General features: G+C 31.8%; 6 protein-coding genes across 9 annotated transcripts in view; 2 read left to right on the top strand and 4 right to left on the bottom strand.

Moving 5' to 3' along the window:
- The window catches only part of LOC127711128 (E3 ubiquitin-protein ligase Bre1-like), a 29903-nt gene extending 21715 nt beyond the window's left edge, over window positions 1-8188 (bottom strand). Inside the window, exons 1-5 of the mRNA XM_052217078.1 lie at window positions 8163-8188; window positions 4630-4777; window positions 1795-1962; window positions 1107-1176; window positions 1-22 (exon numbers count right to left, since the gene is read on the bottom strand). The exon at window positions 1-22 is cut by the window's left edge and continues 365 nt beyond it. Coding sequence (XP_052073038.1) covers window positions 1-22; window positions 1107-1176; window positions 1795-1962; window positions 4630-4740 — 371 coding nt within the window. The 5' untranslated portion in view covers window positions 4741-4777; window positions 8163-8188. The remainder of the gene's footprint in view (window positions 23-1106; window positions 1177-1794; window positions 1963-4629; window positions 4778-8162) is intronic.
- Window positions 8189-8258: 70 nt separating this feature from the next.
- On the top strand, window positions 8259-43483 carry LOC127711131 (ankyrin repeat domain-containing protein 27-like). Its single transcript, XM_052217083.1, has 19 exons — window positions 8259-8415; window positions 10711-10816; window positions 11371-11407; window positions 11856-11932; window positions 12186-12241; window positions 13815-13871; window positions 14955-15016; window positions 15328-15367; window positions 15904-16020; window positions 18707-18783; window positions 20512-20671; window positions 21867-21938; window positions 22289-22349; window positions 28144-28184; window positions 31086-31189; window positions 31963-32056; window positions 36037-36247; window positions 37461-37539; window positions 42117-43483. The coding sequence occupies exons 1-19, from the start codon at window positions 8365-8367 to the stop codon at window positions 42175-42177; spliced, it is 1563 nt and encodes a 520-aa protein (XP_052073043.1). The 5' UTR covers window positions 8259-8364; the 3' UTR covers window positions 42178-43483.
- Window positions 43484-45925: 2442 nt separating this feature from the next.
- On the bottom strand, window positions 45926-62899 carry LOC127711130 (uncharacterized). Of its 2 annotated transcripts, none has more exons than XM_052217081.1 (7): window positions 62544-62899; window positions 60634-60822; window positions 59417-59512; window positions 57946-58739; window positions 57391-57589; window positions 49895-50005; window positions 45926-48136 (listed from the first exon to the last, which is right to left on the bottom strand). In XM_052217081.1, the coding sequence occupies exons 1-7, from the start codon at window positions 62722-62724 to the stop codon at window positions 47367-47369; spliced, it is 2340 nt and encodes a 779-aa protein (XP_052073041.1). In that variant the 5' UTR covers window positions 62725-62899; the 3' UTR covers window positions 45926-47366. The 2 variants fall into 2 exon arrangements, with proteins under 2 accessions (XP_052073041.1, XP_052073042.1); XM_052217082.1 differs by lacking the exon at window positions 62544-62899 and adding an exon at window positions 61678-62063.
- An 8140-nt stretch (window positions 62900-71039) lies between these two features.
- On the bottom strand, window positions 71040-117672 carry LOC127711126 (uncharacterized). 3 transcript variants are annotated; one of them, XM_052217077.1, is made up of 29 exons: window positions 117534-117672; window positions 116864-117010; window positions 115910-116040; window positions 114713-114812; window positions 114101-114242; window positions 113581-113794; window positions 110059-110182; window positions 109607-109784; window positions 108910-109088; window positions 107088-107231; window positions 104904-105065; window positions 104173-104288; window positions 99067-99196; window positions 94559-94841; window positions 93830-93874; window positions 91651-91854; window positions 90189-90423; window positions 89437-89599; window positions 85883-86113; window positions 85203-85349; window positions 84564-84732; window positions 84166-84327; window positions 82640-82800; window positions 82122-82303; window positions 80744-80879; window positions 75477-75545; window positions 74813-75019; window positions 74224-74257; window positions 71040-72925 (listed from the first exon to the last, which is right to left on the bottom strand). In XM_052217077.1, exons 1-28 carry the CDS (start codon window positions 117648-117650, stop codon window positions 74252-74254), a joined length of 4284 nt encoding a protein of 1427 aa, XP_052073037.1. In that variant the 5' UTR covers window positions 117651-117672; the 3' UTR covers window positions 71040-72925; window positions 74224-74251. The 3 variants fall into 3 exon arrangements, with proteins under 3 accessions (XP_052073037.1, XP_052073035.1, XP_052073036.1); XM_052217075.1 differs by lacking the exon at window positions 74224-74257; XM_052217076.1 differs by lacking the exons at window positions 74224-74257; window positions 93830-93874.
- Window positions 117673-117733: 61 nt separating this feature from the next.
- LOC127711135 (SREBP regulating gene protein-like) lies at window positions 117734-122069 on the bottom strand. Its single transcript, XM_052217086.1, has 5 exons — window positions 121904-122069; window positions 120107-120269; window positions 119664-119815; window positions 118531-118644; window positions 117734-117851 (listed from the first exon to the last, which is right to left on the bottom strand). Exons 1-5 carry the CDS (start codon window positions 122000-122002, stop codon window positions 117762-117764), a joined length of 618 nt encoding a protein of 205 aa, XP_052073046.1. The 5' UTR covers window positions 122003-122069; the 3' UTR covers window positions 117734-117761.
- Window positions 122070-122198: 129 nt separating this feature from the next.
- LOC127711132 (RING finger and transmembrane domain-containing protein 2-like) lies at window positions 122199-143642 on the top strand. The gene is made up of 9 exons (XM_052217084.1): window positions 122199-122358; window positions 132159-132691; window positions 133873-133958; window positions 134710-134819; window positions 137314-137458; window positions 137675-137815; window positions 138566-138631; window positions 138946-139047; window positions 140626-143642. The coding sequence occupies exons 2-9, from the start codon at window positions 132187-132189 to the stop codon at window positions 140758-140760; spliced, it is 1290 nt and encodes a 429-aa protein (XP_052073044.1). The 5' UTR covers window positions 122199-122358; window positions 132159-132186; the 3' UTR covers window positions 140761-143642.
- The last annotated feature ends 537 nt before the right edge of the window (window positions 143643-144179 follow it).

The following is a 144179-nucleotide window of genomic DNA, read 5'->3' as shown; positions in this document are numbered from 1 at the left end:
GCTTTTGTTTCATCACTTTCATCTGAAATAATTTTCAGTTTTCTAACACATAAGAACATGAGCACAAAACATAATCATCTTATCAAATACATGTACTAGCAAATAATAATTGGGACTTTCTTCTAGCTAGACTTCATCGAAAGATTTTTTAATATTTGTTTTTTTATTATTTTATTTTTTTCTGTTCTTGTTCTTTTTAATCTAACAAGCTTTTTTTGAGTAAATGTAGACAATAGGCATATTTTTTCAAAAATTATTTTCTTTGATTTTAAATTGAGGTTTTCCATAAACAAATGTATGGGGGTCAGAAGGCACTCTTTATTCAACCCTGCCATGCATAAAATTTTATTTGGTTATTGCATATAATTGTTAAGACTATCTGTCTAAAATAACCACCACCCATCAAATTTTAATAAAACTGCATTCTGACACTCCCATTCAATTAATTCTGATTAATTTAGGTGAACCATGAATTTAAGTGTTAACCAAAGTACAAATTTCCTATAGGCTAGTATGCAGATTTTTGCAAAACCACAAAATCAAGTATCTACAAAACATATTTTTATTCTTCAATCAACGAAAATTGGTACCATCAAAAATAATCCACAGTATATGTTTTTAGGAAATTTGAAAGAAAATTATTATTAGAATTGAAATTGCATGTTGTAATTAATACATGCTAATTCAATACCATTATTTTTTGCAATTATGTATATAATGTAATGTAACTATTGGTCACTTGTGATACCCATGCTACAATCCCTGGGTAAACATCAGTTAATAAGTGATGCATGTGAAAAGGCATCATCCAGTATAGCATGCTCACATGAAGCTTGATACTGAATTTCAGGAAGCTCTGATTTGTAGTTCCTGAGATACATTTTTGTAAATGGGACCAAAATTTCATGGAACAGACTGGCGGATTAAGGAGGAAAACCAGTATAACCTCTCCTACTAAAAATACATATACCACTGTTTTTCAACGCAAGGCCAAGGATTGTGATATTTTGTGAATTATTTAACCTTATTTCCATTGGATATTAGTACTTATGCATTATCTTTGTTTCTTGTTTGCATAATATTTCAATTGAAAGATCTAATCGTACTTTTTGTTTCATCTTCATCTGCAGTTTCTGCATCAAACCTCTGTAATAGAACTCTCACATCTTCATCTAACTGTAAGTAAAACAATACATTTATTTCTAGATATACTGCAATTAAGAATTGATATTCACAAGTGATAAAATGACAAGCATTCCAATAAGCTTTCATCAAAATGTACAAATTATATTTAAGGAAAATGGTGTACAGAAAATCTGAAAACTGATATTTTTTTCAAAATAATAAAAAATTAATTTTAAAGTAACACTTTAACAATTTTTGTACACATTTACATTCTTTATGATGTAGCTCACTATTTTATATTGGTTCTACTGTCACTGTATTATGGTTTTGATTGAGTAGTTTTTTGCAGATGTGTTGGGTCTTTTATTGTATTCTAGTCAGTCAACAAACCAATAAGCTGGTCAATAACTTTTGTAATTTCATAATAATTTGACCATCAGAATAAAACAATTCTGTCCAGTCACTCAAGTGTCAGTGCAGAGAATGGTTGTTAATTTTGATGCTCAGTGTTCTACTGGTCTGCTGGCATACATCTGTACTTGTGTCGAAAATTCAAAGCACACAATAAAAACTTAACCATAAACAGGGGACAGGATCGATTTGAACATTATAGTTTGGTAAGTCAGAGCCAAAAAAAAACATACATATCTTTGGAGTTAACTTTCTTACCTGATTCCAGTAACGATTTACTATCATCAACACAGCATCATCAGTTCTCTGTCTGAACTCTAACTGTTCAATTCTCTTTCTTAATTCTTCTTCAGCTCTCTTTCTCTGTTCAATTCTCTCAGCTAACTTCTTGTTTTGAAATGCTAGCACTTTTTTATCTAGTTCTTCCTGTAAAGAGATTATAAATAATTTATATATAATATAAAAAAATTAAGATGATCAATAGTTTCAAGTTTGTCATACAAATTGTACATAAAGTACTGAAAAATCTTAAATACATGAAAAAGTAACCATAAATATGATAAAAATAACTTTTTTAACTTTTTGAAAGTGGATTTAAAATGCATACTTATTTTAACTTACATTTCTACAGAGATCATATTTCTGTAGCAATATACAACTTTAATAATACAGTGACCTATACATGCTATAGTTGCTAACATTTACATCACTTGGTCTCGGGTGAATAGTTGTCTCATTGGAAATCATACCACATTTTCTTATTTAATAGTCATAGTGAATGATATCTCTTATACAAAGGTAATGTTAGCATTGTAGGAGAATCACATTTTGTCCTCTGTTTTGATAGGACTAATGACTTTTATTTATTAAAGCAATTTACACTTAAACAGGGCCTAATCTAGGATTTTGGAGAGGGAGAAGTGACTTCTCCTTCCATGAGAGAGAAGGGAGAAGTGGTCAATTTCTTTGAGAAGTGAGATTCCATTACCGTTTCGGTTGCATAGTTTTCTCGTGCTTATCACTACGGAAATTGTTTTAACTGCAATAAAAAATATACTTGCAGTTTTTTTAATGTTATTGTTAAAAATGTATATATAGAAAGTTCTTAATAAAAAGGTTTAAACAATATAGTTGTTATTTATTCTTTGATACTATTTGTACTGTCAACTTGAATTTAAGTTTAAATAAAATTTGTTGCTTGGGACATGAGGGAGTAGCCTAGTAATATTATGATGCATTAAATTCATGTACATCTGCCTCAATTTATTTTTTAAATATCCAGAAAAATATGACTCCCAGTTTACCTGATGAATTTCACATGACTGGGAATTTAATTTATATCACCACTTTAATATTATTTTGTAAAACATTATCGAATGTCCAGGACATCATGTTACATGTAATTGTAAATTGAGATTCTCGTTAAAGATTGTAAGCATATAAATGAAAATGTCTGTCAATCACATATTAATTAACCAATACAGAGCTAATTTCTATCATTTTTTAAAGACATCTTCCCTATCAACGAAATTGTCGTGAAAAAAAAATCCACTGCTGATCACATCTGGTCGAGTGTCGTTTGTTTGCAATCAAATTATTCATCAGCTGTCTTTCTATCTTTTATATTTCAATTTTTATTCAATGAATATAATAAATATACCGTTAATTCCCACCCTTAACCCACTGAATAGTACAATTTGATCAACTCGTAATAAATAAAAATAAAACAAATCAGCTGAGTGATTACGCAACATCCTCAGATGAAAATCATCGTAAAATGATAACTTTAACAGACGGTCAGTTTTCCGTTTGAATAGTTTTGAATGTTATATCCAAGGATGTTCAAAGTCGCCGTTGTATTAATTGAATTTGATCGTCGACAGTATCAGTCCTGGGTCGTTTCGAAAATCTCGATTTTCCTTGTCAGTCGCCTTTTTTTTTTTACCTGGGAGACTTGTAATTCACAAGTTGCCTCCCTTTTACTGATTTTCATAGCCATTTGACTTCACCATGAAGTCAGTCGGCTGGCGATATTTAGCAATTTTCAAAATTCTTTGGCGACTTAAATCGTCATTTCGCCGGCAAGATTATGGCCTACTTAAATTAAATTGTCATGTCAGTGGAAATCCATTCACATATACATGCACATAACTATAAATGTAAACCATGTAAACAGAAATGTTGTACTTGTCTATGAGACAGAACCCCCAAAGACACATAAACATTGGGAGAAGTTGACCATAAACTACTGCTTTTATTTACAAATTGTCTAGATAGGTAATAGATAGGTTTGGAAGTACAAATGTAAAACTGGTTAAATCCTCCCACATGTTATGCCAGTACAAAGGCAAGCTATCTGATTCATGTGTTATTCATAGGTGTTGGTCTTTGTCTTTTTTCCAGCGTAGTTGGGTGTTGGTGTTGTCTGTCGCACAGTCCAATATTTTTGGTATTTCCTGTTACTGTGGATTCATTTATTTTCGTCATTACCAATTTTTGTGGATAGCAGAAAAATAATATTTACATTGATATTTGAATTTTTGGAATTGCTAGTCTGCATATAAGCCTATTGAAAATTGGGACATGTAAATTCATGGTTCATCTAAACATACAAAATCAACAAAAAATTGATATCCCATGAATAATTATGAATCCACAGTATCCTTTTTATGCATTATGTGTATTGTTATAGATTCTATGGACTAAACATGACCATAACTGGAATAAAATAAATATTTTCAGTTTTAAAACACTGTCATCGAGACGTATGACACATCTTGATTTTTAAAATTTATCAACAATGCATTGACACTTTTTCTATGCATTTCTTTCATCAAAAACAATTTCTATTGCAGAATTACTACTGGTTAAAAAAAATTTTGTTGGCGACTACCATATGAAGTTTGTATTCATGTTTGATAAATAATAACATTCTTATTAAATCCAGTAACAATATTTCATGTTTATTCAGGAAAATGTATGTGTATGTAAGTGCATGTATCTGCTAGCTGCATACATCTACACTGATCATGGAGTGTTTTAAAAAAAATAGCAAAGTATGTTAATTGACCAGGTAAAATATATGATAAATACCAGATTTCCAACAGTTCCAAGATTGATTGGTTGCAAGGTAGCATGTTTTTTCTTCACTGGTGGCTCTCCAGAGCTATTGCCCTGGTCCTCTGCTGGCCTCTTTGTAGCCATTCAACAGGTTTGTATTACAGTTCACACTACATCATTTCTATAAAATTATAAATAATTTTTTATTAATGTTCAATATTAATTTTTTAAGAATTTGTATTACATTGATGTCAGGTTTTCTTTTGAAATATCATAGGGTTGGCAGATCAGGATTTTAACAAGTTTAATGTAGCCAACTTTTTCAGTCAAAATCATATTTTAATACAGAAAACAATTGTGGTTACACCGAGTGAGGTATTATAAATCCACCATTCACCATTTGCAATAGTGTGTTTGCCAATTTCTGTAACGAGACCCATTTTATGGTTGTCTCCCTTAAGAGGGAAATAAATTTTCATCGACTACAAAGAGCTAGTGGAAAGAGCAAATTTGTGTGTGTGTAATGCATGTAACCTTTAACTTTTTCAAATCTTTTAATTACATTTTAATTTTTGTTAAGGTAAAAACGTTTTGATACCAGATGTTATTTTTCACTAAAAATTGGTCAGAACACTTATATGTCACTTTCAACTTATCATGCTTGTGTGGAGAAGCCCAGTTTGTCCCTGTATAGAACCGTCTAGAATTGACAAAGGGAAATCATTTGTGTTAAAAAGTGTGTTATAACAGATTCAAATAAGTAATTGGCAAATGGATTATTGTCAATGAACAAAATGAATGTGGTTTTGATCAATTTTTAAAACGATGAGATAGTGGTTGCAACAAATTATATGTTTGTGAAAGTTCTCATCAAAACATTATAGTCAGAGCTCAAAATTAGAAATGTCAGGAAACCAATAACACATATTGTGATGGTTCATTCCTATTAGTTGCAGCCTAACCAACATGACGGATGGAGGCCTTGTGCTCTATGAACCGATTTGGCCACATCCCCATCTAGTCTTCAACTGGAAAACTACTATTTGTGATCACAAATTTTACAGGTAAATCCGTAAACCAATGTCTTATGATTGGACCAACTACCCAACATCTTAGAATGTATCACAAAGACTCTTTTTGTCAGTACATAACAGTCCAACAATCATACAGGCACAAAACCTTAACCCTCTTGCTGCCGAGTTTTTTTCTTGCTTTGTCGCGCCAAAAGCATCTTGACGTTTCATATCTGTGACGTTACAAAACTTGTGCCTCTCTGTAGAACAGCGCTTTCCCGCCGTCCATAATTTTTCCCGCGTCAATGTAGCCGTAATTATGAAAAGCGATGTAAAAGTAATTTTATGAAAACTATTGCTCTAAGATTGTTATAAACGATGTTTTTAATACAATATTATTTAAAAATACAACTTTTAACCTTGCAATAAAGTTTTTTTTATCTTTCTTGTCTTTAAAAAAAATGCAAATAATATAAACGTATTTACACTTATGGTATTTAGCTATATTTTGCCTCCGAATGACCTTAGATCTACTCCGAATCACCTGTTGACGTCAGGCAACAATCACTTTTTGATTGTGACGTCAAATGTTTTGAATTATGATGTCAAAGTTTACGGGAACCTGTGTGATTTTACGTAATGGCGGACAAATTTGCATACAAGTGTAAATACGTCTATACCCATTGATACTAGCTTTATAAGCGCTTTTGTTTTATCTTTGTAAAGTGAAATGCATAACTGATTCTTAACCACCTCTAAAATATTAAAATATATTTATCCTTGTTATCCGATTATCTTGTTATAATTGATAAATACAGTAAAAATATCTCTCAAATAATTATATAAACAAAACAACGGCCCCCAATAAAAATTAAAATAAAAACAATGCGTGTACAATAAAAATAAATAAAAACTCCGAGCAGCCGATTCTATGAACTACTTCTTGTTGTAAAGTATCAAACGTGTCAGATTAAAATTTTCATTCCAATAGATATAGGAAGACGTGGTATGAGTGCCAGTGAGACAACTCTCCATCCAAGTTACAATTTATAAAAGTAAACCATTATAGGTCAAGGTACGGCCTTCAACACGGAGCATTGTTTTGGTAGGCGAGAAAATAATTTTTATAGACGTTATTATCCATATTCATTTTGTCTATTTTTTAATCATGTTTATTATTATTTTGTTGAACAATTATTGCTCAAAATTTTAGAGCAATGTTTGAAAATACGAATTAAAAAAAAAAACAGAAAAGCGAGGGAAAAAAATCTCTAAAATTAATTTCTATTGTCTACAAATGAACCTGAATCAATAATAATTCATTTTCATTTTCTATAATGAAGTACACACTGTAATTGGCATACACGAAATATCTTTTAAAATCTGTTGATTGATAAATTGTTCTCTTATCAACGTTCAGTGGCAAGTGTTTCATGCAATATTAAGGACGTCTGAAATTTAATGTACAATAAATCTGTTGCTCAGTGGGTCCTACAAAGTAAAAGATCTGTGATGAATGGCTGAAAATTGAGGTTGCCACTGGGAAATGATGATATGTAGGATAGGAAAAGAAATCATTGGGTCACCTACTAATTTAACATCCCCATTTCGAATGAAAATAAATATTTTTAGATTAGTGCTTCAATGATGAAACGGGTATAAAATGTACTTAGTATTGAAATATCGTATGGCAATACAAGTATATCGGGTAACATTTGTGTACTTTTACAAAAAAAATCTTCACTGAGAATTCAATCGCGGCATTTGAGCCATAAAGAAATTTTCCAGTTCTCTTAAATAAAGCGTGTATTGTGAATATTAATATTTCGCGTAATCAAGTATAACAGTTACCTTTTCTATGATTATTTATTAGGAATGCGATTATTATATGAGATATTCTGATTGAAAGATGTATGAAAAAAACGTTTAACAAATTTCTCGAAAGTATGCAACATTTTACATGAAAATGACGAACTAGTAAACACGTTAAATAAGTTGGTATTTTAGTACTAACAAGCTTATAATCCTGTATCAATTTTTGACATCCGTCTTAAGTATGCAAATAATGCATTTTATTCAGTTTGCTTCATTCCCGCCAAAATCGTCCTTTTGGCGCCGTCTTTTGACGTTGTCAGTGCCCCTCAGTATTGTGACGTTACCATGGACCTTTGACGTTCTACACAATCAACAAGATTTGTGTGTAGAAGCCATAAATGTCCCTTTGGCAGCAAGAGGGTTAAGCTAGTAGACCTAGTGTTATTTTGGCAAACAACAGACAGTCCATACAATTTTCGCGAAGTCTGAGTGGATGACATCAAACTGTATAATACACGTTTACAACACCCTTTATCCAGCCAATTTTCTGTGAACAATTACAGAATTAGGATGGAGGTTTATTTTAACAGAACTGTTACTATACATGACGCTATATCATAATAAGTAAGCTACATATACAATAAATGCTAGGAAACATTTAACACTTAAAAAAGTATATTTAAAATTGAAAGAAATCTGTTTGTTAATATTTTAAAATAATTTCTTCAAAACTGCAACCTTAGGCTTCCATCTTGAAAAGTCCCGGATGATATTCGAAAATTTCTGGACTTTACACTTGAATGCATGAGAAACTTCAAGATGTTTCGAACGGCGTACACTTCCGGTCAACTGTCAAATCTCATGATTGATAAAATTATCAGTTTATCATATTCACCATCGGTTCAAGATACCAAATTCATTTTTCAAAATACTCAGAACCATGGCTGAAATTGATGAATTAGATGTTAATCCTTTCTTTAGTTCGTTACAGGTAATTTGAAATCAGCTGTAAAGAACTGATGACTGATGTGGATAGTTGTCTCTTTGGCCATCATCTGATCATGCCACATCTTCTTATTTTCAAATTTTGAGGCTAGGTAACATCAGGATTACCATTCTAGTTTGAGAACAATAAACAGTCATGGAATTTATTTTAGTTGTTAAAGAAAATGACATAAGAGACGACTTTCACATTTGTGCATTTTCCCTTGTTTTCCAATGTCACATTGCTTATGTTATAATACATCACAATTTTTGTCCTTTGATTAAAATAGTTACTGACTATGATTATATACTATGTGTGAAAGAGGACGAAGTCCGTATTACAAATTTAAAGTATTGTTGTCATTATTCTTTTTGGTAATCATCAGATATATAAATTTGTGCGGGGAAATTGTAGCACATGGCAGCAGCTGTCAACAGAACAGGAACAGGGTAATGTGCAACTGTTAAACAAAAAGTGAACGATTTTGAGTTCATAAGTATATTGATTTTTCGTTTTTCCTAAATTTTCTTACGGTTATTGGGGACTCCGTCTTCATACAGTATGTATAAGAGAAGGTGTCTGGTATGCAATTGAGACAGCAACCTGGCCAACAACATAACCAGAAACCATCTAGAACTTAGAAGGCAACATATACAGTCTTTAATAATGGACAGGGCAGATGTCTATACAATATGTATGCTCTAAATCAAACTGAATTCTTAAAAGTGGTTCATTATTAAACTTAAAAAAAAACATTAGGAATGAGAACACTAGTATAGATCCTCAGACAGTACTTCTCAACTCCATCTTGCACTTGTTTTTTTATTCACTAGCCAATTTAACAGAATGAGGTAATATGTTGTTAACTTATTTAAGTCCTCGGTTTTCAGGGTGTGGGGCATATTAAGTGTATTAAGTTAATTTGTTATAGTTTTGGCCTTTGATAAAAGCATTTTCTGACTATGATTTAATGTGATTAAACGTAGATTATGGTATATACCAATGAGACAACAGGAACTCAACTACCCCCCAAAAAAACCAAAGACATAGAAGGCATATTACTGTTCAACAAAACGGGTGTCTATACAATATGTAATCATTAAATCATCCTAGTTCACACAGTGGTGATGTTTTCAATATTTTATTTTATGATTATTATATATATGATATACAGATGTAATACCTTAAAAGGATCCTGTTTTTTCTGATTCATAGATAACAACATATAAAAGTTTTGGACAAAAACATCATCATTTCTTGAAAAGATGTATGCCACATTTAAAAAGTGAAATTGTTTTGTTTTTGATAAGCAATGATAAGGTAATTTCCATTTTCAATCTATAACCAAAACCAGGTGACTGGTCCCCTGTCATTGATGAGCAAATAGATAACTGACCCATTCTTGATTTCAATCTTGTCAAATGATTTGAATCTTTTCCATAAAAATCAGAGGATGATTTTGTTTTTTTCTCTTCAAATTATGTTTTAATCTTTACAACAGATATGATATAAATGATACAATATAATTGTGAAATAGACAATACAAGTTATTTTTGGTTGTTGAAAGATCAAATTGTTACATTTAAAGACCATTCCCTGATACCAAAATGATTGGAATATGTAATTAGGGTATTGTTTTATAAATGATATATTATTAATTAAAAAACATTTATTCATGATATAAACTATGACTTAAGCAATTACAATTTTCAGCAATTATTGTGTGCATTTTTTATTGCAATGTTGTATAAATGGACAAAAGTCCAAGGTTAATTATTGTGATTTCAGGAAAAGCATCATACAGATATATGTATCGGGTATAAGAATGCAAGTTCTTCTTAGTGCAATACTCACCCAGTCGCATTATTCACATTCACATGACATTAATAAAAATCTTGCAATAATTTCAAAATTAACAGTACATGTAAGTGGACTATAATTAAGCAAATATCATGTTTTAGCCAATGGCAATAAACAAGCAACAATCAATCATTTTTTTTTTATAGCTAAAAACTAATGGGGAGTGTTTCCTTTAACAGTTTATTTTCTTTATATATACAAAGCTGCTGGGGAAATAATATTTTATCTAAAAATCCTGTTGACACAAAAAGAAACAGAATTGGTGAATTTGGCAATGGCATGTTTACATACATGTACATGTGCATGTATATATAGATAGAGATTATAGTTATTATCTTAAAAGATGAAATAATTGTTTATTCAAATTTTGTTGTGTCCATTAAACATTATTAAGACGTATTTCAGTATTTATCATCAAACTGTTCTTTTTAATTTTTTCAGACTACACATAAAAACCTGTATAAAGAAGTTCAAGACAATGGTTACATACTGTGTGTTCCACAGACAACATCGCTGGTGGAGTCTACATTTTCTGTCAAATTTATAGGTTAGTTTAGGAATTTGTGATTAAAGCTTGATCAGGAGTAAGGCCAAAAACAATATAGTTGTTTTTCCTGCCTTCCTTGTAACCTATCTGAATTTGCATGCCTGCTCGAACACATCTTATTGAAATTTTTGGTTAAGCACTGATTAAGTCCAGAACAAACATTTTGTTTCCCTACATAGTCTATGTAAAACATTTTGAAAAATATTTTTGTTTACCTTCTACGACCTACTCTATTTTTTCTTGTCAAGAGACAGGAAACAATTTTATTTTTTGGAAGGCTCCAGAACATCATATAAAGTTTCATTTCTAGCAGAAGGAATTTTTTAAGTTTAATACTGATCTACTGTAAAGTTATTACAAAAGTACATCAGAACTTTTTCACTTTTTAATGGTACAAAATATGTCAGAATTATTAAAAACAGGACACAATTAAAACGAGTTTACCAATGATAAATCAAAATTGACTATTATTTGATAAATAAACATTTTATATTTTATAAGAATTTGTATTACCGGTCACAGATTAAATATTTTTGTTTTCTGTTTGCTTTCAGCAAGTCATATTTTAAAGCCATCCCCATACTTCAAAGGGTGAGTGTTTATGCACATAATGTTTCTATCAATGCACAAAATTCATTTGAAATAATCATATAATTTTGCCACAATATATTTCAAAAGTCTAACTGAAATATATATTGATTTATTTGATATATATATATTGATATATATATAGATTTGTATTATTTATAAAAGACACTTGTAACAAGGCTTAATACAGAAGACAGAAAATTTGGTAAGTTATCCTAGTTTCTGTGCATGTCTCATGTTTTGCTCTGACAGGGAGAAGTTTTTATAAAAGATTATGCAGATAATACTGTCAAAATAGTGGAACCTCATCAGAGTTACTCAATTAAACTTCACTCTATCATTAATTTCCTGATAGCAACTGAGTAATGAATTTAAATTTTCTTCTGTATGAATCTTATGATTTTATATTTATCCTCTTTCTGGGAAATAAGAAATTATTTTTATCTTTCAGAGAATATTTTTTGTTGTCCAGTGATAAAATGTCAGTTCATCTAGATGAAAAAAGAAAAGAATTTGTAACTGGTGAAGGTAATACATTTGATGATCATAAAGTATATATTATTAAGGTTATTTTTATGTAGTGAGCAAGCTTGTTAAAAATTCAGTTAAGTGTACATATGTAATAAGGTTCATTTTGATATGGTCTTAAATATGCATGCAAAATTTTCAATTTTACATTATTATGATTAAGGATTAATCATTTTAATCATTCAATAGAAATGTAATCTGAGTTTAAAAAGTCACTGTTTATGATAGCATAACAATGTTATGTATGTTACAGGTTATGAAGGAAAACATCATATCAAAATAATCAATGAAGAACAGGGATACAGTCAGGTATGTGTATTACAGAACACACACTGATTCAGTTAAAATAAAACTTTGATGTTGATTTTCCAAAGTCAAATCCGGTGACTTGATGAATTTTTTTTATGTTATGAAGCTCACAGGTTTCGTACATTTTACCGAAATTCAGCAAAGAAAATCTTGCATTTTCATCTGGAAATTTATCATTACTGCTATTTTTTGAGGCAATCTGTGTTTTGTTCAAGTAAAATTATTCATACAATATTTTATTGCTGACAAAAAATATGATTGCAAACACCTGCAAAATAAAAAAAGATCAATTGATTTATTGTTAGATAAACTGGACAAATTCAAAATCATAGAATTGAATGACCGTTCTGTAATTCACAAAAAATGACTCCATTGACAAAACTTCACATCATTAGATTATGATAAACATTGAATTATGATAAATTCATTTCCAAAAAGAACATACTATAAGTTTATGATAAACATTAAATTATGAAAAAAAAGAAACTTTTCCAAAAAGAACACAGCATTAGATTTAGATAAACAGACAGTCACAAGAAACAAAATATTTATAGGATGACTATTTTGGAATGTTATTGTTTTAAAACAAAACAGTTTTTTAGTCCCCTACCGACGAAGTCGAAAGGGACTTAAGGTTTGCACTCTGTCCGTCTGTCCATCCGTCAGTCCGGCAACTCAGCTTTCCATACTTTTTTTCTTCGTTCTTGATGATATCGATTTGATATTTGGTATATAGTTTTATCATGACAAGTTATAGATCAAGTTCGAATTTTGTTCCGGTCTGATGATTTAGTCCAGAGTTATGGTCCATGAAAAAACTCCATAACTAATGTTAGAGTACTATGTTAAACCATATAATCTGAACAAAGGGAGATAACTCATTTTTTAAAAGACATTCTTTGGTAAATTGTTTGAGGAATTTTGTGGCAGGTTTATATGTTATTTTGTATAAACTAATTTTCTGAATGCTACATGTATATATATATATATTTTTTTAATTCTTTAATTAGATAATAATCTATTTTTATTAAGGTATATATTTCATTACATTACATTGTGTAGATAAAAGTTGTTGACATTTTATAGGTAAGTTACAAATCTATATTAGTTTGTGACAAATGAAAGAAAAAATATTTGGAACTATTAATTATATTTGATTGTAATTTGAAAATAGATATACATTGTAATACATCATATCTAATGTTAGAGTGTTATAGGTTTTCCACACTTTTTTTCATCATGCTTGAAAATATTGATTGACAATTGGTAAATAGTTTTATCATGACAGATCAAGTTCAAATTTTTGTTTCGGTCTGATAATTTTGTGCAGAGTTATGGTCCTTGGACTTGAAAAAATTCACTCATATATTCAGTTTTCCACACTGTTTTTAGTCATGCTTGAAGATATTGACTTGATATTTTCTTTTTGTTTACACCATGACAAGTAATAGAACAAGTTAGCATTTTGTTCCAGTATAATGAATTTTTACCCGGTAGGGGACTATGTATTGCCATGCAATACTCTCAGAATGCTTGTTAAAATTAATTTTTTTTTTATTAAATCTTTTTTCAGGATTACAAACCATTTAGAATTCTAGTTATAGAGAAACCTTTTGATTCAATGTATATGGTATGTAGTATTGATTAGTTATGGACATAAATTTTATGTCTCGCTGAAACAACCACATACTGTGGATTCATTTATTTTCGTGGGTATCAATTTTCGTGGATTGAGGAAAACTTGCATTTTGTGGATATTTGATTTCGTGGTTTTGCCAATCTGTGCATACAAAGCCTATAGAAAACTTGTAATTCGTTGAACATTTGAATTCGTGGTTCACCTGTACCCACAAAACCCACGAAAATTGGTATCCAACGAATAATAATGAATCCACAGTACATAAACAAATGCATTTACTGTAAAAATTAGTTTTATTTGGTTTTATTTCAAAACTTGAAGTTAAACTTTCATGGGCTTGTGAACAGTTCAGATAAAAAATGTCTCTTTGCTACATAAATCATTCTGTAATTATTTTCATTATATCATTCTTACTTTGTTACAGCTAAAATTATATAATGTGAACTAATCTTCTTGCAAGCTGGAAATTCTATTTTAATTTTATACAGACCTGTTTTCAGACATATTAAATTTTGAACTCAGATTAATGTAAAGTACATGTAGTGTAACTCTTTAATAGTTGTAGGGAAAATTCAAATTGACTTGACCATTGTGTAAATTTAGATGTATGAGAATACATGTGAAGAGGGTTTTCATATTATTATCCAATAGATGCAGTTTTCCAGTAATTCTTGTCTTTTTAGATATACTGAAAATATGCCAAAAGAATGTTAGCAATCAATGATGTTTGAAAATTTCTTTTGATGAATTATACCACAGAATAGTTGCAGTTTGATGTCTCCGAATATCTTATTTTTGAAGTACTGTAAATTCAGAAATTATTGCAAGATTTTTATTAATGCAAATAATGCGACTGGGTGAGTATTGCAATAATAAGAACTCGCAATTTGATAACTGAAACATAGACCTGTATGCAGATTTTTTTCGAAATTGCAATAATTAAAATCACATTTTTGTCCATTCTTGAAAGGTCGCAATAATAAATGCACACAAATTTTGAATTTACAGTATATATATGAGTGTCCTGTAGCAAACGAAACATTTTGTAAAGAACTCACCGTATTTTTTTTCTAGACATCCAATAACAAGAAACAAAATAGTATTGAAACACCCCCACAGAAGATTACTTTTGCAGAGTAAGTGTGTTTTTTTTATTAACTCAAACAGTTCATCTGACATCACAGATAAGTGTGATTCCTTTCACTACAATGATAGGTCAACTAGGGAAGAAAATAAGGATAAATTGGTAAAGTTCCATCAAATTTCCAAAGTTCTTCACCATTTACACTAAGACTTTTGACAGCTGGAAAACATACTTTAATTTAAAGATAAATAAAGATCAAGTTTCTTTCCATTGCTTATGTTTTAATTGATTGTAAACAAATAATCTATTCCATTTTTCGTGAAAATGAAGTGGCTAATCAATTGTATATGTTCCATATTTCAGGTGTAAAGAGTTCTTGCAATCTTTTGGTGAATATAAAATGGTGAGTTTTTCGTAAAGTTACTAAACAAATTTTAAGTATGTAACCAAATAATTGAAAAAATTGAAGTTAAAGTATGCTAGTAGTAACTATGAGAATGTAGAAGGTCAAGAAACTAACAATAACATTAGCGGTACCAATTTTACTGCACCAGATGCTCATTTCAACAATTAATGTCTCTTCAGGGATGCTCGAAGCTAAAAATGTTTGAAAATCCGAAACTTACTATAAAATTGGAGAGCTGATATATAATTGTTTGATATAAAATAAAATCTCATATATCTTCTAGTGAGCAATCTGATGATATGAATTCTATAAAACAAACATGTAGGAATAAACATATGATATGCCTATACTATACAAATAAAGTATTAGGTATATTGCTTCAGTAATGAGAACATAACAATTGACAATTTTTTGTAGTCATTTTTTGTTATGATTTAATATTTGAAAAATGCATGCATGCATTTTCTATTTTACTCATGTAAATATTGTCACCATATTACATTCCTTTATTGATCTCATACTATATTTTACAGATTTTGCGACATTTAGAAGACAGTGTCAATCAATTCAATACAAGTTACATGGTTTTAGAAGATTATTTAGACGATGCTTTGGAAAAACTTCAATCCATAGCTTCTAGTGCTACTGAGGTTAGCATTTGCATAAACAAATGTTTTAGATTTGCATTTTTTTGTATTTCCTTTATTTTCATATAAAAGCAAGTTTCTGTGGAATCAGTTGTCAGACAATAACACTGAGAATATGAACATCATCTTTGCAGCTTTAATACATTAGATTATTGAGGCCCTCCATAGGGGTGTCCAAGTAATCACATAATCACAAATTTTTATGCCCCCACCGTAGCGGAGGGGGCATTAAGTTTTATCCTTGTCTGTACGTACGTATGTTCGAACGTACATACGTCCGTACGTCCCAAAATCGGTTTCTGTTCTCTAACTTGAGTTTGCCTCAACCAAATGTTCTGAAACTTATACACAATGCTTATTACCACAAAATACAGATCAAGTTTGAATTTTGGTAGCGTCACTCTAACTGTTCTAGAGTTATGCCCCTTTATAAATGGAAAAATTACAAAATTTTTAGTTTCCTTTCTCTAACTTTAGTTTTCCTCAACCAAATGTTATGAAACTTATACACAATGCTTATTACCACAAAACACAGATCAAGTTTGAATTTTAGTGGCGTCACTTTAACCTTTCTAGAGTTATGCCTCTTTATGAATGGAAACATTGCTAAATTTTTAGTTTCCGTTCTCTAACTTAAGTTTGTCTCAACAGAATATAATAAAACTTATACATAATGCTTATAACCACAAAATACAGATCAAATTTGAATTTTGGTGGGGTCACTCTAACTGTTCTAGAGTTATGCCCCTTTATCAATGGAAAAATTACAAAATTTTTAGTTTCCTTTCTCTAACTTAAGTTTGCCTCAACCAAATGTTATGAAACTTATACACAATGCTTATTACCACAAAACACAGATCAAAATTGAATTTTGGTGGTGTCACTTTAACCGTTCTAGAGTTGTGCCCCTTTATAAATGGAAAAATTTCAAAATGTTTAGTTTCCGTTCTCTAACTTAAGTTTGCCTCAACCAAATATTATGAAACTTATACACAATGCTTATTACCACAAAATAAAGATCAAGTTTGAATTTTGGTGGGGTCACTGTAACCATTCTTGAGTTATGCCCCTTTATAAATGGAAAAAAATGCAAAATTTTTAGTTTCTGTTCTCTAACTTAAGTTGCCTCAACCAAATGTTATGAAACTTATACACAATGCTTTTTACCACAAAACACAGATCAAGTTGAATTTTGGTGGTGTCACTTTAACCGTTCTAGAGTTATGCCTCTTTATGAATGGAAAAATTGCAAAATTTTTAGTTTCTGTCCGTTAAGTTTGCCCCAACCAAACATTATGAAACCTTTACACAATACTTATTATCACAAAACTCAGATTAAGTACAAATTTGGGTAGTGTCACTTCTATTGTTCTTGAGTTATGTCCCTTTATAATGTTGTATGCAAGCGGGGACATCATCTGTGTCCATGGGGACACATTTTCCATTTATTTGCTAATATAATCACATAATCATTAATATTTTTTTTAAACAAGATAATCAAATAATCAAAAATACAGTCCTAGATTATCAAATAATCATGAAATATTTTGTCTGGTAATCAAATAATCACTATAAAAACGGCCAAGTAATCACATAATCAAAAACCCCATGAGGAGGCTCATAATTTTTGATGATGTCTTAAAACTGCATTCACATACAAATTAGATTACTTCCACCTCATGTTAAATTGAATGTTTCAATACACATGATAAATTATTTGATATACATTGGCTTCTCAGGGAAATATAATTTATAAAATCATGTTTTATTTTGAGGAGCATTTGAATTGGCAATACTTATAGATTACCAATGGTTTTTCAAACGAGAGGGGGGTTTCTCAGCCACAATCTCATCGAAGGGCAATAGAGATGTGGACAAGAAACTAAATATGAAAGACCATTGATGATCTTTTTATAGCTATTTTGCCTATGACATCGTTCTTGTTTACGTTGACAATGACATGTGTGCCCTTAGTTTCAAGCAATAATTTTCTATCTCAAGGCAGAAGCATGATATGAAATATTATCACAAAAAATTATTAAAGGAAAAATACTCAAAACAGCGTCTTTTAAGTAATTGTTGAAAAAAATTAAGCAAATTTTTAAACCTTCAAAATCAGCATTTGAATAAAACACTTTCTGAAATAAATGTAAAGTGGTTTACTTTTAGCGGCGTTTAAATCTCACAGTTTCAAATGCTAAATATATTGGAGAAGTTTTATTTTTGCATTATTTTTGTCTCTGATTATGATTTTCCTTAAAGATAAAATCCAAATGAGGAAAAATTTTGGTGTTTTATGTGAATCGCAGAATTAGGAACAAAAAATTGTTCTAGAAAATTTTCCATGTTTTACATAGTAAGACAGGTTTCATAGGTTTCATTGTTTATGAGAGATATCATTTACCAAAATGAAAGAAAAAATGAAAAATGAAAAAGCTCGAAAATGGGGACTAACAGGTAAAGGTGTTCATCATTTCATGAATTTTTGTTGCAATAAATCACTTTTGGAACAAGAAAAACAAACTGTTTTCCCCAACCAAGATTTTTTTATTATGATTATTAATTCTATCTCTCTTTTGTCAAAAATGTTTGTAGCAGTATATAAGAGTCAAACGAAATCTAAAATCAGAACAAGATATCTTTAGCTTGATATGCTTTAAGTTTGGATAGATCGTTTTATTTATTTCAGAAATGTTTCAAATGTAGTAAACACAAACTTTGGCAAGACATGTCATTTAGAGATGACCTCAGTTCCTGTATAGAAAGGTAAACATATAACATATGATTAAAAGAAAATGTGGGCATTCATCACATAGACAACAACCCAATGACACATCAACTTAAAGACATTTGAATGTCAACTTACAGTCCTCAATAATAGACAAGTTCAATACATGTCCTGATTCTATGAAAGATGTGAATAGATTGAACAGAGACAAATAAATTATAAAAACATTAAAATATTACAAAGACAATCAAATAAGAGGTATTTGTAAATTTATAAAGGTCAGAGAAAAATTAGAACAAAATGTCTAGAAATGGCAAAATAAATTAAAAAGGACCCCTTTAGTGTCTTTTTGGTTGTGGGGATGTATATGTACCCTGCCACGTCCGGTCTGTGTTTTTGTTATATGTATTTCTGTTTTGTATCGATCTGATGAGTTAAGCCCTTTTCAACTGATTTTTATAGTTTGTTCTTATGTTGCACTGTCCCAGGTTAGGGGAGGGTTAGCACCTTCAAACTACTTTAACCCCACCACATTCTGTATGTGGCTGTTCCAAGTCAGGAGCCTGTAATTCAGTGGTTGTTGTTTGTTGCTGTATATCATATTTGTTTTTTTCGTTCATTATTTTGTAGATAAATCAGGCCAGTAGTTTTCTCGTTTGAATTGATTTACATTTGTCATTTCGGGCCCTTTTATAGCTGACTATGCGGTATGGGTTTGCTCATTGTTGAAGGCCATACGGTGACCTATAGTTGTTAACTTCTATGTCATTTAGTCTCTGGTGGAGAGTTGTCTTGTTGGCAATTATACCATATCTTCCTATTTTTATATCTACAGATAATATACATACATACCTTTTCTGAAGAAAAAAAAAAGAAAAGATTTCACTGATTTTGGTTTGACACAAGCAAAAATATTTTGTAAAGTAGATATGTATATTGAATCACTGTGTAATAGTTCCTTGGTTTTAAAGTTGAATGTATTGTATGGAATGGTAATTTATATCTTTCAGAACAGAAATCAGATATCAGATTACTACATTGCAAAACTATTTTATAAGATAAATTTAAAGTTTAAATATCAGTCACTGACAGTCAGTCACCTTATTAAACCATAGATGTATTTTTGTATATTTGATTGTATAGTTGTGATTAAGTGTCATTGCTATTCATTCCACATGTTATTTTTTATAATTGTATTTCATTGATTCATAACCTATGATAGTGAGCAAATAATGTGAATAAGTCATATTTAAGCTGTCAGGACTTGCAAAATAACTTATACATTACTGTAAACTCAGAATTATTGCGATTTTTAATGATGGATAATAATGCGAGATTAATTATTGCAATTTTAGGAAAAATCTGCATACAGATATATGTTTCAGATATCAAAATGTGAGTTCTTATGATTATCACAATAATAAGAACTCACATTTTGATATCTGAAACATATATCTGTATGCAGATTTTTGACTCACCCAGTCACATTATTCACATTGATAAAAACCTTACAATCATTTCTGAATTTACAGAATTTAAACGTGACATGTATATGATGTACCCCTCATATGTAGTGGGCCATGGAATATGATCAAAAGTGAATAAACTCCCATTTACCAAAAAATGAACTCAATTAGAAAATAAGAGTGTTTCAAATGCATTATATGTATGCCAAATAGGTCAGATACTTAATTAAAGTGCAAGTTGTATCTCAAATCCAGATGTCTCTAATAGATGTTATGATAGTATTTTATTAATTTTTACAGTTATATAATGGGAAATGTTCACCAGACTATGTTCAAAGTTCTTCACAAGAAATTTGCTACAGATGATGAAAAATTATTAAAGAAATGTAAACAATTACAAGATGTCAAAGTGGAACAGCTTGGTGTACCGCCAGAGTTCTCCTGTCCTCTACCTTTAGCAGTAAGTCAATAGAACAGCTTTGTGTCTCCACTGTAATAGTGCCAGCTGTAATAGTTTCCACTGTAATGATCTCCACTGTAATATCCTCCACTGTAATTTTGCCCGTTGTAATAGTTTCCACTGTAATGGTCTCCATTGTAATATCCTTCACTGTAATAATGCCTGTTGTAATAGTTTCCACTGTAATTGTCTACACTGTAATATCCTTCACTGTAATAGAGCCGTTGTAATAGTTTCCACTGTAATGGTCTCCACAGTAATATCCTCCACTGTAATATCCCTCACTGTAATATCCTTCACTGTAATAGTGCCCGTTGTAATAGTTTCCACTGTAATATCCTTCACTGTAATAGTGCCCGTTGTAATAGTTTCAACTGTAATTGTCTACACTGTAATATCCTTCACTGTAATAGTGCCCATTGTAATAGTTTCCAATGTGATATTCTTTCCAGTATTGATGATCACTGTAATATCCTCCACTGTAATGTAGTCTCCACTGTGATTAATATCCTCCACTGTAATATAATCTCCACTGTGATTAATATCCTCCACTGTAATATCTTTCACTGTAATAGTCTCCACTGTAATAGTTTCTACTGTAATTTCCTCTTTAGTAATAATCTTCCATTGTTATAGTCTCCACTGTAATATCCTCCACTGTAATATCCTCACATGCATATATTTACGGCTAAACCTAATATATAACTGTACACCAAAGCAATCACAGATTATGAAGACGACAGCAGTTTCATGCCATACATTTGTTATGTTGTAGTTCTATAAATGTGTTGTGTAGAATCTGTTTCTTTTTGAATTGATCCTGGTAAGTAATATATTACTTTGTAATAACAAGACAAACACATATACAGATCACACTGTTTTCGATATTTCAGAGTTTTACATTACAATGCAAAAAAGTTCAAGCAACACAAATAGTAAATGAAGTCATTGTCCAATGAAAAATAATTATGAAAAAGTCCTGGAAATATTAATATAAAACTATTAACTGGGGTAAAAGTCTGTGAAATTACTGACTGGCAAATAGTCTGTGGAATGAAAAAGCACAAAACTGTTATTCTTTTTTATATAGAAAAAAAACATACTGTGGTATAATAATTTTAATATTACCAGAAATTTCCTTGGACCAACTGTGTGTTGTAAGCAGAATAAAATATTAAATGCATATGAATTGCAGGTTGTAGAAATGGCAAATCTTGGAGGGCTGAAAACTCCACATGAAAAATTGAATTGTTTAAAGGCCACTGTGGTAGGTATTTAGAGTATTATTATTATTTTTAATTTACTAGTGTGCAAAGTGTGAAAACAAGAACATTTTGTTTGGTTTTTGGTTTAAACATGATAAATAACCAAAGAATGTTTGTTGTATGATCTTTTGTAACAGAGTTCTTGGCTTGGGGTTTGAATAGGATTTTGTTTGGACAGGTTTCATTGTAAATTATAGATATATAGCACCAAAGAAACACTTTAAAGTAAAAAATAAGCTGGCCAAATATTTCAACTATTGAAGGTCTTTACCATGCAACTAGAAGTTGGAAATTAACAGAACGGTATGTTGTAGCACTTTTTTTATTGTTAAGTGTGGTATGTTTATTTCAGGATCATATAACAGGCACTATACAGAATTTTATAATAGATAACCAACCACCTGGACTTACAGGTAATGCAAACAATCATCACATAATCTGATGCAACACTTTATATTATATGTATATGCCTCTAAAATTACTCTTTTGATTTAAAACCTTACAACTGAAACAACAAACTGTGTTAATAAGTGTTCTTGCATCTGGTCAATTAAATTTGAAATTGTTAGAAGGTTTATTTGTACTTTTAAAAATATATACTGCTCAGTTCAAAAAGCCTGCTTTGTGTTGATTTTACCCTTAGATTTTCTCTAGTTTCGCCTAAGAAAACAGGTTTCCACAATTGATTTTTATGCCCTTACCGCTAGGCTTAGGGTAAAAAATTACAGACAGTCTACCCTCTCGGTCTTAATGATAATATCATGGGAATTGGTAATATATCAAGAACCGATTCTGTTAACATTTTGGATATAGTTTCGAAAACTGTTCGTAAAAACTGTTCTCATGGTCTTAGAAAAAATCGCAATCAAAGAAAATTTCGGACCAATCATACCAATATTTCAGACCTAATTTCTATTTCAAAAAACAACGGCAGACATTATCTGTTAACAAAGATCTGTTCATTACCGGTTAATAAGTTAAATAAAATTTTAGAGGATTGCAACACAATTTCATATAGCAGTCCTAAGTATGAAATCGTTCAAATTATAATGGCATATTGTTATTCTAAACTGTTTCCCAAAATTGATCGCCCTGAAGATCATAAAAAACAGTTTATTAAAATAAAGGTTTTGATTTTGTAAATATTGCCGGTATTTTTAACGACCATTCTGTTAAAGAACAAATTCCGGGATATTTTGATAATACTGAGCTCCCTCTTATTTGTTATATTTACAAGAAATCTACCCGGAAATTTGTAAGAAAGATGTTAATATCGGTGAAAATACACCTACTTCACGTAATTGCAGTAATTCCGAATACATTTATGGACCCATTTCCCATGTTATAACAGGAGATCTTAACATCGTTCAAGACTGAGAGTTAAAATCATTCCTCAGTAAAGGACCTAAATATCGTCCCCCATCAATTATTAATTGGAATGAGTGTCGTAATATCATCCACGACTCACTCCATACTTACTGTTTGAAATGGATAAAACGGGAAAAAGCTGACAAAAAATCTTTGGACTCTTTTTTTAAATCAGTAATGAACATAGTTGATATACGTATTCAACATTTTAAAGAACATTTTACTCTTAACAATAACCACAATAAACCTATTTCTCGTATCAAACATAAACTAAAAGAACTAGCCAAGGAATTTGTTTTTGTCCCGGCCGATAAAGCTGCTAATAATGTTATTATTGTTTGACGTAAATTTTACATTGAGGTTCTGAAAAAAGAAATCACCAATTCACCAACATTCCAACTGACTCCATTTTCAGAAAACGACATCTGTAACAAACATAAACTTTTAGCTACCGCTTTACAAGCAGAACCAAATACAATGAAAGTCCCAACTATGTATTGGCTTCCGAAGCTACACAAAACACCTTACAAATATAGATTCATTTCGTCTTCAAGCCATTGTTCCACTACTTAATTGTCTATTCTTCTTACCAGTACACTTGGTACAATCAAAAACCTGATAATAAATTGTTCAAATAAGGCCTTCGAAAATAGTGGAATTAATTACTTTTGGAGTGTCAAGAACTCGTTGGAAGTACTTGATAAATTGCATGCATATATTGGTGATTTTGAATCTGTTCAAAGTTTTGATTTTACCCTATATACCACATTGCCTCACATTCTCATTAAGAAAAAATTCACACACCTAATTAAATGGGCATTTAAAAAGTCAGAATGTGAATATATATGTTCAAACTCTTTTAGGTCATTTTTTAGTAGCAATAAACAAAAAAACTATGTCAATTGGACATGCTTTGATACTATATATGCCCTTGAATTTTTACTAGATAACATTTTTGTTCGCTTTGGAGATTCCGTATATCGTCAGGTTATCGGAATTCCAATGGGGACTAACTGTGCACCACTTATTGGGGACCTTTTTTTGTATTGCTATGAGTTACAATTTATGACAAAAATCAGCAAAGACCCATCGAAACAACATCTGATACACAAATTTAATAATACTTTTAGATATTTGGATGATATTTTGGCTCTCAATAATGACGACTTCAGTATGTATACTAAAGAAATTTATCCTGTTGAACTTACTTTAAATAAAGCTAATACTAACAATGACCACTGCCCTTTCCTCGATCTTGATATCTATATCATTAACGGAAAGCTTAATACTAAAATATATGATAAAAGAGATGATTTTTCATTTCCTATCGTTAATTATCCATTTTTAGATGGTGACGTTCCCTTGTCACCATCTTACGGTGTTTATATATCTCAACTTGTACGATTCGCTCGTGTATGTAACAATGTTTTAGATTTTAACGAGAGAAATTTATGTATTACTGAAAAATTATTACACCAGGGTTTTCGATATCACAAACTAGTCAAAACATTTACTAAATTTTATCATCGGTATAAGGACATCATTCATAAATATAGCTCAACATGCAGACTTCTTATACGTTCAGGTATTTCACATCCAATTTTTTATGGAAATATTCTTTATAAAGCACAAAAATGTCAGTATTCACCTCAGAAGCTAACAAAACCTTTAAATAGACTTATTAAGAAGGGATATAGTTACGATACTGTTGTCAGGTCATTAAAGATTGCATATTTTGGCGTTAATATTGATTCACTTATAGGGTCTTTGCATCGGCACTAAACACATTTATTTAAAAACCAGTTGTTGGCATGACATGGGTTATGTTCTTCTCATATATGTTATGATGGTATGATACTAAACCCCTAACGGGAAGGATTGTGCCTGATATTCATATGATGAAGACATAATCTTTCAATCAGTTTAATTGAAGTCTGGAGCTGGCATGTCAGTTAACTGCTAGTAGTCTGTTGTTATTTATGTATTATTGTCATTTTGTTTATTTTCTTTGGTTACATCTTCTGACATCAGACTCGGACTTCTCTTGAACTGAATTTTAATGTGCGTATTGTTATGCGTTTACTTTTCTACATTGGCTAGAGGTATAGGGGGAGGGTTGAGATCTCATAAACATGTTTAACCCCGCCGCATTTTTGCGCCTGTCCCAAGTCAGGAGCCTGTAGCCTTTGTCAGTCTTGTTTTATTTTTAATTTTAGTTTCTTGTGTACAATTTGGAGTTTAGTATGGCGTTCATTATCACTGAACTAGTTATACGACCGCAAATATTAAAAATTTTTTGGTCGTATATTGGTATGACGTTGGCGTCGTCGTCGTTGTCGTCTGGCGTCGTCCGGCGGCGTCCGAAGACACATTGGTTTTCGCACTCTAACTTTAGTTTAAGTGAATGGATCTCCATGAAATTTTACCATAAGGTTCAATACCACGAAAGGAAGGTTGGGATTGATTTTGGGGGTTATGGTACCAACAGTTAAGGAATTAGGGGCCAAAAAGGGGCCAAAAATAAGCATTTTTGTAACTTCCAGCCAATAACTTGTGTGTAAGTGTATGGATCTCTCTGACATTGTACCACAAGGTTCCATATCACAAAGGAAAGGCTGTAATTGATTTTGGGGGTAATTGCCTCAAAATTTTAGGAATTAGGGGCCAAAAAAGGGGCAAAAAACAAGCATTTTTCTAGTTTCATGACAATAACTTGTGTGTAAGTGTTTGGATATTTCTGAAATTGTACTACAAGGTTCCATATCACAAAGGGAAAGCTGGAATTGAGTTTGGGGGTAATTGCCCGAAACGTTTAGGAATTGGGGGCCAAAAAGGGGCCAAAAATAAGCATTTTTCTAGTTTCCAGACAATAACTTGTGTTCAAGTGTATGAATCTCTCTGAAATTGTACTGCAAGGTACCATACCACAAAGGGAAGGCTGGGATTGAGTTTGGGGTGATGAATCATAAGGGGTTCAAAAAATTTGGGGGGGGGGGGGATTTTTTTTTCCTTTTTTTTTTCTTTTTTTCCTTTTTTTTTTCTTTTAAAATTTTCCATTTTACGTTGGTTATTTCTGATTAATATTTAAAAGCAAATAATAATGATATGGTAGGAGATACACACCAAATAGGATGTGTAAATTATTATATAATAAGTATTGTGCAATAGCAAGAAGTTTTCAATTGCACAGTATTGCACAATAGCAAGAAATCTTCAATTGCACAGTATTGCGCAATAGCAAGAAATCTTCAATTGCACAGTATTGCGCAATAGCAAGAAATATCCAATAGCACAATATTGTGCAATAGCAAGAAATTGTCAATTGTACAGTATTGCGCAATAGCAAGAAATATTCAATTGCACAGTATTGTGCAAAAGAAGATACATCGTATAAATTGCTTATTTCTTGATCAATTTCAATGGGGTTTTATTCTTGAATTCTTGGGGTTCTTTAATATGCTGAATCTAACAGTGTATTAAGTTTTTGGATTTTGGGCCCCGTTTTTAAATTGGTCCACATTGAGGTCCAAAGGGTCCAAAATTTAACTTTGTTTGATTTCATCAAAAATTGAATTATTGGGGTTCTTTGATATGCCGAATCTAACCGTGTATTTAGATTCTTAATTTTTGGTTCCATTTTCAAATTGGTCTACATTAAGGTCCAAAGGGTCCAAAATTAAACTTAGTTTGATTTTAACAAAAATTGAATTTTTAGGGTTCTTTGATATGCTGAATCTAAACATGTATTTAGATTTTTGATTATGGGCCCAGTTTTCAAGTTGGTCCAAATCGGGGTCCAAAATTAAACTTTGTTTGATTTCAACAAAAATTGAATATATGGGGTTCTTTGATATGCTGAATTTAACCATGTATTTAGATTTTTGATTTTTGGGCCCCGTTATCAACTTTGTCCACATTGAGGTCAAAAGGGTCCAAAATTAAACTTTGTTTGATTTCATCAAAAATTGAATTCTTGGGGTTCTTTGATATGCTGAATCTAACCATGTATTTAGATTTTGGATATTGGACCATAATAGGTGAATGTCCAATTTAAAATTTTTAAGTTCTTAGACCACATTCATTCTGTGTCAGAAACCTATGCTGTGTCAAATATTTAATCACAATCCAAATTCAGAGCTGTATCAAGCTTGAATGTTGTGTCCATACTTGCCCCAACTGTTCAGGGTTCGACCTCTGCGGTCGTATCAAGCTGCGCCCTGCGGAGCATTTTATATATATATTTGTTTAGGGGCCAGCTGAAGGACGCCTCCGGGTGCGGGAATTTCTCGCTGCATTGAAGACCTGTTGGTGACCTTCTGCTGTTGTCTGTTCTATGGTCGGGTTGTTGTCTCTTTGACACATTCCCCATTTCCATTCTCAATTTTATTAGGGTGTTAAGTGTTACCCTTGTCCGTCCATACATACGTCTGTACATCTGTCCGTATGTTCATACATCCCAAAATTGGTTTCTGTTCTCTAACTTTAGTTTGCTTCAACCAAATATCATGAAACATGTACACAATGCTTATTACCATAAAACACAGATCAAGTTCGAATTTGGGTGCTGACACTTTTACAGTTATCTAGTTATTTCCCTTATAATGTTATATATTTTTTAAATGGTTAACATATATATGTTTTAAGTTATAACACAAATTGTGTGATATTTGTATTTTATATTGCATAATATGTGATGCAAGTGGTACAAATGCTATGCATAAATCAGTGATATTCAATAGATAACATGATGTGTTGCATGCTAATAGTCTGTTTGTATGTATAATCATTGTCAAATAGAATATTGTATTGAAGCAATAAAGTATTTTATTTCTATTGTAGATTTACCAGTAATAACTTCAGATGATCTCATTCCATTACTTGTAAGTTTAGAATTACAATATATGCACATACTATTCATTAGATTAGGCTACACACACTACTTATTCTTCAGTCTCTTCAGAAGTTTTTTTTGTTTATTAAAAAAAAAGGAAGTGGTATGAATACCAATGAAACAACCATCCACCAGAGACCAAAGAACAGGATATAAACAAATACAAATGTTAAGTTTTTTATATTCTGTGTGTGAAGTATTTACAGTACACCATTGGTATTTTATGTGCATTACATGAGACTAAAGCAAGCTCTATTCTTTAAATAAGGTTTCATTGACTTTGAAATTTTTTTAAATAGTTTTAGAAGTAAATTCATCTTGGATTAGCTGCATTAGTGTTCAGCAATTTACAATAGACCTTAGTTATTTGGTATGCTATTGTATAAGCATCTGCATATCTCATTTTTGTCGAGCCTGCGACTTTTGTCGCAAAAGCGAGACATAGCGATCCTACATTCCATCGGTGGCGGCGGCGTCCACAAATATTCACTCTGTGGTTAAAGTTTTTCAAATTTTAATAACTTTCTTAAACTATCCTGGATTTCTACCAAACTTGGACAGAAGCTTGTTTATGATCATAAGATAGTATCCAGAAGTAAATTTTGTAAAAAAAAAATCCTGTTTATCCGTATTTTACTCATAAATGGACTTAGTTTTTCTGCCAGTTAACATTACATTCACTCTGTGGTTAAAGTTTTTCAAATTTTAATAACTTTCTTAAACTATCCTGGATTTGTACCATACTTGGACAGAAGCTTGTTTATGATCATAAGATAGTAATCAAAAGTAAATTTTGTTAAAAAAAAATCCTGTTATCTGTACTTTACTTATAAATGGACTTAGTTTTTCTGCCAGTTAACATTACATTCACTCTGTGGTTAAAGTTTTTCAAATTTTAATAACTTTCTTAAACTATCCTGGATATTTGTACCATACTTGGACAGAAGCTTGTTTATGATCATTAGATAGTATTCAAAAGAAAATTTTCCTGTTTATCCGTATTTTACTTATAAATGGACTTAGTTTTTCTGCCAGTTAACATTACATTCACTCTGTGGTTAAAGTTTTCAAAATTTTAATAACTTTCTTAAACTATCCTGGATTTGTACCAAACTTGGACATAAGCTTGTTTATGATCAAAAGCTAGTATCAAGAAGGAAATTTAAAAAAAAAAAAATATCCTGGTTTTCCGTATATTACTTATAAATGGACTTAGTTTTTCTTCCAGTTAACATTACATACAGTCTGCAGTTAAAGTTTTTAAAACATTATTAGATTCATAAACCATCCTGGATTCTTACCAAACTTGAACAGAAGCTTCTTACATTCAAAAGATAGTATCTAGAGGAAAATTTTTAATAATTATTTCCCCATTTTTGTTGAGCCTGCGACTAACAGCAAAAGTAGGCGAGACACTGGGTTCCGTGGAACCCTTACGAATTTTCTAGTAAATTATGTGAAAGTTAGCTTTTTAGTCCACTCCTCTATATTCATAGTAATTATATGGTTCAGTGATTAGTAGAGATTATGAAGTAAGTGACACATGGTATCCACTCCTATATAGTATATATATATATGCATTTACTGTATTTGAAAGCCCATCTAATTGCTGTCTTTTCGTTTAGTTTAAACATATTTTATTGTTCAAAACGAAGAGAACGATTAGACACAAGTGGTTCGTTTATTTGGCAGCATTTTGGCCTCAATGTAGGCACATCATATCTCTGTGTTAACATTTATATAATCAAAAGCAAAAAGTAGCTGAATGGAAAATTATTGGTTTTAAACTTCTATAAGCATGTTATTTCTGAATATATTTTTCTAATAACTCATGCATGTATGATGTATGATTTCCCCTGTCCATTTTCAGTATTAAATTATGCATTTAAAAACATCTTATAAAAAATAATTAATACTTGACAGTTTTTATGCCCCCCCCCCCCCCCCCCCCCCCCAACTGATGGGGCATATTGTTTTACCCCTGTCCGTCTGTCCGTCCGTCCCATTATGGGTGTATAGTTATTTTAGATAACTCCTCCTACCGTTTGAATGCTAGGAAGTTTTCACTTTGCTGGCTGTTTGTACATATATTGAAGGTGTGCATGTGGTCAGGGTTTTGATTTTTATTAATATTTGCTCTTTAGGGAGATAGTTGAACTTTGTCATTTTTGGGAGTATTTACTTGCATAAGAGGTGCATAGCGTTTCCGGATAACTCCTCCTACAGTAAACCATAGACCTATGTGCTCCCATGCTCAACTTTGTGTATTTTAAAATAACACTTTGCATCTGCATCTGCAGGGGCATCAATTGTGTCTCCCAGACACAATAATATCTCAAAGAAAGTCCTACATTGACTTTGTTACTTCAGAGTGGAGTGCGGGGGCATCACTTTGTCTAGTTTTATTTAATTAGAACAGTTTTAATGTAAAGAGAATGTTTTCTTTATGTGGAATGATAACGTTTTTATGCCCCCGCCCAAGGCAAGGGGGCACTAAGTGTTACCCCTGACCGTTGTCCTTCCATCATTCCGTCCATCCTATTTTCGTTTCAGCACTCTAACTTAAGTTTGCATCTTGCAATTTTTTTGAAACTCAAAACTAGCAGACATAGTTTGAATTTGGGCAGAGAGTCACTTACCTTTTTAGAGTTATGCCCCTTTTAACTTAGAAAATTTCAAAGCTTGAGAGGGGGCATTCGTGTACTCAGACACATTCTTCTTTTATTTTTATGAAATTTAGATGCAAGTAGAATGTTTCTTTATATTTTTCATCTGCTAAAAAATTATGTGAAATATTTTTAAAACAGGATAATTATTACTAGTGAACTTGTCAACTCCAGCTGACTGGTAGCGGTTATATATTTTTATGACGACAAATATTTATTTTTAGGTATCTGTCATTGCTCAATCCAAATGTATAGACTTATCCAGTAACATGTTTTATATGGAATTTTTCCACTGGACCACTCCAACTAATGATAGAGACAACTTAAGGTAAATTTAGGCAACAGCAGTTTACCCCGATGTTCAAATCTCATAAATCGATTTAGAAGTTACAAATCAAAGTAAGAAACAAAAATGAGGGAATCACTTCAAAAAAGAGCAAGACAGGTAAACGTCTTCTACTATGTATGCATCACCGCATGCAAATCCACACTCAGTCAAAATGTCAGTCTGGAATAGGACTTTATTTCTTGGAAAAAATAGATAAATTTAGTCTTTACATATTAAATATATTCTTATATTCACTGTAATTTATAACTTCAGTTCTTAATTCATTTTTCGGCATTGAATATTTTATTTGGACTTGAGCTTTGTACATCTGTGCAGTGTAGCAGAGAATATGATTTAAAAGACTTATATTTATTTCAATTTCTGCCATTTATGGGAAAATGATTCCCAAATATCCTTTGTTGATCGATTTCAATTTTTGAAGTTTATGGAAATGATTGGTTGGTTATGTAATAAGAATTTGTAGTTTCAAAATTTTCACATAACAGATAGAAAATATACATTTCATTTCGTATTTATAAATGTCATGACAGTATCTGCCTTGGTATAAGTCAAGCAACACTAAAGAGATTTAGTAAACATTATTACATTCCTCTCCCCCACTCCAAAAAAAGAAAACACACACACCCACACACACACACACAAATAAATAGAACCATCCTCCTCCCCCAAAAATAAAAAACAAAAACAAACAAAAATAAGTAAAAAAAAAATATATAAAGAAGGAATTGATTACAGTATGTATATATTTCTAGTTACTGTATGGTCACTGTGAAGGCAGCTGTAGAATATATGAAGAATGCAAACTTTGATCATTTACAGAATCCTAAATCAAAGGTTCAGAAAGAGGTAAGTACTTCACTGATTTAGCTTTTATGAATGATGCATTTTGCAGTTCTTGTATTGAAAAAGATGTGTAAGTATGACAAATATGCCTCTGCCATAAGCAAATGAAAAAGAAAAGTCATTCAAAGGACTGTAATTAGACCAAAGTAGATTAAATGGAACTAAACAGACTTGGTATGTTACTCCCAAAAATTAGTAAGCTTGAAAAATATATTGGCAGGTGAATCAGAGGCACTAAATGAAGTAAAATTGAAGATAGGTTCATAAAAACAGTTACATTTTTGAATGTAATAAGAATGGCTAGTTAAATCTAATGAAATCAAGTTTGGACCTTTTCCAAAAAAAATATAAATCCATCTTAATATGTAACCATTTGCACCTTTAAAAATGGTTTCTCGGAAAAATTAAGTTTTCCTTGCTTATTAGTCCCCTACTGACGAAGTCGAAGGGGACTTTAGGTTTGTTTCTCTTCTTTTCCTCTAAAATTCATTGATCTAAAACCTTAGTATCTGCATTTCTATAATAACACCATTATTTCTCTTGTAGATCAGTATAGATGAATTATCTACATTTCTATAATAACACCTTTACTTCTCTTGTAGATGAGTATAGATGAATTATCTGCATTTCTATAATAACACCATTACTTCTCTTGTAGATCAGTATAGATGAACTATCTGCATTTCTTTAATAACACCATTATTTCTCTTGTAGATCAGTATAGATGAACTATCTGCATTTCTATAATAACACCATTATTTCTCTTGTAGATCAGTATAGATGAACTATCTGCATTTCTATAATGACACCATTATTTCTCTTGTAGATCAGTATAGATGAACTATCTGCATTTCTATAATAACACCATTATTTCTCTTGTAGATCAGTATAGATGAACTATCTGCATTTCTATAATAACACCATTATTTCTCTTGTAGATCAGTATAGATGAACTATCTGCATTTCTATAATAACACCATTATTTCTCTTGTAGATCAGTATAGATGAATTATCTACATTTCAATAATAACACCATTACTTCTCTTGTAGATCAGTATAGATGAATTATCTACATTTCTATAATAACACCATTACTTCTCTTGTAGATCAGTATAGATGAATTATCTACATTTCTATAATAACACCATTATTTCTCTTGTAGATCAGTATAGATGAATTATCTACATTTCTATAATAACACCATTATTTCTCTTGTAGATGAGTATAGATGAATTATCTGCATTTCTATAATAACACCATTATTTCTCTTGTAGATGAGTATAGATGAATTATCTACAAATAACACCATTACTTCTCTTGTAGATCAGTATAGATGAATTATCTACATTTCTATAATAACACCATTATTTCTCTTGTAGATCAGTATAGATGAATTATCTGCATTTCTATAATAACACCATTATTTCTCTTGGAGATCAGTATAGATGAATTATCTTCATTTCTATAATTACACCATTATTTCTCTTGTAGATCAGTATAGATGAATTATCTGCATTTCTATAATAACACCATTATTTCTCTTGTAGATCAGTATAGATGAATTATCTGCATTTCTATAATAACACCATTATTTCTCTTGTAGATCAGTATAGATGAATTATCTTCATTTCTATAATAACACCATTATTTCTCTTGTAGATCAGTATAGATGAATTATCTACATTTCCATAATAACACCATTATTTCTCTTGTAGATGAGTATAGATGAATTATCTACAAATAACACCATTACTTCTCTTGTAGATCAGTATAGATGAATTATCTACATTTCTATAATAACACCATTATTTCTCTTGTAGATCAGTATAGATGAATTATCTACATTTCTATAATAACACCATTACTTCTCTTGTAGATCAGTATAGATGAATTATCTACATTTCTATAATAACACCATTATTTCTCTTGTAGATCAGTATAGATGAATTATCTACATTTCTATAATAACACCATTATTTCTCTTGTAGATGAGTATAGATGAATTATCTGCATTTCTATAATAACACCATTATTTCTCTTGTAGATGAGTATAGATGAATTATCTACAAATAACACCATTACTTCTCTTGTAGATCAGTATAGATGAATTATCTACATTTCTATAATAACACCATTATTTCTCTTGTAGATCAGTATAGATGAATTATCTGCATTTCTATAATAACACCATTATTTCTCTTGGAGATCAGTATAGATGAATTATCTTCATTTCTATAATTACACTATTATTTCTCTTGTAGATCAGTATAGATGAATTATCTGCATTTCTATAATAACACCATTATTTCTCTTGTAGATCAGTATAGATGAATTATCTGCATTTCTATAATAACACCATTATTTCTCTTGTAGATCAGTATAGATGAATTATCTTCATTTCTATAATAACACCATTATTTCTCTTGTAGATCAGTATAGATGAATTATCTACATTTCCATAATAACACCATTATTTCTCTTGTAGATGAGTATAGATGAATTATCTACAAATAACACCATTACTTCTCTTGTAGATCAGTATAGATGAATTATCTACATTTCTATAATAACACCATTATTTCTCTTGTAGATCAGTATAGATGAATTATCTACATTTCTATAATAACACCATTATTTCTCTTGTAGATCAGTATAGATGAATTATCTACATTTCTATAATAACACCATTATTTCTCTTGTAGATCAGTATAGATGAATTATCTACATTTCTATAATAACACCATTACTTCTCTTGTAGATCAGTATAGATGAATTATCTACATTTCAATAATAACACCATTACTTCTCTTGTAGATCAGTATAGATGAATTATCTACATTTCTATAATAACACCATTATTTCTCTTGTAGATCGGTATAGATGAATTATCTGCATTTCTATAATAACACCATTATTTCTCTTGGAGATCAGTATAGATGAATTATCTTCATTTCTATAATAACACCATTATTTCTCTTGTAGATCAGTATAGATGAATTATCTACATTTCTATAATAACACCATTATTTCTCTTGTAGATGAGTATAGATGAATTATCTACAAATAACACCATTACTTCTCTTGTAGATCAGTATAGATGAATTATCTACATTTCTATAATAACACCATTATTTCTCTTGTAGATCAGTATAGATGAATTATCTACATTTCTATAATAACACCATTATTTCTCTTGTAGATCAGTATAGATGAATTATCTACATTTCTATAATAACACCATTACTTCTCTTGTAGATCAGTATAGATGAATTATCTGCATTTCTATAATAACACCATTATTTCTCTTGGAGATCAGTATAGATGAATTATCTTCATTTCTATAATAACACCATTATTTCTCTTGTAGATCAGTATAGATGAATTATCTACATTTCTATAATAACACCATTATTTCTCTTGTAGATGAGTATAGATGAATTATCTACAAATAACACCATTACTTCTCTTGTAGATCAGTATAGATGAATTATCTACATTTCTATAATAACACCATTATTTCTCTTGTAGATCAGTATAGATGAATTATCTACATTTCTATAATAACACCATTATTTCTCTTGTAGATCAGTATAGATGAATTATCTACATTTCTATAATAACACCATTACTTCTCTTGTAGATCAGTATAGATGAATTATCTACATTTCAATAATAACATCATTACTTCTCTTGTAGATCAGTATAGATGAATTATCTACATTTCTATAATAACACCATTATTTCTCTTGTAGATCAGTATAGATGAATTGTATTACTTCTCTTGTAGATCAGTATAGATGAATTATCTACATTTCTATAATAACACCATTATTTCTCTTGTAGATCAGTATAGATGTATTGTATTATTTCTCTTGTAGATCAGTATAGATGTATTGTATTATTTCTCTTGTAGATCAGTATAGATGTATTGTATTATTTCTCTTGTAGATCAGTATAGATGTATTGTATTATTTCTCTTGTAGATCAGTATAGATGAATTAATGAAAAGAACTAGGGATACTTCTTTAAAAGATGACATAAGAAATGTAAAAGTAGAAACGGTTCAGGAGAGATTCAGGAAGAACTCCAGTAGTAACATTGATAATAAACTAGATTCCATATCAAAAGTTCTGGAGGAATCATCTCAAGAATGGGCACAAACAAAGCAGAAAGGAGCTAATAGTATATTTGGAGGTATAGTTTGTTGTCTTCTTAATCCGAGATGCAAGGGAGAGGTATTATTTTTGTGGATCTAAGTTGTTTTCAACAGACATAAATTTCACTTATTTCTTACTTGGGTAAAAGTGTCATTATATTTTGGGCTAAATTTCATTATGCTTTGGTTTAAATGTCATTATGCTTTGTTTTTTTTTTTGTCATTATAGGCCCATCTGTTACAGGATGTTTTTGGATGCACCACTTTCCATTTGTCCATCTGTTTGTCTGTCGTCCATCTATCCTCCCTCCCCACTTCATACAAAAGCTAGAAAATGCTTTGATCCAATTTTATGAACTTGTATAATATTTGGATTAGTGGATAACAGCTCTCGTTTGATTACGAACATTTTTGGATTTGTAGTTCCTGACTTATGGGACTTTAACCATCAGGTTGAAGTAAATTTTTTTGACATGTCACACCTCTACACAACTTGAGTATGGTCAGATTGATTAACTTGAAACTAGACTTTTTGTTGGGATAGGTAAAAGTTAGCTACCTTCCAACTTTGAAAGTTTCAAATTTTTCATTCCAAAATCTGGGACTTTACTCTTCAGATTTAATGCTATTTTTCACATTTTTACACTAGCTAAGTTTGTGTGTATAATTTTACTCCAAACTTTACAGCATTGTTTGGATGAGTGAAGATAAATTTCTTTTTGATTTTGAAAACATTTTGATTTCCTTTTCCAGAGTTATGAGACTTTAATCATCAGAGTAAAGAAAATTTGTTCAAATATTGTGCATAAGCTCGAGTAATTGGGGATCACTTTACCTTAAACTTTATTTGATTTTGAAAAAAATTGGATTTGTTTTTCCAGAGCTATGGGACTTCACTTGATTATAGCAAAACTGTGGAGTTATTAATGTTTGTAGTATTCTAATTTTTTGTGGGTGGAGGAAAATTTTTGACAAAATACAAATGTACAGTTACTTTGATAGTAGCAAATGATGAAACCACAAAATTAAGAAACCTCCAAATGTGTTTTTTTTTTACCTCCTATGATTAAAGTTGATGCTTTACCTCCTATGATTAAAGTTGATGTAAATGAAAATATATGAATCCACAGTAATACAATAAACAAAAAAAGTGCTATTTCATCTGACACAACTTTAAACATCATTTTCAAAAGAAATAAAAAAAAAATGTTTGTTGACATCTATTTAAACACTTAATTATTTTCTCTTCAGAGAGTTACCAACAGCTAAAGAAGACTGTACCTGATATTGTTCCTACTCAGGACCCCCGCCGAAAGAAAGAGCAGTTAGGGTAAGTGTGGGTAGAATATATTAACTTCTTGTTATTTCAGTATATAGTATAATTATATTTTTGAATAAACCATAGATCTACCCTGTAAATAAGAAAAAAACCATAACATGGAAAAATATGAAAAATTATGACTTTTTGGTATACATGAAAAGATATAAAAATACTAATATTATGAAAGAAATCTAATTTCTGAATGTTTTTATACGACCGCAAAAAAATTTTGCGGTCGTATATTGGTATGACGTTGGCGTCGTCGTCGTCGTTCGAAGACACATTGGTTTTCGCACTCTAACTTTAGTTTAAGTGAATGGATCTCTATGAAATTTTACCATAAGGTTCAATACAACAAAAGGAAGGTTGGGATTGATTTTGGGGCTTATGGTACCAACAGTTAAGGAATTAGGGGCCAAAAAGGGGCCAAAAATAAGCATTTTTCTAGTTTCATGATAATAACTTGTGTGTAAGTGTATAGATCTTTCTGAAATTGTACTACAAGGTTCCATATCACAAAGGGAATGCTGGGATTGATTTTGGGGGTAATTGCCTCCAAATTTTAGGAATTAGGGGCCAAAAAAGGGGCAAAAAACAAGCATTTTTCTAGTTTCATGACAATAACTTGTGTGTAAGTGTATGGATCTTTCTGAAATTGTACTACAAGGTTCCATATCACAAAGGGAAAGCTGGAATTGAGTTTGGGGGTAATTGCCCAAAACATTTAGGAATAAGGGGCCAAAAAGGGGCCAAAAATAAGCATTTTTCTAGTTTCCAGACAATAACTTGTGTTCAAGTGTATGGATATCTCTGAAATTGTACTGCAAGGTACCAAACCACAAAGGGAAGGCTGGGATTGATTTTGGGGGTAATTGCCTCAAAATTTTAGAAATTAGGGGCCAAAAAGGGGAAAAAAACAAGCATTTTTCTAGTTTCAGGACAATAACTTGTGTGTAAGTGTATGGATCTTTATCAAATTGTACTACAAGGTTCCATATCACAAAGGGAAAGCTGGGTTTGAGTTTGGGGTTAATTTCCCTAAACATTTAGGAATTTGGGACCAAAAAGGGGCCTAAAAACAAGCATTTTTCTAGTTTCCAGACAATAACTTGTGTTCAAGTGTATGGATCTCTCTGAAATTGTACTGCAAGGTACCATACCACAAAGGGAAGGCTGGGATTGATTTTGATGGTAATTGCCTCAAAATTTTAGGAATTAGGGGCCAAAAAGGAGCAAAAAACAAGCATTTTTCTAGTTTCGGGATAATAACTTGTGTGTAAGTGTATGGATCTTTATGAAATTGTACTACAAGGTTCCATATTACAAAGGGAAAGCTGGGTTTGAGTTTGGGGGTAATTGCCCTAAACATTTAAGAATTTGGGACCAAAAAGGGGCCTAAAAACAAGCATTTTTCTAGTTTCCAGACAATAACTTGTGTGTAAGTGTATGGATCTTTATCAAATTGTACTACAAGGTTCCATATCACAAAGGGAAAGCTGGGTTTGAGTTTGGGGGTAATTTCCCTAAACATTTAGGAATTTGGGACCAAAAAGGGGCCCAAAAAACAAACATTTTTCTAGTTTCCAGACAATAACTTGTGTTCAAGTGTATGGATCTCTCTGAAATTGTACTGCAAGGTACCATACCACAAAGGGAAGGCTGGGATTGATTTTGATGGTAATTGCCTCAAAATTTTAGGAATTAGGGGCCAAAAAGGGGCAAAAAACAAGCATTTTTCTAGTTTCAGGATAATAACTTGTGTGTAAGTGTATGGATCTTTATGAAATTGTACTACAAGGTTCCATATTACAAAGGGAAAGCTGGGTTTGAGTTTGGGGGTAATTGCCCTAAACATTTAGGAATTTGGGACCAAAAAGGGGCCTAAAAACAAGCATTTTTCTAGTTTCCAGACAATAACTTGTGTTCAAGTGTATGGATCTCTCTGAAATTGTACTGCAAGGTACCATACCACAAAGGGAAGGCTGGTATTGATTTTGATGGTAATTGCCTCAAAATTTTAGGAATTAGGGGCCAAAAAGGGGAAAAAAACAAGCATTTTTCTAGTTTCAGGATAATAACTTGTGTGTAAGTGTATGGATCTTTATGAAATTGTACTACAAGGTTCCATATTACAAAGGGAAAGCTGGGTTTGAGTTTGGGGGTAATTGCCCTAAACATTTAGGAATTTGGGGTCCAAAAAGGGGCCTAAAAACAAGCATTTTTCTAGTTTCCAGACAATAACTTGTGTTCAAGTGTATGGATCTCTCTGAAATTGTACTGCAAGGTACCATACCACAAAGGGAAGGCTGGGATTGATTTTGAGGGTGATGAATCATAAGGGGGTTCAAAAAATTTTGGGGAGGGATTTTTTTTCCTTTTTTTCCTTTTTTTTTTCCTTTAAAATTTTCCATTTTAAATTGGTTATTTCTGATTTATATATAAAAGCAAATAATAATGATATGGTTTGAATAGGTAAATTAAAAAATTTTAAGTTCTTGGACCACATTCATTCTGTGTCAGAAACCTATGCTGTGTCAAATATTTAATCACAATCCAAATTCAGTGCTGTATCAAGCTTGAATGTTGTGTCCATACTTGCCACAACTGTTCAGGGTTCGACCTCTGCAGTTGTATCAAGCTGCGCCCAGCGGAGCATTTTATTTGAAAATTAGATCTGGATTAAAAAAAAAATTATACTGGGCCAGTATCAGTTACCTTCAATCATGTTAATTGCTCTTATATACAGTGAAAATCTGGTTCCTAGTGTGCTGATTTTTGCTTGAAATTTTATGGCTATGGATGTTTGTCAAATGAATTAACAATATCGTCATTCCGTCCATAAACTCTGAATTTCTCAGACTTTTGCTCAATCTGAACTGCTCTTGAATTTATGTCACTTTTAAGTCAACAAGTAACATTTCATTGAAGGGGATCGTAGAAATTGATTTAAGAATTAATAAACTTTTTATGCCCCCGCCGTGGCGGTGGGGGCATTAAGTTTTACCCTTGTCCGTCTGTACGTATGTACTAACGTACGTACGTCCGTCCGTACGTCCCAAAATTGGTTTCCGTTCTCTAACTTGAGTTTGCCTCAACCAAATGTTGTGAAACTTATACACAATGCTTATAACCACAAAACACAGATCAAGTTTGAATTTTGGTGGCGTCACTTTAACCGTTCTAGAGTTATGCCCCTTTATAAATGGAAAAATTGCAAAATATTTAGTTTCCGTTCTCTAACTTCAGTTTGCCTCAACCAAATGTTATGAAACTTATATACAATGCTTATTATCACAAAACACAGATCAAGTTTGAATTTTGGTGGCGTCACTTTAACCGTTCTAGAGTTATGCCCCTTTATAAATGAAAAAATTGCAAAATGTTTAGTTTCTGTTCTCTAACTTAAGTTTGCCTCAACCAAATGTTATGAAACTTATACACAATGCTTATTACCACAAAACACAGATCAAGTTTGAATTTTGGTGGCGTCACTTTAATCGTTCTAGAGTTATGCCCCTTTATAAATGGAAAAAATTGCAAAATTTTTATTTTCTTCTAAATATCAAGTTTTTTTTAAAATTGGAGTTATCTTCCTTTGTCCATGATTATAGTTGAATCAACTACTATCAATGCTTTATACAATGCAATGTTTAATTTTGACTTCCACTGATAAAACACAGATCAAGTTGAATTTGGGTAGTGTCACTTTAACCATTATTGAGTTATGGCCCTTTATAAATAGAAAAATTGCTGAATTTTTAGTTTCTGTTCTCTACTTAAGTTAGCCTCAACCAAATGTTATGAGACTTACACACAAAACTCAGATCAAATTCAAATTTGGGTAGGGTCACTTTTACTGTTCTTCAGTTATGTCCCTTTATAACTATATGATATGCAAGCGGGGGCATCATCTGTGTCCACATGTGGACACTATCCACATTTATTTATTCCTTTGAAGGAAATTTTATGTTCAAAGTAAGATTTGCAATTACTTTATTTGAAATCGGTCAGTTTTCTAAAATCGAGGGCGTCATAAAGGGATGACATCATATCCCTGAACACAGATCATCCCACGATGTGGTAAAAAAAAATCGCTATTTCCAAGTCTTGATTGGATCAAACAAAACCAAGTTTTTAAAAATTAAGAGTATTTTTATGACGATAATAGCAGTATGCTGTATTTATGCAACGTGTCTGTTATTGCATAAAAAACAAGGTGACAGTAACTGGTCCTTGGTCAGTAGGCTTGGAACAAAGTTTTGAGTAATTAGAAATAGAGAGAAAAATTAACTTTAAAACTGTGACAGTGAGAGATTACTGTAAATTCAAAAATAAATATGACAATGAATATTGCAGCAATAGAAACTTTCATTTTAACTTTAACTTGTAATTATCTGCAACAGTATATACAGAAATCACAATAGTAGCCTTGCATTATTATTGTTTGTCAAAGATTTTCACCATAAGTATTAATTATGAATTTGAAATCTTATAGTGTAGTATTGGAAGGTTTCAAATAAATATCATTTATTTTCATTTTTATATATTAATTGGGCTAAGCAGGATTCATTTCTTTTATTTTTCAGAGATTTCTTGAGCTCATTACAAGATGACCCATTTGATATGTCATTTGGAAAACAGTCATGACAGTTTTTGACCTAATAGAAAAGCAATCTGTGAAAATAACTGTTTTTTTTTTATGCAAGTTATATGCAATGAATAATTTTTATGACACATTTTTTGTAATATGTGCATATGTAGTGATTTTCATTCAAATTTTAAAATTGCTATATTGGTTTTAACTTATGTTAAAACATTTAATTTTCACAAAATATCTATGTATTATTTTTGAATAATTAGCTTGTCATCAAGGTAATGAAATTTGGCAGGTGATTTACTTTAATTTCTTTAATTCTTAGCCAATTTAAACTTTCGGCTGCCAGTTGATTTTATTTTTATAATCATGGTTAGATTCATTTGATCTCATTTGATTCTGAATTGGCCAATATTCAATTATGAAGTCAAATTTTCATGCTTTCCTCTGATGTAGCTTTTGTGACTTCACCAAAAAGTCTAAAGGGAGTTCTCTTACGGTTGTGACCTTTTATCTATGTCCCAGTGGACTTGTTTTCAGGTGCAAAAGACAAGAATAATATTTCTCTGACTTTTTCTTTTTTTTACACAAAAGATAATTTTTACCATAAAAAGGATTGTTTACTATTATATTGCAATTAAATAGCAAGAGTTGATATCAAGCAATATTATATATGGTTTGATGTTTCTTGTTTCTCATTGGTTTATTTGATCATGTGTTTCCCAAATTGAATATATTTTGTATTTTTTAACTATTTTGACATATTGACTCGACGTTACTTCTTTTAAAAATGATATTGGCGCCATGTTACTAAAAATAGTAACATCGAGTCAATATCATTTCCCAAAATAGTAACATCGAGTCAATATCATTTTCAAACTTACACTATTTACATATGTAATATATAAATTAAGGACTTACACTCAGTCAATACGTTATATATGTACCTGTTAGATTATATTGAACCTCGGTCAATATATTCTGAACAGGTCCATATATAACGTATTGACCTCGTCAAAAGTCCATAATTGATAAATATTCAATTCTCACTTATTGTGAAACCTATAATTATATTGCTTGATACTGACATAATGTATTTGTCAGTTTATAAAGATCTCTTGCATAAGTTATTCATAACGGGTCAGTATCCATAAATATATAGGATCTTTTAAGTTTTTTAGTCAAATATTGGTGGTAGCATTTTGTTTTTAAATCATTTATGTTAAATCTTACATATGATTATATTTAATGATCACTTGTTTTTACAACTGGTAATATATTGATATTTACTTATAATTTGCTTTATTTGTTAAGTTTAGTATTAGAATAGTTGTCACAAATAAAAATGTTGAGAAATAGTGTACATGTTTGTTCTCATGATACATCTTCACACATCATTAACGGGTTTTACCTTAGTTGTTTTTGTTATGGCAACATGCAGAAGCAAGGGAGTATATAAAAGTTCATTCTGATATATGGTACCAAGCCTCATATTCATATATATCAAATAGCTCCTATAAGTAGTTATTGAGAAATATTCAACAGATTGAAATGTTACGGATGAACTGGACAGACCCACATACTAAAGATGTAAACCAGTTAACCCCCACTCCATTTGGGGTGATAGTAAACACTATACAGTATGGGTTATTCTCATTATTGAAGGCCGTACTGTTGCCTATAATTGCTTACATCTACTTCATTTGAACTTTGATGGATAGTTGTCTCATAGACAATCACAACACATCTCTATTTTTATACTGTCTAGAATGAAGCTTTAGATTTCAATGGACAAAATCTATGTATAACTGGTAAATTATTAAGGTGGATCAACACTAAATATTTCTTGAGACAGATTTTTTTTATATTTTGTGTAAATGCAGTTGATAAAATGCTCTTTTGAAAAAAACAATAAAAAATAGGGGTCACCGTGCTTGTTTGGTCAGTACCCTTATCCAAAGTATTGTGTATTTTCGAGGTTTTTTACATAGATATTACAGGGAAATCGGCATTTGTAAATTTTCCCTAGTTCAGAAAAAAAATCCATGAGACAGATTTTTCTTATTTTCTCTAGAATTGTAGCAAAGATATAGATAAAAAAAATAATAATAAAAAAACATAGGGTCACCGTGCATTTTAAAGAAATATTTCATCATTTGCTTGAATATTTTCGGATTTTCAGGAAGGGGAGATAACTGTATCCAGATTTCCCGGGAAAAGATTAATATAAATACTCATTACTAATAGAACTAAATTAGGTAAATTCTAGGTCCTTATTATTATTTGAAACACTTTTGTGTTACAGATTTCTACTACAAAAATCCATGATAACCAATGATATCTCCATAGCAACCAAATAAATCAATTTATGCACTTGGAAATTAGAACATAGAGAAACATGTAAATTTGAGCATATTTATGTAGTACAAATTATAAGTCTTTATTGCTTAAATTGATTTCACAATCTGTTATTCTCTGCAAAATTATATTAAAGGAATGCCCCATAAGTTATTTTGAGATATCTGGACCAAAATTTGGGTAAAATCCAATTTTTTTAACACAAAATCACAAATTTTGAGAAACTAATTTTTGTACTTGAATTTCAACCAAATTTATATACAATTTAGAAAATGTTATCAAAACTTGGTTTTATACACCAACAATTATTTTGATCTTGTAGATTCTTCTTTTCGGTTTAAAAAAAAATCACAAATTTTGAACAATGACGTACAGGTAGGGTTAGGCATTCAAAATCATATCCCGATGTCAAAAAGTTTCAATATGTTGTAAAAACTAACTTTCTGATCCCGTAAAGTGGAGTTGCTCTAGAGGCATGCATGCAGTGGAAGATCCAGAAGTAGGGGTCTGCACTGGTCATACTTCAGTGATTACCTACATATAAATCAACCAACCCCCTTTTTTTTCTGCGTGCATCAATCTCTCCGTGTGTCTCATAAAAATGTGCAAGTGGTTTTCTAGTTGTCATCTTTTTACCTTGTTTTCATGTCAGTTTTCGTTATCATGTATTTTGAGGGAAAATGCTAATTTTGATGTACAATATGTGGATTTTGAGGATTATTATCTCTTTTTGCACAATTGACCAAAACATATTTTGAGTACTAGTCACCAACTTACCGTTTTTACCATGTTACAGATTTTAGTACAAGCCATTTTGCTAATGATAAATGCCATAAGGTGACCTATAGTAGCTGACTTCTACGCCTGAATAGTTGTCTCATTGTCAAAGATATCACACGTTCTTATTTTTACAATACAAATTTAATTAATGTATACATTTAAACATTTTCACAAAAGAAAGCAAACAAAGACTTATGGCTGACCATGTGGTATGGGCTTTGCTTATTGTTGAAGACTTGATGGTTACCAATAGCTGTTTCTGCGTCATTTGTTCTCTAAAGGAGAGTTGTTACATTGGCAATCGAACCACATCTTTTTATTTTGCTGAACACACATTCTTTTTACAGGTTGATCAATAATTTGAAAGGGTCCTCTATATGTCAATCAGTAAACTGCAGCTTCTACTAGACACATAAATTGAAATTCATTATTTGAGTAAAAAAGAGATCAAAAGGTTAAAATTAAAATTTGTTTGCTAGAAAGAAAGATGTCAAATGGCTTTGTTGACTTTTATTCCCTATCCTTTGCATCCATGCCAAATTTAAAACAAATTGAAGAAAACACATGAGCTCAATCTGATGAAAGGGATCTGTATTATGTATCCAAGACATATATAATATTGCACTTATTCTGTTGCACAATATACAGAAAGAAATACAAGCATGAACTATAAGCAATTTTTATTAATTAATAGACTGGTAATTTAGTCCATTATGTATCATATTGTAAATATATATATATATATATATATGAATATATAATGTTTGAATCCAAATTAACATTTGCAATTTTCATTATCTGTCACGTAATTTTTTTTATCACAGTTGTTACAAACACTTATTGTATTACATATTGAAAACTAAAATGTCAGTAGGAACAGTAAAATTTAAAAACCATCAGTCAAGATAAATCTGATAAAACTTGTTAATGAAAAGAAAAATATTTGCAACCTGTATAAAATTTAAACCACATCAACTCTTATTGATCTTTGCATAGTGTTTGAATTCTTTATTTGATAAAATGATAAAAGGCAAAATAAATTCCAGCACATATTAACAGACATATATGCAAGAACAGTACTTCATCATAACCCTTCATGTACAAGCTTGGTCAAATAACAAACCAGATACTCACATGAACATGTATTTTCTCATATAAATTTTCTATAAATTTTCTTTAAAACATTTTTTTATAACAAATCATTCTCACAAGTCATTATTTAATAGTATCATTCTGAAAAAATATCTATTTTACAAATTTCGTTAATAATCATGTTAATTTTGGATAAAATTTTACCAACAAGTGTCGTAACAAGATATAATATTCCATTTTTAATTAATTGAAATTTGCCTCCTAAATTAAGATACGAAATGTGAACAGAAGACAAGAATTACCACAAACTGATGGCAACAGCTCACAAATCCTTAAATAAGTAGTGATATTATACAATGACAGTACAAATTATAAACATGTTATAAACTATATATCAGGTAGATATAAGTTTAAGTGGTCTTTTTCAAGTCTAACAAATTACATTCACTAATATGGATCACACAACATGTGTGTGGTACACAATATGATCATTCTTACTGTGGTAAAACAAAATGTCATCTTTGACTTTAAATCCTTCATACAATTAAAGAACTATAGACAACATTATAAAATTTTATAAAAAATTTTACTACTAAAATTCTATTTCCTGACATTCAGCATGGACGGATCAATCAAATTGCTAAAAAATAAGGTATGCGTAGTAGACTACAGGACCGGTCAAAATTTTCTAATCTCTTATCCAAAAATTTAGCTCACAAACAAATATTAACTTTAACATTTATGGTGCAATGTAGTATTTAAATCTTTATATTATATATATTGACCTGATTCTCCATAAGGTCAAAGATTTAGCATCCTAAGAAATAGGTTTCTTTGATAATAACAATTATTGCTAATTGATATAATAGAAGCTTGGTCACAGAAGCAAGTATGTCTGTAGATTAAAATTTCTGTTAATCTCTAGTAGCATTCACCATAATTGTTCCATTTAAATTCTACAATGTATATATAATCAGATTCATATGGAATCTAAAACAATTTACTCTTCATTTCATATAACAAAAAAATCATACACCTTCTGAATGATAGATTTTGATGTTGTAACACGTACTACACCTGAACTATTTTTTTGAGACAAAAGTGCCCTCAGTCCATCAATACCATTTCTTTGAATTGACAAAATAAAATGCTTCTTGCACAACCCAGTTGAAGCTGCCTTTTTGGCTAATTGTTTTGACATTACTTTATTTTCAACAAGAGCTTTGAAAGATAAGTCATTTTGGCAATATTTTGGGTACATTCCATCAAATGTATACTTACAGAAATGAGAAGCTAAATTTCCATGTGATCGCACCAGTTTAAATAAAGATTTACAGTCATACAAAGCATTATGTGCATCATAACTTTCCCCTAAAAAATCTGACACTAAATCACACTGCTTGTAACTTTGACGACCTGGATATTCACTCCTAAACAATATTCTTGTGTCAATGAACCCATTAAAATACAGGCAAAATTCATCCCACATCTTCAATTTATTCAATTGATTATACAGTATATGGCAGTCAAACGTTTTTATATTGTGTCCAACAAGTGTTGGTTTAGAAGGAAACTTGGACAAAAAAGCAATAAGATTAGTAAAGACTTCAAATGGTGGTGAACTTTCCACAGGAACTTCATCATAGTACATTTGCCCATCAAAGAATGCAAGTTTTGTTATATCAGATGCCTGTGGTGTTATCTTCTTTGATGGCATAACATAGGCTGAGAAAGTTTCATTCTCAGTTAAAGCTGCTATCTGTACAATATCTGACTGACGAGCTGAAATTTTTAAAATGATCTGTTAATCAAACTCAATAGATATAAGAAGATGAGGTATGAGTGAACTGTCCATCCAAGTCACAATTTATTAAAGTAAACTATTATAGATCAAAGTACGTCCTTTAATATGGACCCTTAGCTCACACCCAACTACAAGCTAATAAAATGCTCTGCTGCGGCACAGCTTGATACGACTGCAGAGGTCGAACCCTGAAAACCAGTTGGGGCAAGTATGGACACAACATTCAAGCTTGATACAGCACTGAATTTGGATTGTAATTAAATATTTGACACAGCATAGGTTTCTGACACAGAATGAAAGTGGTCTAAGAACTTTAAAAAATTTAATTTACCTATTCAAACCATATCATTATTATTTGCTTTTATATATAAATCAGAAATAACCAATTTAAAATGGAAAATTTTAAAGAAAAAAAAGGAAAAAAAAATCACCCCAAAATTTTTTGAACCCCCTTATGATTCATCACCCCCAAACTCAATCCCAGCCTTCCCTTTGTGGTATGGTACCTTGCAGTACAATTTCAGAGAGATCCATACACTTGAACACAAGTTATTGTCTGGAAACTAGAAAAATGCTTGTTTTTGGCCCCTTTTTGGCCCCAAATTCCTAAACGTTTAGGGCAATTACCCCCAAACTCAAACCCAGCTTTCCCTTTGTGATATGGAACCTTGCAGTACAATTTCATAAAGATCCATACACTTACACACAAGTTATTGTCCTGAAAGTAGAAAAATGCTTGTTTTTTGGCCCTTTTATGGCCCCTAATTCCTAAAATTTTGAAGGAATTACCCCTAAAATCAATCCCAGCCTTCCTTTTGTGGTATGGTACCTTGCAGTACAATTTCAGAGAGATCCATACACCTGAACACAAGTTATTGTCTGGAAACTAGAAAAATGCTTATTTTTGGCCCCTTTTTGGCCCCTTATTCCTAAACATTTTGGGCAATTACCCCCAAACTCAATTCCAGCTTCGGAACATCAGGTACATGAATTTATTCTTAAATTTATGAAATAAAAGGGTTAATTTTTCAAAAAATAAAATTAACCTCTGTATTTCTGTAATTGTTTTGTACATAAATCAGGTGGTTATTTTTTTTCTGGTTTTGTCATTTTGTGGCCTTCCATACCTGACTGTGTGGTATGAGTATTGCCCATTGTCAAAGGCTATATGATAACCTATAGTTAACCTCTTTGCCATTTAGTCTCTGGTAGAGAATTGTCTCATTTGGCAACCATACTACATCTTCTTATTTTATAATCATTATGATAACTTCAAAACAGGAACAACTGAAAATGCCAAGGATGGTTCTGTATACCGTATATCAGAGTTTTATTGTTGTGTAATAGCAATGACTTAGGCACATTTAGTATTCATTGGGGAATCAATTAATAATTAGAATATTTTATTGTGAGAATATACCCAATACTATTACAAAAAAGAAGCATTCAATTCTTGTAATTATATTATTAAGCTACCACCCAATGAGTAATATCACGATTTTGTTCTTTTCCCATGCATCATTGTGACATTGTCATGGGAAGCACACACATTTATGAATGTTGTATTTTTTTGGAGAAAAGAAAGATATTTTGGAATTCTTTGTGATTTTTGTTAGCCAGCAAAAGTATACATTTTTAAGAAATGTAATTTCATGTAAAAATGAAGCTGTTAACACCAATAAATTTTGATTGATTATGTCTCAGATACACATAAATTTCTCTATAGGAATACATACACAAGCCTGTAGTTTCAAGATCAAATACTATAATTGGAAAGTTTTCCTCAGCTGTTATCTGTTTCCAAGTTGGAATTTCTTCTAGTTGGTCAGTTATATCATCCTCTATGTCTACAAAATAGTATTAGTTACACAGTGTGTAATTGTCCTAATACAAGAATTTATCAGGTGAATAAAATTCATATTCATTGAGGCAAAGCAAAACCTGATATGAATTTTATTCACAAAATAAATTCCATATTAGGACAATTGCACATGTGTAAAGAATTTCTCCTGATTTTGTTATATTACATATTATTATATTCATATTCAATTATTTGGACAATACCAACGAAATATATTTAGACATTTAATCTTAAATTTGAAAAATAAGTATTAGGAATTTAAAACCACTAATTTTTCTTGGTTTTTTTTTCATTATGTCAATGGTATAAGGGAGATAATTCCAATTTATGTAATAGAAAATTGTACTGAAATTTATTAAACCAATATCAGGTAATCAAATTGCGAGAAATTACTCTAAATCATGATAAATATTCTTGTTATTTGATTATTGCTTTACATTTGGTTTATTTTTTTTTTAGTTTATTGTGCTAATGAGGATAATAGTTAAAGAAAGAGTTATTATATGTCATTTTGTAACTTGTGGAAAGTTGTCTCATTGGCAATTATAAACTGTTATATATTTGTTGCAAACGATGTTGTATTAGAATTATATTTGGCTTATAACCAGAAGCTTTGAGAAGTTTGCTAGGGCTTATTTGGATTAACTGTGACATGAATGAGAAAATTTGATTTAAAATATGTTGATAGGTAAGGCATGAGTTTCTTTTCAAAGGAAAAACTGAATGTGAAACGTGAATGAATAAAAAATGACTATGGATGCAAAATGATGGTATTACCTCACCATTGCATCCAGCAAGGTGAGCTTTAAATGAAAAGTGGCATGCTCCTGTATTGTAATTGTGTCAAACATGATATTTAATAAAATGCTCCGCAGGGCGCAGCTTGATACGACCGCAGAGGTCGAACCCTGAACAGTTGGGGCAAGTATGGACACAACATTCAAGCTTGATACAGCTTTGCATTTGGATTGTGATTAAATATTTGACACAGCATAGGTTTCTGACACAGAATGAATGTGGTCTAAGAACTTGAAAATTTTAAATTGGACATTCACCTATTATGGTCCAATATCCAAAATCTAAATACATGGTTAGATTCAGCATATCAAAGAACCCCAAGAATTCAATTTTTTATGAAATCAAACAAAGTTCAATTTTGGACCCTTTTGACCTCAATGTGGACAAAGTTGATGACGGGGCCCAAAAATCAAAAATCTAAATACATGGTTAGATTCAGCATATCAAAGAACCCCATATATTCAATTTTTATTGAAATCAAACAAAGTTTAATTTTGGGCCCCGATTTGGACCAACTTGAAAACTGGGCCCATAATCAAAAATCTAAATACATGTTTAGATTCAGCATATCAAAGAACCCTTAGAATTCAATTTTTGTTAAAATCAAACTAAGTTTAATTTTGGACCCTTTGGACCTTCATGTAGACCAATTTGAAAACGGAACCAAAAATTAAGAATCTAAATACACGGTCAGATTCGGAATATCAAAGAACCCCAATAATTCAATTTTTGATGAAATCAAACAAAGTTTAATTTTGGACCCTTTTGACCTCAATATGAACCAATTTGATAGCGGGGCCCACAAATAAAAAATCTAAATTCATGGTTAGATTCAGCATATCAAAGAACCCCATATATTCAATTTTTGTTGAAATCAAAAAAAGTTTAATTTTGGACCCCAACTTGGACCAACTTGAAAACTGGGCCCATAATCAAAAATCTAAACACATGTTTAGATTCAGCATATCAAAGAACCCCAAGAATTCAATTTTTGTTAAAATCAAACTAAGTTTAATTTTGGACCCTTTGGACCTCAATGAAGACCAATTGATAAAACGGGACTCAAATTAAAAATCTAAAAACACGGTTAGATTTGGCATATCAAAGAACCCCAATAATTCAATTTTTGATGAAATCAAACAAAGTTTAATTTTGGACCCTTTTGACCTCAATATGAACCAATTTGATAGCGGGGCCCACAAATAAAAAATCTAAATTCATGGTTAGATTCAGCATATCAAAGAACCCCATATATTCAATTTTTGTTGAAATCAAAAAAAGTTTAATTTTGGACCCCAACTTGGACCAACTTGAAAACTGGGCCCATAATCAAAAATCTAAACACATGTTTAGATTCAGCATATCAAAGAACCCCAAGAATTCAATTTTTGTTGAAATCAAACTAAGTTTAATTTTGGACCCTTTGGACCTCAATGAAGACCAATTTAAAAAACGGGACTCAAATTAAAAATCTAAAAACACGGTTAGATTTGGCATATCAAAGAACCCCAATAATTCAATTTTTGATGAAATCAAACAAAGTTTAATTTTGGACCCTTTTGACCTCAATATGAACCAATTGGATAGTGGGGCCTACAAATAAAAAATCTAAATACATGGTTAGATTCAGCATATCAAAGAACCTCATATATTCAATTTTTGTTGAAATCAAACAAAGTTTAATTTTGGACCCCAATTTGGACCAACTTGAAAACTGGGCCCATAATCAAAAATCTAAATACATGTATAGATTCAGCATATCAAAGAACCCCATATATTCAATTTTTGTTTAAATCAAACAAAGTTTAAATACTGGACCCTATCTTGGACCAACTTGAAAACTGGGCCCATAATCAAAAATCTAAACACATGTTTAGATTCAGCATATCAAAGAACCCCAAGAATTCAATTTTTGTTAAAATCAAACTAAGTTTAATTTTGGACCCTTTGGACCTTAATGTAGACCAATTTAAAAAACAGGACCCAAAATTAAAAATCTAAATACACGGTTAGATTTGGAATATCAAAGAACCCCAATAATTCAATTTTAGATGAAATCAAACAAAGTTTAATTTTGGACCCTTTTGACCTCAATATGAACCAATTTGATAACGGGGTCCACAAATAAAAAATCTAAATACATGGTTAGATTCAGCATATAAAGGAACCCCATATATTCAATTTCTGTTGAAATCAAACAAAGTTTAATTTTGGACCCCAATTTGGACCAACTTGAAAACTGGGCCAAAAATCAAAAATCTAAATACATGTTTAGATTCAGCATATCAAAGAACCTCATATATTCAATTTTTGCTAAAATCAAACAAAGTTTAATTTTGGACCCTTTGGACCTTAATGTAGACCAATTTGAAAACTGGACCCAAAATTAAAAATCTAAATACACTGTTGGATTCGGCATAACAAATAAATAAATGTGATCAAAGATTTTACAAATCTAATGCGCCATACTGTGCAATTAAAGATTTCTTCTTGAAATTTTTCAATATTTGAAATTTGAAAAAAGAATAATATTTGAAGAATAATTTTTTTAATTTCTGAAATCTGAAATGAGAATAAAATGCTTCGCTGGGCGCAGCTTGATACGACCGCAGAGGTCGAACCCTGAACAGTTGGGGCAAGTATGGACACAACATTCAAGCTTGATACAGCTCTGAATTTGGATTGTGATTAAATATTTGACACAGCATAGGTTTCTGACACAGAAAGAATGTGGTCTAAGAACTTCAATTTTTTTAATTTACCTATTATGGTCCAATGTCCAAAATCAAAATACATGGTTAGAATCAGCATATCAAAGAACCTCATATATTCAATTTTTGTTGAAATCAAACAAAGTTTAATTTTGGACCCCAACTTGGACAAACTTGAAAACTGGTCCCATAATCAAAAATCTAAACACATGTTTAGATTCAGCATATCAAAGTACCAAAAGAATTCAATTTTTGTTAAAATCAAACTAAGTTTAATTTTGGACCCTTTGGACCTTAATGTAGACAAATTTAAAAAACGGGACCCTAAATTAAAAATCTAAAAACACAGTTAGATTTGGCATATCAAAGAACCCCAATAATTCAATTTTTGATGAAATCAAACAAAGTTTAATTTTGGACCCTTTTGACCTCAATATGAACCAATTTGATAGCGGGCCCACAAATAAAAAGTCTAAATACATGGTAAGATTCAGCATATCAAAGAACCCCATATATTCAATTTTTGTTGAAATCAAACAAAGTTTAATTTTGGACCCCAATTTGGACCATCTTGAAAACTGGGCCAAAAATCTAAAATCTAAATACATGTTTAGATTCAGCATATCAAAGAACCCCATATATTCAATTTTTGTTGAAATCAAACAAAGTTTAATTTTGGACCCCAACTTGGACCAACTTGAAAACTGGTCCCATAATCAAAAATCTAAACACATGTTTAGATTCAGCATATCAAAGAACCCCAAAAATTCAATTTTTGTTAAAATCAAACTAAGTTTAATTTTGGACCCTTTGGACCTTAATGTAGACCAATTTGAAAAACAGGACCCAAAATTAAAAATCTAAATACACGGTTAGATTTGGCATATCAAAGAACCCCAATAATTCAATTTTTGATGAAATCAAACAAAGTTTAATTTTGGACCCTTTTGACCTCAATATGAACCAATTTGATAGCGGGCCCACAAATAAAAAATCTAAATACTTGGTAAGATTCAGCATATCAAAGAACCCCATATATTCAATTTTTGTTGAAATCAAACAAAGTTCAATTTTGGACCCCAATTTGGACCAACTTGAAAACTGGGCCAAAAATCTAAAATCTAAATACATGTTTAGATTCAGCATATCAAAGAACCCCATATATTCAATTTTTGTTGAAATCAAACAAAGTTTAATTTTGGACCCCAACTTGGACCAACTTGAAAACTGGTCCCATAATCAAAAATCTAAACACATGTTTAGATTCAGCATATCAAAGAACCCTAAGAATTCAATTTTTGTTAAAATCAAACTAAGTTTAATTTTGGACCCTTTGGACCTTAATGTAGACAAATTTAAAAAACAGGACCCAAAATTAAAAATCTAAATACACGGTTAGATTTGGCATATCAAAGAACCCCAATAATTCAATTTTTGATGAAATCAAACAAAGTTTAATTTTGGACCCTTTGGACCTCAATGTGGACCAATTTAAAAACGGGGCCCAAAATCTAAAAACTTAATACACGGTTAGATTCAGCATATTAAAGAACCCCAAGAATTCAAGAATAAAACCCCATTGAAATTGATCAAGAAATAAGCAATTTATACGAAGTATCTTCTTTTGCACAATACTGTGCAATTGAATATTTCTTGCTATTGCGCAATACTGTACAATTGACAAGTTCTTGCTATTGCGCAATATTGTGCTATTGGATATTTCTTGCTATTGCGCAATACTGTTAAATTGAAGATTTCTTGCTATTGCGCAATACTGTGCAATTGAAGATTTCTTGCTATTGTGCAATACTGTGCAATTGAAAATTTCTTGCTATTGCACAATACTTATTATATAATAATTTACACATCCTGTTTGGTGTGTATCTCCTACCATATCATTATTATTTGCTTTTAAATATAAATCAGAAATAACCAACTTAAAATGGAAAATTTTAAAAGTAAAAAAAAGGAAAAAAAGAAAAAAAAAAAAAAAAAAATCCCCCCCCCCAAATTTTTTGAACCCCCTTATGATTCATCACCCCCAAACTCAATCCCAGCCTTCCCTTTGTGGTATGGTACCTTGCAGTACAATTTCAGAGAGATCCATACACTTGAACACAAGTTATTGTCTGGAAACTAGAAAAATGCTTATTTTTGGCCCCTTTTTGGCCCCCAATTCCTAAACGTTTCGGGCAATTACCCCCAAACTCAATTCCAGCTTTCCCTTTGTGATATGGAACCTTGTAGTACAATTTCAGAAATATCCAAACACTTACACACAAGTTATTGTCATGAAACTAGAAAAATGCTTGTTTTTTGCCCCTTTTTTGGCCCCTAATTCCTAAAATTTTGAGGCAATTACCCCCAAAATCAATTACAGCCTTCCCTTTGTGATATGGAACCTTGTGGTACAATGTCAGAGAGATCCATACACTTACACACAAGTTATTGTCTGAAAGTTACAAAAATGCTTATTTTTGGCCCCTTTTTGGCCCCTAATTCCTTAACTGTTGGTACCATAACCCCCAAAATCAATCCCAACCTTCCTTTTGTGGTATTGAACCTTATGGTGAAATTTCATGGAGATCCATTCACTTAAACTAAAGTTAGAGTGCGAAAACCAATGTGTCTTCGGACGACGCCGGACGACGACGACGACGACGACGACGACGACGACAACGACGACGACGACGACGCCAACGTCATACCAATATACGACCAAAAAATTTTTAATTTTTGCGGTCGTATAAAAATTGACCCCCCACAATTTCTTATATCCCCCCCCCTTTTTTCCCCCAAAAAATTCTTTCCCTCAAGATATGGTCATAATCTCAATTCAAATTTCCAATGGAGTTGGCAACCATAATTACCCATTTAAATTTACCATAGTGCTAACTTAATCTATTTTATAATAGAATTAAAAATATAGTGTCAAATCTTTCATATGGATTTTTTTGTAAAAAAAAAAGATGCAACATTTGCAGATATTTTTACTGGTCTTCCTTTATAAATATGCATTTCTTTAAACATAATTTAAAAGCAGTGTAAGGGAAGTAACCAAAACGTTGTATTTGGATTACCTCCCTTACACTGTTTTGAATTATCTTTATTGTTCATTAACCATTACTTTATACATAATTTAAAAGCAGTGTAAGGGAGATAATTTCAATGATGTATTTGATTTATCTCCCTTACACTGCTTTAAATTATGTTTTGTACTAAAGTATTTGTCCATTAACCAGGACAACCTTGTTTTTCCCCCTTTTTTGCCCCTAATTCCTAAACGGTTTGAGCCATAACCCCCCCCAAAGCAAATCCTAACCATCCCTTTGTGGTATGGAAACTTGTAGTATAATTTCAGAGAGATCCATACACCATTCCACAGTTATTGTCTGGAAACTAGAAAATGCTTATTTTTGGCCCCATTTTGGCCCCTAATTCCTTAACTGTTGGAACCATAACCCCCAAAATCAATCCCAACCTTCCTTTTGTGGTATTTAACCTTATGGTCAAATTTCAAAAAGATCCATTTACTTAAACTAAAGTTAGAGTGCGAAAACCAATGTGTCTTCGGACGACGACGCCAACATCATACCAATATACGACCACAAAATTTGTTTGCGGTTGTATAAAAATGCTTATTTTTGGCACCTAATTCCTTTACTGTTGGTACCATAACCCCCAAAATCAACCTTGTGGTAAAATTTCATAGAGATCCATTCACTTAAACTAAAGTTAGAGTGCGAAAACCAATGTGTCTTCGGACGACGCCGGACAACAACGACGACGCCAACATCATACCAATATACGACCAAAAAAATTTTTTTGCGGTCGTATAAAAACAGAAAGAAGATGCATGTACCAATATTGGTTTCATAAGTTGTTCCCTCTAGAACTTCTGCTATACCATTGCTGTTACATTTTTCCGACTTTAGCTCAATTCTTCTCCTTTTATATTTCCTCGTCTTCTGTAATTTACTGTACTTTCTTCTGATCTTATCCATGAAGGTAGCACGCTTTATGGTAAAATTGCCTGGTGAGAGCCCCATTGATTCATGAACCTGTTAAAATGCATGTCAGAAAAAATATTTAATAATTACAACAGTATACATGTGCCATTCTTAACTTTAATCTTAATATTGTACACACTCACTGACTGAAATGTTATGACTAAAATTTGAAGTCGATATATGTCTCTGTTTGTATACCTTGCCGACTCTACATAAATATTATTAAAATATTATAATATTGAGGATTCATTTATTTTGATGGGTAGCAAATTTCATGAATTTCTGAAACCTTGGGTTTACCATGTTTATGTGAATGTGATGTTGTGGTTCTGTCAAAGTCTGGATACAACTTAAGAAAAATTTAATAAAGAATTACAGATGTTGTTCTAAATAGTTCATTTAATTACCTCATGCACATATCTGTGGCCTTCATTTTTCTGTGCCACTGTTGCACTAAACCTGTAACTGAGACTGTTAGATGCAGAATAATGTTTATATTTAGGTGCTTTTGTTGCTAACATTTGGTTGAGATTTTCATTTGTTTGAGTGCTAGCAAGATTTGCAAGTTTTTCTGCTTGAATTGATAATTTTTTAATAAAAATTCTATCTAGTTCCTTCCTCAGCTCTGGATTTTGAAGTGGTTTGCCGTATGGTAACTTACTAAATTTTGCCAAAGGGTGTTCAAGGAAGACACACCACTTGGTATTACAGAAGCTATGGTCACCAAAAATATGTCCTACCATTGCTTTCAAGCCAGTTGTTACACCTTCTGTGTTTTTTTTATTTTGCGCAACCATGTATGAAAAATTCTGCATGATGTAATTGATGACCCTTTGTGACAATTCTTTGTAATTCTTTTTTATTGCATATAACTGTTTTGAGATGTTTTTCTTGATATGGTTTTTGTCCGATCTTTTCTTAAGTTTTATTTTAAGAACGTTTTGTGCCCTTTGAAAACCTGTAGTGTCATCATCACCAGCAATTTCTTTAATATCGACACCCTTATTTATTACATCTTTTATCATATCAACCACTAAAGCTGGCTCCATGCCTTTAGATGAGCCTGTATGGTTTTTGCTGCATTTGTGCTCTTTTGGAACTATACCTTTTCTTTTGGCAACATCACAAGTCCTGCAATTTTTTGATTTTATTTTTACATTCAATACCTTCCCGGTCTTCTGTCCAATCAGTGATGCACATCCTAAAACATGCATAACATATCAAAAGATTTAATGTTGTTAGTATAGAAACATGATATATTTTGTGCATGTTATCAATAGGATAATAACAAGCATTCTGTGAGCATTTCCTGGCAATACATAGTCCCCTAACAGATTAAAATTACATTGTACTAGAACAAAATGTTAACCAGAACTATAACTTGTCATTGTGTAAACTATATAACAAATATCAAGTCATTGTATTCAAAACAGATAAACAAAAAAATTTTGAACATTTATTATCTGAGTGAATTTTTTTATGTCCAAGGACCATAACTCTGCACAAAATAATCAGCCTGGAACTTAATTCGAACTTGATATTTAACTTGTCATGATAAAACTATATACCAATTTTCAAATAGATATCTTCAAGCAAGAAGAAAAGATGAGGAAAACTGATTAAGTGAATGAATTTCCTAAGTACAAGGACCATAACTCTCTACAAAATCATTAGACCAAACCAAAACTGAACTTGATCTGTAACTTGTCATGATAAGACTATATACCAATCATCAAATTACTATCTCAAAGCATGACTAAAAATTTGTGTAAAACTTATTATTTGAGTTGAACATCAATTGATACTTCAAAATAATATTCTTCAATTTTTTAAACATAACAAATACTAATTTATATAGTGTTAATTGTATTACTATACCAGACAAACTATTATAGGATTTCCCGGAGCCTTTTTTTTGCCAACAGGTATCAGTGGAAACTGCAATCCCTTTGTTTTCTCCATTGTCATCAGAATCTATTGATAAAATAAAAAAAACATGTATACAAAAAATTGCAGAGAATAGCAAATTGATCCCAAGTTATATACAATATTTACTTCGTACATTATGAGAAAAAATATAAATAACTTGTATGAGCTGTATAAACTGGACTAAAAGTGAGACTTTTTTAAGCTTTTCTGGCTTTTGTAGAGAGTACAAATAAATTTTATATTTCAGACAATGTAAATATATATTTGTATTTTTATCAATCTGATGAGTTAAGTCTTTTTCAACTGATTTTTATACCTCGTTCTTATATTGTACTGTTACACCACTTGTTCTTATATTGTTATGTTATACCACTGTCACTGTCCCAGGTTAGGGGAGGGTTGGGATCCCGCTAACATGTTAAAACCCACCACATTCTGTATGTATGTGCCTGTCCCATATTAGGAGCCTTACATTCAGTGGTTGTTGTTTGTTTAGGTGTTACATTTTTGTTTTTCGTTCATTTTTTTGTACATAAATTAGGCTGTTAGTTTTCTTCAGAGGCGGATTAAGAGGGGGGCTTAGGCCCCCTTTTTCTGGTAAAAATTGGTTGATTATATAGGGAATTACTGAGGGGGGCTTAGGGGGCCTTGGCCCCCTTTTTCTGGTAAAAAATTGGTTGATTTTATAGGGAATCACTGAATCATGAATGAAGTGGGTCCCCTTTTATGTCGTCAGTGGGCCCCACTTATGAAAATTTCTAGATCTGCCACTGTTCTTGTTTGAATTGTTTTACATTGTCATTTCAAGGCCTTTCTTAGCTGATAATGTGGTATGGGCTTTGCTCATTGTTAAAGGCCATATTGTGACCTATTATTTCTGTGTCATTTGGTCTCTTGAGGAGAGTTGTCTCATTGGCAATTATAATATATTTTTTTTTTTTATATTGTTTTTAATCTGCAATTTACACCTGGCACTTTTGTAAAGAGGACCCCAAAATAATATGTGTATATTGACGGTAAGGGTCAAAAGTTAATAATTGATGCTGATTGGCCTCCTACCCACTACTTAGATGACATGATATAGTTTAAGAATTTCTGGACAGTTTGTAAAACTCGATAATTACCATGAATAACGAGCAAAAAAACATGCCTAAGTTACAACAAACCATGAGTATTTTCCTGTAAATTAGACTCTATATTTAGATATTTTATCATGGACTCTTCAGCATATGAATCCAATGCTGCCCCAACTTCTTCTTCTCTCGTCTTTAACCCAGATACGCTCAAATAGTGAAGATTCACCGAAGCCAACAGATTACTAAGTTGGGTCTCACCAAGGCCTACGTGAAGCATTCCTGTTGAAAATGAAATTATTGCATTGATTTGTATCAAACATGTTAAAAATGAATTAAAGTACAAACTTCCTTAGTACCAGCAATAAATATTTGATTTAAAGATCACTGATAATGCTTCTTCTGATGACAAAAAAGTAGTATAACTTGTGTATATACATGAAGTGTATTGCAAACAAATGTATAAAAAAGTATAAGGTGTGTGTATAGACTTAGTGTAAAGTACATGTAAGTTAATACATGTATATAATAAATTATAATTTGTGTATGTTAAGTACATGTATATAGTGTATTTAGTAGGTTTATATTTAAAAAATAGTTTAACTTGTGAGTAAAGTGTACAAGTAATTTAACATGTTTAATATTAATTTATTTTCAATACAAATCTTATTAATAGATATATATATATAAACTCCTATGCTGATCTTACTAAAATTTGTAATTTCAAACCCATATATGTTTCTTTCAATATGTCTGTGTTTTAAAATTTTAAATATAGGAAAAAGAAAAAGTATAATGAAATTAACACAAATCTGGAAGACCTCTGACATCAGTACATGAAATAGCTGTAATTATGCATGGTTATTGTTTATTATATTATTTATACTTTACCAAATTTATCAAACAATTTTTGCCACACATGGAGCCATTCCAATTTTATAAAGTGTTTATAGGAGCTGCTTAATAACAAAGAATTACAAACAGTTGACATAAATAAACAAGCTGATTGTAATTAACAATTTAGTAAGCAGTCCTTAATTAAGTAGACAGCACTTCTGTATCTACAAAATATTTTACATTATTTAATCTTTGACACTAGTTTAAATATATCATGTACTGATCTCAAAAAATGCTTACCAATGAAAATAAAACAATCAACAGTCTTCTCTGAAATGTCCATGCAAAACATATTGTACATCATTCTCTTCAGGTTTCCATCAGTTCAATTTAAAATTACAGATTAAACAAATGGTAAACTATTCTCTTCAGATTCCACCATTTGACACGGAAACCAGCATGGCAAGGAAAGAAAATCAACTGATTTACTAGTTTCTTTCACAATGCACAGTCCTAGCTGTTAGGGGAATTGAGCACTCACGAACTCATTAACCCATCAGCATTCTTAATGTGCTTGTCCCAAGTCAGGAGACTGTACAATCAAGTTCAGTGGTTGTTGTTGGTTCATGTCTGTCATATAGGTTTTTCATCAATTTCTTGGTTTTAAATTAGTCTGTCTATAGTCTTCATAAATGAATTGTCTTATATTTTTCATGTCAGGTATTAAATAGCTGACTATGCCATGACATCAATTTTTCTCCTTGTTGAAGGTATTATGGTTGCCTTTAATTGCTTACATCCACTTTATTTATGTTGTTTTTATTGTACATGCATCATTTTAATCAGTTCACCAAAATCAATTTCTGATATCCCTTTCCTTTTTGGCTGTCAATGTCATACATGTATATAACAGTACTGCATTTTAAGGACTTTAAAACAGATTTATGTCAAACACAATTTACAATGGGGTAACTGTTTAAGCCAAATTTCTCCATGACCCACCAAGAAAAGGGTTACATGTATATGCATGTTAATATTTTTCTATCTTCAAATCATGACTGAATTAAACCTGAAGAAAAAAAATCATTTATTGATCACATATATAACAAAAATGAAAAAGTAACACAAAAATACAGTTATAATTTTTCAGAGTGCCATTCATGTACCTGTTGCAATTTTGGTGTTTACATCAAAAACTCCTGGACCCCTTTTGCTCGGTGTTGTAAAATGACGCTTTGACAGTGGGATTTTCTTAACTCGAATACATTGCTTACATTCTATGTAAAGCCATCCTCCTAACCCTCTTGGTAAAACACCTAATGAATCCTTCAGATGAAGGGGTTTCATACAATTTGAACATGACTCAAGGCCTTGAATAATCAGATCAATTTCAATAATAAATCTACAAAAATTTAAAGGAACTAGGTTGTCTGGTAGTATATCAGTTCTATCATATATAAGTTCATCTTCTTCATCACTTCTGCCTCCGGCGATATTTGATACAGGTTTTATAACATTTAAATTGTCACCAACAGTAACACAATAATCGTGTTCCTCTCTTATTCCAGATGCCAAATTTGAATTACTCTGACTTTTCTGATGTCTGATTTTCATAAACGACGCAGATTTGCTTATTAATTTGTTTGTCGAAAATTTACCCTTTTTAAATTTTAAAAATACCATTTCATATCGTTGCTGTGTTGATATTTACATTTTCCGGTTGATCGACGCTGAAGAATTTCGAGTTTCCGGTAGAAAGTCGTAAATATAAAATGCGTTGGAAAAGGATCTTTATAAAATAATGATTAAGTTTTTGATCATTTATTAATAAATAAATTACCTCTTTAATAGTGAAAAAAAACATATTTTCATAAATCAATCCCCAAATAATATTTCAACATCTGACAGTCTTCGGATCGTAGTTGCGCAAGTTTTATGCGCGGTGGTATTCAAATGACTTACCTTAAGTCAGGAATTTGGTTTCCACAAATTACTTTAAACCTCCACAGATACACTTATTTTGTTTGTCTGTACCTGTAGAACCTTATTACAAACAGGATATCATATTTAAATTTTTAGTAAGGTTGTCTAAAGAGCCTGTCAATTTAGATGTCATCGATGTTACCTTAGTGATCCTTTAAATAAACTTCTTATATCCAATGCTACGAAGGAGCATGGGTAATATAGTTTTTGACTCATCTGTCAGTCTGTTGGTTGGTCATTTACTTTTCCGTCTGTTGTTTTTATTTACTGATGCTAACTCCAATATTTTATATTAGATAACAACCATACTTGGATATATGGTCACATATAATGTGAGGAATATCCCTATTGAATTTCAGGTCACCTGGTTAAAGGTCAAGGTCACTGTTATTATATATTCTATGTATTGTGTGCGATTTTGTCCCATGTACATTTACTCCATATCCTTTCTTTTTCTATTTGTGCACAAAAGAAGTTTCTGGATGCCAAAAAATAAAACTTATCGGGTTGCAACCTTACTTAGGAATGTGGTCACATATTGTGGATTCATTATTATTCATGGAAAACCAACTTTCGTGGATACATATGAACCACAAATTTAAATGTTCAATGAAGTAAATATTTTCTAAAGGCTTGTTAGTTGTATGCAGACTTTGGCAAAACCACAAAATCAAATATTCATGATAATATATTTTCTCAATCCACGAAAATTGGTACTCATGGAAATAAATGCTTCCACAGTATAATAAAAGGAAATCCCATGTTGATTTTGGAATCACTAGGTCTAGAAATAGATTTTTTAGAGACAATATTACTGTCTAAAATCATAACAGAAATTAACTGTTAACACAGAGATATGTCTCGCCTTTTTATTACATGTATTTCAGTAAAATGCAAATGTTGAAATTAAAATAGCAATACATTACAGCACATTGACTTGAGTGTGTAAGTAAAAGTAGTATCTTTGGCTAGTTTGCTTGCTTGCTGAACCATGAAATCATTGAAATCATTAATAGCCCAGGTATTACCTTCTTTTGGGCGGATTCAGTAGTTAAGTAGGGAACCAATCAAAATTAGGAACAGTATATAAATATTGTCATTTTAAAAAACAAAGTTTTCATATCCTTATCATATATGTTTATATATATATAATAAGGATATTATTATCTTTGATTTTAATGTGTATTTTTTGGGGGGGAGTGGTACAGAAGGTTTCAAAAATAAACTTAGTTGGGTCAATTCTTCAAGATGTCCCTCTCACCATGCTATTGTAAAATGGTATTGTATTGTTTTGATTAAATGAAATTGACAAATCAAACAGACCTACAGCATGCTTGTGAATTAGCTTATAATTGACACTATGCTTTAAATTTAGATTGAAAACATATTTCTAAACTGGTTTCACAATGTTTATGCAGTCCTTACTTTTGATTGATTCTCTACTTAACTATAATAATTGACTCTGCCCAAAAGAAGGTAGTACCCAGTGGCGGATCCAGAGGGGGGCGTAGAGGGCGTACGCCCCCCTTTGCTTGCACTTTTTTTTTTTCTTTTTTTTTTGTAAAATGATTAATCAGACTAGACTTCGTGAACTTTGTAATTTCCCGCCTATTTAATTTTTATGCGACAATTCTTTACTTATAAAGATATGTTTCGCTCGTATTTACTGTAATATATTATTGATTATGTCAAAATCATGTGATTCGCTACGGTGGAGTTGACCAGTGCGTCGAAAAAACGTCACTCAGTCATTTTGAAATTCAAATTACAGTAACACATTGCTTAGGCTGAGGATGACAAACATGACATCTTAAAAGCGACAAAGGATTGAGCAAGAACGTATTTATTGACTTCTATTTCACAACTCCACCAAACAGAAAGTAATACTCTATTACACTCTCATGAAAAAGTTCCACAGCAATATTATTTACCTACGAAAACATGTTTAACCCCACACGCCCCAGCCTATTAATAACATAGCTGAATAATGATCCCCAGTCAATAAGCTCTAGCTAGATTTAAAGTCTAAGGTACGGACCATTTGATTTGAGGGGGCAGTCTGAGATATTTGCGAGAAAAAATTCTGACCCTGATTTTTGCCTTAAACAAAAATTCTGGGCGTATCTGGATTGAAAACAATAATCTTGTCCACTTTTTTGCTATTAGAAACAAAAATTTCCAACAGAATTATTTAGCATTAAATGAACATGATATAAAAAAACGGGCGTAATTTATTTGGGGCCGGGGGTTTGCATGTAAATCCCATATTTGACCGGAATGTCTGTTACGTCGAACTGATAAAATGAATACTTTTTTCAAGGCCCGACTGCAACCTGCCTGCTGGGTGTGGCCTTTATGTCTCCATTTGTCGACCGTCATTCATAAATTCGTTGTCATATTTCAGACTCATTCGTAGCCTTTGGTTGATTTGGAACCCCTCACTTCCCTTGTGGGTGAAACATTTCAACCAAACATTTGGATAAAAATTGCTTGTTTGTCTTTCTTAACTCGTGTCGGTCGTATTGTAAATTTCATTGAATAGCCCGGCGTATATCTTGTTTACAACAAGAAATCCGTGAGGTTATGCTAACTAAACATACAACAAACGAGAATTTTCCATGTCAATTTTTTACTGACAAGTCCCACTTCAAATATATTAGTACATAGCTTTGGATCCATCCAATCATTTTATAATAGACAATTAATGGGGAGAATACGGCATCAAAAATGTCCAACCCTTACACTTTAACTATAAAATATACATGCCCCACGTCAGGAACCGTTAAAAAAGTGCATTTTACACTTATTTTATGTTTTTTAGCCAAAAAAAGGTCCAAAATATTTTCGCCTCGCTCCGCTCGGCAATCTTTACATACTTCGCCCCCCCCCCCCCTTTTCCAAAATCCTGGATCCACCCCTGGTACCTTAGCTAATAATGATTTCATGGTTCAGCAAGCAAGCAAGCTTACCAAAGATATTATCTTTACCTACACACTCAAGTTAATGAAGCATGACTGAAGGTACAGGGCCAAACAATCTCCATGGAAATGAGATGTGCCAATGCTAATACATATGCAATCCAAATATCAATGACCTACCACTAGTGGTTCCCCAATAACTGACCTAATCACAAACTAATACATTGTACATGTAAACTAAGCAAAAGTCAATAGACCACAACTGGGGGTTGGGCCAAACAATCTGCATAGAAATGAGATGTGCCAATGCTAATACAACTGAATACTAAATATCATTGACCTATCACTAGTGGTTCCCTATAAACTGACCTAATCACAAACTAATACATTGTTGACGCCGGAAACAGCATACATAAGTCTCAACCCAGGAGTCAAGGCGAGACAAAAATCATATATTAAAGAAAATAGAAATGAAAGAAGCACGTGTCTAAAGACTCAAATGCCCCTGCTCAAGCTTTGCAATTTTCCAAGTTTTTTTTTGCTGATCGGACATGTTCAGGTTTTTCCTACTGATTTCTTAATTTGTTCTTATGTTGTGCTAGTACACCAGTGCCCCATGTAAGGCTCACAAACATGTTTAACCATCACACATTTTTTGTGTGTCTGTCCTCAGTCTGGAGCCTTTAATTCAGTAATCCTATGTCCCTGTCTGCATTTTTTTTTCCTTCGTTTATTTTTTCACATAAATTAGGTTGTTGGCTTTTTTTTTTGTAATACTTGGGTATTTTATAACTAATACCAGTAATACCGGTAAACAGAATGAATTTTCTTCATTGTTGAAGGCCGTAAGCTGACCTATAATTGTTAATATCCTAATTATTTGATCTCTGGTTAGATGAAATGTCTCACCGGTAAACATACCACCATTAATGTCCTTATTTTCATACAACTGCTTCTGTGTATAGTCAAAGAAACTACAGTAAAATCCATGAGTACAGGTACAAATATGTTGTTATGTATGAGCAAAGTAAGAATGTTTTCCTTTTCAATAGAGATGAAATTTCTGGGATTATTCTATGTTATCCTATTTTCATTTGAGAAATGATGTGTATTTACAGAAACTATAAAGAAATATTTTTAGGACACCAATAAATATATGGAAATTATTTTTTTTCTAACAATGTCAAAGAAATTTAAAGCCATGAAATTTGAAGTCAAAACAAGCCATTTCTTATCAGTTTTAGATGTATATCTAATTTGGATACTGTAAATTCAGAAATTATTGAGTTCATTTATTATTGCGATTTTTAAAGAATGATAAAAAATGTGAGTTTATAAATTATTGCAATTTTAGGAAAAGCTACATACATATATATGTACCTGTGTTGAAGGCCGTACTTTGACCTATAATTGTTAACTTTTTATACATTGTGACTTGGATGCGGAGAGTTGTCTCATTGGCACTCATACCACATCTTCTTATCTATACAGATATCAGAATGCAAGTTCTTATAATAATTGCGATACTCAAGAAGTCCCATTATTCGCATTAATAAAAACCTTGCAATAATTTCTGAATTTACAGTAACGAATATCAACAGCTATGAATATTTCAAGCAGCACATTTTGAAATATATTACATTGGTTAAGCTGCAAGAAAATATGTATAATGTTAAATTGTTAAAGATGCAACATAATATCTGTTCAGATAGATTAATTGGCATTTATTGTCCCTTTCTTTATATTACTATAGGAAAGTCAGCTTAATTAAATTAGAGTTGTGTGCTATAACTGTTAGTACCATTTTACCAAGTAACTGAATAAAATAAGGCCACAGTAGTTTACTGATTTTCAAATCTTGTAAATCGACTGAGAAGAGACAAATCAAGGTACCCGGTAACAAATAAAAACTAAGGGAATCTCATGAACTCCAAAAAGAGCGAAACCAGATGCATGGACAGGGTAAGCATCAGCTGATATGAATGCATCACCCGTAATCCACAATCAGGAATAGGAAACAATCGGTAAAATGACAGATCAGATGACTATACTGGTATCTAAAGATTTAAAAACTGGTCAATATTAATGGTTAATATTTGGAGTTTTGCTCAAACCCCTAATATGGCAGCAGAAACTACATAAATAGACATCTACCTTCATTTTCTGAGGTGTTGCAAATTCATGTAGTTAGTATAACATAACAATGCCATGTCAAACTTTATTGTGTTTCCTTAACAAATGATTTTACATCCATGAGATGCACTTCAAATTTTGTTCAACATTACAATTTTAACAATAAAACAAACAATATCATTCATTATAACAAAATAAAGTCAGACTCAGATGTACCAGCATATAATGATATCAGCTATGAAATATAAGCTTTAATTGGTTTCTATATTTTGTTTTTTTTATGCAATTAGCATAAAACATTATTTTCATAATAATGAATAACAGAAGAAGTGATTTACCGTATTTTCTGCACAATAAGCCTATGGGGAGGAAAGGTCGAAAGGCTGATTTTTGGCCAAAATTGTTCAAAAATCTAAAGATAGGGGGAAGCAATGGATAAGTTGAGGGTCCAAATAATATCAAGTAAGTATTGGTAAGTATAAGCTCAAGAAAGATATTTATTTAATCATATTTATTAAGTGTCCTGAAACAGTCATATTTCCCAGACATGACCTAAACTGAAGGGCCAATGACCGAAATGGCAGATTGGAATTTAGGTCCAAAAATTATTTTTTACAAAAATAACTTTGGTCATTTCATTTAAATTGGGATTGCCAATTTGCACTATTTTTCGGGTACCTATTTTTGTTTTAAAATGCTTATCCTGTAATAAAACTGCCACTTGAGTATAGTATGAAAATCATGAGAGTCCTCCCAATAATCATATTAATGCCTCCTGGAGATCTTAGCTAATGATCGCTAATCACTTTTTACCTGTGTTCTTCACACCTGACATGAGTGATTTAGCTCAGAACTAATCATTCTAATATTATAAAGAAATTCTATTCCATGACAAATTATTATTACTTCATTATTTAATAACTTTTTAGCAAAGACAATCACCAATTTAGATTTAAAAATAAAAACTGTTATCAAATTACATGAAAAAAAGGTAATTTTTCACAAGTCTTAATTGTCTTTACTTACTATGTAATACCAATGTGTGAAATTATCTTCTCCAGATAAGAAACTTAATCGTAAAATGAAAAAATGATTTCATGCTGAATTAATCAGTGAAACTATTATAAGTTATACTTAAACACTTTCACAGGTAATAAAATTAAAATTACAATGATTTCCAGTCATTTGATTAACAGAACGGATCCCTAAATGAATTCGGAATAACTCGTAAATTAGTATTATCTTGAAACTTCTGGTTATTTCGTCTTCAAAATCGAAAGCAGCATTAGCAATTCCTGCGAAATTTACTATTTTAAGTAACTAAAATCCTTTCAATTTTTAACTGTTGCTTTCCATAAATAAATGTTGAACGCTTTTAGAAAAATGGTAAGAAACTTCATGAAGTAAATGTGTTGAAACTGTCAATACAAGTTTGTTGATGCCGAAAATCTATGAATAATATTGGCAGTTTGAAAAAAGGACCCACACTTTCAAGTCATCTCAAAATGACCAAACTTGTACGAAAAAAAATTTCTGAATCCTTGGTATTTATAATACAATATATATTACTTATGAAATAAAAAGTATAAAAAAAGTTTTCTTCTGTCTAGTGTTTTTCTTTCCTGTGTAAACTGCAGTAATTTTGAGACAAACAGATGAAATGGACAAAAACAATATGTTTCCTACATGATGAAGATAAGACTTGATAACTAATCCAGTATAATCAGAGAAGAAATTTTGGAAAGGTCAACTATCAAATCTTTAGAATATTTCAGTGGAACTTAGGTGATTTAAACTAAAATATATAAATGTGGCTAAATATTAGATTTGTTTGACTCCATGTCAATATAATACATATAATTACATCACACCATTTGAATAAAAAGTACCAAGAGAAGACCTGTCAATTACTAAATGACATAAATCAATCAAACAAAGGTCAGATAGGTCATCATATATAAACTGAACTTTTATCTTCTACCATATAGTACCGCCTCGGTGGTCTTGTGTTCGCCTTGAGTGCAGGAAGTCGTGGGATTGAAACACGGCGGGGTCAAACCAAAGACTTTAAAATTGGTATTTGCTGCTTCTCCCTTAAGCATGCAGCATTAAGCAGTAAGAGCAAAGACTGGTCAACTCGGAGTCAGAATAATAAAAATTCGGCTCTACGTGTCGGTCTAGTACAAAGCAGGGTTAATATTCATATTACATTATCATGTTCTCGTCCTGAATTTGCATATTAACTTGCGGCTGGAGGTTAAGCAGCCATCCATCCATCCATCTGCCGTATAGTAGATGAATCATTGCCATCTTGTGAACCAATGAAAACATAGTAAATTAACATCCAATACTATGAACACTATAATCTTCTGCCATATAGTAGATGAATCATTGCCATCTTGTGAACCAATGAAAATATAGTAAATTAACATCCAATACTATGAACTATATAATCTTCTGCCATATAGTAGAAGAATCATCGCCATCTTGTGAACCAATGAAAACACAATATATTAACATCCAATACTATGAATTATACACGTGGAATTATATAATCTTCTGCCATATAGTAGAAGAATCATTGCCATCTTGTGAACCAATGAAAACATAGTAAATTAACATCCAATATTATGAATTATATAACAACGTTGTATTAATAGAATTTATGTATAAATGGCACAATTAGACATATATGTATATTTAAAAGTAAAACGCTGAAGTAAATTTCAGCAATTGATTGAACCCAATGGGATATGAAAATGATAAATGAAAACCACATCATCTGTATCCTTGATAATTATTTGCATAAAACATTTAATGTAGAGTGAAAGAACAACTTGACTAACTATGCTTAGAGACCAATTACCTCAGAAATAGAATATATTAAGACATAATTATAATTTGCATATATGACAGGAAATAAAATGCACCACTGAAAATAGGTTATTGTTACCAAATGAAAATAAATATAACTTAAGTAGTAATAAATTATAAATGTACAAAACAAAATTTTTAAAAATTCTCTGTGAATATGAATCAATTTCAAATAAAAAATAATAAACAAATGGAATAAATAAGACGTAACATTATGGAAAATGGAACACAGAAGTTTCAAATGATATGTTATGGTATTAGTTTAACTTATAAAATTATCAAATACACAAATGTATTTTTGTTAGAAAAAAACAAAATGCAAAACAAAACGACCTATGTTTACAATATGACCACAGCTTTTATTTGCAATCAATAAAATTCATATTGTCCTTAATTACTAAAGTCCTTTTCAAAGTAAAGTTGAATAAATGTCACATTTCATAAATCTCATTTATGATTTATTATTTTGAAAATCTTTACATTTTACAATGTTTCTATCATAAAAAAAACCCACAAGAAATCTCTTCTTGAACTCAAGACCAAAAATCCATTGATTAACCAACAGCAAACTCATTCTTTCAATCTATTTACAGCAACATCTGTAACAATTATATTTTTTAAGTACCAATCATTATAAAAATCATGCAAAACGTGATTCATGGGTGAAAAGCTGACAAATGATTTTTTATATCTTATTTAGGATATGAAAGAATGTTGAAATTCATATACAATTATTTTTATATGGACCCTTACTAGGTGATTGTAAATTCTATAGAATGCATTAGAAAATTCATGTCAAGGGAGATAACTCCAATAATATCCTCTACAATCTAATGTAAAATGTATGCCAATTGCCAATTATCTGTCCTGATAAGGCAGTAAATGGAAAATATTACTTATTCCGTTCATTTACATTCTTATTGACAAAAACAAACAAGTGTAGTCTTGTAAATTTGGATTTTGCATAATTTTTTTATGGACCTCTATTTTTCAAAGTTTTCATTGACTTTGCATTTGTACGCAAAGTACATTCCTATGTTAATATTGGAATGTTATAGTAAATGCTAACAAAGTTAATGAAGGGCTCAAACTGAATTTCTTTCTCAGTACCTACCCAAACAATTTTTGACAAATAAAAAGAAAATAAGGACCATTATTGTAAAATTGTTTCCCTATATATAAATTTAAAATTCAAACAAATCATATTTTTGATTATAATACAACCCTCGTTTATATTTTTCAAACTGAAATGAGATCTACACCAAAAAAATGTTGCTATTTAATCATAGATGGTTTCACACCACATTCTCAAAAAAATGCTCATAACATAATGATTACGAACTATTGTCAAGATGAACAATCTGTCAATTTTGACATGTGTATGATTATGAGATTTTTTTTATCAAGGTCAAGTTTACAGAATCTACAAACTATGTGGAATGTTGACATCTCTTTAACAATAACTTTATACACACAATAATAGCATTGTTGAAATGACATATCTTGTGTAAAATAAGTAATATCTCTGTATTTTTCATAGTATCCTTGTAACTAGTTAGATGCATGTATATTTTTCCTGTAATATGTCATTATATTGTCTGTTTAAGTGGACCAAATCCTGCTGTCATTAAGGCATCCTCCTGTAAAATAAGAAATTCAGTAATTCCCATTTAGAATAATGGTATGCTTGTAAGACACTTGTACATTTGATTTCTAGATGGATATTTCACACAATTGAAGACTGCTGTTACTCACCAGCCACATAAATATAGCCGTCAAATCATTTTTTTTTTTTTTGCAACTGTCAAGCATACATATTATATGGATTATTAATTCATTGTATCTTAAAATTAAGAATGATTTTTAAAACTAAATATGACAGTTGTTATCTATTTGTTTGATCTGTTTGAGATTTTGTTTTAACCATTTTCCGTTTTAAATTTTCCTTGGAGTTCTGTATTTTTGTTATTTTACTTTTTGTTCATAATACGCAACATGTCCTTCATGGGCAGATGATTGGTGTAATAAAGTATTCATATTCTTAAAAGATTATTCGGAGTGTACTGATGGCATCCATCTTGAAATTCAATTCCATTTCGATTCCATTATCTTATTTTTTAATTTAAGAAGACAATTGGTTACATTTTAAGTAAACCAATTCAATTTTACACATACTATCAATCTTTCTTTAATGTTTTATTTCTTCCTTACTAATTCTATAAGAGGTCAAGCAGAGAAAGACAGAGAACCACAACCAACATTTTAATTAAAATCAGACTTATTAATTTGCTTCTTTCTTTACCATGGTTCTTCACAAACATATAAAATGTCTGATTAAAATTAAACCTGCTTATACAAAAACCTAACAGGGACAGAAAAGTCTAATATGTGCACATGTAATTAAATAGTCCATAAGAGTAAATCAATTATTCATAGCAGATAAATAGCCAAACAAAACTAAAGTGTCTTTTGAATATCTCTGCAATAAGCATAGTATTTATCTATGAAAAGGGAAAAAAAAATGGATCACAACATATACTACATAGGCAACCTAAAAATACAATAGTAATAAAAAATTCATAATTTTTTGAAGCAACAAAATGATACTTTAGATTAAATTAAGATAATAATACAAATACTATTTTTTTCCAGTGGATATTGAGGAGTCATTGAAGCATTTTTTTAATGTTATTTTTTAGGTCTTTTGTGAGTAAAGTTTAAAGGATGGTAAAATTTTCCTCGAAATTATGTATAATTGTATTCCAAAATAATTTTCCTTTGGAATGGTTCTTTAACTGACCTTTGCTAAATGATAGAAACATTCATGAAAAAGCATAGGGAGAACACAGCAGTGGGGAAAATGAGGGTTGTATCTATACAGATTAAAGGAAGAATACAGATAAACATAGAAATAAGAAGTTACAATATCTAACTTTACCTCTTTAGTCAAATAAATAAATATCAGATCATTTCTGAAATGCAATGTATCAATGATGTTTTCAATTAGTTCATATTCACTCATTTGATATTAATTTTTTCATTCATTTATGGAGTAATAAATTATTTAAATTTAAGATCATTTAAAGTATTTTTAATGACATATTTTTGACATTTTGTTTTCTTGAGTAGTAATATGCAACCAACAGCTGTAGTTACCTTTAATAGCTAGTTCTCTGTAGTAAGCATATTTTGAACCTGCTTTACAAGTTATGTGCCGTTTTTAATTTCCTTGTTCTAGTAGGTGATCATTCAATAGGTAGATGCATTGTGCCATGTTAAACTGGTTTAACCCCACCACATTTTGTGTCTGTATCAAGTCAGGCTTACTTGACCATTATATATAAACATCTATTTTATTAAAAGTTGGTTGTATGTCAAATTCTCTATCCATATTTCTATTCAGCTGAGTACATCTCATTTTCTTTCTTATGATGCCTTATAAAATTATAGAGTTGAAATTACAAGATAATAAATGAAAATTCAAGTGAGCAAGTTCTAATAAAAACGTATTTTGATTTCAGACTTACCATCAAATCATAAAACTTCTTCGTAATTTCTGTGTCAAAGAAATCCCTTTCTGTTTTATAGAATTCACCCTCTGTACCAAGCTTCTGTTGTTTCTTTTCTAGGCCTTCTACCACAAACGCACTTATCTTCTTCCAGGATTTCTTCGCTTTTCTTGCATTAACGAAGGATTCTTCTTTTCCAAACATCAACATCAGCTGTTTATAAGTCTGTTTTAATAAACAAAGACAAAGCTTCTAAATATTATATCATTCTATGTTTTTTTCTGACTAAAAATTTGCATTGTTTATATCTAAATTAAGGAAGTTTTTAATAAATCATAACACATGCTTCACATATTATTATGCATTCTCATATGTGTCTTGTTTATTTCATTAATTGATCTTTAAATGAAAAGTCTTTAGTTTTAACTTGATACATTTTTCACAATAATACAGAAAACAAATCTCAATGTCCACATTCATAATAGATCATCTTCAAAAGAAGATGTTGTGGAAGCAAGGAGACTTTCCTAACATCAAAATCTCGTGCCATTAAATTTGTAGACACCATGCACATTGACAAGCAAAAAAATATCTGTCCCCTGCACCAATATTAAATATATAAGACTTGAATACCATGGTTATTCATTTTTAATGGTTTTATGAGGTACATTTGTGTACTTACGTGAGGTACAGGAACTTCCTCCCAATCAAAATGTCCATCCCAAACATCAACTATGATACTGGAATCAGCCTAGAAATAAATATTAAGTACTAGACTGAGTACTGATTATGACTAAAAAATAGTAGCAGTCAATTTGGTTCTATTTGTAAAAATAAGCCCAAAACATCACTTATATATAAGCTTCTTGCAAGACAGTAATTAAACCTCATTTGGGTCTGTGCGCATGCATCCTTTAATTTGACCCTTATTTGTAGCTGCATTGTGCAGTAATGCAGATACTTTATTACAATTTCATGCATTGTTTATTGTTTCCTATGGAACTGTTGTAATTCTGGTTAATATTTTAGTACATGTATGTTATGAATCAAATCTAAGAGTTTGAGTCTAGTCAGTGGTAATGAATTCGGCAGCTTATGCCCCTTTACCAGTATCTGTTTTGCATTGTTATGTATACCGGTAATGATGTTAATAACAAACAAACACAAGATATGAGAAACATCTAGTCCTGTCCAATCTCAATGAAAAAGCCTTTCAGTAGAAACAAAATATCTGTATTTCTAAACTTTTAAGCAATTTCATATTCATTATCAATTTGACATCTATATGTTGTTGTAAGACCTTTTCTCTAATTCTTCGTCAATTTATCCCTTTCTGCACCCATTGTATAAAAAAAAATTTAATCAACGTGTGGTTCGTTTGATCTCAGTTCTTCATTGGTTAAAATCTGATTATGACGTCGAATTTTCTTGCTTTCCTCTGAATTTCCTATTGTGACGGCATGAAAAAAGGCGACCATGCCTGATGACGTCACATAGAAAGAACACATCTTTTTGCAGATCATTCGAAAAGAAGGAATGAATTTGCCTGCGTATTGTTTGAAAATCATTAGAGAAACAGATTCCACCACCAAATCTCGTGTAATACGATATTTATCCACTCTCGACAGTTAAATTTTAAATATTTAAAACGCTCGGCAAGCCTCGCGTTTTAAATTTGAAAATTTAACTGTCTCGAGTGGATAAATATCGTATCACACTCGATGCAGTGGTAGAATCTATATTTAACCCTTACATTCCATACCTCCAACCTGTTTAAATAGTCAATTAAGATATTAATCAATTGTCATAATGACATACATATCATCAGAAATCACACACAATTCCAACCTATATAAAATAAAATGCTCCGCAGGGTGCAGCTTGATACGACCGCAGAGGTTGAACCCTGAACAGTTGGGGCAAGTATGGACACAACATTCAAGCTTGATACAGCTTTGCATTTGGATTGTGATTAAATATTTGACACAGCATAGGTTTCTGACACAGAATGAATGTGGTCTAAGAACTTAAAAATTTTAAATTGGACATTCACCTATTGTGGTCCAATATCCAAAATCTAAATACATGGTTAGATTCAGCATATCAAAGAACCCTAAGAATTCAATTTTTGATGAAATCAAACAAAGTTTAATTTTGGACCCTTTTGACCTCAATGTGGACAAAGTTGATAACAGGGCCCAAAAATCAAAAATCTAAATGCATGGTTAGATTCAGCATATCAAAGAACCCCATATATTCAATTTTTGTTGAAATCAAACAAAGTTTAATTTTGGACCCCGATTTGGACCAACTTGAAAACTGGGCCCATAATCAAAAATCTAAATACATGTTTAGAATCAGCATATCAAAGAACCCTAAGAATTCAATTTTTGTTAAAATCAAACTAAGTTTAATTTTGGACCCTTTGGACCTTATTGTAGACCAATTTGAAAACGGAACCAAAAATTAAGAATCTAAATACACGGTTAGATTCGGCATATCAAAGAACCCAGGGCTTCCAAAATTTCCTGACGACAGCCGGACATTTTTCAAAGAAATATTTTTGACGGTCAATGATCAGCTGGATACTTAAATGTAACTGAGAGGATGCATAAATTGATATATATGTCTAAATAATTAGTAGTGTTATATGCAATAAATTTATTTATAACTGTTTTGTTTTCTTCATTCTAAAAATAAATAAAATATTATCCTCGGTATTGTGTCATTTTTCTGTGTATTGTAATACAGTAACCATCATTGCATCAATCAGCTTCAGTACCTGACTGTTCTCATGTTTTTTTTCTGTTTATATAATCTATCTTCTCTCTGTGAGTACTTAACACTTTGTAAATTAAGGCCATCTTATTTGAAACTGTTGATGTTGGCTTTAATTGCAGTACAACTTGATCATCAATACACGTGATACTTTTCTTTTTGTGTATTGATTACCTGACCACGTGACTTTTACAACTGATGCGGTATTTATAGATAACATTGAGGAGGCCCAATGAAGGATATTGTTTTAAACCGTGTAAAATCTACTGAACAGTGATAACATTTTTCTTTGTACAATGATAAGTACAAAATTAAATGTTTTTGCGTAGCCAGATCAGTTGACTCGTCGATCATAATTCCCACGGCGGGACTTAACTTTACGTCGGACATCACCTCTTTCTCTATAACATCGGAAATTGTCTGAATAAATTCGGAGGAGGCAACATTGTTCTCTTGATATAATTTTGAAGTGATCACGGCACCATTTAACTTAGTTAAATCATTTATTGACTGAAATTTGTCCATTGGTAAGTTGTCTTTAGCAATAAAGTAAGCATTACGGAACAAGGTGCACATTGCGCCGTTGTCAGTCTTTTCATGAACTTTCTCAAATACTGATACAATTGGATTACTTTTGGAAGCTGTCTCTAATTTAAGAGCTTGAATGTGGTCATTGCTATAAGCATGCTCTACAACGGCTGACTTTCGAAAATTTGTCGAACCAGGCTTTACAAAGTTATTTTTAAGTTTATGTTTTTGACAAATGTCACAAAACATGGCATTTAGCATACTGTCAAATCTTAACCATAAAAACAGTTGTAACCATTTATGAATAAAGCTTCTAGCAGATTTCGAATTTTGATCGGAATCCTCACGTTTACGTTTGCCCATGATGGCAGATTTGTAAAGTTCAATTTGAGACAAAGTCTTTATAACAGTCGGAGATTGTCATGATTGGATATTATTCTTTATGATTTTAATTATAAAAACAGTTTTTAATATGAAAACAAGAATAGAGAACGCCCCCTTATTTATTGGACAACTCAGCTTGGTACAGTTTTTCCTATATATTTTAGTAAATTTTCCCCTTGAGAGTACCCCAGTATTTAACACGATGTACAGTGTTAAATAAAATAATATATATCATACTTATTCATTTACAATTATCCTTATTTGAAGAATAACTTTTAAATATCAGGATACTTTTTTAAACTGAATGCTCATTTAAAATAATATCTATAAAGCGTAATTAAATAGGATGTTGTTCCATACACGCTTACATGTTTGACCTCGTTTACCTGATTACCTTTATGTACATTGTTATGCATCATTAATTCTATTGATAAAGACAAGCTAAGGACACCTCATCAAAGGTAACAAACCTGTAATCAGTGAATGATTTATGGCTTCAATATAACTTATTGAAGGGATAATTGTTTGACAGCTTGTTGTTATTTAAATAAAAGAAAACGTGTTTTTTCTACTTTTTATTGATGTACACAAGCTAAAGACCAAGCCGTACATTTATGTACCCAGAGGATTAGACTAACTGAGACACTTCAAAGTATCTGAAATATGCTGCTTCTGTTTTATTAAACCCAATTATGGCCGAAATATCTTTGTGAAATAGATTGCCACAATTATAAACTAAAATGCCCAAACGGACATTTTTATCGATCGATAGTTGGTAAAAATTGAAATGACCGTTTCATGAAAATGCCTTGAATAACAAAATGTGGCACACCAATTCTATTTGACCGTTTGAGGCTGAGAGCAGCCGGTCTTTTTATGAAAGTTTCGGTCAAGTCCGGAATATATGACCCTTTTGGAAGCCCTGAAAGAACCCCAATAATTCAATTTTTGATGAATTCAAACAAAGTTTAATTTTGGACCCTTTGGACCTCAATGTGGACCAATCTAAAAACGGGGCCCAAAATCCAAAAACTTAATACACGGTTAGATTCAGCATATTAAAGAACCCCAAGAATTCAAGAATAAAACCCCATTGAACTTGGTCAAGAAATAAGTAATTTATACGAAGTATCTTCTTTTGCACAATACTGTGCAATTGAATATTTCTTGCTATTGCGCAATACTGTACAATTGACAATTTCTTGCTATTGCGCAATATTGTGCTATTGGATATTTCTTGCTATTGTGCAATACTGTGCAATTGAAGATTTCTTGCTATTGCGCAATACTGTGCAATTCAAGATTTCTTGCTATTGTGCAATACTGTGCAATTGAAAATTTCTTGCTATTGCACAATACTTATTATATAAAAATTTACACATCCTGTTTGGTGTGTATCTCCTACCATATCATTATTATTTGCTTTTAAATATAAATCAGAAATAACCAACTTAAAATGGAAAATTTTAAAAGAAAAAAAAAAGGAAAAAAAGAAAAAAAAGGAAAAAAAAAAAATCCCCCCCCCCAATTTTTTGAACCCCCTTATGATTCATTACCCCCAAACTCAATCCCAGCCTTCCCTTTGTGGTATGGTAGCTTGCAGTACAATTTCAGAGAGATCCATACACTTGAACACAAGTTATTGTCTGGAAACTAGAAAAATGTGTTTTTTGGCCCCTTTTTGGCCCCAAATTCCTAAACGTTTAGGGCAATTACCCCCAAACTCAAACCAAGCTTTCCCTTTGTGATATGGAACCTTGTAGTACAATTTCAGAAAGATCCGTACACTTACACACAAGTTATTGTCCTGAAACTAGAAAAATGCTTGTTTTTTGCCCCTTTTTGGCCCCTAATTCCTAAAATATTGAGGCAATTACCCCCATCATCAATCCCAGCTTTCCCTTTGTGATATGGAACCTTGTGGTACAATGTCAGAGAGATCCATACACTAACACACAAGTTATGTCTGGAAGTTACAAAAATGCTTATTTTTGGCCCCTTTTGGCCCCTAATTCCTTTACTGTTGGTACCATAACCCCCAAAATCAATCCCAACCTTTCTTTTGTGGTATTGAACCTTGTGGTAAAATTTCATAGAGATCCATTCACTTAAACTAAAGTTAGAGTGCGAAAACCAATGTGTCTTCGGACGACGACGCCAACGTCATACCAATATACGACCACAAAAATTTTTTTGCGGTCGTATAAAAAGGTTGGCAATTTTCCAAAAATTGCCCATCAAAAAAAAAATTTAACATACCAGTCTGGCACCTTTATCCCACTTCCATCTTCTAAAAACTTCATTGACAGGAAAATTAGTCAGATCTTCTAACATCCCTTCTGGGTACTGGCCTTTAAAGATTGGTAACTCATGGGTTCCTGACATTACAGAGTTTCTGTATCAACGAGAAACACAATTTTTATTGATCCTAGACTATCAAAATAATACAATGTCTATATGAAAAATGAATGTTATAATAATTTGTTTAACATGCATACAAAGGGAATAAAGAAAATATGTACACACCAGCAAATTATGATGTATCATAAGAAAAAGCCTTATTTTTAATCATAATGAACCATTACAGCAAATTATGATGTATCAAGAAACAAGCTTGTTTTTAATCATAATTGAACACAATAAAAAAAAAAACTGGTAATACATGTATAGATAATTTGTTTGTCTTTGACTCTTTGTCTGTCTGTCTTTCTGCAGTGATTGTCTAATATTTGTATAATTTTTGCATTTTGCAATGACATTGCTGGGCAAATCAGAGCAGTATTTGTAGATTATTTTGCCTGTTAAAGTCTGGAATTTTTTTTTATATTACCCTGTCTCTGTGTGCTTCAATGCACATATAAGCATCGTCAAAGCATAGAGTTCTCCACAAAATGTTGCTACAGTGTTCTCCAATTTGCAGTGAAGTACGAGTGCAGCAAACATGTTTAACCCAGCCACACTCTGTTTGTGCTTGTTTCAAGTCAGGAGCATGTAGTTTAGTGGTTGTCGTTTGTTGCTGTATATCATATATGTTTTTCTTTAATTATTTTGTATTTAAATCAGGCCATTAGTTTTCTGGTTTGAATTATTTTACATTTGTCATTTCAGAGCCTTATAAAGCTTACTATGCGGCATGTGTTTTGTCCGTACGTTGACCTATAGTTGTTAACTTCTACATTATTTGGTCTCTGGTGGAGAGTTCTCTCATTGGCAATTATACCAAATCTTCTTAAATTTATATGAGCCTTTGCTCCATGTTTAAGGCTTCATTAAGATTTTACGAAGAAGAACAGCAATAAAAGTGCTGATCATTTACTTTTGCTTTGTCAAGTACATGTTAGGATTGAGTTATGAATAAATACAACCAATCCCTTTTTCTCCATTATAATGACATAAATATCTAACAAACAACTGTGGATTCATTATTACTTCTTTTATTTTAATTTCATTTTTGTGGATACAGGATTTAGTGGTTTTTGATAAAATTTGCAAACAAGCCTATAGGAAATCTATAATTAGTTGAAAGTTTAAATTGGTGGTTTGTCTTTACCCACAAAATCCAAGAAAAAATTTGTACCCAAGGAATAATGATGAATTCACATGTACAGTATACAAATAACACATCAAAAGATTTTACCCTTCAAACAATGGTACAACAGTCCAACCTATTATCTGCTCATTGCCCAATGATAATTCCTGGTCTTTACTGGTCCTTAATTTACCAGGACCATCATGCTCTATTCTGCTTGTATATTTTACATCTAATCCATACAGTTGTATCAATAATACTGAATTCTCATCATAAAATGGATGAAGATTCTGCAATATAAACAATGATATATGAAAAGGATCGATCAATATGTCAATTAACACTGATTGAGTTTCAATCTTGGACATCTCAGAAATAAAAGCTTTTCAAAAGAAGTTTTCATTTATGATGAGAGCCATACCAATGCTGGAAAAAACAATGGATTTTATATGATTTATTTTCAAATTGTGTATCCCTGTCCTCCTAGGCAGCCATTCAGCCATTTAGCTATCAAAAGACTAGTTTAAATCTGACACATTTTCATGTCCACATCCCATTCAATGAACCTTGTCAGTGGTTATCTTTTCTAATAACTTTATATTCATATCTAAAACTTTAAAACTTACTGTGAAATCATCTGTCCAAACAGGAGATTTCTGAAAACTTTCAAAGTCTAGTTTTAGTGTAATGAATTTCTCTTCCTCTCCATGGCCGTCCTCTGTAGGAGGCATGGATACTACCTTCTCTCCAGGCTGTACCCTGGCAAAACACTGAAGGTAAATTCCCTCTGAAATGATAAGTTATAAAGCATTTTCAAAACTTGAGTCTTAAAAATCTTGTATGAGTCAGTGAGTCTCAAAAGTATGTGACAACATTAAAATCTAATTCTGACTGAAATAAAAGCAATAAAAACTTCTATTAAAATACCAGTAAATAATTATGAGGAAACCTCATATAAGTTTTAAGTCTTAATCTAACTGTTTCTTATAAGGTTTGAAAAAGAGTTATGACTGATGGCACTCTTAAAAACTTAAAAACGCTGTTTCAATTAATGCAGGCTTACAAACATTTATTTCATATCCTATACATGTTATCTGTAATCATATCCCATGACCTTCATATAAATCATGAACACTCATGTCTTTATATCCTCAAAGTTTTGTAATTTAGGGATTAGGGGTTTTTATAACAGAGCTTTTTCAGTCCTCATTTAATTTAAACACAACTTTCCTAGACCAGGGCCAATTTAGTGCTTGACATGAATTAAGACACTATTGTTGAAGACACTATGTTGACCTCTAGATGTCTTATGGATTTATGTATTGTGACTGTTTTTCCCTCACTCCTTTCATTGGACAAATGACATTTGTATTTCTGGTGGATTATAAGTAATTTTTGATTTTACCATTAGTTTACTGGGTCTGTTTAATTTCCTCTATGACTGTTTTTTCATTACTTTACCTGTATACCTGGTAGATTATGAGCCTGTTGGATTTTAACATTAATGCCCATCTTGACCCTGTATCGTATTACTTTGCCTGTATACCTGGTAGATTATGAGCTTGTTGGATTTTAACATTAATGCCCATCTTGACCCTCTATCGTATTACTTTGCCTGTATACCTGGTAGGTTATGAGCCTGTTGGATTTTAACATTAATGCCCATCTTGACCCTCTATCGTATTACTTTGCCTGTATACCTTGTAGATTATGAGCCTGTTGGATTTTAACATTAATGCCCATCTTGACCCTACTTTGCCTGTATACCTGGTAGATTATGAGCCTGTTGGATTTTAACATTAATGCCCACCTTGACCCTCTATCGTATTACTTTGCCTGTATACCTGGTAGGTTATGAGCCTGTGGGATTTTAACATTAATGCCCATCTTGACCCTGTATCATATTACTTTGCCTGTATACCTGATAGATTATGAGCTTGTTGGATTTTAACATTAATGCCCACCTTGACCCTCTTTCATATTACTTTGCCTGTATACCTGGTAGGTTATGAGCCTGTTGGATTTTAACATTAATGCCCACCTTGACCCTCTATCGTATTACTTTGCCTGTATACCTGGTAGGTTATGAGCCTGTTGGATTTTAACATTAATGCCTATCTTGACCCTGTATCGTATTACTTTGCCTGTATACCTTGTAGATTATGAGCCTGCTGGATTTTAACATTAATGCCCATCTTGACCCTGTATCGTATTGCTTTGTCCAGTGGCAGGTTACCAGCAGCAACATTGGAACCATATTTCTTAACATCTAGTTTATCCTGAAGCCAACCTAGTAGTTCTTCATCATTCTGGCCTGAAATAAAATGTTCATAATCCCTGTTAGATAATTTTGAACTTTGTACATTCAACAATTTTAATAAAATTTATGCTGCATAGGAGTAATAATTTTCTTCTGCAATATGGCAACCAATGGACCACTAGATTATTCAAGGCAATCACACTATCACAAGAAAAAAAAGGTGGTTCCTTGATATGAATTTTTATTCAGTCATGATTTTTTTTTGTCTACCAATTATCAATTTTTCTTACCTATTGGTTGTCCTTCAGCCTGTTGTAGCCTCTGTATCATATCTCTGACAGTCTTTGGATACATCATATGTTCCTTATAGCTACTAAATATTCTTTTCTCTGATGCTGTAGGTCTACACGGCTCAGACTTATAATATCCTATACCATAGCTAGGAGCTGGTTGATCAGCCTATGAGATAAAAATAAAATAGTTCATGCATATTGTTAATGTATTATTCACAAGATACCAATTTTTTGTGGATTTCAGGAATATAAGTTAATCACTTTTTGTATAAGCTTGTATGCAGACATTTGGCAAAACCGTGAAATCCAGTATCCATAGAAAGATATGTTCTCTTGATCCATAAAAATTTGGACTGACACAGAACAAAAAGGTATACATGATGGATAGGAGCAGAAATTTTCCTGTGTGAATTGGCCCCCAAAGCACCATTCAACTATTTATTGCAGGGACTACAGGTAGGAAGAAACTCGGGGCACGAAATCTAACATTCCATTTCAACTCGATTGTGTAAAATTTGTAGTGTTACATCTAAAATATTATTCTGTTAAATAATAGTTTTCATGCATTTTTACATACAGGGGCTGCGGCAGGGGCATTAAAATGTTTAATACCTGCAATGAAATCAATAAACTTACCGCTTTCGATGGTAGAACTCGTACAAGAATGGAAGCCCCTGGCACAACTGGTATATTATCTAAGTCTGTAGCATGGTATTTAGGTTTCTGTGGAGGAACACCATTATGCAGTCGTAACTGATGACCACCTACATTTAATTGATAACCCTGCAAATATATTAGCACAATTCTTTTTACTTAGTAAATCCTATATGTATATGGCATAAAATAGGTACAAACATTAACTTGACCTCAAACACAGCATTTATACTAAAATCTTTGTTTTTCAAAACTCTATTCTAAAACCTTATGGGAAGTCAAAGTTGCTAAACTACTCCATATAAATTTTGTCAGTTTAACAAACTCTTATCAAAACTTTTACGCAGTTTTAAATCCTATAACTGTTAAGTTTACAATTTTTACTACGGGTTTATTTTCAAGATTTCATGATAAAAGTTAATCATGAAAGGTCCAGTACATTTATGTAACAATGGAGAAGTTTAAGCATAACAGCTTTATACATTTCACACATTTTAAAATTTTCTACAGGCATTCTTCCTGTGTTCATAAAAAAAACAGAAAAGAAACTATTTTACAAGTCCAAATTTCCTTCATTAAAATAAGAATTATCTGTTTCATATAGTTTAAATGTAATTCCACGCAGGGGGTTTAGATTTTCATATTTTAATAATTACTCTTACGTTGTCTTTGTCAAATATTGGTACAAAACAGCTACCAATGACTGTTATCTCCTCTTTGATGACATCCCAGGTATAAACTCTTAGGAAAGCCACTACATCATCATCCAATTCTTTCCCTTGCTCATTAAATGTGAGTTTGAACTGGAATACAGGACATCTAGCTGACTTGTCCAGATCTGGTATGGTCAGTAACATCTTGGTGTCATCTGGTGCTCCAATTATTCCTGTCACCTGAAAAATACAAGAACAAAAAACTCTTTAAAATAATTAATATCAATACAGCCCTTGAATGGTGTAAACTTTCCAATAAAATGGTGTATGGTGTATTGTGTATGGTGCATAATAAAAGTCAAATAGTTTTTATACGACCGCAAAAATTAAAAATTTTTTGGTCGTATATTGGTATGACGTTGGCGTCGTCGTCGTCGTCGTCGTCGTTGTCGTCGTCGTCGTCGTCGTCGTCCGGCGTCGTCTGGCGTCGTCCGAAGACACATTGGTTTTCGCACTCTAACTTTAGTTTAAGTGAATGGATCTCCATGAAATTTCACCATAAGGTTCAATACCACGAAAGGAAGGTTGGGATTGATTTTGGGGGTTATGGTACCAACAGTTAAGGAATTAGGGGCCAAAAAGGGGCCAAAAATAAGCATTTTTGTAATTTTCAGACAATAACTTGTGTGTAAGTGTATAGATCTCTCTGACATTGTACCACAAGGTTCCATATCACAAAGGGAAGGCTGTAATTGATTTTGGGGGTAATTGCCTCAAAATTTTAGGAATTAGGGGCCAAAAAAGGGGCAAAAAACAAGCATTTTTCTAGTTTCATGACAATAACTTGTGTGTAAGTGTTTGGATATTTCTGAAATTGTACTACAAGGTTCCATATCACAAAGGGAAAGCTGGAATTGAGTTTGGGGGTAATTGCCCGAAACGTTTAGGAATTGGGGGCCAAAAAGGGGCCAAAAATAAGCATTTTTCTAGTTTCCAGACAATAACTTGTGTTCAAGTGTATGGATCTCTCTGAAATTGTACTGCAAGGTACCATACCACAAAGGGAAGGCTGGGATTGAGTTTGGGGGTGATGAATCATAAGGGGGTTCAAAAAATTTGGGGGGGGAGATTTTTTTTTTTTTTTTTTTCTTTTTTTCCTTTTTTTTTTCTTTTAAAATTTTCCATTTTAAGTTGATTATTTCTGATTTATATTTAAAAGCAAATAATAATGATATGGTAGGAGATACACACCAAACAGGATGTGTAAATTATTATATAATAAGTATTGTGCAATAGCAAGAAATTTTCAATTGCACAGTATTGCACAATAGCAAGAAATCTTCAATTGCACAGTATTGCGCAATAGCAAGAAATCTTCAATTGCACAGTATTGCGCAATAGCAAGAAATATCCAATAGCACAATATTGCGCAATAGCAAGAAATTGTCAATTGTACAGTATTGCGCAATAGCAAGAAATATTCAATTGCACAGTGTTGTGCAAAAGAAGATACTTCGTATAAATTGCTTATTTCTTGATCAATTTCAATGGGGTTTTATTCTTGAATTCTTGGGGTTCTTTAATATGCTGAATCTAACTGTGTATTAAGTTTTTGGATTTTGGGCCCCGTTTTTAAATTGGTCCACATTGAGGTCCAAAGGGTCCAAAATTTAACTTTGTTTGATTTCATCAAAAATTGAATTATTGGGGTTCTTTGATATGCCGAATCTAACCGTGTATTTAGATTTTTAATTTGGGGTCCCGTTTTTTAAATTGGTCTACATTAAGGTCCAAAGGGTCCAAAATTAAACTTAATTTGATTTTAACAAAAATTGAATTCTTGGGGTTCTTTGATATGCTGAATCTAAACATGTGTTTAGATTTTTGATTATGGGCCCAGTTTTCAAGTTGGTCCAAGTTGGGGTCCAAAATTAAACTTTGTTTGATTTCAACAAAAATTGAATATATGGGGTTATTTGATATGCAAAATCTAAACATGTATTTAGATTTTAGATTTTTGGCCCAGTTTTCAAGTTGGTCCAAATTGGGGTCCAAAATTAAACTTTGTTTGATTTCAACAAAAATTGAATATATGGGGTTCTTTGATATGCTGAATCTTACCATGTATTTAGATTTTTTATTTGTGGGCCTGCTATCAAATTGGTTCATATTGAGGTCAAAAGGGTCCAAAATTAAACTTTGTTTGATTTCATAAAAAATTGAATTATTGGGGTTCTTTGATATGCCAAATCTAACTGTGTATTTAGATTTTTAATTTTGGGTCCTGTTTTTTAAATTGGTCTACATTAAGGTCCAAAGGGTCCAAAATTAAACTTAGTTTGATTTTAACAAAAATTGAATTTTTGGGGTTCTTTGATATGCTGAATCTAAACATGTGTTTAGATTTTTAATTATGGGACCAGTTTTCAAGTTGGTCCAAGTTGGGGTCCAAAATTAAACTTTGTTTGATTTCAACAAAAATTGAATATATGGGGTTCTTTGATATGCTGAATCTAAACATGTATTTAGATTTTAGATTTTTGGCCCAGTTTTCAAGTTGGTCCAAATTGGGGTCCAAAATTAAACTTTGTTTGATTTCAACAAAAATTGAATATATGGGGTTCTTTGATATGCTGAATCTTACCATGTATTTAGATTTTTTATTTGTGGGCCCGCTATCAAATTGGTTCATATTGAGGTCAAAAGGGTCCAAAATTAAACTTTGTTTGATTTCATCAAAAATTGAATAATTGGGGTTCTTTGATATGCCAAATCTAACCGTGTTTTTAGATTTTTAATTTTGGGTCCCGTTTTTTAAATTTGTCTACATTAAGGTCCAAAGGGTCCAAAATTAAACTTAGTTTGATTTTAACAAAAATTGAATTCTTCGGGTACTTTGATATGCTGAATCTAAACATGTGTTTAGATTTTTGATTATGGGACCAGTTTTCAAGTTTGTCCAAGTTGGGGTCCAAAATTAAACTTTGTTTGATTTCAACAAAAATTGAATATATGGGGTTCTTTGATATGCTGAATCTAACCATGTATTTTGATTTTGGACATTGGACCATAATAGGTAAATTAAAAAAATTGAAGTTCTTAGACCACATTCTTTCTGTGTCAGAAACCTATGCTGTGTCAAATATTTAATCACAATCCAAATTCAGAGCTGTATCAAGCTTGAATGTTGTGTCCATACTTGCCCCAACTGTTCAGGGTTCGACCTCTGCGGTCGTATCAAGCTGCGCCCAGCGAAGCATTTTATTTAATTTTAGTTCCTTTTACGAAAGATATATGAAAATTTGAAATTCCCTCAAATTAACGTGAAGAAAGTATAATGCAAACATCCTGGGAACAGTTCTGCATTTGACATACCGCAAACATCCACCAGAAAATATCGCAAACATCCCCCAGAAAATGGTAAGAGTCACAGATGATACGTTGAAAACTCCAAATTCAAAACTTTTTCTAAGGACTTCAATGGCAAAATGTACCCAACTACATACATAAAGTTACTGATTAAGGAGTCATTAATGTTGAGATAAAAAATCTTGTTTTTTTACCTTCACAATGGATGAATTATCAGTAATAAATCTAACACCATCAATATAAAGATCAAATGCCTGGTTTTTAGCTGTGGGTGTTTCATTCCTTTCATTAGCTACATCAGGTTTATATTCTACCCATGGACTATCATCATCCTGAAACCTTATCCTTGGTTTATCCCTGCAATAAAAGACATGTCAATAACATTTTTGGAATCTTTTCCAAGGTCATGATATCTGTTACTATGAAGATTATGACTACAGCAGATCAAACCATTAACATTAGCCAAAGTACAATAAAATCAGAAATTTGTGCATACATTTTATTATTGTGATTATTGAAATATGGACACAGATGTAAGATCAGAAAATGCTGCATACAGAGAAGCTACCAAAATTTAAAATTCAAGTTTTTTTTTTAGATGTCTATCCAGTCACAATTTTCGCAATAATAAAAACATAATATCAACTTCTGAATTTATAATAATAATAGTGTCATTTCATTTAAAGTAAAAGAATAATGCATACCATACTATAAAATAGTAGTAATTTCTTTTTAAACAACAAACTATTTACCTTGGAGCTTAGTGAACGCTGATTATCAATTTTCAACTGATGTATGTAGTTATATCAACAGGTTCTTTCATGGGTTTATATTGAAATTTTGAACATCTTTCACAAGCATGATACATTCTGCATGTTTCCCATTGTTGTGATGTTCAGCATATGAAAGAAAGAAAAATATAATTCCCTGACATTGAAATACAAACCTTGGTTTAGGTTTAGGACTTTCTTTGGTTCTAGGCTGTGGATGTGGACTTCCCTTTTTGGGTTGTGGTCTCGGACTAGGTTTGGGACTGTAGGTTGGGCTATGTCTTGTATCAGCAGGTGGGACCTGTAAAGGCATTGCAGCAGGAAGGCCTGGTGGGCGTGCCCTGTCAGGTGGTTCCTCTCTTGGGTCATAAACCATAACCAACAGCTCAGAATGATATCCAAGGATGGCATCTGCAAATAGATATTAAATACAAATGAATTATTTACAAGGCAAAATTTTAAGATAAAATAAGCTTTTCTTTTTTAAATAAACTGTTAATAAACACTTTACTTTTAATTTCTGAATTTTTCGTGTACCATATTTCTCTCATACCTTTTTTATTGACAATAAACTGTTATCACAGAGATATGTCTCGCCTTTTTGTAATTTTGATAATGCAAATGTTGAAATTAAAATAGCAATACTTTAACATGTAAGTTATGCAAATATTCAAAGTCGATGAACCATGACTGAAGGTACATGGCTAAACAATCTCCATGGAATGAGATGTGCCAATGCTAATACAACTGCATACCAAATACCATTGACTTATTATAAGTCGTTCCCTTTAAACAAACCTAAACACAAACATTAACTTGTAAACTATGTAAAAGTTTCAAAGTCAATGAACCATGATCAGGGGTGGGGCTATATAATCTCCATGGAAACAATACTTGCAAATGCCAAGAAATTTGCATACCAAATATCATTGACTTAACATTAGCAGTTCATCTTAAACTGATCTAATCACAAACTAATACATGTAAACTAAGCAAAAGTTTCAAAGTAAATAGACCATGACTGAGGGGGCTGGGCCAAATATTCTCAATGTAAATGAGATGTGCTAATGCTTATACAACTGAACACCAATTAACATTGGCCTACCACTAATGGTTCCCCTTGAACTGACCTAATCACAAACTAATACATGTTAACTTAGCAAAATTATCAAAGTCTATAGACCATGCCTAAGGGGGTGGAGTCAAATAATCTCCAAAGAAATGAGATATGCCAATGCTTATACAACTGCATACCAAATACCATTGACCTACCACTAGTGGTTCCCCATAAGTTGACCTAATCACAAACTAATACATGTAAGCTATGAAAAGTTTCAAAGGCAATAGACCTTGACTGAGGGGGCGGGGCCAAATAATCTCTATGGTAATGAGATGTGCCAATGCTAATACAACTGCATACCAAATATCATTGACCTACCACTAGTGGTTCAGCATGAACTAGACCTAATCACAAACTAATACACTGTTGAAGCTGCTGTAGCCGCCGCCACCCATGCCGGAAACAGCATACCTATGTCTCGCTTTTTGACTCCGTCAAGGCGAGACAGAGTCTCTTTGAGGAGATGGATGTATTTAGAAGCAATAAATAAACAACAACTTTACTATATTTTCTCCTACCTTCAGTATTTACAGGTACCGTAGGAGAAGATGGATGTGTTGAAACTTCTGGAACATCTCCAGGATGTAGTGTCAACTTAAAATCTCCATTCTGTAGTAACCAGTGAATGTCTATAGAATCTATAGAATCTCTGCCTCCTCTTGGATTATGAGCATCACGCTGGAACAAATGCACTCTCGCCCAACCTACTGGGAGGGCTGATCCTATATTAAAGAAAGTGATTTGTTACTGCATAGTTAAATCCTTTAAGAACTACTGATTAAAGTTATTTTTTTACCTGTTACCTTTAAAACCTAGCAAAGGTTGTTTCATCTGAGAATTATTTTAGAATTACATGGTAGGAGTAAGTATTTACTTTAGCTCCTCCCCCACATTTTGTTTTACATTATTATGTAAGTTCAAAACTCAGGGAAAATACATATTTTCAATTATAATTGAAATACCTTCAATATGTCAAACACGTCATATCATGTATAATGGAAATAGGCCTGATCTGATTTCTTAATTTCAGCAGTTTGCTTAAATTTAAATTATATTAAATGGGTAGGAATCAAAATCAAAAGTATAAGAAGCTTAGAAACATAGTAATTTCTGACTGATCATGTCTGTATCAAGTAAGGAATATGACAGTCAATAATCAATCATTAAAACGATAAACATTTGAAAAATCTGACATTTGAAAAATCTGTTCTCATATTTTTAAAAGTAACACAATTGGGCGTCACAGAATCTGCTAACCCTACAGGGGCACTTGTGGTCTTGTTTCTCTTTTCGTGTGTTTTTTGTTCTTGTCATGGCGTTGGCAGTTTTTCTTAGACTTATAAGTTTTTAATGTAGTCTTTGTCTCTTCCCCCCCCCCCCCCCCCCCACCCCCCTTTTTTGAAACTAGACAGTAAACAAGGGCATTGATAACTTTTTAAGCATTCTGGGGAAGTGCCTTTCATCATTAATATTTTTGTGGTTTGTGAAATTATTGTTGGTTTGAACGGTTTTGACTTCCTTGTTTTAAGATGAACACCTTCGTAATGAATAGAAAATAAGCATTCCGTAGGGTACAAAATTTCCTACTTCATCGGAACTAAAAGTTCAGGAAAATTGGTATCCCATGAACAGTTATACTTTCACAGTAGCACACAAAGTTAAGTGTATTGATATTCTCTACTTTTATATATCAGTGCTTTTTACTTATAATAGCATGTATAATATATATGTATAATAGAATTTTGTATACAATAACAAGAATACATGGCTGCTATATACACAGACCACTGACTTTGCACAATGCAGCATAAAAAGACAACAACAAAGCTAGGAATATATTTGTTAACAGGCTATATGCAATTTGCATATATAATAATAGCTATACAATTATAAAATACATGAATAAGAAATACAGTTCATTTGATAAATAAACAAGAAAATTAGTAAAATACACAAACATTTCAAGGATGTATTGTATTTATATTGGTGGTAATTCCGGACCTGCCAACTTGTCAAAATCTCTGATTTTAAGCACAAGAGGACCTAATGACATACACATGTCATTCATGTACTTAATTAGAACATCTACATGTATGGTTTTGAATGAGTAAACATGTGTTCAAATGTAATTTTGTTCTCCTCTGAATGCTTTTTTTAAGTATTTAGTCTAAATAATGGAGTATTATAAAGGTCAGGTCAACACCTCTCATTGGGGATATCCGCCATAAAGTGGGAAAGTTGGCAGGTACGTTCAGAGTTATAGACTGGATCAAGACAGTTTGTAACCTTGACTTATTCAAGAAATATAAAGAAATAGTTTAATTAATCGTCACATTGTTTACATTTTCTGTTTTAAATTTCATTTCCTCGTTCAACTTTATGTTTAAAGAATCAGATTTTATATCCTAAACCAACATCAAAATGTTTTTACTTTCTTTCATCTATAGTTCTTCTTGTCTAAATCACCATCTATTTTATCATTTAGTAACACAGGATAAATAATTAGCAAACATTACATGTATATCAAATATATTTTAAAGTATTAAATTGAAACCAAGTAAAGAATGAAAATTAATTAAAACCACACTATTACATTAAACATGCATGTAAGCACAAAATATAAGCTACATGTAGTCCCACCATGGATATATGGTTTTCCCCAAGCATAAATATAGTATGGAATGTGATATGTTATACCTCTTTGTTTACCATTATCTGCATAAGGTGGAGTTAACCTGGGTTCTTCAGGAAATAAGGCATATTTGGAAATTAATAAGCAAAGTTAAACTAAAGAGATATCATGTTATTGAGAATTCTGAATCAAATTCTTAGGAAAAGGTTAATTGTACATCATACAATTGGAAAACGCTGATTTAACTATCATCATACATTTTTTACTTTCTAATAAAATAAATATTAAAACAGGGAATATGCAGAAATTTCAATTTATAAAGTAAGCACCCATTACAAAAATGTCCTGGTTGATACATGCATTTGATCAAAAGTGTACTGAAGGCTTTGAAATTATCATAACCCTGAGATCTTTTTAAAAATATGTTTACATCTGTTTTACCTAGAGCAATTTTTGATAATACACTAAGCATATTCAATACCAGATTGAAAAAAATATTTCTAACTCATCTTTCCTTAAAATACGAAATATGATCCAAAATATTTCAATGTTTTTTTCAACACTTTCTACATCCACATTTGCATCATTAACACTACAGACAAAACTGTTTTTCACACGTGAAATCTCTAATTCACCAGCTTTAAGCGTTAGTTTTTGCTTAAAGTATAACCATAAATTTGACAAGAATGCTTTTTAACAGTTCCGCAAAATCATTATAAAAATAAGATGTGGTATGATTGCCAATGAGACACCTATCCACCAGAGACCAATTGACATAAATATACAGAACTTACTTTGTGCAAATGTTCCAGGTTTTGTATATTCAACTTTTAACATACAATATGGGTTAGCACCAAGTTCCTTTTCAACATCATATTCTGCAATGTCTAAATTTTCAAACAGGAATTTTTCATCAAGATAGTAAATCTCATAAACAGTGTTGCCATAATTATCCTTTTCTATGTCCAATGCAATGGCATCTTTAAGTGACATTCTGGTACGTAGACGAACACTTCCAAAGTAGGCAGTAACATTTAATTTCAAATATTTGGCATCAATATTAGCAACCCATGGCTCCTGCAGAAAATCACATAAAGCTTGAGAAAAATTAGACATAATTGTAAAATCTTAATACAATATTGTTTAGGTTGATGTTGCTGGCAAAAAATGGAAAGTAATCTGATATAAGTACAAAAATCTGTAAAGAAAACAAATTTCCTTCAAATATAAAAATTCTCATTTTTTTATCCACTTCATCCCAAATCATTGGTATAAATAACTTTCTTTCTTGCAGCTGGTCAATTCGACATTTCAGAATTTAAAGGACTATGGGGTTACTTCATTGTTCGTACCCCAAAATGAAAACAATGTCACGACATTGAATGAATTTCCATTGTTTAGGACCTTGTCATTCAATGAAAACATTTCGGTATACGCTTGTGAAAATATTACCCAGAATGCATTAGATTCCGAAACAGCAAATTCTGCATTGTATTTTCAGATTTCATTAAGAGCTGGTTCAAAAGATAAAAGATGTTGAAACCACTAGTGCTCATGAGGAATTCAGGAAAATATGATCATCTGTAAGAAACTATGTTAAGGACTGGTCCAATAAAACATACATGGTACCCAGGAAAGGTAATAGAAAACTGAGTTACCACCCATAGAAGCAATTTTGTTGACCTGCATATATTTTAAACTTGTACAGCATAATATCTCACACCAAACCGTAGTTTCAAATTCAAGTTGCCTTGCCTGGGTCCAATGAATGTTTTATTGGAACAGCCCTTAGATGGAATAAGCTTTTGTGTAAATAACTTCTTGTTACATCTTTAGGAGACCAGTCAGAACAAATAAGCAGTCAATGCTCACTCCCCTAATGTTTTGATGATGGATGGCTGTTTAATGTCCAGTGGTAAATTAAATATATATTTAGGACGAGAACATGTTAATGTGATATGAATACAAACACTGCTTTGTACATGACCAACACGCTGAGTCAGATTTTTAACATGCTAGTTCAGAAGATAAAAGTCTGCAAGAAGACATGTCACTTACTGGAGACATTATTCTATCAGACACAAATACAGGGAGAAAACTGGTAATAAAAAAATTGGTAAATAAAAATAATAAAAACAACTAGAGGCTCCCAAGAGCCTGTGTCGCTCACCTGATTATATTTTGGTTTTGGAAATCATGTAAAAATAGATTAAAATCATAACAGATACCTTAATAATGATTGAGGCCAAATTTGGTTTAATATTGGCCTAGTAATTTAATCAAAAGCAGAAGACTTTTGTAAAGTTTACAGAAATTACCAATAAATTCATTGAAATTGTAATAAATGACTTTATAAGGACAATGACAAATCAGCTACAAAGTAGCAACACTTGGTCAGCACCTCAAAAGAAACATGCATACCATGTTTGGTTTCAATCCATTAAGCAGTTTTCTAGATGAAGACATTTCTATATATTTCCCATAGGGTCTTTGTTAAACTAAGTCCCCCATTGGCAGCCATCATGGTTGATGGATTTGCTACAAAGTATCAACACTTGGTCAGCACCTCATAAGGAACATTCATGCCATGTTTGGTTTCATTCCATTCAGTGGTTCTCTAAAAGAAGACATTTGTATATATTTCCCATAGGGTCCTATGTTAAACTAAGTCCCTCTATGGCGGCCATCTTGGATGATGGATAGGCTTCAAAGTAACAACACTTGGTCAGCACCTCATAAGGAACATTCATCAGTGTTTTCTCCCCAGGCCGTTTTAGCGTCCCTCTATGGCGGCCATCTTGGATGATGGATAGGCTTCAAAGTAACAACACTTGGTCAGCATCTCATAAGGAACATTCATCAGTGTTCTCCCCAGGCCGTTTTAGCGTCGCGGTACCGCGACGCTATATTTTTTCCCGTGATGCTATAATAATTTCCGCGACGCTATAATTATTTTGAGGATGCTATTTTTCTTGTTTCTATATCGTAAATCCATGTCCTAAATTTTGAACTTTCATCTAATTACCGCCTATGATCATAAAAATTATATCACCTTTAAGTGTAATCCCTTCAAATCGGACAATTGAGGCATTTAAGAGTGATTAAATAGGTGTTAATTGCCCTTTGGGTGATAACTGTTTGGATACGAATACCCCAAGCTGACACTTGTGACATGATTAATACCACGTGGTCTGTCTGCAATCGCAAATTAAGACATGGAAAAAATGTAATCATACAACAATTCGAAATCTACCTTTTGCATTACGGAAATTCAAAGATACGAACGATTTTTCTCTTTAAAAATGAGGTTTGGTCGTTTATTTTTACAACTTTCATAAAATTACTTTTTCTCTTCCGCCGGTACTACTTGTTAATCGAGAGCGAACATATCGGTTTTGGGCTAAATAAGTTGGCTTAAGTTTATGTTTCATCCATTTAATACATCAAAAGCGTCACATTCGTTCCCAATCTCTTGTCAAACATTGTTTATTTTCGTTAATTTTTCTTCGGCCGCCATTGACTACTTTTGTGTAAACTACCGATCGGAACCGGACCGGATATGACAAAAATCCGCATTTTTACAATAATAACTACAGATGCACAAATGGCACAGCAGACAGAAAAAATATACCAAAAAGAGAAAACTATGCATTAACAGACTATTTGTTAGATAACTTTGTTAAAAATATCTATCACCTTGATATAAAGAAAGAACTGGGACTAATTCATTGAGTACCATCAGAGACATATATACACATGTGTATATATGTCTCTGGTACCATGAAACTGAGACTACTATAACACAGTGTTATAGTAGTCTCAGCATGAAACAATGAATTTTTAGACATGAAAATTTTTTTTTAATTGAAATTTTATTGCTATATGATACTTTCTCTTTTTTTACTTGATATTTAGTATTGTATATATATAAAGGTTGCACTATAATAAACCATTCACTCATTCATTTAGTTGGGTAGGTAGGGTAAATAGAACCAGAGACATATATTGTATTATATGTCTCTGCTAGAAGCCTAGAACCACACATATATTGTTATATGGCCCAAGAGGAAAACAATAATTCTGTACAATAACTATAAATGAATATAGAAAACATAAACTGAAACAACTGTTATCATGGTTATATTTTAATTGTATTCTCAGTTATGAATTGAACAATATAAACATATATACCATAAAAATAGAAATAGAGCATCACCGCAACGCGACAAATGACATTGAAAAAAATACAGTTTATTTTTTTTCGCCAAATGTGATGCTATCCAAAATATCTGGGGAGAACACTGATTCATGCCATGTTTGGTTTCATACCATTCAGTGGTTCTCTAAAAGAAGACATTTGGATGTATTGTCCATAGGGTCCTATGTTAAACGAAGTCCCCTGATGGCAGCCATCCTGAATGATTGATCGCCTACAAAGTTACAACACTTGGTCAGCACCTCATAAGGAACATTCATGCCATGTTTTATTTCATTCCATTTAGTGGTTCTCTAAAAGAAGACATTTGTATGTATTTCCCTTAGGGTCCTATGTTAAACTAAGTCCCCCTCTGGCGGCCATCTTGGATGATGGATCGGCTTCAAAGTAACAACACTTGGTCAGCACCTCATAAGGAACATTCATGCTGTTTGGTTTCATTCCATTCAGTGGTTCTCTAAAAGAAGACATTTGTATGAATTGTCCATAGGGTCCCATGTTAAACTAAGTCCCCCGCTGGCAGTCATCTTGAATGATTGATCGCCTACAAAGTTACAACACTTGGTCAGCACCTCATAAGGAACATTCATGCCATGTTTTATTTCATTCCATTTATTGGTTCTCTAAAAGAAGACATTTGTATGTATTTGCCTTAGGGTCCTATGTTAAACTAATTCCCCCTCTGGCGGCCATCTTGGATGATGGATCGGCTTCAAAGTAACAACGCTTGATCAGCACCTCATAAGGAACATTCATGCCATGTTTGGTTTCATTCCATTTAGTGGTTCTCTAAAAGAGGGCAATTGTATGTATTGTCCCTAGGGTCCTATGTTAAAGGAAGTCCCTTGCTGGCAGCCATCTTGGATGATGGATCAGCTACAGAGTAACTACACTTGGTCAATACCTCATAAGGAACATTCATGCCATGTTTGGTTTCATTCCATTCAGTGGTTCTCTAAAGGAAGTTCAAAATGTAAAAAGTTAACAACGAGGACAACGACGACGGACGCCTATTGAGGAGAAAAGTTCACTTGGCCCTTCGGGCCAGGTGAGCTAATAAAAACAGTAAAAGTTGTGAATACTTACCCTTTCAATGATCTCAGAAGGTATTACTAACTTCAAGACTAAACATTTAAGACCAACTGATGGTAACAACCCAGGTAAAGAAGGTGTCATTGGGGCTGATGGTAACTGACTCATTCTGGAAACACCTGGTCTGAAAATATATACAAAAATTGTAAGGCATGAACAATATCTTTCAGTACTAAATAACTAAATATACAGTCATTCTGATCAGTAGTATTGGAGAAATTTGTGACAAAACTATTCATTGCACACATGAATAAATGGACAGAATAAGGAACTAGAGGCTCCCAAGAGCCTGTGTCGCTTACCTGATTCTACTTTGGTTTTGGAAATCATGTAAAAGTAGATTAAAATCATAACATATACCCTAATAATAATTGAGGCCAAATTTGGTTTAATATTGGTCCCATAATTAAATCAAAAGCAGAAAACTTTTGTAAAGTTTAAAGAAATTACCAATAAATTCATTGAAATTGTAGAAAATGACTGTATAAGGACAATGACATATCAGCTACAAAGTAACAACACTTGGTCAGTATCTCAAAAGAAACATTCATATCATGTTTGGTTTCAATCCATTAATAAAATTGAGAATGGAAATGGGGAATGTGTCAAAGAGACAACAACCCGACCATAGAACAGACAACAGCAGAAGGTCACCAACAGGTCTTCAATGCAACGAGAAATTCCCGCACCCGGAGGCGTCCTTCAGCTGGCCCCTAAACAAATATATATACTAGTTCAGTGATAATGAACGCCATACTAAACTCCAAATTGTACACAAGAAACTAAAATTAAAAATAATACAAGACTGACAAAGGCTAGAGGCTCCTGACTTGGGACAGGCGCAAAAATGCGGCGGGGTTAAACATGTTTATGAGATCTCAACCCTCCCCCTATACCTCTAGCCAATGTAGAAAAGTAAACGCATAACAATACGCACATTAAAATTCAGTTCAAGAGAAGTCCGAGTCTGATGTCAGAAGATGTAACCAAAGAAAATAAACAAAATGACAATAATACATAAATAACAACAGACTACTAGCAGTTAACTGACATGCCAGCTCCAGACTTCAATTAAACTGATTGAAAGATTATGTCTTCATCATATGAATATCAGGCACAATCCTTCCCGTTAGGGGTTTAGTATCATACCATCATAACATATATGAGAAGAACATAACCCGTGTCATGCCAACAACTGGTTTTTAAATAAATGTGTTAGTGCCGATGCAAAGACCCTATAAGTGAATCAATATTAACGCCAAAATATGCAATCTTTAATGACCTGACAACAGTATCGTAACTATATCCCTTCTTAATAAGTCTATTTAAAGGTTTTGTTAGCTTCAGAGGTGAATACTGACATTTTTGTGCTTTATAAAGAATATTTCCATAAAAAATTGGATGTGAAATACCTGAACGTATAAGAAGTCTGCATGTTGAGCTATATTTACGAATGATGTCCTTATACCGAAAACTATTAAAAAACTAAAATTAAGCAGTTTTCTAGAAGAAGACATTTTTATATATTTCCCATAGGGTCCTTTGTTAAGCTAAGTCCCCTGTTGGCAGCCATCTTGGTTGATGGATTTGCTACAAAGTAACAACACTTGGTCAGCACCTCAAAAGGAACATTCATGCCATGTTTGGTTTCATTCCATTCAGTGGTTCTTCAAAAGAAGACTTTTGTATGTATTTCACTTGGGTCCTTTGATAAACTAAGTTCCCCACTGACGCCATCTTGGATGATTGATTGGCTACAAAGTAACAACACTTGGCCAGCACCTCATTAGGAACATTCATGTCATGTTTGGTTTCATTCCATTCAGTGGTTCTCTAACAGAAAACATTTGTATATATTTCCCATAGGGTCCTATGTTAAATTAAGTCCCCGCTGGCGGCCATCTTGGATGATTGATTGCCTACAAAGTTACAACACTTGGTCAGCACCTCATAAGGAACATTCATGCCATGTTTTATTTCATTCCATTTAGTGGTTCTTTAAAAGAAGACATTTGTATGTATTTCCCATAGGGTCATATGTTAAACTAAGTCCCCTGCTGGCGGCAATCTTGGATGATGGATCGCCTTCAAAGTAACAACACTTGGTCAGCACCTCATAAGGAACAGTTATGCCATGTTTTTTTTCATTCCATTCAGTGATTCTCTAAAAGAAGACATTTGTAAATATTTCCCATAGGGTCCTATGTTAAACTAAGTCCCCTGCTGGCAGCCATCTTGGATTATGGATCGACAACAATTGGTCAGCACCTCATAAGGAACATTCATGCCATGTTTGGATTCATTCCATTCAGTGGTTCTCTAAAAGAAGACATTTGTAAATATTTCCCATAGGGTCCTATGTTAAACTAAGTCCCCTGCTGGCAGCCATCTTGGATTATGGATCGACAACAATTGGTCAGCACCTCATAAGGAACATTCATGCCATGTTTGGATTCATTCCATTCAGTGGTTCTCTAAAAGAAGACATTTGTATGTATTTCCCATAGGGTCCTATGTTAAACTAAGTCCCCCGCTGGCGGCCATCTTGGATGATTGATCAGCTTCAAAGTAACAGCACTTGGTCAGCATCTCATAAGGAACATTCATGCCATGTTTGGTTTCATTCCATTCAGTGGTTCTGTAAAAGAAGACATTTGTATGTATTTCCCATAGGGTCCTATGTTAAAATAAGTCCCCTGCTGGCGACCATCTTGGATTATGGATCGACTTCAAAGTAACAACACTTGGTCAGCACCCCATAAGGAACATTCATGCCATGTTTGGTTTCCTTCCATTCAGTGGTTCTCTAGAAGAAGTTCAAAATGTAACAAGTTAACGACGACAACGACGACAATGATGACAACGGACGCTGAGTGATGAGATAAGCTCACTTGGCCCTTCGGACCAGGTGAGCTAAAAAGGTGATTGCCATATAGTCCCTTCTTCTAATAAAATGCTCCGCAGGGCGCAGCTTGATACGACCGCAGAGGTCGAACCCTGAACAGTTGGGGGAAGTATGGACACAACATTCAAGCTTGATACAGCTTTGGATTTGGATTGTGATTAAATATTTGACACAGCATAGGTTTCTAACACAGATTGAATGTGGTCTAAGAACTATAAAATTTTGAATTGGACATTCACCTATTATGGTCCAATATCCAAAATCTAAATACATGGTTAGATTCAGCATATCAAAGAACCCCAAGAATTCAATTTTTGATGAAATCAAACAAAGTTTAATTTCGGACCCTTTTGACCTCAATGTGGACAAAGTTGATAACGGGGCCCAAAAATCAAAAATCTAAATACATGGTTAGATTCAGAATATCAAAGAACCCCATATATTCAATTTTTGTTGAAATCAAACAAAGTTTAATTTTGGACCCCGATTTGGACCAACTTGAAAACTGGGCCCATAATCAAAAATCTAAATACATGTTTAGATTCAGCATATCAAAGAACCCTAAGAATTCAATTTTTGTTAAAATCAAACTAAGTTTAATTTTGGACCCTTTGGACCTTAATGTAGACCAATTTGAAAACGGAACCAAAATTTAAGAATCTAAATACACAGTTAGATTCGGCATATCAAAGAACCCCAATAATTCAATTTTTGATGAAATCAAACAAAGTTTAATTTTGGACCCTTTGGACCTCAATGTGGACCAATTTAAAAACGGGGCCCAAAATCCAAAAACTAAATACACGGTTATATTCAGCATATTAAAGAACCCCATGAAATCAAGAATAAAACCCCATTGAAATTGGTCAAGAAATAAGCAATTTATAGGAAGTATCTTCTTTTGCACAATCCTGTGCTATTAAATATTTCTTGCTATTGCGCAATACTGTACAATTGACAATTTCTTGCTATTGCGCAATATTGTGCTATTGGATATTTCTTGCTATTGCGCAATACTGTGCAATTGAAGATTTCTTGCTATTGCGCAATACTGTGCAATTGAAGATTTCTTGCTATTGTGCAATACTGTGCAATTGAAAATTTCTTGCTATTGCACAATACTTATTATATAATAATTTACACATCCTGTTTGGTGTGTATCTCCTACCATATCATTATTATTTGATTTTAAATATAAATCAGAAATAACCAACTTAAAATGGAAAATTTTAAAAGAAACAAAAAAGGAAAAAAAAATAAATCCCCCCCAAAATTTTTTGAACCCCCATTATGATTCATCACCCCCAAACTCAATCCCAGCCTTCCCTTTGTGGTATGGTACCTTGCAGTACAATTTCAGAGAGATCCATACACTTGAACACAAGTTATTGTCTGGAAACTAGAAAAAAATGTGTTTTTTGGCCCCTTTTTGGCCCCAAATTCCTAAACGTTTAGGGCAATTACCCCCAAACTCAAACCCAGCTTTCCCTTTGTGATATGGAACCTTGTAGTACAATTTCAGAAAGATCCATACACTTACACACAAGTTATTGTCATGAAACTAGAAAAATGCTTGTTTTTTGCCCCTTTTTTGGCCCCTAATTCCTAAAATTTGGAGGCAATTACCCCCAAAATCAATCCCAGCATTCCTTTAGTGATATGGAACCTTGTGGTACAATGTCAGAGAGATCCATACACTAACACACAAGTTATGTCTGGAAGTTACAAAAATGCTTATTTTTGGCCCCTTTTTGGCCCCTAATTCCTTTACTGTTATTACCATAACCCCCAAAATCAATCCCAACCTTCCTTTTGTGGTATTGAACCTTGTGGTAAAATTTCATAAAGATCCATTCACTTAAACTAAAGTTAGAGTGCGAAAACCAATGTGTCTTCGGACGACGCCGGACGACGACGACGACGACGACGACGACGACCCGGACGACGACGCCGGACGACGACGACGCCAACGTCATACCAATATACGACCACAAAAATTTGTTTGCGGTCGTATAAAAAGCTCAGCAGCTTAAGCTTTACTTTGTAAGAAACTTATTTTAGATTTACCACAGGAGCAATTTGGAGCAAGATACTTTTTCTAAAGTACCTATTGATAAAGTTAAAATTGAATTGGACACTCTCAAGTACATTAGAGAGCATGCGTAAATATTTGGTGTAACTTTTTTGTTACTTACTGTATTCGTCTTCTGTTGAGATAAGGGACCTCCATTAGATCTTTGCCACTTTCTAAATGGATCCATGCCATTTGAATATCTACCGTGTATAACTTGCTTGGCTCAAAAAGGAATACCTGAATTGCAAAAATAACTTACTTTTAAATCTTTAAAATCAAAGTATTAAGCCATTTTGTCATTTACAAACTTAAGAATTTAACAAATTGTTATTTTTGTGTTACTTTTTACAGTAAAAAAACAACATGCTATTAAGTGAATATACACACAATGGACAATAAAATGTCTATTGAATTCTTTGGCAGATCATGAGGGAAATTTTCAGTGCTGGGAACCCCTTTCTTAGGAAATGTTTTAAAATTGATGAAAATAGGATCTGAACTCCCTTTCCCGGGTAGATCCAGCTAGAGGCCTCCTTCAAAAAATATCTAAATCAGTACTTGAACTGTTGATTGAACCTGCTTTATATGTCACTCTATGACATTATATTTCAGATAAAAAAATATGTTTAAACATTTACAGCAGAATATCTAGTATACATTTTTGTTTAAGACTTAAATTGTACAGGTTTCTATGTATAGATGATGTTTCATTGTATAACCACTTTCTTAATTTCACCACGGACTGATATTCCGTCATCTAATTTCTTTTAAAAATCCAATTGAAATGAGTTTAATAACACCTTGCTAATCTATAATAGGAAAACTTTCAGTATAATAATGTTATTTAAGAACCTCTTTCATGGTTTTGTAATCTCTAGCCTCCATGAACTTGTATCTTAGAAGCTCTACCAAGGCCAGACTGAAGTTCTTCAGGACACTGTCGCTCCAATTCTGCATAAATAGCTGGTCCCATACATACATTACTCCAGGTGTATCTAACACACTCACAAACCCCTTAAATATATACACATGTAAGGAATAATTCATGGAACACATAACTCTGATGAAGATTTTAATAAGAGTAGCATTATCAATGAACAAAATTATCTCCAAAACAATATATGGAAAATTAAGATGGTCACACATCCCAGGATTACAAATGTTGAAATCAAATGGGACCTTTCAGGCATTCTCATTAGGCCCTCATTTTATTTCTATCATTGGAAAAATTAAATGAAACTGTTAGAAGCACAATATAATTCTTGCTTAACATTAAATGTTCTTTTCATCTGATTTAAATGTAGTCTGAAGAATATAAAAACACAGTTGCTTCAATGGTCCAAAAGCCCATCTTTGTTCAGAAAGTGAAAGCAGTACATCCTATTTGAATCCATACTAAGATTCCATGCTTTCAATAATGTTTGCTGCAATAATTCATTCATGGATTAATGGAAGTTTATATTATTATTAATAGTTAACATAACAATTCCAGCAATAATCAAAACGCATATATCAGTATAATTTAACAGTATCTAATTGAGAATAATCATAACAAGAGGCTGTCAGAGTGACAGCAAACCGGATTTTCCTGCATGAAAATGATATTTGCAAATCTGGACCCCCCAAACAGGATCAAGTAAAAAAAATATATACCGGTATAGCATTCAGAAAATTAGATTATACAGAATAGCAAACAAACCTACCACAAAAATCTTCAAACAATTTACCAACGAAAAAAAAAAAAAAAAATCCAAAATATCATTTATCATTAATACAATGTATTCTAAAAATCTATACAACTTATCTGTAATTATCTTCAAAATGTCTAATAACGAACAGTAAATTTCAAACTATATTTATATTGTCCTACAGAGCTTATCATCAACAACACTTAGGAAACACAAATTTTTCAAATAAATCTGTCACTCCAATTATAATTGTGTGATTGATAATTACCACATGCTTTGTTATCATAAAAACACTTAGTGTTATCAAACTTTATATATCCCAATATTTTTTCTTTCATTTGTCACAAACTAATATCTTCAACTTATCTATCAATGTCAACAACTTTATCTACACAATGTAATATAATGAAATATATCCTTTAATAAAAACAGATTATTATCTAATGAAAATGATATTTGCAAATCTGGACCCCCAAACAGGATCAAGTAAAAATTAAACATTAACACACCCAACAAAAATAAAATACCACATAACAACTGTGACATCTACCTTCAAAACACACATGACTTACAAAAAAATAGTTATAAAGAAATTTTTGACAACTCCTCACTAAAATCAATTGAACAGATACAATCATTGATAGACTATCTTATCCATATACTTATTAATTACACCATTTCTGTTCAAAGGGAAATAACTCAAAATAAAAACAAGAATGTGTCCTTAGTACCCGGATGCCCCACTCGCACTATCATTTTCTATGTTCAGTGGACCATGAAATTGGGGTCAAAACTCTAATTTGGCATTAAAATTAGAAAGATCATATCATAGGGAACATGTGTACTAAGTTTCAAGTTGATTGGACTTCAACTTAATCAAAAGCTACCTCGAACAAAAACTTTAACCTAAAGTGACCAAAAACTTTAACCTGAAGCGGGACAGACAGACGGACGAACGAACGGACGGAAGAACAGACGTACAGACCGAAAAACATGATGCCACTAGGTGGGGCATAATAAATCATATAATAAATATCACTTTTCCTTACTGAAAGGTCTACAACTCAACAACAAGAAAAGCTAAAATCTTGAAAATTGAACTTGACCTTCATTTAGTCACAAGAAACAACATATCTAAATTTGAAAAGATTTTGTCAAAGAGTTTTCATGTTAATGAATGGACACTGTTTGGCAGCCGCTTGCCCGCCGTACATCCCCAAATCAATAACCGATTTTTCCTTTGAAAATCTGGTTAAAAATTGAATTCACCGACCCAATCCACATTCTGCAAATAATGAGAGGATCAGCCAATAATTGGAGTCACTATTTTATAATTATACGTAATTACCTCCCCTATCCACCGTCTGAAGAAAACAAGTGGGTCAGCCAGTAATTCAGTAGTAATATTTTCTTCTCGTTTACTTCCTGGAGTAGCCTTCAGGAGTTCCTCAGCCTTTGCTTTCTCGATACTGATCAACTGATGCAGAAATTCCTGTCATTATAGAAATATAATTTGTTTTCAATTTATTTTGGATAATTGTATTTCAATACAATAAATTTTTCATCAGAAATAGTATGCACAAAATGTACATGAATGTTAATATGATAAGTGAAAGAGCTTAAACATTCAACTGATCAAATTCTTTATTGTCACATTTCCCCATTCTGATAAACTATCTAGCAATGTTTAATACAATGGTATTCCAAGTGTAACTATAATGTTAAAGTGGGCTAGTGAACATTTAATGTTTTTTTTTATAGCTGACTATGCGGTATGGGTTTTGCTCATTGTTGAAGGTCGTAAGGTTACCTATAGTTGTTAATTTCTGTGTCATTTGGTCTCTTGTGGAGAGTTGTCTCATTGGCAATTATACCACATCTTCTTATTTTTAGTATTTGTCTGTGAAGAAGAAAATACAGCACATAATATAACTTCTATCAAATTCATATAATGTAAATTAATGTTGGAATTTTTGAAGAATGAACCAATATCAGAGATTAATTATTGCGATATTAGCAAATCCTGCGTACAAATAATGCTATCAGAATTTAAAATGCAAGTTTTTATTTTTCTGAATTTACAATATTCTAGTAATACAGCTTGTATAGTGAAACTAGATATCATTGAGATGGGAGCCATCTCTGTGTGCCCCGCTGTGAATAATGTGTGGTAAAAAATTTGTATCTTTATCATTTGACATGGGGTTGTCAACTGAAACCAAAGTTTTTGACCTTGACCTTTGACCTAGGAAGTTGTACATAAATTATGACACACCCTCTGGTGTTGGTTTATAAAAATGTCAAGTATAAACTTTGAAATCATAACGGTTCTCAAGATATAGAGCGTACACGATCTTTACCATAGGACATGGGGTTGTCAACTAAAACCAAAGTTTTTGACATTGACTTTTGACCTAGTAAGTTGTACATAATTTATGACACACCCTCTGGTGTTGGTTTATATACATGGCAAGTATAAACTTTGAAATCATAACGGTTCTCAAGATATAGAGCGGACACGATCTTTATCATAGGACATGGGGTTGTCAACTAAAACCAAAGTTTTTGACCTTGACCTTTGACCTAGGAAGTTGTACATACATTATGACACACCCTCTGGTGTTGGTTAATATACATGTCAAGTATAAACTTTGAAATCATAACGGTTCTCTAGATATAGAGCGGACACAATTTGTTACGGACGGACGGACAGACGGATGGACGGAGACGGACTGATCACTATAGGGCGGCCGCCATTCGGCGGGGCCCTAATCAAAAATGTATAATGATATCTTGCTTTTATTGATCTATTCATAGATCTTTGATTAACCATCCAGTGGCAAATATTACATGCATATTCAGGATAATATCATAGGAATATACCCTGTTCTGTACTAGACTTATGCATTGATTCTGGTTCACATGGTAATGTTTAGCAGGAAAGATATGTTATGTTTCATGGACATTCCAATGCTTGGCATAGAAATGTAGCAAGTATCAATTTTAAGTCTTTCCTTTGACTGGGTTAGTGAGCAAGCACATTACATCCATCTCTCATGACAAACATGCAGCCCTGATACTACTAAGAAGGTTTGCTTTTATTAAACTTGACACTTGGTGTTACTATAGTTTATTAGGCAAGTATAAAGATTGGGTAAAAGATTACATACCTTTTTGTTGACCTTGACATTTGTTGTTGCTATGGATTTCAGATGAGTATAAAGGTCAGGATCAGTTAACATCATTGTATTCATGACTTGCTCTGCTATAGCAAACACCTGAGGCCAGGTGGGAAAACAGCTGGAGTTTAAAAGATCTAAGTACATGGCAACTTCGTATACATGTTCTCCTGTAAAAATACAAATATATACTGAAATACCGCTAAATTGACAACACTTAGGGAAACTGTAACTTTTATTGGACCAATAAAAGTTGCAGTTTAATTAAGTGTTGATGTCAATTTAGCGGTATTTAATTTTTTTTTAATCTGACAACCCTGCATACCATCTGGTATCCACTTAAGGGAACTCTACCAGCACGAAATTTAGGCGGTGTTGGTTCAACAGTTCTTTATTTCTTTAAATATATACTGAGTAAAAAAAATTTAGCAACAGATCTTTTTAATTTTATAAAGTACTTCAAAAATAGACTATACTTCTAAACATGACAATAAACAAGTTATTGTAACTTTTGTTTTGATGCAACCTTACCATTACTCCTACTGTGAAGCTGTAAGAATGACTTATCTCATACAAATATGACAGTTGTACTTATTGTAATTGATGAATGGCAAATTTTAAAAATTTCATTCAAATTGCTACTCAATGATGTTCCTAAATATATAATTGTAGTATCAAAGTATTTTACCTATTTCTGTTGTAGTATTAGAACTCCTTTGGAAAGCCAGTTGTAATGGGAACAGCCAGTGGATGAGATAGGGTTCGTAACTTCTGTCATAGACATACAGCACATTCAGTGCACGACAGGATTCTTTGATATGAGAATCAGATTTGTAGGCAACCATGCTGGTTGTTTTATTGTATGTCTGAAATATAAATACCAGAAACATGAATAAAAGGGTATTAGAAAAGGGACAGCAACCCAAACAACACTAATGACCAGAAAACATCTAAATGCCAATTTTTAATCAAAGTTTTGATTATTTTATAAATTTTGTTCTCAAGAGTATTCGAAAGGGGTAAGTAAAAGGTTAATTTCAGGCAATATATTTTAAACTTATTCTGCTTTCCAAAGACAAAATACACTGTGCTTTAAAAATAAAAAAATAAATGCTATATTTTTTAAAGAGATTATCTTACCTCAATAACAGCAGTCTGTATGAGACCATGAATTGGTGAATATGTGGCTCTGCTTATCTTCAAATCTTCTATACCTCTTGAGACAGCTTTGGCAAATCTTTCTCTAACAACTTTCTCAACATTACTTTAATAAAGAAAATTTTAATTTATTGATAACTTCCATATTTGTCAAAGTTCGAGACTTAGAAAGTGTACTGTAAATTCAGAAATTTTTTGCATGCATTTATTATTGCGATTGTTGAAAAATGTAAAAAAATGGGAGATAAATTATAATAATTTCAGGAAATTTTGCATGCAAATAATGCTTTCCAAATTTAAAGTGCAAGTTTTATAATTGTGGCACCTATCCCATCACAGTTTTTGCAATAATAAAAAAATTGCAATAATTTCTGAATTTACAGCATTTGTGGTGTAACCAGTGAATATAAAAGAGCATTATTAAAGTTGACGAAGATAGCTATAAGCATGATAAGATGAACTAGAGTGTCCACGATTATTCAAAGATCTTAAACATGCAATTGATTAACTCTTTCATATACTGAAAGATCATTAACATCTTGTCCTTTCTTCAGATGACATTAGCAAGACTTGAATGTATTCAATACTTGCGATAGCTGAAACGATCTGAAAAAATTAAATATCAAGAGCACCTAACTACCAAAGAAACTCTAAAGTTATTTTAAAAATGCAAATTGCTATAAAGAATAATTTCTTTAAGCGATATTATAAACAGTATACTAGATGCTCTTTTATAAAATTCCCATCTGCACAATGCAAATAAAGAAAGCATTGACAGTTGTCTTTATTTTAAGATGTGATGACTACTGACACTTGTTTTAATAGCAAAAGTACACTAATGGTCAAGTATAAGTTACCATGAAGTTTTTTGTGCATTTAGCCAAATTTACTGTTGTATGTGACTTGGTCTTTTTAATATAGTATTGAAGATTTTTAATACAATATATTTGGTTGCAGATAACTCAAACTTTAGCTGTGTTCGTTTAAATTCATTTCAATATATACTAAATATGTAATAAAGGTTAAGATTTTTATTAAATCAGAACTTTTATTACTGAGTCCTAACTATAATTTTTTTGGCAAAAAAAATGGTAAACCTACTAAGCTTTTGTAATCTTTAATTTATATTGAAATAGTTTTTGCACGATTTAATTCATTATTATGTAATTAACATTAATGTTTAATTAGAAGATGATGGTTTAAATTCAATAAAGACCTTGTTAAGAGATCATTATATTAATATACTTATTATTCATTATATTAAACATTTTCCAGGTATAAGTAAAATGAATGTGATGGAGTATGACTGTTATGAAACTGATGATAATTACACCAAATAATTAACAAATTTTCTTGCAATTAACAAATTAAATTTACCAAGAGCTATTTATATTGTAAGGTAATGAAATAATAATTCTCAAATGAACAGCTTGATTCTAGTTTCATCTAGATGTCCAAAAACTTGAGTGTCTATTTCTGATTTTTTTTGTAACAGCTCTTAATAAAATAAATCAATAAAATGCTCCGCTGGGCGCAGCTTGATACGACCGCAGAGGTCGAACCCTGAACAGTTGGGGCAAGTATGGACACAACATTCAAGCTTGATACAGCACTGAATTTGGATTGTGATTAAATATTTGACACAGCCTAGGTTTCTGACACAGAATGAATGTGGTCTAAGAACTTAAAATGTTTTAATTTACCTATTCAAACCATATCATTATTATTTGCTTTTATATATAAATCAGAAATAACCAATTTAAAATGGAAAATTTTAAAGAAAAAAAAAGGAAAAAAAGGGGAAAAAAATCCCTCCCCCAAATTTTTAGAACCCCCTTATGATTCATCACCCCCAAACTCAATCCCAGCCTTAGTCTCCCTTTGTGGTATGGTACCTTGCAGTACAATTTCAGAGAGATCCATACACTTGAACACAAGTTATTGTCTGGAAACTAGAAAAATGCTTGTTTTTAGGCCCCTTTTAGGCCCCAAATTCCTAAACGTTTAGGGCAATTACCCCCAAACTCAAACCCAGCTTTCCCTTTGTGATATGGAACCTTGTAGTACAATTTCATAAAGAACCATACACTTACACACAAGTTATTGTCCTGGAACTAGAAAAATGCTTGTTTTTTGCCCCTTATTCCTAAAATTTTGAGGCAATTACACCCAAAATCAATCCAAGCCTTCCCTTTGTGGTATGGTACATTGCAATACAATTTCAGAGAGATCCATACACTTGAACACAAGTTATTGTCTAGAAACTAGAAACATGCTTATTTTTGGCCCCTTTTTGGCCCCTTATTCCTAAACGTTTAGGGCAATTACCCCCAAACTCAATTCCAGCTTTCCCTTTGTGATATGGAACCTTGTAGTACAATTTCAGAAAGATCCATACACTAACACACAAGTTATTGTCATGAAACTAGAAAAATGCTTGTTTTTTGCCCCTTTTTTGGGCCCCTAATTCCTAAAATTTTGAGGCAATTACCCCCAAAATCAATCCCAGCATTCCCTTTGTGATATGGAACCTTGTGGTACAATGTCAGAGAGATCCATACACTAACACACAAGTTATGTTTGGAAGTTACAAAAAATGCTTATTTTTGGCCCCTAATTCCTTAACTGTTGGTACCATAACCCCCAAAATCAATCCCAACCTTCCTTTTGTGGTATTGAACCTTATGGTAAAATTTCATAGAGATCCATTCACTTAAACTAAAGTTAGAGTGTGAAAACTAATGTGTCTTCGGACGACGACGACGACGCCAACGTCATACCAATATACGACCACAAAATTTTTTGGCGGTCGTATAAAAATTGACCACTTGCAGAAATGATTTTTTTACACATGTATGATTTCTGCTGTAGAAAACAACATTCCAATGTAATAGATCTGTGTTTCTGTGTTGAATCTGATAAAATTGTTACTACACTAGCTCTTTCACATGCAGTTTCAATATTTTTTATCCAAATGTCTCTTTTCTTTAGCACAATATCTAGTCACACACACTTACCATTCATTCGGCTCCCTTTAAAAGCATAAAGATATTTGAAATTCATACACTAAGAATGGTCTAAAGGCAAAATTTCTTCTCTTTAGTGTTTTAAAAAAAAAATCTATTTAACCATGTGTTTAAAGAGTTTGTAAACCATGTCCTAAAACTGTGGATTTAATTACTTTGTACCCCATGAATGAATTTTTTTTATCTTTCTTTTAGAAATAAATTTTGAAACAATTCAACAATTTCACTATAAAACATTTGAGGAAACCATATTTTTTCATACTGTTTTTTAACACAAAGGGGAAAATTCTATAACAAGAAGCTCTATTGCGTCTTACTGTTTAAATTTTAGTCATTTCATGTACTTTAATATAAGTCATTAATTAATTAATGTTTACATTATTCTTTACAAAAAACATTAAAAGAATCAAAGTAATTTTTTCACATTTTCCTGAAAACTATAAATCAAATTTACAAATAACAATTCAAAAGTATTCACCCTTCATGCAATCTTTTTCTTTCTTCTTTGAAGAGAACATCTGACCACATGAAGCTTCTGAGTGCTCCAGGGAGTTGTCTCCCATGCAAACTTCTGGCCACATGATCAAACTTTCTTGGATCTCGTTCCAGTACTGCTAGAATAGACCTTCCTATAGCATCACTCTGTGGGCCCCACAATGGTGGAGGGTCACCATCAACTCGCTGTACCATGTCTGCAAATAAAAGAAATAAGCAATTAAATCGAAACAGATATAAATATAAGATGTGGTATGATTGCCAATGAGACAACTCTCCACAAGAGACCAAATGACACAGAAATTAACAACTATAGGTCACTGTTCAGCCTTCAACAATGGGTAAAACCCATACCACATAGTCAGCTATAAAAGGCCCCGAAATGATAAATGTAAAACAATTCAAACGAGAAAACTAACGACCTGATGCTTATTCTTAAGTATTCATTTAAATTTTCTTTTTTTTTTTAAATGATAAATTTTAAAACTGAAGCTTCTTCATACCTTTGATAACAGCTGATGATGGCTTTTTCTCTGAGGCAGGTGTTGATATAGATGACGATAATGAATTAACTTTGTGTCTACTAGGTGCCGGAATCTTAAAATCAAGTTTCTTCTCCATCATAATCTCACTAAGCTTCTTTTTCTACATACAAAATATACATATTTTCCTATTAAGTACTCTGACAGAGATATTCTATTAGATGACAGACAAAACATACATCTGTAGTTCCTTTGTGATTTGAATTAATTTTTTAACCAACTGTAGATCTGAGAACCTGGATTATTGAACTGAGGATTACGAAAAATTCTTGGGTCAAAAGATTGCAAAAAATTAATGGCATATTTTGAAGGTTTTACTGAAAATCTTATGCATCATACATTTATCCTCTCTAGCAAACTCGTTGAAATCTTTAATTCTTGTTTATGTAAGATTGTCTTATATCTAATTTTTTACAGCAGTGGACTTATCAATATTTTGGAATGATAATTTCCATGGAAGAAAGCCATGAAATTAAGAACTCTATTAAGGTTATTATCTTCTGAGGTCAAACCATGAAAATTAAGATTTTCTGAATACTGGTATGAACTTCATCTCAATGTTTTAAAACTTACAGATAGTTCTTGTTCCTGTCTGTACAACTCTCTATCAAGTCCTCTGTTAAATATGTTATATGAATGCTGCATAAACTCAGAATAATCTTGTGGTATATCTCTGTAAATAGAAAGATTTACTTTAAAAAAAAGCAGAGAACAAGTGAATCTGTGAGCTACTGCTCACTAATGATACCCCCGCCTCAATAAAAGTATAAGGTAAACAGGAAGTTGTTGAGTGATGAATCTGAAAACACATCACACGGTATAGCTGACTCATATAAACCCTGAAACCAAATTTCAGAAATCCTTGTATTGTAGTTCCTGAGAAAAATGTGACGAAAAATATTCATGGGACGGGTGGACGGAGTGACGGACTGACGGATGGACAGACAGAGGTAAAACAGTATACCCCACTTTTTTTAAGCGGGTGTATAATAAATCAATTAATCTGTTAATTTCATACAAGTAAAATGAAAGTGTAGTTTGTGCATATAAATAACACAGCAGCTGTCAATTTTCATCAAATTCCAACTTTAATTCTTTATACAAGAGTATTTTTTTTTCTTCAAACTTACAGAAGGAGCATACACATGGTACACATATGCCAGTAATAATATGCCAAAATTATATGCTAAATGCAAAACCTAGTTTTTTCCATATGATGGTCTCTCTACCTCAAATATGATAATATTAGAGCTATTTTCCTAATGCATGTAGTTTAAAGGTTTTATTGGCTTGCTTGTTTTGTTTGTATGAATGTTTGCTCAAGCATTGTAATTTAAGATTGACATCTGCCATCAATAGATGGGCGGGGCATTAGCTTGTGTACATTATACACTGCATTATACTTAACATCTAATAACATTTAAGTATAATGTTTACAAGCTGAAGCCCCGTTTATCTATTGCTTGCAGATGTCAATCTTAATTACAATGCTTGAGCAAACAATTTCACAAACAAAGCAAGCAAGCCAACCAAACCTTTAAACTACAAGCATTAGGAAAATAGCTCTAAATCTTGCTGTAAAGATAATTTTTCTTTTTGCACAGAACATACCTGGAACAAACAAAACAGGAGCCAGCATTCATGAAAGCATTTTATTCTATACATCAAATGCTATGGTCAATACTAAATAATGAGCACATCAAAATAAAAAGTGAAAACAAAGTGATAATGTGTTCTTTTTCAACATTTCTTATCATTAATACAACCTACCCATTGTTTCCAGCCCCTAACATTTTTTGGTAGCCTATATCTTTAACACATTTATACATCTGGCTATTTAGATAGGCCTGGGCTTCTTTCAGTATTTTCTGTTTCTCATGAGGTGCCATGTTTGGTGGTTCCTATAAGAAAAACAATTAAGTTTTACCAAAAACAAAACAATTTATATGATGAAGAATCTAACATCAATTTTCATGACACTAGTTTCAATGTTTCAGACTAAGAGCTACATATGATCTAGAAAAGTGCCAAGAGGATTTAAACAGGTTCGGGATATTTGCTGTTTGAAGCTTATATAGCCTTATCTGGCTATATAAGCTCAATTGGGCAAACAAAAAATTATATTATAAATAATGATCAACAACCTTCCATCAAATTTGAATTTATGAGCCTTGAAGAAGTCTGTTCATAAAAGTTTGTGAAGCAATCCTTATTAAAAATTGTATCAGTTCACAAAAACCTGTAAAATGATTCTATGCCATTTTAATACCAGTACCATGTTGATGTTTGATTTTTCTCTGTGGTAAGTGTTTATTTGTAAGTTACCCTTACAAAAAAGTTGTGGGTTCCAGTTTTTAACAAGTTGTGTACTGCTTTTGTCAAAAACCTTTCACAAAACTTGTGGGTCCCAGTTTGAAACATGCAGTACATTTATTCTGTGGGGCAATGGTTATCAGAATGTTTGTGGGTTCCAGTAATCAATTTAGTGGTGTTGCCAAAGTTTGCACATTGGCCTACAGAAATTTTGTACTTCATTGAACATTTAAATTCGTGCTTCACTTATACCCATAAAGTCTGCAAAAATTGGTATCAATCAAATTATAATCAATTCACAGTATTCTAGTCCACAAAACGGCTGTAAAAGGATTTTGTAGAAAATCTCTACTAGAATTTGTGGTTTCTGACCCCAAAATATGCAGAAAGATTTTGTGAAATTGCCCTTACCAGAAGTTGTGGGTTCCAGTCAGCATCAGGCAAATATTTGCTGACAAATGGACCACCTAGATTCTGTAGGAGTGCCTCTTTCCTTTCTGGTTTTCCAAATTGTCTCTCCACCTTCAATGTCAGACTTTCAGCTATTTTATCTTCAATCTGCAAAATATAAACTTTTTATGAAAAATCTAAATTTTTCAGTTTTTGTTATTTATGATAAGAATACCCATTGTAGTAATCTAGGTAAAAATGTTTGTTAACAGAGTCTCAAAAAATTGTTTTCCACAACTTAGGGCAAATCACTATTAGTACATTCTTTCAGATGACAAAAAATGATAGCACTGAAATAACAATAACATCATGATATATATATCTCCTCTATTTACACATGATTTACTTTCAGATCAAGTGAGAAAAACTAATCATATTTCGGTGCAAATCTCAACTGAAAATATTTATTATATGAACTGGATTAATGGCATTGTACTCTAACCATGACAAAAATAAAATAGCGTTGTACGTAAATCAGGTCATTGGTTTTTTCGTTTGAATTGTTTTACTATTGCCATGACCTATAGTTGCTAACATCTACTTCATTTGGTCTTTGGTAGATAGTTTTCTAATTGGCAATCATACCACATCTCCTTTTTTATATTGTAGTTTACAGATAGATCCTACCTACCTTATGCCATGGAGCATCTGGTAATAAAGTTTGTTGGTAACAAGAATTCATCCATAGAATTTTAAATGGATTTTCCTCTGGCTTCTTCACCTTAGGTTTCTTTGTAGCTGTAGCCATTATATCAGGTACAACAAAAAATTTACAAAAATATAAATACTATTTACACAATAAATTATAATATGTTCAATATATACAAATACAAGTCCTTTGGAATGTTAATTACATAGATTATGAATTTAGAGACAATAGTTCTGGTGGATTTCCTCCATAACAGTATTTGGCTTTTGGATTTCTGTAAGAATTCTCATGTTGAACACTCTGAAATAAGAAAATTACATAATTGTTAAACTATTTGTTATATTTGTAGTTTTACACAACATGCACAATAAATACTATGTTCCTTTTAAACCAATTTTTAACAATTCAAGTACAAAAGTCTGAAAAGAAAAATCTCAAAATTGTCAAAATAAAAAGGTAAATTTTATACAATGTATCAACAAACTTGAAATATCTAACAAGGAAAACTTGAGCTATAATAATTGTACCTCGATTTGTCAAATTTTCAACAATTAAAGTCCCATAACTTTGGAGTGACTAATTTGAAAAGCATCAAAGAAGGTTGTCTTCACAGACCAATCATTGTGTAAGGATTGATAAAAGCAAACTTAACTTATCATAACACATATTCAAATGGATTGACAACAGTTTATTGTAATACCTTCATTGTTGATGGGCATACAAACAGTGGACTATAAACTGCATGAACATATAATACTCATACAAAAATATGATGGCCTGAAAATTTACTGCTATACATTAAAATCAGATGATGCTTATTGATATCAATTTGATCCCCTCAAATGAAAAATTAATTAGAAGAGTAATAATAACAGGCAAGTTAGCAAATTTTATTCTGACTTTGTAGGTGTAGTTTAAAAATCAAAAACTTCATAGCAGAAGACAGACTTATATCAATCACTGTTATAACAATGATTACCTGAGAAGATGTTCTACATTTAGCTAAACACAACTCAAATTGATCCCCAACAGATGCTAAAGACCTATCTCCTAACTGTCTAGCTTCTTCTAACACCCTTGTTAACAGAGATTTCTGAAATAAATATTTATCATTGTATAGCAACAAAATATTTCCATCAAACGTAACATAAATTACAACAATTCTGCAAAGCTGTTGAAAAAGACATTCCAAAGACAACTTTAAATAGTCCACAAAAATAATAGAATATGCTAATTTCACAATCACATACATTGATGATTTGATTTTTTGGTGTTTTAACGCCACTTTTAAGCACCGCTTTTGGGCTATTTCGTGGCGGCCAGTTTTTATTGGTGGAGGAAGCCGGAGCGCCCGGAGAAAACCACCGACCTTCGATAGGAAAACTGACAATCCTAGTCAATTAAGATTGGAGTCGAGTGCACCCGCACGAGCGGGGTTCGAACTCACAACCTCAGTGTTGACTGGCTAGTGATTACAGTAGTAACTACTAAGACCACTCGGCCACCGAGGCCCCTATACATTGATGATAGGGATATATAGCATTCACTTATCAATTAGCATTGAGTTTGAAAGTCTTATCGATCATTTTCAAATTTGCTGCAATAACAATGCCATTAATTTTTTTTAACAAAATTTTCAAGTGTTAGCTAATAATAGGTTAATGAGAATATATAATTCAAGTGTTACTTATTCAAATGTAGCTGCCAATAGCTAATGGCTATATGTATGTGTTCATTATACAGATAACATTATATTTAAATCTCAGGGTTCTCACTAAGGATTTTTGAAGGCGAGTCCAGGGACTCGTCATTTTTGGCCATGGTGAGTCCAACAGTAAGAAAAAGATATTTTATTGCAATATAATTCATCATTTTAGCCTCCATGACCTAATAGAGCAATGCAATGACATTGAATTCAGATTACTTTTAAACTTTTGCTATAAAATGATGATTTGTGTGTTCAGTTTGTATACAAAATATTTCAATTTTGATACATCCTAGGACTCATCAGTTTTCAAAATGGTGAGTCCAGACAGATTTTGATGAGTGCAGGACTCATGGACTAGCATTACTGAGAACCCTGAATCTTATCATAAAGTTTACATTTATTACCTTTTCAGGATTTAAACAACAAGAAACACAGAATTCAAACTGTTCACAACAGCCATTACTACTACACTTATCACAGCGATGCTTTGATATATGTTGAAGAGTTACATCACAACATCCTCTATTGTCCAATTCAGTTCTGTTACAGATATACCCTGTAAAATCATAATATAATAATTCTTAAAGCTGCATTGAGAGGTCTCAAAGATATATTTGTGCTATATATATATGACAGATCATAAAAAGAAATGTTTTAATCTTTTTTGCAGTAATTTCAAATTGAAACAATTCAATTCCTACTTTTAACTCTTCTCACTCTGATCAAAACTATAAGGGGACACTATCCATAAGTTGATGTTTGCATGCAGACAATGTTAGATTAATCCCAACACTGCATAGATTTCATATGTTTATCAAGTGACTTTTGTGTGTGGAATTAAGTATACCTCTTTCATCAACAATTATCAACTTTCCTTGGACGGAATTCCTACAGGGTACAATTTTAGTGCTGTTGTTTGAGACTACATCAGGCAAATTTGGTTTCCATTGAAATGGCTGTCTTCTTATGGCGTGTTTAGTTTCATAATCATCCTCAATGAGACTGGAATCCTAAAATACATGAAAAAATCCAGAAAATATACATAATTTAAGAGACTCTGAGTCAAAAGACTTGGCTGCATGTACAATATAAATCTAGAAGTAAGATAAAAGAGCAAGGTTTAAAATGCCCAAGTAAAGTCAAAACATAATTGCCCTGTACACATTTTCCTCAAAACAAAGGATTGGCTCTTTTATTGCTGTTTTTCATCTGAAAATCACAATGAGGTCTTTAATATGAAGTAAAAGCTCCTCACACCTCACTGCCAGTTAAAGATGACTCCTAGCATTATAATTTAATCTTTTTCTGTTTAATATATCATGTACTGGTATATATCAGTACTTTTGAAAATTTCAGAATTTATCTAATATTTTTGATCTTTTTGTTAGATTTGGAATTGTTGGCAGAACTTGCCAATCCTCATGCATATTCCTTTTTTTCATAATTGACTATTCTGTTTAGGTCCAAATTCTAATATTTTCTCCAACCTTTTGTATTTTCAGATTTCCAAACTGTTGGTCTAGAGTATACTGTATACATGATGATGATGAACATGTGTTGTGTGTATAGGAATTTGAAACATGTCATATTGATTTTAATAAGACATGTAATGTTTAAATTTTTTTTGAGAAATTCAAAGAGATTTTGTTATTATATATATATATATATATATATTTATTCTAGATAAAAGGCATGAATTTGACAGACACAATAAATTAAAATGACATACAGATATCATGGATATAGCACTCTAAGACATGAATAGGATTTCACAATTACAGACACTAAAATGATTTACAGTTATCACTAAGAAATAATTTTTAAAAAAAATTATGGAAATTGTCATTATTTTGATATTTGACCAGACTGTAATAATAAATGGACTAGATTTCCACTGCAGTCTAATACCTTAGGATGACCCACAAAAGCTAATGAATCTTATTTCCAGTAGGGTCCTCTTAAGAAGAGACTACCAGTTCACACCAAGGTTGACATAAAACATGTATACAAATAACATAAATCATTTAAAATTATCACAAATAAGGGCTCAAAGCCTTGAGTAAAATTAATAAAAAAATAAATTCACTATTAAAGATGGATTTAAATTTATCCATCAACATTTTTTACTTGTACAAATGTAATTTAAAATTAAATTTCTTTGAGCATGTTAAGCAACTTTTAACTATTTCTGGAAGCGAGTTCCAATCTTTTATTCCATTATAAAAAAAAGTGGTAGATTCACACCCTTGAATTCCAGGTATATAAAAATCATGTTACTAGATCTTGTGTTATAAGATGTTTCATTTCTATCAAAGTTAGTATGCAAATAATTTGGGCATATTTAATATATTGTTAAAAATGTTGAAAACATGATTGAAACAGCAAAATACATGTAATTACTTCAAGAATCTTTCTCACTTTAAACATTGTTAAATCGTTATTGGAATTCAGAGTTTTACCTATGTAAGTAAATGTAACCCAAATTATAAAAAAAAAACTGGTCTGAAATCTGAATCCCAATAGGGATTAACTTTTTACAACATATTATAATATGTCATATATTTATATCATAAAAATAGTAAATACTTCAAGGAAACTCTAGAGGTAAGGGTAAACAAAAGAAGAAAACCACATTATTTTATACCTTTGATAAATGTTTTGAGAGTAAAACAATACACCCTACAACCAAAATAAATAAAAGAATCCAACGTCTTCTAAAACTTCGATAGTTCAGCATTGGCATGCCAAAACTGTGGCTACCAGATAAACAATGATGACTTCATATTTTCGAATTTCAAACTTTTTCGACAATGAAATTGGAAAACAAACTGAATATTATTTTTTCAATTTTTAATTGCTTCATCTTGTTTATAACTGATATGTAACAATCGAAATTTAAATATATGGGATCAAATAATTGCATAGCTTTACATAATTTTGTTAAAGTCTTTTGGATTGGACCAATTTTAATTTTTGTCCAATCAATTTCCTTCTTTCAATGTGGTACACAATCATTTTCTGAATTCTGACAGGTGCGAGGAAATGAAAGTAGACGTCACTGTTATTTTGCATCAAATTATGTACTTTTTGTATGTTCATGTAAGTTTCAGACAGTGCAGAATAATGGATAAATACGAAACGACTGAGGTGCGAAATAATGAACAAACGTTCTTGAGACAGCAAACCAACGACACTGAATACACAAAAAAGCCAAAATGTGTCTTTCATTTTCAACGTCTTAATTATTTTACAAACGCCTTCACTATAAATTATCGGGCCTTTTTGTCCTCATAACACGTTAGCCCATAGAGCATGTAGAGTGTTCACCCTCATCATTAGATTTACATTATCATTATTATTAATGATAGGAAGTAATGCATATGGCGATAGGTCTTTTCACCACTGAACACCCCAAAAAATTATTTGTTTGTCTTTTATCGTTATAAATGAGACCTAAATATAATATTTAAGTTATCAATTCAATAAATCATAAGATTAAGAGACCAAATATCTACATAGAACAGAAAAGGAGAGTCTATAACACCACACTTTTTGAACTCCGCAGACCACCATAGACACCTCAAATATGTTTTTTTTTCATTTTTTTCTTCTATGTCTTATATAAAATAGTTGTACCAATAATAAGAAAAGAGACAAATATCAAAATCTAACAGATGAACAGAGATCAAGGATACTTGAACTGATTACTTGTTATGAATATAATTTATATACACACACAATGTAATCCGGAAAAATAGTGATGAATCCGGAGACGTTTTTCTTGATATTGATTATATTGATTATCGACTTTAACATAAAAATGATGCTCATATATTGACAAAAAAATCTAAAAATTGATTTAATTATACGTAATTTAATATATTTTATCGTTTTATTGTATAATATCACTGTTTTTCATAGTGGTTGGTGTTTTTTTGGGTGTTCGGTGGTGAAAAGACCCACCCATGCCTATGGTGTACCCCGGCCCACATGACGATTGACAGGAAAATATTTGTTGAAATAATGTTAGCAATGAATGTTTTACTCCATTTGATGCTATTTGATGGTAGCTACAAAAATAAAATTTGAAGTATAATAATAAAGAAATGAAGGCTAATTAGATGCTAATGGTAGTGAAATAGGGACATTTGATGCTTGACAATTAAGGGCATTCTACCCTCATTTATGGTATTTGACTATATTCATGTAAAGAAAAGGTAAATTTATTAAAAAAAAATTTTTCTCAGGCATCAGGTTATTTTTCAAATGAAGGTTTAAAAAATAAATAAATAAATAAATAAATAAATAAATAAATTATGTCTGCTTATTAGTTCGTTTGGTATCAATCTTTTCCTTTCATCTTTCAAAGCCGGGCAAACAAAAATATAGTGATATTCGTCTCCGATATCTCCATTCTGGCATATAGAACACTTTCTTTCACTTCTGTCAATATGATACCATCTCCCTTTTTCTATTCGGAGTGAATGGTTTGAAGTTTCGGAATTTGCAAAGTGTATATATATCTCGGTCATTGATAATATTGAAATAATTTTCTAATTCTAAATTTTCCTTGAAAAGCATGTATGTGATGCATTTAGGAGTGTTCTGGATAGCAGTGTTCTCCCCAGATATTTCATTTAGCATCCTGGTAAACAGGGGAAATTGAAATACCATCTTGTTTCTAAAAATTATAGCATCACATCCATAACATAATCTATAAGAAAACCAATTCATATAGCATCACATTTAAGATTATAGCATCACATTACCATGATGCTAAAAGGCCCTGGGGAGAACACTGGATAGACGAGTTCCAAATTTGTTTAAACTGGTCAATCAATCGAAGTTTGAGACTTTTTGGTAACCATTTTGTTAGGTCGGTATTTTGCACATGGAATAGGTTTGAGAATCCAGCATTGTCCAATATAGTTTTGATGTACTTTATCCATACAATATCCATACAATATCATGCATGTGTGATACAGAAAATATGCAAATTTGTATAAAATGGATGATAACTTAGCTAGTGGGTCAAAGATTGGTCTTTTGGGACTATTAAATATCATTTTCCTTAGAAATTTTGAAGGTCATGAAGGTAGACTGATATAAATAGATGGAAACATATGATTTAATTGAAACTTGACATTATAAAATTTAAACTCAAAACAATTACGTATGTTCCTGATTGTATATAAATGTAATTGCGAATTATTTCAAAGACGTACAAAAATAACTTATACATGCTATAGTCATGATAGTAGTACCTTTTATTAAAGGAACCTTTTATCTATATCCTATCAATTTTGATTAATTCTTAATATTGTGTAATAAAATAATGTAAAACTCTTGAGTAAAAACTTACCGTCATCCATGGTTCTAATTAAATTTAGAATAACTCCATTTAGTAGCTTAATTTAAAAAAAAAAAAAAAATTGTTTAAGTAATGCCCCTGACTGTTAAAAGGTTCGTATTTATTAAAAAAAAATGCAAATGACTATTGATTGATATTTACATTGACAATAAGGTATTATTGTTATGTGTTCTATGTTCATGATTGTTTAATTACGAAAGTATCAACTTTGGAAAGTAAACTATATAGTAAGCTTGGAATTAGTAAAACAATGAAAGAATGAATTGCAAAACAAAAGAAAAAAAAAATGTTTTCCCAACTCCTTTGAGCTTATGTTAAGCTATATTTGGTATGTTGGCTAATGAGACCACCATCAACCAAAGACCAATTGAAGGACAATTAATTAGCCCCAAAACTTGCCTACATTAATTGTACCTTTTTAGCATTACCATTTCAATTTTTATACGACCGCAAAAAAATTTTTGTGGTCGTATATTGGTATGACGTTGGCGTCGTCGTCGTCGTCGTCGTCGTCGTCCGGCGTCGTCGTCCGAATACACATTAGTTTTCGCACTCTAACTTTAGTTTAAGGGAATGGATCTCTATGAAATTTTACCATAAGGTTCAATACCACAAAAGGAAGGTGGGGATTGATTTTGGGGGTTATGGTACTAACAGTTAAGGAATTAGGGGCCAAAAGGGGCCAAAAATAAGCATTTTTGTAACTTCCAGACATAACTTGTGTGTAAGTGTATGGATCTCTCTGACATTGTACCACAAGGTTCCATATCACAAAGGGAATGCTGGGATTGATTTTGGGGGTAATTGTCTCCAAATTTTAGGAATTAGGGGCCAAAAAGGGGCAAAAAACAAGCATTTTTCTAGTTTCATGACAATAACTTGTTTGTAAGTGTATGGATCTTTATGAAATTGTACTACAAGGTTCCATATCACAAAGGGAATACTGGGATTGATTTTTGGGGTAATTTCCTCCAAATATTAGGAATTAGGGGCCAAAAAGGGGCAAAAAACAAGCATTTTTCTAGTTTCATGACAATAACTTGTTTGTAAGTGTATGGATCTTTATGAAATTGTACTACAAGGTTCCATATCACAAAGGGAAGGCTGGGATTGATTTTGGGGGTAATTGTCTCCAAATTTTAGGAATTAGGGGCCAAAAAGGGGCAAAAAACAAGCATTTTTATACGACCGCAAAAATTAAAAATTTTTTGGTCGTATATTGGTATGACGTTGGCGTCGTCGTCGTCGTCTGGCGTCGTCCGGCGTCGTCCGAAGACACATTGGTTTTCGCACTCTAACTTTAGTTTAAGTGAATGGATCTCCATGAAATTTTACCATAAGGTTCAATACCATGAAAGGAAGGTTGGGATTGATTTTGGGGGTAATGGTACCAACAGTTAAGGAATTAGGGGCCAAAAAGGGGTCAAAAATAAGCATTTTTGTAACTTCCAGACAAAAACTTGTGTGTAAGTGTATGGATCTCTCTGACATTGTACCACAAGGTTCCATATCACAAAGGGAAGGCTGTAATTGATTTTGGGGGTAATTGCCTCAAAATTTTAGGAATTAGGGGCCAAAAAAGGGGCAAAAAACAAGCATTTTTCTAGTTTAATGACAATAACTTGTGTGTAAGTGTTTGGATATTTCTGAAATTGTACTACAAGGTTCCATATCACAAAGGGAAAGCTGGAATTGAGTTTGGGGGTAATTGCCCGAAACGTTTAGGAATTGGGGGCCAAAAAGGGGCCAAAAATAAGCATTTTTCTAGTTTCCAGACAATAACTTGTGTTCAAGTGTATGGATCTTTCTGAAATTGTACTGCAAGGTACCATACCACAAAGGGAAGGCTGGGATTGAGTTTGGGTGTGATGAATCATAAGGGGGTTCAAAAAATTTGGGGGGGGGATTTTTTTTTTTTCTTTTTTTCCTTTTTTTTTTCTTTTAAAATTTTCCATTTTGAGTTGGTTATTTCTGATTAATATTTAAAAGCAAATAATAATGATATGGTAGGAGATACACACCAAACAGGATGTGTAAATTATTATATAATAAGTATTGTGCAATAGCAAGAAATTTTCAATTGCACAGTATTGCACAATAGCAAGAAATCTTCAATTGCACAGTATTGCGCAATAGCAAGAAATCTTCAATTGCACAGTATTGCGCAATAGCAAGAAATATCCAATAGCACAATATTGCGCAATAGCAAGAAATTGTCAATTGTACAGCATTGCGCAATAGCAAGAAATATTCAATTGCACAGTATTGTGCAAAAGAAGATACTTCGTATAAATTGCTTATTTCTTGATCAATTTCAATGGGGTTTTATTCTTGAATTCTTGGGGTTCTTTAATATGCTGAATCTAACCGTGTATTAAGTTTTTGGATTTTGGGCCCCGTTTTTAAATTGGTCCACATTGAGGTCCAAAGGGTCCAAAATTTAACTTTGTTTGATTTCATCAAAAATTGAATTATTGGGGTTCTTTGATATGCCGAATCTAACCGTGTATTTAGATTCTTAATTTTTGGTTCCGTTTTCAAATTGGTCTACATTAAGGTGTAATACCACCATTGATTTTCCCCTATTAGTCTTTGTTAAATTTGCACTTTTCAAAAAATTGTGCAGAATTTATCTTTGTTTCAAATAAAGAAATACTTGGCATGAGTAAAGTTTGATCCTGTCCAGTACTATAGAAAAAATTTCACATAACATTTCATTGCATATAAGAAAATAACCATCACTGGAAGTTAACCAATCAAATTTTCCCCCTTTTTTAACCTGTGTACAAGCTTTAGTAACCATGTAACCTCAAGTTTCCAAAATATTCTATAGAAACCCCAAATAAAAAAAAAATGGTGCTTTGAAATACCCAAGATATATGTTTATGACCCAGAAATGTTTTACTGCAATGAAATGTAGGATCAATTATCTACAACTGTCAAATTCAAGGGAATATTTTTTTTCGACCTATTTTCGTATGCAACCGGATGTGACGTACTATGATTTGGTGGTATTACACCTAAAGAAGACTTTTTTGTTAAATAAACTGAATGTGACTTTTTTCCTTTGTAATACTGGTTATTTCAAGCATTCCTGTCAAGTTTTGTCATAATCAGTTCAATAGTTTGAGAAAAATCTAGTATAATGTAAGACGACATCTACAGCGATTCGAGCTAAATTTCTTCGAAAAATCCAAACCAAGCCGCATCATGATAGAATATAGTGTGGACCAATAAATGATCAAATATTTATCTCATCTGCCTACAAACAGTTGAATATGATACAAAAGATGACTTTAGGATGATAAATACTACTAATGGACCTCTTTGTCTTCTTTATAAGGTCTCTTTTGGTCCATTTATACCTCTCATTTCCTCAAAATTTCTACTTTATAGGCCAATAAATAAAAAATTTGGGGTAACTTTCACTCATTTATGATAGAAATGTTATAATAAATGATTAATTGAAGTATTCAAGCTGAATGAACTATCCGTATAAAAGTTTACTGTCTCCAAGGAGGTTTCCATAAGTCCTTACGTAAAACTTAAATTTACGCCGCGTTCCAGAGAGGGACATAAAAAGCTTCTCTTTTGGTGAATAATTTGTTGTTACTGCTTTAAAAATAATTTCATTTACTTAAAACTATATATTTATTAAAGTATTTCTTAAGAAAAATTTTCTAGTATAGCAGAATATAAGAAAAAAGGAGAAAAAGCTCCCCAAAACTCTAAGTATGGCTTATTCTGTCAACTAATATTCATGGTAAAGTCCTATTTCAAGGAAATTTTCTCATAAAATGTGTTTTGGAGACTCAATCCACTCAGAATATTTCATTATTAGTAATATTTCACTTAAATAGCAAGAAATTTTAACACATGAGAGTACTCACAAGGTCAAAGGTGCATGTACAGCTTCCCATATTAGGTGTAATACCACCATTGATTTCCCCTATTAGTCTTTGTTAAATTTGCACTTTTCAAAAAATTGTGCAGAATTTATCTTTGTTTCAAATAAAGAAATACTTGGCATGAGTAAAGTTTGATCCTGTCCAGTACTATAGAAAAAATTTCACATAACATTTCATTGCATATAAGAAAATAACCATCACTGGAAGTTAACCAATCAAATTTTCCCCCTTTTTTAACCTGTGTACAAGCTTTAGTAACCATGTAACCTCAAGTTTCCAAAATATTCTATAGAAACCCCAAATAAAAAAAAAATGGTGCTTTGAAATACCCAAGATATATGTTTATGACCCAGAAATGTTTTACTGCAATGAAATGTAGGATCAATTATCTACAACTGTCAAATTCAAGGGAATATTTTTTTTCGACCTATTTTCGTATGCAACCGGATGTGACGTACTATGATTTGGTGGTATTACACCTTAAGGTCCAAAGGGTCCAAAATTAAACTTAGTTTGATTTTAACAAAAATTGAATTTTTAGGGTTCTTTGATATGCTGAATCTAAACATGTATTTAGATTTTTTATTATGGGCCCAGTTTTCAAGTTGGTCCAAATCGGGGTCCAAAATTAAACTTTGTTTGATTTCAACAAAAATTGAATATATGGGGTTCTTTGATATGCTGAATCTAACCATGTATTTAGATTTTTGATTTTTGGGCCCCGTTATCGACTTTGTCCACATTGAGGTCAAAAGGGTCCAAAATTAAACTTAGTTTGATTTTAACAAAAATTGAATTTTTAGGGTTCTTTGATATGCTGAATCTAAACGTGTATTTAGATTTTTGATTATGGGCCCAGTTTTCAAGTTGGTCCAAATCGGGGTCCAAAATTAAACTTTGTTTGATTTCAACAAAAATTGAATATATGGGGTTCTTTGATATGCTGAATCTAACCATGTATTTAGATTTTTGATTTTTGGGCCCCGTTATCGACTTTGTCCACATTGAGGTCAAAAGGGTCCAAAATTAAACTTTGTTTGATTTCATCAAAAAATTGAATTCTTGTGGTTCTTTGGTATGCTGAATCTAACCATGTATTTAGATTTTTGATTTTTGGGCCCCGTTATCAACTTTGTCCACATTGAGGTCAAAAGGGTCCAAAATTAAACTTTGTTTGATTTCATCAAAAATTGAATTCTTGGGGTTCTTTGATATGCTGAATCTAACCATGTATTTAGATTTTGGATATTGGACCATAATAGGTGAATGTCCAATTTAAAATTTTTAAGTTCTTAGACCACATTCATTCTGTGTCAGAAACCTATGCTGTTTCAAATATTTAATCACAATCCAAATTCAGAGCTGTATCAAGCTTGAATGTTGTGTCCATACTTGCCCCAACTGTTCAGGGTTCGACCTCTGCGGTCGTATCAAGCTGCACCCTGCGGAGCATTTTATTCTAGTTTCATGACAATAACTTGTTTGTAAGTGTATGGATCTTTATGAAATTGTACTACAAGGTTCCATATCACAAAGGGAATACTGGGATTGATTTTTGGGGTAATTTCCTCCAAATATTAGGAATTAGTGGCCAAAAAGGGGCCAAAAAACAAGCATTTTTCTAGTTTCCAGACAATAACTTGTGTTCAAGTGTATGAATCTCTCTGAAATTGTACTGCAAGGTACCATACCACAAAGGGAAAGCTGGGATTGAGTTTGGGGGCGATGAATCATAAGGGGGTTCAAAAAATTGGGGGGGGGGATTTTTTTTTCCTTTTTTTTCTTTAACATTTTCCATTTTAAATTGGTTATTTCTGATTTATATATAAAAGCAAATAATAATGATATGGTTTGAATAGGCATACATGTGAACCTCCCGACGGGAGTACAATAATCCCGTTTTCAGGGGTCTCCTCCCCCCCTCCCGTTGAAAAAATCCCGTGAATGAAATTTTTCATGAATGAAAAATTTCTGCCCAACATAACATCTCAGGCATCTGGTGTAACTGACATTACCTGAAGTTATATTTTACCTGTAAATCAATTAACATGCATAATTATATGGCTTCACTTGTCAGCTTGGGTGTCAAACATACTGGTAAGCAACGATTTTTACCTCAGGCTAACTACCGTTGTGTAACAAAAACTGTGTATTTATTGGGTTACTTCCCTTGATTTATCCTGTTTTAAGTTACGTTCCTTTTAATAATGAAAATTTTTAAAAGAATATAAATAAAATATAAATTGAACAAATAATCATAAAAGGATGGTTATTAAATGATTTTAAATGTCTTAGGACAAATAAAAAAATAATAATTTGAAAATTATTTGAGGATTCTATACTTCCTTTTAAGGCTTAAATTGAAATTTATATAATAACTATGACCCTAACTTTACAGATAGAATGAATTTCTGAGTTTGCAAATAAAAACTATTTGCAAGAGAAAAAAAAAAAAAATAAAAACTATTTGCAGACAGCTAAACAAATGTTCTGGTTGCAATGATTGTTTTATAGAATATGAAGTAAAAAATTTAAAGAACATACTGGAAAAAAACAATGTTAGATTGAACATGTAGAATATAAAGATGGAGAAACTTTATAAGTACAAGGGTACTATAAACATAATAAATTGGTTGGAAAGTTGAAGAAAACACACTTTAAAAGACCATTTTTACAGCACACGGTTACATTTACAACAAAATTAATGTCGATTAAAAACCTCCTGATCTGAGTCCTAATCTCCTGACCAAAATTTCCCAATCTCCTGATCTGAGTTTCACAGTCCATCACATGTATGAATAGGTAAATTGAAAATTTTTAAGTTCTTAGACCACTTTCATTCTGTGTCAGAAACCTATGCTGTGTCAAATATTTAATTACAATCCAAATTCAGTGCTGTATCAAGCTTGAATGTTGTGTCCATACTTGCCCCAACTGTTCAGGGTTCGACCTCTGCGGTCGTATCAAGCTGCGCCCCAGCGGAGCATTTTATTTTAATTTCAACAGTTACTATCCATAATATATGTAATATACATCATGATAATACAAGACAAATGAAACAAAATAATATGGGTGAATGGACCTGGGACAGACGGGTACATTTTTAAGTAGGGGAACAAATATGTGGGTGAACAGGATTGTTGGTGAATGGAACCTGATTGGGGTGTAAACTATGTTTTTAAAGTTTTATATCATTACAACTTTTTTTTATTCATAAGCCTTTCTTGCTACATGTACTAGATACATGTATTAATGTGAAACTTTTATTTCAAATACAATGTAGAGCTGACATGACTAAATGAAATGTTTCTTTATATTCTCTGTCCTAGAAAAACATGTGAATCATGTAAAATAAGACAATTATCATGATACATGTACTACTAATTCTGAAGTTTATAATATATATTAAAAGGAGATATTGGGTATATTTGTATGAGGCAGCAAACCAAAAACAGAAAAAACTACAGGGTCCTCACAAAGGATTTCGTCAGAAGAGTCCAGGGAATGATATTTATTGTTTACCTGGCATATTACAAGTATGTGATTATGATTGTAAGTTGATTATATACAGTTTTTGAAAATTTTCCAATCAGTTAAAAATTTCTGTTTTTCTGTTTCAGGTTACAATGAAAATTAATATGTAACTTCATGTCTCACAGAAGGAATATGACAGAAAATAATTCCAATCAGGCTACAATGGGCTCCAATAATAATCAGAACTGGATGAGGTTAAATCTGCCTATAAATAACACTGGAGCAATCTCAAATCAGGTCGGAAATGCTGTTTCCGGCATAATGCCAACAATAATGGGACATAATCCACATAGAATAGTTGTATCTAGATCATCATCGGTAGATGCCAATCAGTCACAACCGACACCTGCTACACAGACTACTGACAATGTAAATGACTTTGTGCTTGATTTAAACAGACTTCAGCATAATCCTGACCATGCACATTCACACGATTTTTTACACCAAGGGCTACAGATTGATCCAGAGAGCCTTCAGGATTTTGGATCGGATGAAAATATGAATGAGAATCATGAACATTCCCATGAGAGACAGACTCCTCCTCTGACTCATCTGTTGTCTAACTCTATAATCTTTATTGTTATAGTATTGTTTAAACTACTTTCTGATCACATTTTGGGTAAGCATTCAATTATTCTTAATAAAGAATAAAAAGGGTTATGCTATAAACATACAGGAACAGGAAAATATATCTTGTATTATCTTCACATTATCGGGAATGGCACAAATCTGGTTTAAATACAGTGTGTTCAAGCTTTGCTTTCATGAACTAAGGATCCGACAACTTTCTGTTGTAAATTTTGTTCAGGTGATCATCACATTAGCAAATGAAATTTCTGCCTCAAAATATTTGAAGGTGTGCATCATGACAAAACAAAGGATCCTGACAGGTCTTTTAAACAGATAGTAAAATGGAGGGTTGTCAGATTCATTTAAGACACACACCAAAAGTAGGTGTGTTTTGGGATATACTAAAGGAAGAGTTTTTTCAGACCATCCGGAAAGTTCTTTGTAAAATAAGTTAGGGTCGGAGCCTATAAATTAGGGTTGGTCAGGTACCGGAAACTCACTTTTTTTTTTCCCTTAGGGAAGCATGGACACAGGATATGTATTTTGATCAGATAGGAGTGGCACTATCATAAAACAGTAAGCCAAGTTTTGCCTTAAGGCCCAGATCTTACCAACTACAAGTCAGAGTGTTCACATATTTGGTCAGTAGGACAATTTTGGATAGAAACATGAGAAAGGAAGATAGATATTCAAACTAAAGTCACCTTGACCTTTATTTTATGCATCATAATGAATGGCTCTTTTTTATTAAGTTTTGTTTTTAGGATAAGATATCAGCAATAACAAGTCATGCAAGTCAATGAGGGATAAAATTTTGAAAGTCGACATACAAAATTTAATATTAGGGATCAAATGAATGAGTGTCCATGCAAAATTTAAGTATTTTTAACTTTTTATAAATAATTTCATTTGCTATGAATTGAAAAATAAGAGGACGCTTTTGTTAATTAAACAAAAATCAAACAGGTTTATACAAAAATAATTGAAGAACTCAAATGTTACTCTTTTGCTTAAGTAATATTTCATTGCAACAAGTACAGAAATGGCATTTATAATTATGATTAATGTTGCATCATTGTCAGTTATCGAAGATTTTAGTAGATCCAAAAACTTAAATTGAATTTACAGCATTGGTTTCAGTTTTGTGATGAAAGATACTTTGTTTTTTTTTCAACTCAATTTAGAATAATAAGGTTGAGGTATATAATTACTCTTCTGAATATTTTACAGGTGTGGTTGTATTTCTATGTATGGGTGTAACATTTATTTATGCAAATAACAAACTTCAAGGCTTAGTTCATCAAACTTCACTTAGGGTAAGTAAAAAATTTCATTATAGATAAATAGTTCTATGGGATTCCAGTACAAACATGGCAAATAATGTATGAAATTCAAAGAAAAGTGTTTGAAGTTAAGACATAGCACTGGTAATTTTTAATTGTGACAGAACTTAAAATGACCTGAATGTTAGAAACATCTGAATCTGGGTTATACAGTATCAGGGTTAAATTTGTTTATAGAATAACTACATTGTAATCGAAGAATTCAAATGTTGAAAAATTGTAACAGGTGACCGAACAACACATTAAATCACAAATGCATGTGGCGCATGAGTTATTTGTCAGTCACAAGTTTAATATATTTAGATATTTGAATTCTTCGATAAGTTATTCTTTTTATTACATTGACGATGAATTTTTAATGAAATTTAAGTAGAAAATATTAGGAACTAAATTTTTTTCTACACATTTCCAATTGCTTTCATGCAATGTCATCAACAATGTCTTGACAACACTCATTGTTGTATGACGTCAGAGGAGTGAATTTATAGGATTTATTTCACATGCTAAATTATGATTATCGGTTTTTATTTAACTGGGAAATCATGGTATTTCATTGCAACCAATATAATGAAATTTTATATTTCGGTTATTATTCTATTACAAAATACATTATAAATTCTTTCTTATACATAGAAATTGTGTTCAGATATAGCCATTTCTGTTTTTATATTCGATGATATTTTTTAATGAAACATTCACATTTATTGATGAATTTCTCTTTCAGGATGTAAATCACTTTCGATATATTTTCTCATTCCTACAATTAGCCGTATTGATGGCAGCCAACATGGCTACTGTGTATTATGTCTTCAGAGACCAAGAGTTATGGAAATTGTAAGCATAGAATATACAACATACTTTATATGTTAGAAAAAGAGGTTGCATGTGTTTTTGTCGAGCCTGCGACTTTTGTCGCAGAAAGCTCGACATAGGGATAGTGATCCGGCGGCGGCTGAGGCGTTAGCTAACTTCTTAAAATCTTTATATTTTAGAAGCTAGAAGACCTGGATGCTTCATACTTTGTATATAGATGCCTTATGTTATGAAGTTTCCGTCTGTCATATGTCCATTGTCCTTGACCTCATTTTCATGGTTCAGTGCATGTGACTACTTGAAAAAAAAGTCAACATTTTTTGTAATGTTAATTTCTTTCTTATTATGTGTAATAGGATAACTATATTTAGTATGTGCGTACCTTGCAAGGTCCTCATGCCCGTCAGACAATTTTCATTTGACCTCGATCTCATTTCATGGATAAGTGAACAAGGTTAAGTTTTCGTGGTCAAGTCCATATATCAGATACTATAAGCAGTAGGTCTACTATATTTGGTATATGGAATGATTGTAAGGTGTACATGTCCAACTGGTAGGTGTAATCTGACCTTGACCTCATTTTCATGGTTCAGTGGTCAAAGTTAAGTTTTTGAGTTTTGGTCTTTTTTTCTAATACTATATGCAATAGGTCAACTATAAATGGTGTATGGAAATATTTTATGATGTACATGTCAGTCTCACAGGTTTTATTTGACCTTGACCTCATTTTCACGGTTCATTTCTCAGTGTTAAGTTTTTGTGTTTTGGTATGTTTTTCTTCAACTATAAGCAATAGATCAACTATATTTGATGTGTGGAAGGATTGTAAGGTGTATATGTCTGTCTGGCAGGTATCATCTGACCTTGACCTCATTTTCATGGTTCATTGGTCAATGTTAAGTTTTCATGGTTAAGTTTGTTTCTTAGATACTATAAGCAATAGGTCAACTATATTTAATGCCTAAATTGATTGTAAGGTGTACATGTCTGTCTGGCATGGTTCATCTGACCTTGACCTCATTTTCATGGTTCATTGGTCAATGTTAAGTTTTCTTGTTGAAGACTGTTTCTTAGAAACAATAAGCAATAGGTCAACTATGCTTGGTTTATTGAATGATTGTAAGGTGTACATGTATTTCTCGTTTGGTTTATCTGACCTTGACCTCATTTTCTTGGATCATGTTAAGTTTATGTGTTACTTGTAGTAAAGCTTTGTATTTAGGACTATCAACATAAAATCAATGGTTAGTAAAGAAGGCGAGACATTTCAGCGTGTGCACCCTTGTTATAATATGTAGGATCTTCTTCCTCTCCATATAATTTGAATATTTAATATATGATAAGCTATATGAATAAATAAAAGGAGATGTGGGGTAAACTTTGATGATACAGCAACCCATTAACAAAAAAATTAAAAAAAACATCTAGTCAGCATATTGTCTTCAACAATAAACAAACATCTGTACAAAATGTCAAATGCTTGTTTTGAATCGTCCCAATTCTTAACCTCCTTGATGGTCTTGTGGTAGTGAGCTTGCCTCAAGTACAGGAAGTCATGGGTTGATTTGCTGCTTCTCTGCCATGTCTGCTAAGTATGGAGCAGTTAGGGGTCAGAGCAAAGACTTGTCTGCATGGGGGTCAGAATAGGGTGATATTTCTTCCTACAAACTAGCACCTTAAAAATTAGACTCAGCATGTTGGTCTAGTACAAAGCAAAGTTCATATTCATATTATATTAATATGTTCTCATCCTGAATATGCATTTGATTTGCTGCTGGGTATTAAACTGCCAACAACAAGTAGCCGATTATCATGAATATTATGTTATAATTATATTATGTAGAAATATAATATAATGTGTTTTGTGATTATTTTTTTTATGCCCCCACTGTGGAGGAGGGGGCATTAAGTTTTACCCTTGTCTGTCTGTACTTCCTTCCATCTGTATGTCTATACATTCGAATGTCCCAAACTTAGTTTCTGTTCTCTAACTTAAGTTTGCCTCAACCAACTGTTATGAATCTTATACACAATGCTTATTACCACCAAACACAGATCAAGTTTGAATTTGGGTGGCGTCACTTTCACTGTTCTTGAGTTATGTCCCTTTATTAATGGAAAAATTGGCAAATTTGTAGTGTCTGCAATCTAATTTTATTTTGCCTCAACCAAATATTATGAAACTTATACACAATGCTTATTACTACCAAACTCTGATCAAGTTTGAATTTGGGTGGCGTCACTTTCACAGTTCTTGAGTTATGTCCCTTTGTAAATTGAAAAATTGCAGAATTTGCCGTATATTTACAAGTGGGGGGTATCTGTGTCCCATGAACACATTCTTCGTTTATTTAAATATAAGGTAGTATTATCTGTGTACAGTAATTGAATATAAAACAAAATTGCATCTTAGTATTTGGGGAAAATTGTGACATACATTTGATAATTTGCCTTTTATTATAAAACATATTCTTAAAATAAAGAAAAAAATGATATAACTAAATTTGATTTTCAGATTGTTGTTCCAGATGCCCAATGGTTGGACAGCTGATTTCTGGTTATTTTTGTGGATGATGGTAGTCACAGATTACATTTTGAAATATGCCACCATCATATTAAAATGTCTGATATCTGTTGTTCCATTCAGTAGTAAAAAAAGGGTATGCATTTCACTATCTTATACTGTAAAACAGTACCCTTTACCATAGCCCAACTACTCAGTAGCGATTCATAGATTCTTAACCACAGTTCATCTACATTTTTGTCAATACTATATTTGTGAAACAGACGAATTGAATTGATAAAATTTATTTTATATTACTATCCTTCCATGAATTTATTGCAAATTTAATTCTGTGTTTTTTTTTAATTTCCAGGGAAAGTATTATATGTTCATAGAACATGTTATGCAGTTATACAGATTAGTTGTTACAGTGTTACCATGGTTTCACTTCCTGTCAGATGATGTGTCTTTCATATTTGCTGCTGTTTTATTATTAGTTTATTTCATATTTAAGGTAAGAATTAGCATACATACATGTATGAATGATATTAATTCCATTTATACTGTTTTTGACTTTACAACTGAAACTGTATATATGGCATAACCATTGGTCTGGAAAATATTCCATGCAATTGCAGTAAATTATCAAAGCTTATCATTCGGTTTTAGAGTCAAAGTACACACCTGTAAGGTAGGAGAAGACACAGTTTCAAAAATTCTAAAATGAAACCGTTCAAAGAAAACAAGTTTTTTAGTACTTTAAATCTTTAGAAGTTAATGATAATTTGCAGTCACTGCAATCCTATGTTTGTTATTAAAAGGAGTTTAATCTTTGTGCATTTAAATGATAAATTATCTTCTTTCAAAAGAATAATTGTATACATACATATGAGCTGTGTAGGATAGAAATCGACCTTATGCAAAGGAATATCAGTACATCTGTTGACTTATTTTGGGTTGAAAAAATCTCTATGCCAAGTCTGTAACTGTTTGAAAATTGAGTTGATATAAGAACCCTACAAAACAGACCAAAATTGATCTTTTATTTCGAATTTGAATGTTCTAAAATCACTCAAAGTCTTATACATGTACATGTATATGGGCACTTGCATAAGGTCGATTACTATCGGACACAGCTCGTATGTTGTTGAAAATACACAACACACATGGCCATCAAATGTTAATGAATTATTAAAAGAATTCCTTGGGAAATAAAATAGCATATGAGAAAATTAAATACTGATCAAGTTTTATTTCCTTTCAGCTGAATAATACTATGGTAAAAATCCAAGACGTATACAATGCTGTTGGTAGACTTAGAACAGATGTTGTAAGTAGCTCTGTTACGATATATAAGTAATGATTTAATTAATGTGAAAAATGGGATAGGATGAATGTCACAATTTGTAATATTTGTTAATAATATTCTAATGCAACATGTAGAGGAACCAAGTTTATTAACTCTTACTACATGTGCTGTGACTAGTTAAAAATTCACCATCATAGATGTGAAATTTAAAATGTAATAATATAGTTAGTATTTCTTTATAAAAAATATTTTGGCTGACAATGCTTGTTAGTGCTTTGATTATATTCTTGTAATTTTTATGAAACATGAATTGGACAAAAATGTTTGTATTGTAGTCCTATGGAACACGACCTAGCCAGAGTGATATAACATCCAGAGAAGAAAGTTGTCCTATTTGCCAAGATGATTATAAAGATCCAGTGATGTTAGCATGTAAAGTAGGTGTTTCACCTTTAATTGTCATTTAAATGAATGGCTTGACTGCCAGAGTGGTATAGATAGTAAATCACCATTTACTTGTATTGCTTGCAGAGTGGTGCAGGTAGTTGATCAGAATTTACCTGTATTGCTGGCATAGTGGTATAGGTAGCTAATCAGCATTTGCCTGTATTGGGAAACATGTATTGCTTTTAATTTGAAAACAAAAATACTCTTTAAATTGTTTTGAGTAACATATAGATTCTATAGAATTGAGAATGGAAGCAGGGAATGTGTCAAAGAGACAACAACCTGACCAAAGAGCAGAAATCACTGCTTCAAATGTGATACAAATATTTTCCACTTGAGACAGTTAAATTTTTAAATTTGAAACGCGAGGCTTTCTGAGCGATTTAAATAAGTAAAGTTTAACTGTCAAGAGTGGAGAAATATTGTATTGAAAGAGATTTGGTGGTGGAATCCTTTTCTGTAATGACTTTTAAATGTTTTGTTGGCAAATTTTATCTTTCATTTTCAATGATCTGCAAAAAGATGTGTTCTTTCTCGGTGATGTCATCAGGCATGGTGGCTATTTTTTATGGAGCCACAATATTCAGAAGAAAGCAAGAATATTTGACATCATAATTGAATTTTAACCAATTAATATCTGAGATCAAACAAACCGCACGTTGATTTATAAAAATATAATCAACCAGTCAGGGAAAGGATAAATTGGCTCAGAATAAGAGAAAGCCTAATCTATTATAGAATAATACTGAGTAGTTTCCCTTTATACATTATATTTTCTAATAATTCGTTAAATTTGTAAGAAAGTTATAACCATAACAAGCACAATGTGAAATCAAAGGTTTTTGCATTAAAAGAAACTCATTTAAATAATCGGTATATCTACATTTATTAAGTTTGCCTAGTTCAATGAAAATCAATATAATCTCTGAAATTCAAAGGTTGTATTTAGACCTTGGATTTTATGTATTCATAACTTTTATAAAAATTGAATTTAGAACTATACTTTGACTGTGCTTTCAATCTGAGTTGAGTAAAAATCCATACCATCTCTGGAGGTCATAGGCCTGGAATTTTATGTGCTGATTAAAATAAAAAATAAAATTTTAGAATTATACTGTGAATATGAATAGGTTACTTTATTAAACTAATCATTGGCCCATAAAGGGCATCTTATATATAATGATTATAAATAGACATTAGTAAAGAAGCAATAATGATAATGATGAAATTAAATTAACTATAGTTAATCAAAGCCTAGTGTTGCATATTCTTCATGTGCACATGTAGGAAGCCAAATGAACTTGTTTTCTGTATCTAGATTTTTGAAATTAATACAAATGTTTAATTTTAAAATATCATTCTTTGATATAAATTTTGATGTAATTATTGTTTATTAAAACTACGAATTTAAATACCCATTTTTTGGGGGTAAATTATGTACATAGTGACAGTGAAATCACAAATACAGGAATTTAGAAACCAGTGGCTTTCACTTAAACCATAAAAATAGGTATTCACACATATAAGTTATTGTTTGGTTAACATATTTTCTTATTTTTATTTTGCAGCATATCTTTTGTGAGAGTTGCGTTTCAGTGTGGTTTGATCGAGAAAAGACATGCCCGATGTGTAGGACTCAGATCCATGCGGAGAATCCACAGTGGAAGGATGGATCAACTAGTGTCCACATTCAGTGGTATTGAAATGTCCTGGTAATAAGTTACCATAGGAACCAACAAACTTGTTGATATTTTGACAAAAAAGATAGCTGTAAAAATCAATAATTTTATTGACATTGATAGATAGGGAAAAAGGTATTGACTTATTGTCATCAGGGGAAGTGGAAAAATTTGTTTTTAATTTGTTTGCTGAGGTAAAATAATATATTGCGCATTATTATTATTATTAGATATAATTAATATTGTCAAAAGATTTGAATATTAGGCAAATAGTTTGCCCTTTTAAGAGAATGTTTTATGTATAACACTTAAAAATCTTATGATTTTGTTATTGGTAACATTTTAGGAAAAACTAAATACACACTTTACAAGAGTCAGACATGCATTAATTAAGAAATAATTCATGCATCCCTAGATTTGTTTTCATTTAACCATGGATTGGGCATTTAAATTTGATTATTTTATCCAGAGCAATAGCGATGGGTAAAATACGAATATAAATGCCCAACCCATTGTTAAATGAAAACAAATCTACGGCTGCCCTGAATTATTTCTATTCTAATAGGACAAATAAGGTAATTATGTCAACCTTAAAAGCCCTATTCACACGATACAGTAGACTCTGGCAAATCGGATACACAAAAATATCCCAATACCTGATATATTCAGTTAGACGATAAATGTATATTCATTGAATATTCTGCAATAGAAAAAGAGTTCACCTAATTCGGAGATGTTACTAACCCTGACCACTGCCTAAGAAAAGGGTTAGGGTGTTTTTTTCTTGATTTTTTTCTGGTACAACACCACGATGTTTGAGTAAAAAAATATCAGCTGGTTATTTAATACTATTTGTTTTCTGCCTTTGAATCCTTTGTTTATTAAAATAAATCAAATTCACTAATTATTTATGTGAATAAATATCTACCATCCATAGTTTGTGTCTTTATTTGTTTCATAAACGAAGTAATATCCATATTTATGCATGTCTATTTATGTAGTGACAACACAGGTAATTTGCTATAAATAGCTACAACAATTTCTCAGAAGTACAGTAAAACCTTGCTCACACTCTGTGAAATTTTATCAGCTTGTCTTATAAACATGATGACTAAATCAACTATTTCTTCAGTGATATTTAATTAAAAATTAATTTGTTTCTATCATTCAACAGAAATTACATGGGAAGAGGCTTAAATTTAGATTTAAAATGATTACATGTCTGAAGTTAAAATGTAAACAAGGGAAAATGGCGTCCATGACATGTGGTCATGCACATGTTACATAATTATATCTGACAAAAGCCAGATTTCTCTGTTCAGAAGGGATTTATTTGTATATTGCAATAAATTATTCAGAAGGAGGTACATTCAGTTTAAAATTATATTTCTGATTCTGTGAACACCTGAGTTTTATCAAAATTTCTCCCAACATACTGCACTGGTATTTATAAATAAAATTCATCCATTTGAACTGTAAGGGCATCTTATTCACATTACAAAGGAAGACAATAATTTATTGGGAAATAGTCCCTTTTACTAAGCAGAAACAAAATTTTCTTGTCTGCAAGATTGTAATTGCGCAACTTCAGGCCTCATTTCCTGTCAGAAAAACATTAAAAATATCCGATTGTGCATGGTTTTGACAGAATTTTTATGAATATTCCTATCCGATTTGCCGATATATTCTTATATCCGATATTCATCTTGATAAAATTAACATCAAACATATAGGAAAGGGTTTGGTGTTTTGAAATAATATTACAATAGCTGATATATTCGTTTAGCCGATATCCGATTAGGTGGAGTCTACTGTACTGTTTTGGCTGTTTAGTTTTACCCCCATATAATAATATTAATAATATTATATTATTCAATAATAAATAAAAATTTCACATTTTTCACCTAAAAATGTTCTTTTCTGAAAAATCTAATTTTATAACATTCTGAGGCGTTTTATAACAAGAAGCCTGATAACAACCAGTGTTTACATTTAAAGTTGGAAGCAAACATATGATGTCATCTTGTTTAGTTGCCAAATACGATAACATCATTTCGCCGAATTTTCGTTTTATTAAATGTTACACTGAAATTATAACTGAAATGGACTGATTTGTTTATTTTGCTTTAGAATAGAAATAACCGTACTGTATTTGATGCTTGGCCTACACAAAATGTGAGTTTTACTGTCTGAAATTGAGTTTACCTGATCGTATAAATAAGGTGGGCTTAATGCTAAACAGCCAATTTTGTGTATTAATGCGTTTGCTCTAAAAGTAGATATACAATGATTCTACTGGTTGACGATATATAGATTGTATATTAGAATTACCTTTATGTCACCTGACATATGGTTTATCAGTCCATTAATGTCAATGTTTTAAGGTCATTTCTAATAATCAACAGGTTTTTTTTTACATCTTTCCTACATTGTACAAAGTTGGAATGTTTATGACATGACTATAAAAGGTCTTGAGATATACAGAATCAATGAAATTCAAACAATTTATGATAGTCCTGGATTATATTGGCAAGCATATTTTAAATATTTTTATGTTTTTGAAAGCTTATAAACCTTGTGGTATATATCTTATTTCTAGACATCTTTATTCTTTTAGAAATATAGATATTAAAAAGACTGGTTGGGGCAGAATGTATGTTACTTCAGTTATTTTTACAGGACAAAAAAAAAAGTCTTTTGTCATTTAACAGCATCAATCTGTTATTTTATGTTAGCAGTCAGCATACCAATGCCATATACACACATTTATTTTATTACAGTACAGTTATGTCATAATTTAACGTTTGTAATAATCATGTTATTGATAAGAGATGATATACCTATTATTTCCAGTGTACTATGTTTACCAAGTTTAATATTAATAAATTGTGTTTTTGTTTTTGAAATTATATTTTTATACGCCCGTTATAGGGACGTATTATGGTATACCGTTGACCGTCCGTCTGTCCGTCCGTCCGTCATCAACATGTCGGACATTAACTCAAAAAGGCTTTTACCAATATGCATGAAACTTTGGTGAATTGTTTATATCTATTGACGTGAGCTACCTTTAGTTTTTTATAAATTTCGGATTTACCGTTTCCGAATTTTGGAGTTTTATTCATTAAAAAGGGGGGATTTTCCATTTTTCAGACAATAACTCAAAAACAATTTCACCAATTTGCAAGAAACTTTGGTGAATTGTTTAATGCTATCGACATGAGCTCCCTTTTGATTTTTATAAATTTTAGACTATATGTTTCTGATTTATGGGGTTTTATTCGTTACAAAAAGGGGGATTTTCCAGTTTTCGGACAATAACTCAAAAATGCTTTCAGCATTTTTTATGAAACTTTGGTAAATTGTTTATATCTATTGTTGTAAGCTCCCTTTTGATTTTTATAAATTTTAGATTTTATGTTTCCGAGTTACAAGATTTTATT

Source organism: Mytilus californianus, unplaced genomic scaffold (assembly GCF_021869535.1).
Source record: "Mytilus californianus isolate M0D057914Y unplaced genomic scaffold, xbMytCali1.0.p SCAF_8, whole genome shotgun sequence".
Taxonomy (NCBI): Eukaryota; Metazoa; Mollusca; class Bivalvia; order Mytilida; family Mytilidae; genus Mytilus; species Mytilus californianus.
This window is presented reverse-complemented; position numbering and strand designations above follow the sequence as displayed.

What these genes read in the sequence shown, in the direction of transcription:
- LOC127711131 (XM_052217083.1), top strand. Translation starts at nt 8,365, where the DNA reads ATGGCTGAAATTGATGAATTAGATGTTAATCCTTTCTTTAGTTCGTTA. An exon ending in CCTGTCCTCTACCTTTAGCA is followed by an intron (nt 20,672 to 21,866) that starts GTAAGTCAATAG and finishes TATGAATTGCAG; the next exon opens with GTTGTAGAAATGGCAAATCT. An exon ending in AATGATAGAGACAACTTAAG is followed by an intron (nt 31,190 to 31,962) that starts GTAAATTTAGGC and finishes ATATATTTCTAG; the next exon opens with TTACTGTATGGTCACTGTGA.
- LOC127711130 (XM_052217081.1), bottom strand. Translation starts at nt 62,724, where the DNA reads ATGAAACCCCTTCATCTGAAGGATTCATTAGGTGTTTTACCAAGAGGG. An exon ending in AAACACCAAAATTGCAACAG is followed by an intron (nt 60,823 to 62,543) that starts GTACATGAATGG and finishes CATTTTCAACAG; the next exon opens with GAATGCTTCACGTAGGCCTT. An exon ending in TTTACAGGAAAATACTCATG is followed by an intron (nt 59,513 to 60,633) that starts GTTTGTTGTAAC and finishes TTTTATCAATAG; the next exon opens with ATTCTGATGACAATGGAGAA.
- LOC127711126 (XM_052217075.1), bottom strand. Translation starts at nt 117,650, where the DNA reads ATGGCTACAGCTACAAAGAAACCTAAGGTGAAGAAGCCAGAGGAAAAT. An exon ending in ACCTGGAACATTTGCACAAA is followed by an intron (nt 93,875 to 94,558) that starts GTAAGTTCTGTA and finishes TATTTCCTGAAG; the next exon opens with AACCCAGGTTAACTCCACCT. An exon ending in AGAAGTTTTATGATTTGATG is followed by an intron (nt 72,926 to 74,812) that starts GTAAGTCTGAAA and finishes CTTATTTTACAG; the next exon opens with GAGGATGCCTTAATGACAGC.
- LOC127711135 (XM_052217086.1), bottom strand. Translation starts at nt 122,002, where the DNA reads ATGCCAATGCTGAACTATCGAAGTTTTAGAAGACGTTGGATTCTTTTA. An exon ending in TCTCAAAACATTTATCAAAG is followed by an intron (nt 120,270 to 121,903) that starts GTATAAAATAAT and finishes CATGTATTTTAG; the next exon opens with GATTCCAGTCTCATTGAGGA. An exon ending in AATGTAGAACATCTTCTCAG is followed by an intron (nt 117,852 to 118,530) that starts GTAATCATTGTT and finishes TTCTTATTTCAG; the next exon opens with AGTGTTCAACATGAGAATTC.
- LOC127711132 (XM_052217084.1), top strand. Translation starts at nt 132,187, where the DNA reads ATGTCTCACAGAAGGAATATGACAGAAAATAATTCCAATCAGGCTACA. An exon ending in TTCATCAAACTTCACTTAGG is followed by an intron (nt 133,959 to 134,709) that starts GTAAGTAAAAAA and finishes TTTCTCTTTCAG; the next exon opens with GATGTAAATCACTTTCGATA. An exon ending in GACCAAGAGTTATGGAAATT is followed by an intron (nt 134,820 to 137,313) that starts GTAAGCATAGAA and finishes TTTGATTTTCAG; the next exon opens with ATTGTTGTTCCAGATGCCCA.